Below are 144,179 nucleotides of genomic sequence, written 5' to 3'. Positions count from 1 at the left end.
GTGCTTTTTGCCTTTCCCTTAATTAGATGAACTAATGGCTTATCTATTTTACAGCAGGCTTTGGCAGCCAACAAACTGACATTTGGCTTTTTGTACTGGTTGTAAACATTTTAAGTATATCATTTGCATTTTATTTCTTTCATCAAAATTTCATGGGTATATCCCATTTTGTTATTTATGCTTTGGGTTTCTGTGTGTGTGTGTGTGTGTGTGTGTGTGTGTGTGTGTGTGTGTGTGTGAATCCCATTCAACTGTATCCCCAGCCCTTAATCATGCTTCTTCCTTAACTTGAGTGTTTATTTATTTTGTTTGTTTGATTTTTTAAGAAATACAAATGCTTCAATCTGTTTTTTTCCCTTTGTGCTGCCCCCGTTAAATCCCCAAATATCTTTATAAAGCTGTCTACTGCCTGTGTCTGTCTTTATTGTTTCTCTGAAGTTATGTGTAAGAATTAAATATTTTTAAATGATTTTATCTTAGAGAGACTCTGAAATGCTCATAAATCATAAACACTGTGGGCTGTATTCTATGATTGTAAAGTAATAAAGCTGTAAAGAAAAAAAAATAGGTGGAGACACAGGCAAACCTCTTTCCTTTTGTCTCCTACTCGTTTATGAACACAGCCCATCTTTACTACAGAAAAGAACGTAAAGCAATGAATAAATACTGTGACTGTATTGATGGCTCAGACATAAACAAATTTTAGGTTTTTCTGAAATGCAAGGAGCCTCCTGTACTTTAGCATAAAGGAAAATGGAAATGTTCATTATCTGCTTTAGCAGTTATATACAATTTACCCCACTCCATATTAGTGTTTAAAACACCTTAAAAAATTTATATAGAAAAGTTACCAGTGTCATTTCTTTTAATTGCTACTAAGTGCAGAAGTGGATATTAGTATTTGAAGAAAAATAATTCCTCTTAATATTAATTTAAATAAATAGAAAAGTTCAAAGAAAAATAAATAAACAAAAATATAATTTCCATTCAGCCCTTTTCATATAATCATTCTAGTATAAATACAATTGAAGTTGAGCGAAATACTATCATATTAATAAAATAAAATAAATCATAAGTATGTTTAGAAACCAATTAAGCACATTTATGAGTACTATTGAAGCTGGAAAATTTTTTCAGAGGTCTTGCTAGAAATATCAATTAAAAGACTATAAAAAATAGAGGAGAAAGACGATAGAAAATCATGTGGGAGCTCTTTGTTTTAGGAGCGTTAGAGGCAGTGGGGTTTATGAACTAATAAACCTCACCAAGTTCCCAAAACATGCTATCACAACTGCACAACTGATTGCTTTAATATCTCATGAAGAACACAGGTAGACTCAGATGTTTGTTTATCAAATAATATTTTAAAATCTGCATAATAAAAGCTGTTTCAGCCATCATAAAGTAAGAGAACTTGTCATGAAATAAAAGGAGGAAAGATGATTTTGAGAGCAAAATAACCTTTTGTTTACAAAACTTTATTTGAGCTTTAATTGGAGAATTTTATTTCTATCAGTTAGAGAATATTGTATAATACTTAAAATGACCAACAAAGAACAAGGTAACTAAATACTTAAAATTCCTGATTCTTTAACATATGGTACAAAAGTAAGAGGCCACAAAATGCCATTTCACTTGAGGTAACATTTTCTTTCCATTATTTATTTTCAGTAGTCTGGATGAAATTATAAAAATTATATGATTTAATGGATGTAACATCGAAACAAGGCCGTACATATATGATCTATTTATCTTCTAGCTATCTTTCACTTTTCCTTTGACAATTGTGAACTACTATCTAATGCAATTAAATAAAAACGATCACTAATTACTAGCAAAGAAAATAATATTTTTATTCATAGACTAGTGGAAGATTACCTTGGAAAACACATTTCTGTATAATAAGAAATATTAGTCATTCCAAATGTACTGTTGTTGGACAAGCAGTGATGGATTTTATTATCCAACTCTCCAGGCCCTGGTCTTTATTCTTCTACCTTTCTCTGTAACTTCCCCCACCGTAGTTTAAGGGTTAGTCTTCTGCCTTAGTAGACTACTGACAACTCCCTCAGAGTCTGACTCTGAGAACCTCTACACCAGACTGGATGAAAGGGGATAGGTAGGCAGAAAGGAAATGCAGAATTATGTAGGTGATGTTCATGGATAGATCCTGAAAACACTTTTTATCTTTTTACTACATGTCTACTCCTCAGTATGGTTGTCACAACTTAATCCCCCACATTAATTTCAAAGTAGCTCCTGGGTATGAGCACATGCAGAGGCCTGTGATGTGAACACACAGGATTTTCTGTGTATTCAGGGAAAACACTACAAGCTGTCAACATAGTAAATTTGGTCATACTTTGTAGAAAAGAACTTTAAAATATGTGAATCAATGTTAAAACTTTTACTGTAAGTAGACAATACAGTAGAAGAACACATTTAATTAGCAAAGGCTACACAATAAAATTAAGCTTAAAATTTAATCAGAACTATTTAAATTTGCATAAAAAACTTTTGACACATCTTGGAAAATTACCCATGTTATGATCTTGAAACAGTTCAATATCACAAAGCACCACAAATGTCAAGTCTTATTTATAATTTTGACAGATTTCTTATGATATGGCAGTTTAAATTTAAACTAGAAAACTGATTCTAAATTTAAAAAAAACATGGGCAAAGATTTAAATAAAATTATATAAAATGTAATAAGGAATGATTATTTCTAAGTATTAAAGCTAATTTAAAGTTTTCTGTGGTAAGAATAGACTTAACAAGCAATTTCTCTCTTAGAAATTTATCATATAGATAAGTACAACACATAAGAATGCTTGGAGCCAGTACTGTAATGGAACTGATCAATCAAATCGAGTGGCCAGTCTTTTAGAATAGATGAGGCCTGTAGTGAGCCATTGTGAATGGACTGTGATAAACTCTACCAATATTAGTTCTGTAAACTACATTAATGTTTACTATATCTCAAATCAGAAATGAAACCAAAAGAATAGAGTGATAAGTTAAATAAATTTGGTGTATCATACAACCAAATAAATAATTGTCTCACAGCACAACAAATATCAACTAAAAATGGACCAGAGACTCAAACTGTACAACTGCTACAAAAAAAAGTATAGAGGCAACCAATATGTTGGTGATGTAGTTAAGAATTCTTTTACAGCGAGTGTTCCAACTGGCTGTCTCTTGACACCAAAAGAATCTTCCAATCCCAGTTTTGTATTACAGCTAATTGAGCTGTTGGCCACAGGAGTCCCAAGGGAATTTCCAAACAGCAAGGCTGCTGCCAAGACTATACTGACAGCAAATCCCCATTACTGAAGACAAAACCTACACAAGACAGCAAACATGGAGATGTCAAAATGGTGCCTACATAGACTCTTTAACCCTATTCTCTGGTATCTTTGGTAGAGGAAGGTACTCTATTCACTCTCAAAGGAGAAATGTAAGCACCAAGCCAACCGCAAACCCTTTCTCTACAATGTTGTATTACCTGCAAGGTTTACTAGTGCAATAGTGATATGAAACTTCTGGGAATAACCAACTGATAACTAATTTGATTTAAGGAACACTCCACAAGATGAAACCCATATCTAATCCATATCTGGGTGTAACCAAGTATCTAAGATTAGATAGCCTAGGGACTTAAGGCAAAACCAAATAAGACTTGTCAGAAAAGAAAGAAAATAAAAAGGCAGTGATAAAATGATTCCTAATGATATTCGGCTGTACTTCTAGGTCAGTGCCACGCTCAATCATCAATAGAGAAGCTTCCTCCTGCAGCAGATGAGGACAAGTATAGAGGACCGTGACCAGACATTATGTGGAGAATGGGAGACCTTGGAATACTCAGATTTGAATGGATGTCTCTGTTTAATTCCTCCCTTCAGAGATCAGGGAACCATTTGAGAGAGGAAACAGAAAGAGTGTAAGAGGCAGACAGGAAGGTGGCCACCAAAAATATGAGTACCTCTAAATCAACATGAATAAAGCTCATATGAACTCATAGACACAGAGGCAGCATGCACAGGGTCTGCACAGGTGTACACCAGGACCTCCAAACTTATATTCTGCCTTCCAGTTTAGTGTTTCTCGGACACTCCTGAATATGGGAATGAGTGAGTCTCTGACCCTTTCGCCTTTTCTTGGGCTCTTTTCCTTCTGTTACTTTGTCTTGTCCGACTATGGCATGATTGTTTTGTTCTGTCTTATATTTTATTTAGATATGAATAAATGATAAGGGCCTTTCACTAGGGTGAGGATGAAGAGTCAAGCTGGTGTGTTTGTTTGCCAGGAAAGAGGATTGGTTTTCGCAGTGAAATGACACTGTGAAAGCCTACTATCCCACGGCCAGTTTTTTATTCAGGAGTAACCAACATATGATAGACTCTTTTTTTTTGTGCTTTTATTTGGTTAAGGTTATTTTTTTCTCTTTGGTGTTATGTTTTGTTTTCTAGGTTTTGGGAACTTCTACTATTGAATAGAAAGAACTTAGGTTGAATAGACAGAGAAGATCTGTAGGGACTTAGGGAAGGGGAAGAATATGATCAAGGTATATTTCAATCTGAGAATTGTTTTAAATAAAAAAATACAGTAACAAAGGAGATTTTTGGTTGTCGCCCCCAAACCTCATGGAGCTAATGTGGGAACATAAATAGGACTGCGTCAACATGAATAAAAAAATTGATTTTATCACCAAGTAAACAACAGGGTAAAAGCAAAAATGAGAAACTATTTGTAAACTATATCTAAGAGTAAATTAATATCAGTGAATTTTGAATCAACATGGGCAGAGTACTATAGTCTGGTGCTGTCCCTTTTAAATTATGATCCTGACATGGTAGTATTTATAAGTAAGACACTTCTGGGATGATTGCTCCATTAGAGTCCTCTATATTGAAGAGAACTGAGCCATTTCTTTAAAAATTCACCATATTTGCTTTGCTGTCTTTTCCTTCACCATGTTAAGATGTAGCCAGAAGGACCTTACCAGAAAACCAGGCCAGGGAGTGTCTTATTCTAGAATCTTCCTCCTTTCAAAGTTAAAAAAAAACTTTGTCTTTTAAAAAGTTCATAGAATATGAGCTTTTGCTATAAGGTCACCAGATATCACACGGTCTGTCTAGAAGAGTTGCCCATAAGAGTCAACCCCTCCCCAGTCACATTCAGTGGCAAGTTCTTTACCCATCAAGTCCACTCAGAGGTGGAGTCAAACGTAAGCATCAGTAACCCTTCCTTAGGGCTTTTTAATTTTCCAACTCTCAACTTCAACTTCTACTCATCATCTTTTCCAAATTAAATTAGCTTTAGTAAGAAATTTAAGATTATTTTGCCAGTATCACATCATGTGGTGCCCCTTGATCAAGAAGATCCAGATCGTCATGATAAAAGTCCAGAACCTTGAACTTGTGTAGGAGAGCAATTGAATATGTGCCACCAAAGACCTCTGGTGTTCTTATGCCTAGAGTGGTAAAATATAACATTTATTTTCATGGGTCTTGATCCTAAGTGTACATACTGTTAATAAACCTTATCAGTTTTATCAAACTTGATATAATATGAGACACATAAATCCTTTGTATCACTCATAGTGAGAGTAAAAAAAAAAAGAACAAATGTAAAAGCCAGCTAGAAGGAAACATCTCAATCTGGTCTCTTGAAAAATATGCAAAATCTACAGAGGATTGAACTTGCTAGTAGTATATATTATTTATTATTAGCTGATACAATTAGATGGCTTGTATATATACCTACATGTAAACACATATATACTTAAAATGTGCTTGTGTGTGTGTGTGTGTGTGTGTGTGTGTGTGTGTGTGTGTCTTCCCAAATAAAGATTTCATACTATTGTCACATTTTCAAAGCCTCCTGGAGCCAGAACATGATCAAAAAAATGATTTATAGAAAGCAACTTTTCAAAGATCTGTTCACTATAGCTAGAGAATGTAAGGTTCTGTATACTATAGATTATGTTAACATTGATCTGAAAGTAGGTAATCTAACATGTTAGACTATCGAAAGAAAACTGAGAGACAAGTCTGAAATTGTGGGGTCATATAAAGGACACATTCAAGAGACAGGAAGAAAGTCTTTGGTCTGGTACAGTCTCTTCTGGGAAATGAGCAGAGGTTCCCAGTTCAGATTGGAATTTATTTCCATCTGACTCTCTAAAATAAAAATATGAGCTGAAATTTAGAAAAAAACAAGCCAAACTGAAATATGAAGGATGCAGAGGAATGATTGATGTATGAACATATTTTTTAAATCACTAAATAAAATAAGAAGTAGTGTAGGAGTCTTAGAGGAGTTAGACATTATCTGCCTAGTAATTTTTATGTCACCATGAGTTAAAAAAAGTTTAAACAGATGATGGATTGACTTGAGCTTCAATTTAGCCTTTAGTTATAGTTATGGGCAAATTTCACTCTCCAGTGGTAGACGCACAGATGCAGGCCATTGAGCTGCATGATTAGATCTTGATACATACGGCAGTCACTTGTCTGTCTCAAGATGAATCTGAACTCATCAGGAAAATGCTGTGCACTGATATTTTGCCTTCTTTTCATTTCTACTAGAGAGTAGCAAACCTATTCAGTTACTAGGGAAAGGGGCGTCTCCTCCTTATATTGCTAGCATGCTTTTCACCCAAAACTTAGGGCTGTGCATACATTCTTCTGCTTGCTCTTCTTAATTTTAAATTTGTATTCAGAAAAATACATATTGCACACTAAAATGTGAGTTGATTTTGTGATAGTTGCATGCTGGAACTAGCAAAAAACAGTTTGTATATTGATATTTTCATTCTGCTTCTTTCTGTACAGGATTTTTTCTGTGTTCTAAAGCTTCAGAATAACATTTATAGCTACAAAGAAAAAATATTCAGAAAGAAAACCATGGAATCTCATGTCCTGTTTTCTTGGTGAACTACAAGTAACAGGGAGTAAATTATAAATTTTGATTATATGAGTTTGACCATATTCTCATCATCTCAGACATGTATGCCTTTTTCCTTCCTACTCAGTACTCTTTTTATTTTATTTTTAACAACATATTTTTATTGATTATTTGGAAATTTCTCATAATATATTCTGATCACATATATATTTGTGTCTTCCCAGGTCAATGCCCCACCCTCACAATCTTCTCAAAACAAAGGAAAAAGAAGAAAAAGGAATAAGAAAGAAAGAAAGAAAGAAAGAAAGAAAGAAAGAAAGAAAGAAAGGAAGGAAAGAAAGAAAAATTGTATCAAGTATAATTTTCTTTGCCCAGAAAATCACTGGAGCATGGGCAAACTCCCAGAGGCAGGCTCCTTAAGAAAAGCTGAGTGAGTCCTTCCCTACTCCCACTTCTGCCAGAAGCCATCAACTGTGAAGAAATCACTCCAGCATCTCTATCACAATTTTAAAGAGTTATCTTCAATGGCTTCCAGTCTAGACTGTTACTTTTGGGAGAGTTGTGGGGCGGAGAAAGAGGTTATCACTGAAGCCTTTCATTGCTCATTCTCAACTGCGTCAGCTCTCATAGCACTATCCAAAGGCAGGCTCTGCTCCCGCTTCGTCACTGGACTTGCCTTTGCTCACTGAGGAAATTCATGCAAATGCTATGGTACAGTACCTGGCCATTGTGTCTGATCTAACTCCAGGGTCTTCAAACAGTAATGCTGCATCAATCAATAGTCAATGTCTTTTATGCATGAGAATTAAGCCATTATATGAATGTGCTTCAAGTTTGATTAAAATATGTTTAATTGAGTTAATAGTTGTATAAATTATGATGAAATTATTTAAAGAAATAGTTTGGCAAGTTTTGATAACTTTACACAGATTAAGAATGATGTCCTCTCCCTCTCCCTCTCCCTCTCCCTCTCCCTCTCCCTCTCCCTCTCCCTCTCCCTCTCCCTCTCCCTCTCCCTCTCCCTCTCCCTCTCCCTCTCCCTCTCCCTCTCCCTCTCCCTCTCCCTCTCCCTCTCCCTCTCCCTCTCCCTCTCCCTCTCCCTCTCCCTCTCCCTCTCCCTCCACCCCCCATTTCTTTCTCTCTATTCGTAGTACAGGGTTTTTCTCAAGAAAAAAAAATCTCAGTCTCCCAAGTTCTGTCTCCTGTTTCAGCTTTCCAAGTTCTGGGTTTATAGTCACGCACTACCATGCCATGACGAAAATACCACAATCTCAATCATTTAAAGATACTCCGATAACCACTAAAATGTTTCCTATCTGTTCATAAGTAGGCAGTTCCAACATGTTGGAATACTAAAATATAGTTGAGAGACCAGCCTTAGGCCCAAGACTCTAGATAGGCAATGATCTGAATTTTTATTAGCATAGGTTCAGTTTTCCTTTTATTGCACTATATATAAATTCAATCGTAAGATATTTTCCATCTGAGTTGTCTCTAATTTTTTTTGACATTTAGAAATTTATTATGAAGGTTATTTTTTCTTGGTGTCAAAATCAGGAATTTTATACCATTTAGTGCTATCAGTGTAACAAGACCATACCAAAAACAAAACAAAACAAATAAAAAACAAAAAAACCCCAACCCTCCCCAAAATCCCAAACAAACAAACAAACAAACAAAAAAACCTGTCAACCAGCACTTACATGGTTTCACTCTTAAATCATTATGAATAAACCTGTTTTAAATTATCCTAAAAGTAATTTTGTAAATATAAACTTTTATTGCTGCAGGGTTTGGTATGGTTTGAATTTTAATAAAACATCAATTCTCCAATAGTGATCATAAAATCTTTACATGTTTGAGTATTTTTTTTATTAACTTGAGTATTTCTTATATACATTTCAAGTGTTATTCCCTTTCCCGGTTTCCAGGCAAACATCCCCCTCCCCCCTCCCCTTCCTTATGGGTGTTCCCCTCCCAACCCTCCCCCCATCGCCGCCCTCCCCCCAGCAGTCTAGTTCACTGGGGGTTCAGTCTTAGCAGGACCCAGGGCTTCCCCTTCCACTGGTGCTCTTACTAGGATATTCATTGCTACCTATGAGGTTAGAGTCCAGGGTCAGTCCATGTATAGTCTTTAGGTAGTGGCTTAGTCCCTGGAAGCTCTGGTTGCTTGGCATTGTTGTACTTTTGGGGTCTCGAGCCCCTTCAAGCTCTTCCAGTTCTTTCTCTGATTCCTTCAACGGGGGTCCTATTCTCAATTCAGTGGTTTGCTGCTGTCATACGCCTCTGTGTTTGCTGTATTCTGGCTGTGTCTCTCAGGAGAGATCTACATCCGGCTCCTGTCGGCCTGCACTTCTTAGCTTCATCCATCTTGTCTAATTGGATGGCTATATATGCATGGGCCACATGTGGGGCAGGCTCTGAATGGGTGTTCCTTATGTGTCTGTTTTAATCTTTGCACCTCTAGTCCCTGCCAAGGGTATACTTGTTACCCCCTTTTTTTTTTTTGGTTCTTTTTTTCGGAGCTGGGGACCGAACCCAGGGCCTTGCGCTTCCTAGGTAAGCGCTCTACCACTGAGCTAAATCCCCAGCCCCTCTTGTTCCCCTTTTAAAGAAGGAGTGAAGCATTCACATTTTGACCATCCGTCTTGAGTTTCATTTGTTCTAGGCATCCAGGGTAATTCAAGCATTTGGGCTAATAGCCACTTATCAATGAGTGCATGCCATGTGTGTTTTTCTGTGATTGGGTTACCTCACTCAGGATGATATTTTCCAGTTCCGACCATTTGCCTACGAATTTCATAAAGGCATTGTTTTTGATAGCTGAGTAATATTCCATTGTGTAGATGTACCACATTTTCTGTATCCATTCCTCTGTTGAAGGGCATCTGGGTTCTTTCCAGCTTCTGGCTATTATAAATAAGGCTGCGATGAACATAGTGGAGCACGTGTCTTTTTTATATGTTGGGGCATCTTTTGGGTATATGCCCAAGAGACGTATAGCTGGATCCTCAGGCAGCTCAATGTCCAATTTTCTGAGGAACCTCCAGACTGATTTCCAGAATGGTTGTACCAGTCTGCAATCCCACCAACAATGGAGGAGTGTTCCTCTTTCTCCGAATCCTCGCCAGCATCTGCTGTCACCTGAGTTTTTGATCTTAGCCATTCTCACTGGTGTGAGGTGAAATCTCAGGGTTGTCTTGATTTGCATGCCCCTTATGACTAAAGATGTTGAACATTTCTTTAGGTGTTTCTCAGCCATTCAGCATTCCTCAGCTGTGAATTCTTTGTTTAGCTCTGAACCCCATTTTTTAATAGGGTTATTTGTCTCCCTGCGGTCTAACTTCTTGAGTTCTTTGTATATGTTGGATATAAGGCCTCTATCTGTTGTAGGATTGGTAAAGATCTTTTCCCAATCTGTTGGTTGCCGTTTTTGTCCTAACCACAGTGTCCTTTGCCTTACAGAAGCTTTGCAGTTTTATGACATCCCATTTGTCGATTCTTGATCTTAGAGCATAAGCCATTGGTGTTTTATTCAGCAAATTTTTTCCAGTGCCCATGTGTTCCAGGTGCTTCCCTAGTTTTTCTTCTATTAGGTTGAGTGTATCTGGTTTGATGTGGAGGTCCTTGTTCCACTTGGACTTAAGCTTTGTACAGAGTGATAAGCATGGATCGATCTGCATTCTTCTACATGTTGACCTCCAGTTAAACCAGCACCATTTGCTGAAAATGCTATCTTTTTTCCATTGGATGGTTTTGGCTCCTTTGTCAAAAATCAAGTGACCATAGGTGTGTGGATTCATTTCTGGGTCTTCAATTCTGTTCCATTGGTCTATCTGTCTGTCTCTGTACCAATACCATGCAGTTTTTATCACTATTGCTCTGTAATACTGCTTGAGTTCAGGGATAGTGATTCCCCCTGAAGTCCTTTTATTGTTGAGGATAGCTTTAGCTATCCTGGGTTTTTTGTTATTCCAGATGAATTTCCAAATTGTTCTGTCTAACTTTTTGAAGAATTGGATTGGTATTTTGATGCGGATTGCATTGAATCTGTAGATCGCTTTTGGTAAAATGGCCATTTTTACTATATTAATCCTGCCAATCCATGAGCATGGGAGATCTTTCCATCTTCTGAGGACTTCTTCAATTTCTTTCTTCAGAGTCTTGAAGTTCTTATTGCACAGATCTTTTATTTGCTTGGTTAAAGTCACACTGAGGTACTTTATATTATTTGGGTGTATTATGAAGGGTGTCGTTTCCCTAATTTCTTTCTCGGCTCGTTTCTCTTTTGTGTAGAGGAAATCTATTGTGTAGATTTATTTGAGTTAATTTTATACTCAGCCACTTTGCTGAAGTTGTTTATCAGCTTTAGTAATTCTCTGGTGGAACTTTTGGGATCACTTAAATATACTATCATATCTTCTGCAAATAGTGATATTTTGACTTCTTCTTTACCAATCTGTATCCCCTTGATTTTCTTTTCTTGTCTGATTGCTCTGGCTAGAACTTCAAGAACTATATTGAATAAGTAGGGAGAGAGTGGGCAGCCTTTTCTAGTCCCTAATTTTAGTGGGATTACTTCAAGTTTCTCTCCATTTTGTTTAATATTAGCAACTGGTTTGCTGTATATGGCTTTTACTATGTTTAGGTATGGGCCTTGAATTCCTATTCTTTCCAGGACTTTTATCATGAAGGGGTGTTGAATTTTGTCAAATGCTTTCTCAGCATCTAATGAAATGATCATGTGCTTTTGTTCTTTCAGTTTGTTTATATAATGATTCACATTGATGGTTTTCCGTATATTAAACCATCCCTGCATGCCTGGGATGAAGCCTACTTGATCATGGTGGATGATTGTTTTGATGTGCTCTTGGATTCGGTTTGCCAGAATTTTATTGAGTATTTTTGCGTCGATATTCATAAGGGAAATTGGTCTGAAGTACTCTTTCTTTGTTGGGTCTCTGTGTGGTTTAGGTATAAGAGTAATTGTGGCTTCATGGAAGGAATTCGGTAGTGCTCCATCTGTTTCAATTTTGTGGAATAGTTTGGATAATATTGGTATGAGGTCTTCTATGAAGGTCTGATAGAATTCTGCACTAAACCCGTCTGGACCTGGGCTCTTTTTGGTTGGGAGACCTTTAATGACTGCTTCTATCCTTAGGAGTTATGGGGTTGTTTAACTGGTTTATCTGTTCCTGATTTAACTTTGGTACCTGGTATCTGTGTAGGAAATTGTCCATTTCCTGCAGATTTTCAAGTTTTGTTGAATATAGGCTTTTATAGTAAGATCTGATGATTTTTTGAATTTCCTCTGAATCTGTAGTTATGTCTCCCTTTTCATTTCTGATTTTGTTAATTTGGATACACTCTCTGTGTCCTCTCGTTAGTCTGGCTAAGGGTTTATCTATCTTGTTGATTTTCTCAAAGAACCAACTTTTGGTTCTGTTGATTCTTTCTATGGTCCTTTTTGTTTCTACTTGGTTGATTTCAGCTCTGAGTTTGATTATTTCCTGCCTTCTACTCCTCCTGGGTGTATTTGCTTCTTTTTGTTCTAGAGCTTTTAGGTGTGCTGTCATGCTGCTGACATATGCTCTTTCCTGTTTCTTTCTGCACTCAGCGCTATGAGTTTTCCTCTTAGCACAGCTTTCATTGTGTCCCATAAGTTTGGGTATGTTGTACCTTCATTTTCATTAAATTCTAAAAAGTCTTTAATTTCTTTCTTTATTTCTTGCTTGACCAGGTTATCATTGAGTAGAGCATTGTTCAATTTCCACGTATATGTGGGCATTCTTTCCTTATTGTTATTGAAGACCAGTTTTAGGCCGTGGTGGTCCGATAGCACGCATGGGATTATTTCTATCTTTCTGTACCTGTTGAGGCCCGTTTTTTGACCAACTATATGGTCAATTTTGGAGAAAGTACCATGAGGAGCTGAGAAGAAGGTATATCCTTTTCCTTTAGGATAGAATATTCTATAAATATCTGTTAAGTCCATTTGGCTCTTGACTTCTCCTACCCTGTCTAAGTCTCTGTTTCCACAATCTGTCCATTGATGAGAGTGGGGTGTTTAAATCTCCTGCCATTATTGTGTGAGGTGCAATGTGTGTTTTGAGCTCTAGTAAGTTTTCTTTTACATATGTAGGTACCCTTGTATTTGGGGCATAGATATTTAGGATTGAGAGTTCATCTTGGTGGATTTTTCCTTTGATGAATATGAAGTGTCCTTCCTTATCTTTTTTTGATGACGTTTAGTTGAAAATTGATTTTATTTGATATTAGAATGGCTACTTCAGCTTGCTTCTTCTGACCATTTGCTTGCAAAGTTGTTTTCCAGCCTTTCACTCTGAGGTAGTGTCTGTCTTTTTCTCTGAGGTGTGTTTCCTGTAGGCAGCAGAATGCAGGGTCTCGTTGCGTATCCAGTTTGTTAATCTATGTCTTTTTATTGGGGAGTTGAGGCCATTGATGTTGAGAGATATTAAGGAATAGTGATTATTGCTTCCCGTTATATTCATATTTGGATGTGAGGTTATATTTGTGTGCTTTCATTCTCTTTATTTTGTTGCCAAGATGATTAGTTTCTTGCTTCTTCTAGGGTATAGCTTGCCTCCTTATGTTGGGCTTTACCATTTATTATCCTTTGTAGTGCTGGATTTGTAGAAAGATATTGTGTAAATTTGGTTTTGTCATGGAATATCTTGGTTTCTCCATCTATGTTAATTGAGAGTTTTGCAGGATACAGTAACCTGGGCTGGCATTTGTGTTCTCTTAGGGTCTGTATGACATCAGTCCAGGATCTTCTGGCCTTCATAGTTTCTGGCGAGAAGTCTGGTGTGATTCTGATAGGTCTGCCTTTATATGTTACTTGACCTTTTTCCCTTACTGCTTTTAATATTCTTTCTTTATTTTGTGCGTTTGCTGTTTTGACAATTATGTGACGGGAGGTGTTTCTTTTCTGGTCCAATCTATTTGGAGTTCTGTAGGCTTCTTGTATGTCTATGGGTATCTCTTTTTTTAGGTTAGGGAAGTTTTCTTCTATGATTTTGTTGAAGATATTTACTGGTCCTTTGAGCTGGGAGTCTTCACTCTCTTCTATACCTATTATCCTTAGGTTTGATCTTCTCATTGAGTCCTGGATTTCCTGTATGTTTTGGACCAGTAGTTTTTTCTGCATTACATTATCTTTGACAGTTGAGTCAATGATTTCTATGGAATCTTCTGCTCCTGAGATTCTCTCTTCCATCTCTTGTATTCTGTTGGTGAAGCTCGTATCTACAGCTCCTTGTCTCTTCTTTTGGTTTTCTATATCCAGGGTTGTTTCCATGTGTTCTTTCTTGATTGCCTCTTTTTCCATTTTTAATTCCTTCAACTGTTTGATTGTGTTTTCCTGGAATTCTTTCAGGGATTTTTGTGACTCCTCTCTTTGGGCTTCTACTTGTTTATTTATGATTTCCTGGAATTCTTTCAGGGATTTTTGCGATTCCTCTCTGTAGGCTTCTACTTTTTCTCTAAGTGAGTTCTTCACGTCCTTCTTGAACCCTCCAGCATCCTGATCAAATATGATTTTAAACTAGATCTTCCTTTTCTGGTGTGTTTGGATATTCCATGTTTGCTTTGGTGGGAGAATTGGGCTCCGATGATGCCATGTAGTCTTGGTTTCTGTTGCTTGGGTTCCTGCGCTTGCCTCTCGCCATCAGATTATCTCTAGTGTTACTTTGTTCTGCTATTTCTGACAGTGGCTAGACTGTCCTATAAGCCTGTGTGTCAGGAGTGCTGTAGACCTGTTTTCCTGTTTTCTTTCAGCCAGTTATGGGGACAGAGTGTTCTGCTTTCGGGCGTGTAGTTTTTCCTCTCTACAGGTCTTCAGCTGTTCCTGTGGGCCTGTGTCTGGTGTTCACCAGGCAGGTCACTTGCAGCAGACAGGTTTATCTTACCTGTGGTCCTGAGGCTCAAGTTTGCTAGTGGGATGCTGCCTATGAGCTCTCCGCTGGCGGCAGCACCCAGGAAGATCTGAGCCGCGCCGTTTCCGGCAGCCTCCGTGCACCAGGATTCCAGATGGCGTTTGGTGTTTTCCTCTGGCGTCAGAGATGTGTGCAGAGTGCAGTCTCTTCTGGTTTCCCAGGCGTGTCTGCCTCTCTGAAGGTTTAGCTCTCCCTCCCATGGGATTTGGGTGCAGAGAACTGTTTATCCGGTCTGTCCCTTCAGGTTCCAGCGGTGTCTCAGGCGCCTTGAGTATTGTTTTAATCGTTTAAGAATGGCAGTACAATGATTCAGAGAGGTGGCATTTAAATTCCTGTCTTATTCTCAAACTCTCTGTGTGAGTTTGCCCTCTTTGTAACAGGTAGATGCTGAATCAGGTGGCAGAAGGAAACATTTCATTCGTTCAGTAGTTCACTTAGCTCATCATTGCAGCCGCCTCTCTCAACACTCAAATCTTTCCTTAGCGGACAATGCGAGCCACAGGCATTGCTAGACACATTTCTATGATCTCGGCTGCTTTGTGAACATTCTCACAGTGATATTCCTTTTAAAAGTCAGATGAAACCTCTATGAAGTCCCAGCTCTTCCTTCTGCAAGTATGGAATGCCAGCATCAAGTGGGTTCAGCTGAGAACAGCCTCTTTTGGAGGCTATGTCTGGGCCTGCTCACACAATAGAGGCAGAACTCCTGCAACTGCCTGGTCACTCAAGGAAGCTTGCAGGACCTTAAATCAGGAAATTCGCGTGGGATATCTTTCAAAAAAATCGTCCTTTTCTTGATTCACAGGAGTCCCCATATGTCTCTCACTGCCCTGTTGCAAATATTGGGCCTTTTCTTTCCTTTTTTAATGAACCCAAATTATCCCCACTTTTCCTTGGCCACATCTATGCTTGTTTTAGAGAAGTTCCAAATTATTTTTTTCTTTATTTTTAAAGTTGGATATTTTATTTATTTACATTTCAAAAGCTTTCCCTTGTCCCGGTTTCCTCTCTGCAACCCCCCTATTCCATGCCCCCTTATCCTGCCTCTATGAGGATGCTCCTCTACCACCATCCCTCTCCTGCCTCACTACTCTAGCATTCTTCTACCCCGGGGCATCAAACATTCACAGGACCAAGGGGATACCCTCCCACTGATGCCAGATAAGGCCCCGTCAGCTTCTTCAGTCCTTCTCCTAACTCCCTGTGATCAGTCTGAAGGTTGGCTTCGAGCATCCACATTTGTATTGGTCAGGATGTGGCAGAGCCTCTCAGGGGATAGCTGTATCAGGCTCCCATCAGCAAGCACTTCTTGACATCAACAAGAGTCTGGGTTTGGTGTCTGCATGTGGGATGAATTCCCAGTGAGGCAGTCTCTGAATGGCCTTTCCTTCAGTCTCTGCTCCACTCTTTATCGCTGCATTTTCTTTAGACAAGAGCAATTCTTTGTTAAAATTTTGGAGATGGGTGGGTGGCCCCATCTCTCAACTGGGGGGACATGCCTAACCTCTGGATATGGTCTCCACAGATTTTCCCTCCCCTTTGTGGGGTATTTTAGCTAATTCCATCCTCATGGGGTTCTGGGAGACTCTTGCTTTCCTGGCTCTGGGACTTTCTGCTTGGCCCCACTTCCTCATCTCCCATTGCCACACACCTCTGTTTATTTTCTTGATCCTCTGTAAATCTCCTCCATTCGCCCCCATACCTGATTCTGTCCTGCTTTTACCCTTCTTCTTCCCAAGTAACTTGCACCCTCTACTCCCCTTGATTATTTTGTCCCCCTTCTAATTAAGACTGAAGCACCCACTGTTTGATCTTCCTTCCTCTTGACCTCCATGTGGTCTGTGAGTTGTATCATGGGTATTCCAAGCCCTTTGCCGAATATCTACTTATCAGTGAGTACATGCCATGTGTGTTCTTTTGTGACTGGGTTACCTCACTCAGGATGATACTTTATAGGTGCATCCATTTGAATATGAATTTCATGAAGTCATTGTTTTTAATAGTGGAGTGGTATTCTATCGTGTAAATGTACCACATTTTCTATATCCATTCCTCCATTGAGGGACATCTCTGTTGTTTCCAATTTTTGACATATATATATATATATATATATATATATATATATATATGGCTGCCATGAACATAGTAGAGCATGTGTCCTTATTACATATTGGAGAATGTTTTGGTATATATCCAGGAGTAGAACAGCTGGGTACTCAAGTCGGACTGATTTAGAGAGGGGTTGTACCAGCTTGCAATCCCACCAGCAATGGCAGAGTGTTCCTCTTTCTCCACATCCTTGCCAGCATCTTCTGTCACCTGAGTTTTTGATCTTAGCCATTGTGACTGGTGTGAGATAGAATCTCAGGGTGGTTTTGATTTGCATTTTTCCCTGGTGATGAAGGATGTTTAACATTTCCTCAGTTGAGAAATCTCTGTTTGCCTCCGATCTCCATTTTTTAATATGGTTATTTGTTTCTCTGGAGTCTAACTTCTTCAGTTCTTTGTATATATTGGATAGTAGCCCTCTATTGTATGAAGGATTGGTAAAGATCTTTTCCCAATCTCTTGGCTGCTATTTTGTCTTAATGATAATGTTCTTTGCCTTACAGAATCTTTGTAATTTTATGAGGTCCCAATTGCTTATTCTTGATATTAAAGCACTAGTACTGGGGTTCTGTTCAGGAAATTTTCCTCAGTTTCCATGTGTATGAGGCACCTCCCCACTTTTTATTCTATTAGTTTGATGGTATCTGTTTTTTTTGTGGAGATTCTTGATCCACTTGGACTTGAGCTTTGTACAGGGTTATAAGAATGGATGGATTTGTGTTCTTCTACATGTTGACCTCCAGTTGAACCAGCACCATTTGTTGAAAATGTTGTCTTTCATCTCCCTGGATGGTTTTAGCTTCTTTGTCAAAGATCAAGTGACCATATAGGTGTGTGGGAAGATAAAGAGCCCTCTTCTCAATGATAACTTGGAAAAAATAGAGAAATTAAAGACATTTTAGAATTTATTGAAAATGAAGGCACAACACACCCAAACTTATGAGACACAATGAAAGCAGTGCTAAGAAGAAAACTCACATCTCTGAGTGCCTCCAAAAAGAAACTGGAGAAAGCATACACAACCAGCTTGACAGCACACACGAAATCTCTAGAACCAAAAGAAGCAAATATACCCAAGAGGAGTGGCTGGCAGGAAATAATCAAATTCAGGGCTGAAATCAAGCAAATAGAAATAGAGAACCAACAAAACCAGGAGCTGGTTCTTTGAGAAAATCAACAAGATAGATAAGCTGTTAGCCAGACTAACCAGAGGGCACAGAGACAGTATCCAAATTAACAAAATCAGAAATGTAAGGGAAGATATATAATAGAAACTGAAAAAAATTAAAAAATTATCAGTTCCTACTACTAAACTCTATACTCAACAAAACTGGAAAATCTGGATGAAATGGACAATTTTCTAGACAGATACCAGGTACCAAAGTTAAATCAGGATCAGATAAATCATATAAACAGTCCCATAACCACGAAAGAAATAGAAACAGTCATTAAAAGTTTCCTAATCAAAAAATGCCGAGGACAAGATAGGTTTAATGAAGAATTCTATCAGACCTTGAAAGAAGAACTAATACCAATACTCTACAAATTATTCCACAAAGTAGAAACAGAGGAACAATTAGTTCTATGAAGCCACAATTACTCTTATACCTAAACCACACAAAGACCCTACCAAGAAAGAGAACTTCATACCATGAATATTGATGCAGAAATACGCAATAAAATTCTCACAAAAAAGAATACAAGTACACATCAAAACTATCATTCACCATGATCAAGTAGACTTCATCCCAGAGATGCAGGGATGATTCAATAAACGGAAATTTATCAACATAATCCACTATCTAAACAAACTCAAGGAAAAAAAATGATCATTTCCTTAGATGCTGAGAAAACATTTGTCAAAATTCAGCACCCCTTCATGTTAAAATTCTTGGAATGATCAGGAATTCAAGACCTATACTGTAACATAGTAAAAAAAAATTTATACAGCAAACCAGTATCCGCCATCAAACTAAATGGTGAGAAACTTGAAGAAATCCCACTAAAATCAGGGACTAGACAAGGCTGCCCACTCTCTCCCTACCTATTCAATATAGTATTTGACATCCTACCCAGAGTAATTAGAACACTAAAAGAGGTCAAAGGGATACAAATTGGGAAAGAAGAAGTCAAAATAGCACTATTTGCAGATGATATGATAGTATACTTAAGTGATCCTAAAAATTCCACCAGAGAACACCTACAGTTGATAAAAAAAAAACTTCAGCAGATTGACTGCATATAGAATTAACTCAATCAGTAGCCTTCCTCTACTCAAAGAATAATAGGCTAAGAAAGAAATTAGACACCTTTCAAAATAGTCACAAATAATATAAAATGCCTTGATGTGATTCTAACAAAGAAAGTGAAAGGCCTGTATGACAAGAACTTCAAGTCTCTGAAGAAAGAATTGAAGAAGACATCAGAAGATGAAAAGATCTCCCATGTTGATGGATTGGCAGGATTAATATAGTAAAATTTCCATCTTTCCCAAAGCAATCTATAGATTCAATGTAATCCTCATCAAAATTCCAACTCAATTCTTCATAGAGTTAGAAAGAGCAATTCTCAAATTTATTTGGAATAACAAAAACTCATGATAGCGAAAATTATTCTCAACAATGAATGGACTTCTGGAGGAAATCACCATCCCTCTCCTCAAGCTGTACTACAGAGCAATAATGATAAAAAACTGTACATGGATAGACAGGTAGATCAGTGAAGTTCCAAATTCTTAAAACTTGCCCCTGTGCTCCTGTTTGGCTAAACACAGGTGTTGACAGCTGCTATACTGAATGCTGAGCTTCTTTGAGGGTTTCTTCTTCTAAGTAAACTGGTCTACCTCATTTAAGCTCACATTTTCATAGATACTCAAGGAAGGAGAAAATGCAGCTATAGCATAACATAGTAGTCCCATGGTCAATGGTCATGGTTAATGCCATGGTCCTGCAGTATTCTGAGTCACCACCTGAACAGCTGATTAAGGTCTGTTAGAGCATGCTAGGATTTTTTTTACTTTCTCCAAAAGTTTCCAAATTTCTCTTATATATCAACATTGAAGTCTCTTCCACATTCTCATGAAAAAATATAAAATAGGCATGTACTAATCCACTTCTTGGTTTTAGTTTTTATTTTTTCCTTTTATTACATAAACACCTCAAATATTCAAAAGAGGAAAAGGTTATTTTGTATCAGGGTTTTAGTGATTTAAGTCCATGACTAAAAGGCTCTGTGTTTTTGAAGGAGACCACACATCACAGTTGTGTGGTGGAAAGAACTGCTCACAGCTAAGCTGAAGAAGAAAAATGTAAAGGAAGCCAGGCTATCATATCTTTCGTTAAAGGCATTCCTTCAGTGACTAGACTTCCCAAATGTGTTCACCCCTTAAAATGATCCACCAATGACCACAGGCCTTCGGAGAAATACTAACCCAAGTAATAGTGATAATGTAAGTATGGACCCTCACTTTGACAAAAGTCAACATTTCGAAACTTTCAACAGACTGCACAATGTTTCCCATGAGAGTGTTAAGTTATATTATTTGCCTGAAACTGTACTTTTTCTAACTTTAGGTGTCTTAGTTATATTGACCCTGTCCACATACCTTGCATACATTTTATACATTTTATTCATTTAAATGTAATTATAATTTTATTTTTAAACATGTATAGTTACTTTGTGTGTGCGTGTGCATGCGGCGTGCATGCGTGCATGCGTGCGTGCCTGTGTCTATGTGTTATGTTTGTGGGAGAGTGTGTGTGCATGCACATGCACACAGTAATTTTTTTGAGGCAACGGATGTGGTATAGACAGTGCCTCTTAGCATACATGTGAACTCTTTTCCTGCCCCTAGATAAGAAATTACAACCAATGTTATCGATAAACCCCCTAGATGTAATTAACTCATTTATTCTCTTCAACCTCTCCTTTTCTGTAAGGATGCAATCTTGAATTATCAAAGACTTAATCCATAATTGCTGACTTAAATCTTCTTGGACCCTAATAGGTTTTGAGAGTGTGGCCAGAAGCTTGTTTCTAGGAGGCAAAAAGACCAAGAAAAGGTGGCATTAATCCCAACATATGCTGTCCTTGATTTTCCTTCAATATTTTTGAATTTTTAAGTATGGCAACTAAATAATTGACACTTATATGGACTCCTCAGTAACTCAAGGTTACTATCCATCTCAAGCAAAGCAGTCCCCAGCGAGTATTTGGGATAAACACACACAAATGTATAAGCAAAAGGTTGTTTCCTGAGCCTCTTTTCTTCACTAAAATAAAATGCAACTTGTTTACTTGGATGAGTCACCATGACACATTTATTTCCTGCATGTTGCCTTGTTTTTTCATATAACTCCATTTTGGATTGAAATTGAATCTATGGTTGCTGTAGTCCATTTTTCATTGCTATGACAAATACCTGGAAGAAACTCTTTAAAGGAGGCAAAGATTTATCTTGGCTCATGAATTCAGAGTCTTTCAACCATGTTCCATGGTGAGCTGGTCAGGTTGTTTCTCAGCTATGGTGAGGAAGAACATCTAATACAGGGATAGGAGAAAAATCAGGGCCATGGACAGGGTATATCTTTGCAGGAAAATGCCTAGTGATACATTTCATCTAGCAAAGACTACTGTTTAATTTCTACCATCCTCTAGTAAAGTTATCAAATTATCAATCACTTAATCATTCATGATGCTTTAGGTTTAGAAATTATTTTTCAACTTGTTGCATTCTTGGAATTTTCTAGCTGTATCCTGAGTATATCCACGACATAGTATGTTTCATGGATTTTATATTTTATGACTGAAGAGTTTTTCTGTGATTATTAAAATTATGTATGTATGTTCATAAATTGAATGTGACCTTTAGTCATCCTTAACAGTAGGGTTAGTCATTGTGCTTACTAATGTATGGCCAACGGAGATATTCCGTCTAACGCGCTTCCAGATTGATTTTGCTGTCTTATTTCACAACCCAGAAACACCACTTATTTTATCAGTTATATTATTACACCCATATACAAACCTATCAGAGCTTCCACTTTAAAAATATCACTATTAGGTTAATGCAATAATTTAAATCTGTCACCTACTGGCAGCTTTTAATTTTACACTAATGCATCCCTGCAAAAGCTTTCTAACATCTGCAGTCTCTGGCACTTTGTCTTAAACAAAAGCTGCTTGAGAGTTCCGTGGAAAAGGACCATGCCAGGTACTTAGAGGTTCCAACTTCTCTTCTGGCATCACTGAAACAAATTTGAAACTACACCAGTACCAGGAGTCATAAATTCCAGAATTCTAGTTAAGAAGCAGATGGGCTAGCAATGCAGCCAAATTCAAGACAGCCAAACAAGAACTGATTACTAAGCACAAGATGAGCTCATGTGGATGGATGGCTTTTATTCTGAGTATGGGTGATGCTTTAATGTTCTATTCTATTGCAGTTTCAGGGACACTCTCGTTTATCTCCAACATAAAAGTTTGATAGACCATGCTTTGTAAGCAAAAATGAAATACTTGTATCCATCTTATTTCTCTGCCTGGTCTTTTAGAGGTTGAAAATTATTGTCTGTGATTTGGATTCATGCCTTCCAACTCATGTATTAAAGACCCACTCCCCATCTCTCTGCTTGTGGGTGGATTAGGACATTACTCTTAGCTAATGTTCCTGTGCCAAGAGTGCTACCATACTCACTTCATGCCCCACCATGATTATAATAAACTAACCCTTTGAAATTATAAGCAAGCACTTTCTCTGTGTGAGTAAGAAAAGGAAGAGAAGAAGAAAAAGAAGGGGAGGAGGAAGGGGAACAGGAGAATGAGAAGAAGATGAAGACGAAGACAACAAAGAAGAGAAAGAAAAATGGCCCAGTTGGAAAAGTTCCAGTCTTTTGGGTCTGCCCCCTAAAAGAGATGTAAGAAAGACATGTTCGCGACACCACCCATCAGAAATTTGTCATAGAGAGAAAACGAAGAGACTGAGCATCTATTTCCTCGTGTAAACTTTAGGGCCCTTTATATAATTCTATATTTGTGTTTATATTCATTTAAAGAAAATGACATCACATTGCAATGCTGGTGGTTTCTATCACTGTGTTTCTATCACACATAGTTACATTAAAATAGCTATTTTTTTCTGCTGTTTAGGGTGTTATATTTTATTTATACAGACAGCCTTTGATCTCCTTTACAGTGGAGTTTTAAAATTATGAGTAAAAATTCTACATATTTTCATAGGTAAATGCCTTTATGTTATGATTAGTTGTTTTACTATTAAAATACTACAAATACATAAATACATTAAATCCAAGACATTTCCTTATTCCATTAAACATACTCCATTTGTTTCCATTTGCATGAAAGAATATAAATGTTTTGATTTAAATTGCGTGTAGCTTTAAGTCATGTAATACCTGCATAGAGGCTGCAGTTTCCTCAGGCTTCACTGTGGTATGCTAAATGCAGCATTTCTTGAGATGAAAATTTCAACCATGAGCCTGCAGTTAATTTCTTCTACAAGGATATTATCATCTTCTGTAGGATAGAAGCCCTTTTATGAGTAAAGATATAGAACTAGTCTCTTGATAAATGTTACTAGGTTCAACATCTTTTCATCACACTTTAGATATGTGTAACATCAAAGACAAACAAACAAAACTGGAAATTTTCTCTTGTCAATCACACCTATCCCTAGCTTGCAAGAGTTTTAGAGAATCGTCTTCCCACACATTGTAGCAACTGGATGAGTCACTCTGAGAACCCAGACCTCCAGGTGTGGGGCACAACCTTCCCCTATATCAAATAAATTGTGGTTTCTCTTTCTCTCAGTGTCTGTCAAGAAGACTTTTCAAAAACCCTAACAGCACTAATGAGATATTCTTTGTGTAACTTTAAAAAAAATTCAGAGGGGCTTGGGAGGTACACCGCTGTGATTGTGTTAAACTATATAATGTTGTCTTCTCTCAGGTGTTTGAGTAATGAAAGAACATGGGTGGAACTTAGGAATGGAGCCCTACATAGTAACAAGAAAAGTTATGATGAAAAACAGAGCAAACCTGGGTTCACATCCCTTCATTTGATATAGTTTGAGAGTTATTGTTCTTTTTGCCTTTAATAGTATCTTATATTCTATTCTGAAGGTGGGATTATGTCTTACACATTTGATTCACCTTAATGTACTAAAAATCACTAGAAACTTGAAGTTCTATTTGGTGGTAAGGCAGTGACTTAATATCCTTTGGAGGGAAGCTTCAAGAGCTAAATAGAGCAATGCTGGATATAGAAGTTGGTTTGGCTAATTCTTGTGGCTTTAAATACATACTTAAAACAACAAACGTACACCCTGGGAGAGAGACCTCACCACCTGGTCAGGTGGGCACTCCTGAGGCTGCAGAGCAGAGGAGACCACCAACACTGCCCACGCCTGCCCACATACCTGGCCCAAGAGGAAACTGGATAAGGCCTCTGGGTTCCCTTAGGGGAGGGCCCAGGAGCAGCAGGAACCCTGCGCCTGAGACACCGCTGGAACCTGAAGGAAACAGACCGGATAAACAGTTCTCTGCACCCAAATCCCGTGGGAGAGAGAGCTAAACCTTCAGAGAGGCAGACACGCCTGGGAAACCAGAAGAGACTGCACTCTGCACACACATCCCGGACACCAGAGGAAAACACCAAATGCCATCTGGAACCCTAGTGCATGGAAGCTCCCGGAAAGGGCAGCACAGATCTTCCGAGTTGCTGCCACCGCAGAGAGCTCGTAGGCAGCACCCCTCGAGCAAACTTGAGCCTCGGGACCACAGGTAAGACCAACTTTTCTGCTGCAAGTGACCTGCCTGGTGAACTAAAGACACAGGTCCACAGGAACAGCTGAAGACCTGTAGAGAGGAAAAACTACACGCCCGAAAGCAGAACACTCTGTCCCCATAACAGGCTGAAAGAAAACAGGAAAACAGGACTACAGCACTCCTGACACACAGGCTTATAGGACAGTCTAGCCACTGTCAGAAATAGCAGAACAAAGTAACACTAGAGATAATCTGATGGCGAGAGGCAAGCACAGGAACCCAAGCAACAGAAACCAAGACTACATGGCATCATCGAGCCCAATTCTCCCACCAAAATAAACATGGGATATCCAAACACACCAGAAAATCAAGATCTAGTTTCAAAATCATATTTGATCATGATGCTGGAGGACTTCAAAAAGACATGAAGAACTCCCTTAGTGAAACACAGGAAAACATTAATAAACAAGTAGAAGCCTACAGAGAGGACTCGCAAAAATCCCTGAAAGAATTCCAGGAAAACACAATCAAACAGTTGAAGGAATTAAAAATGGAAATAGAAGCAATCAAGAAAGAACACATGGAAACAACCCTGGATATAGAAAACCAAAAGAAGAGACAAGGAGCTGTAGATACAAGCTTCACCAACAGAATACAAGAGATGGAAGAGAGAATCTCAGGAGCAGAAGATTCCATAGAAATCATTGACTCAACTGTCAAAGATAATGTAAAGCAGAAAAAGCTACTGGTCCAAAACATACAGGAAATCCAGGACTCAATGAGAAGATCAAACCTAAGGATAATAGGTATAGAAGAGAGTGAAGACTCCCAGCTCAAAGGACCAGTAAATATCTTCAACAAAATCATAGAAGAAAACTTCCCTAACCTAAAAAAAGAGATACCCATAGGCATAAAAGAAGCCTACAGAACTCCAAATAGATTGGACCAGAAAAGAAACACCTCCCGTCACATAATAGTCAAAACACCAAACGCACAAAATAAAGAAAGAATATTAAAAGCAATAAGGGAAAAAGGTCAAGTAACATATAAAGCAGACCTATCAAAATCACACCAGACTTTTCACAAGAAACTATGAAGGCCAGAAGATCCTGGACAGATGTCATACAGACCCTAAGAGAACACAAATGCCAGCCCAGGTTACTGTATCCTGCAAAACTCTAAATTAACATAGATGGAGAAACCAAGATATTCCATGACAAAACCAAATTTACACAATATCTTTCTACAAATCCAGCACTACAAAGGATAATAAATGGTAAAGCCCAACATAAGGAGGCAAGCCATACCCTAGAAGAAGCAAGAAACTAATCGTCTTGGCAACAAAACAAAGAGAATGAAAGCACACAAACATAACCTCACATCCAAATATGGATATAACAGGAAGCAATAATCACTATTCCTTAATATCTCTCAACATCAATGGCCTCAATTCCCCAATAAAAAGACATAGATTAACAAACTGGATACGCAACGAGGACCCTGCATTCTGCTGCCTACAGGAAACACACCTCAGAGACAAAGACAGACACTACCTCAAAGTGAAAGGCTGGAAAACAACTTTCCAAGCAAATGGTCAGAAGAAGCAAGCTGGAGTAGCCATTCTAATATCAAATAAAATCAATTTTCTTTTTTTCTTTTTCCCCGGAGCTGGGGACCGAACCCAGGGCCTTGCGGTTGCTAGACAAGCGCTCTACCACTGAGCTAAATCCCCAACCCCTAAAATCAATTTTCAATTAAAAGTCATCAAAAAAGATAAGGAAGGACACTTCATATTCATCAAAGGAAAAATCCACCAAGATGAACTCTCAATCCTAAATATCTATGCCCCGAATACAAGGGCACCTACATACGTAAAAGAAACCTTACTAAAGCTCAAAACACACATTGCACCTCACACAATAATAGTGGGAGATTTCAACACCCCACTCTCATTAATGCACAGATCATGGAAACAGAAATTAAACAGAGACGTAGACAGACTAAGAGAAGTCATGAGCCAAATGGACTTAACGGATATTTATAGAGCATTCTATCCTAAAGCAAAAGGATATACCTTCTTCTCAGCTCCTCATGGTACTTTCTCCAAAATTGACCATATAGTTGGTCAAAAAACGGGCCTCAACAGGTACAGAAAGATAGAAATAATCCCATGCGTGCTATCAGACCACCATGGCCTAAAAGTGGTTTTCAATAACAATAAGGGAAGAATACCCACATATACGTTGAAATTGAACAATGCTCTACTCAATAATAACCTAGTCAAGGAAGAAATAAAGAAAGAAATTAAAAACTTTTTAGAATTTAATGAAAATGAAGGTACAACATACCCAAACTTATGGGACACAATGAAAGCTGTGCTAAGAGGAAAACTCATAGCGCTGAGTGCCTGCAGAAAGAAACAGGAAAGAGCATATGTCAGCAGCGTGACAGCACACCTAAAAGCTCTAGAACAAAAAGAAGCAAATACACCCAGGAGGAGTAGAAGGCAGGAAATAATCAAACTCAGAGCTGAAATCAAACAAGTAGAAACAAAAAGGACCATAGAAGGAATCAACAGATCCCAAAGTTGGTTCTTTGAGAAAATCAACAAGATAGATAAACCCTTAGCTAGACTAAGGAGAGGACCCAGAGAATGTGTCCAAATTAACAAAATCAGAAATGAAAAGGGAGACATAACTACAGCTTCAGAGGAAATTCAAAAAATCATCAGATCTTACTATAAAAGCCTATATTCAACAAAACTTGAAAATCTTCAGGAAATGGACAATTTCCTAGACAGATACCGGGTACCGAAGTTAAATCAGGAACAGATAAACCAGTTAAACAACCCCATAACTCCTAAGGAAATAGAAGCAGTCATTAAAGGTCTCCCAACCAAAAAGAGCCCAGGTCCAGAGGGGTTTAGTGCAGAATTCTATCAAACCTTCATAGAAGACCTCATACCAATATTTTCCAAACTATTCCACAAAATTCAAACAAATGGAGCACTCCTTCTATGAAGCCACAATTACTCTTATACCTAAACCACACAAAGACCCAACAAAGAAAGAGAACTTCAGACCAATTTCCCTTATGAATATCGATGCAAATATACTCATAAAATTCTGGCAAACTGAATCCAAGAGCACATCAAAACAATTATCCACCATGATTAAGTAGGCTTCATCCCAGGCATGCAGGGATGGTTTAATATACGGAAAACCATCAACGTGATCCATTATATAAACAAACTGAAAGAAGAAAACCACATGATCATTTCACTATGCATTTCAAATGCTGAGAAAGCATTTGACAAAATTCAACATCCCTTCATGATAAAAGTCCTGGAAAGAATAGGAATTCAAGGCCCATACCTGAACATAGTAAAAGCCAGTTGCTAATATTAAACTAAATGGAGAGAAACTTGAAGTAATCCCACTAAAATCAGGGATTAGACAAGGCTGCCCACTCTCTCCCTACTTATTCAATATAGTTCTTGAAGTTCTAGCCAGAGCAATCAGACAACAAAAGGAGGTCAAGGGGATACAGATCGGAAAAGAAGAAGTCAAAATATCATTATTTGCAGATGATATGATAGTTTATTTAAGTGATTCCAAAAGTTCCACCAGAGAACTACTAAAGCTGATAAACAACTTCAGCAAAGTGGCTGGGTATAAAATTAACTCAAATAAATCAGTAGCCTTCCTCTACACAAAAGAGAAACAAGCCAAGAAAGAAATTAGGGAAACGACACCCTTCATAATACACCCAAATAATATAAAGTACCTCGGTGTGACTTTAACCAGGCAAATAAAAGATCTGTAAAATAAGAACTTCAAGACACTGAAGAAAGAAATTGAAGAAGACCTCAGAAGATGGAAAGATCTCCCATGCTCATGGATTGGCAGGATTAATATAGTAAAAATGGCTATTTTACCAAAAGCGATCTACAGATTCAATGCAATCCCCATCAAAATACCAATCCAATTCTTCAATGAGTTAGACAGAACAATTTGCAAATTCATCTGGAATAACAAAAACCCAGGATAGCTAAAACTATCCTCAACAATAAAAGGATTTCAGGGGGAATCACTATCCCTGAACTCAAGCAGTATTACAGAGCTATAGTGATAAAAACTGCATGGTATTGGTACAGAGACAGACAGATAGACCAATTGAATAGAATTGAAGACCCAGAAATGAACCCACACACCTATGGGCACTTGATTTTTGACAAAGGTGCCAAAACCATGCAATGGAAAAAAGAAGCATTTTCAGCAAATGGTGCTGGTTCAACTGGAGGTCAACATGTAGAAGAATGCAGATTGATCCATGCTTATCACCCTGTACAAAGCTTAAGTCCAAGTGGATCAAGGACCTCCACATCAAACCAGACACACTCAAACTAATAGAAGAAAAACTAGGGAAGCATCTGGAACACATGGGCACTGGAAAAAATTTCCTGAACAAAACACCAATGGCTTATGCTCTAAGATCAAGAATCGACAAATGGGATGTCATAAAACTGCAAAGCTTCTGTAAGGCAAAGGACACTGTGGTTAGGACAAAAATGGCAACCAACAGATTGGGAAAAGATCTTTACCAATCCTACAACAGATAGAGGCCTTGTATCCAAAATATACAAAGAACTCAAGAAGTTAGACCGCAGGGAGACAAATAACCCTATTAAAAAATGGGGTTCAGAGCTAAACAAAGAATTCACAGCTGAGGAATGCCGATTGGCTGAGAAACACGTAAAGAAATGTTCAATATCTTTAGTCATAAGGGAAATGCAAATCAAAACAACCCTGAGATTTCACCTCACACCAGTGAGAATGGCTAAGATCAAAAACTCAGGTGACAGCAGATGCTGACGAGGATGCAGAGAAAGAGGAACACTCCTCCATTGTTGGTGGGATTGCAGACTGGTAAAGCCATTTTGGAAATCAGTCTGGAGGTTCCTCAGAAAATTGGACATTGAACTGCCTGAGGATCCAGCTATACCTCTCTTGGGCATATACCCAAAAGATGCCCCAACATATAAAAAAGACACGTGCTCCACTATGTTCATCACAGCCTTATTTATAATAGCCAGAAGCTCGAAAGAACACAGATGCCCTTCAACAGAGGAATGGATACAGAAAATGTGGTACATCTACACAATGGAATATTACTCAGCTATCAAAAACAATGGCTTTATGAAATTCGTAGGCAAATGGTTGGAACTGGAAAATATCATCCTGAGTGAGCTAACCCAATCACAGAAAGACATACATGGTATGCACTCACTGATAAGTGGCTATTAGCTCAAATGCTTGAATTACCCTAGATGCCTAGAACAAATGAAACTCAAGACGGATGATCAAAATGTGAATGCTTCACTCCTTCTCTAAAAGGGGAACAAGAATACCCTTGGCAAGGAAGAGAGAGGCAAAGATTAAAACAGAGACTGAAGGAACACCCATTCAGAGCCTGCCCCACATGTGACCCATACATATACAGCCCCCCAATTAGACAAGATGGATGAAGCAAAGAAGTGGAGACCGGCAGAAGCCGGATGTAGATCTCTCCTGAGAGACACAGCCAGAATACAGCAAATACAGAGGCAAATGCCAGCAGCAAACCAGTGAACTGAGAATAGGACCCCCGTTGAAGGAATCAGGGAAAGAACTGGAAGAGCTTGAAGGGGCTCGAGACCCCATATGTACAACAATGCCAAGCAACCAGAGCTTCCAGGGACTAAGCCACTACCTAAAGACTATACATGGACTGACCCTGGACTCTGACCTCATAGGTAGCAATGAATATCCTAGTAAGAGCACCAGTGGAAGAGGAAGCCCTGGGTCCTGCTAAGACTGAACCCCCAGTGAACTAGACTGTTGGGGGGAGGGCGGCAATGGGGGGAGGATGGGGAGAGGAACACCCATAAGGAAGGGGAGGGGGGACGGGGATGTTTGCCCGGAAACCAAAGAATTATTATTAAGTGTTAAATAAATTAAAAAAAAACGTAGAAAAGATAATATGACACAATTGCATATAAAGGAAAAAAATTAAGTCAACAAATAAAGCAGGTAACCCTTACTGAGGATCACAGTATTTTTAGGGTCTTTATAAACTACGGGAAAAAACTTGACTTCTGCCAGAGAGAGAGAGAGAGAGAGAGAGAGAGAGAGAGAGAGAGAGAGAGAGAGAGAGAGAGAGAGAAAGCTGCAATGGTTTTGAGTTGAAACCAGACCTCGCAAATATAAGCAAAAGATGGTTATGAAATGGTCATAGCAATTTATCTGAGAAGTAATATTGATAAACGGCAGTTGCCATGGATATGGTAAGAAGAGTTCAGACACACCCCAACCACACTGGGTGATTAATCAATTAGAGAGGCTGAGAATCCAGGACATTGGTCTTCAACTTCCCTAATGCTCCAACCAACAGTTCATCATGTGGTGACCACCAACCATAAGATTATTTTTAATACTACTTCATAACTGTAATTATGCTGCTGTTCTGAATCGCAATGTAACTATCTGATATGAAGGCTATCTGATGATCCCTAAGGGATTGTGATCCACAGCATGAGAATGAATGACCTTGAGACTCGCTGATGGCCTTCTGCACCTGTCAACACCCACTGAGCTCATCCTATTGAGCAGAACCTTGATTAGACCGATGTATTTCATAGCCTTTGGCTCCCAGAGAATAGCATACTTATGCATTTCTTCAAGTGTTTATTTGACACAATCTCCTTATGTCATTCCTACTAACAAAGGTGTTATCATACTGGCATAGGCTAAATACACATCATTAAATAGCTGTCTTGGCAAAAATAGACCAGAAAAGATAAAAGATAAAAGAAAGAAGTAATTTTTTTTATAATTACTTGGTTACTCTAACCCCGACAGACCTATGTTGTTTCTACTTTTTATTTTAAAATCAGTATGCTGTAATTGAAACAGAGTTTAAATATGTTTCTTAGAGCCAAATGTACTTTTAGGTCTGCTGCTAAATTAAACTGTCCGCTGAAACTTTTCTTTCTGTCATATATATCTGTATTCTCTTGAGAACTGCTTAATCAAACTCATTAAGTGGTGCATGTGAAACAAATGAGTGTTAATTGTGACTATAATGAATGATTATATGTAAAGAAAATGTGTTGGTGTCACATTAATGTATATTAAGAAATTTAAGAAGAGTGTATGTTACCTATCACAATAAGTCTTGTTAATTTCTGCCAAACTTTTAATTTTCACCTGTAATGTACTGAAGAAGACATTTTTATGTTATCAGTTTGGATAATTATAGAAAGTGAGTTACAAACTGAAAAAGAATTGGAAAAATATTGTTATATTTAATAATTATTATTGCTGGATTAATATTTATATAAAGAAAATTATTTTTAAAATGAATTTTATTTTAACTTATGTATATATGTTTGCTGGTGTGTATGTATGTTCACTGTGCATGTGTCTATGGAGGTCAGAGGAAATCATCAGATCCTCTACAGCTGGAGTTGTAGGTGCTGAGATTTAGGTGCTGAGAACTGAACTCTGGTCCTCTGTAGGAACAGCAAAAGTTTTTATAACCAATGAGCAGTCTCTCCAACCTCCAAAAAATTATTAATTGAAAAATAACTACTGACTAAGATATTTCTTTATATTAGTATATAATAAATTAGGTTTTCCTGGGGTGAGCAATTTGAAGAAAGATTTTTTTCATGATCCAATAACATTTTAAAAGTAACAGTACACAAAAAGTAACAATAGCTATAATTAAGACCTCAGTGTGTGAATTTTCTCAAGACTGAAGGTTGGTTTGAACATTGGGAATGAGATACAATAGACCTTGAAGACCCAAAAGATGCAAAAAGCATTTGGATTTGGGACTGAAGAAATTACACCATTTGATATCAGGTTTTATCATCAAGTCATGTGGCAAAACTTAAATTCAGGCATGCAGATCAATGACAGAAAATGAAGAGTTAAGATACAGAACTATACTGCTATGTCATTACAGAACTGACAATGATGTCAAGGAAATTTTGTGGTATAATTCAGTCATTTAATGGAAACATTATGAGAAAGTTAAACATCAATTTAAGATAGACACAATATAAAAATTGAAAATTTTACCACTCATACTTCATCCAAGATTGAAGATTGATTGAAGATTAATTCTAATAATTAAAACTATGAGAATTACAGAAGAAAATAATGAAAAAAGTGTTGTGTCATTGGGTTAGGTAAAGATCTTTTAGATGATCTCTAAGACATAAGCATGAAAAGGGATAAATGGGAGCCCATGATTCACATAGTCATTTCCAGCAGACACTGTATGGAAATACAAAGAGAAGTTTCAGGATGGAAAAAAATGTCAATCCTTTGTCATAAGAAGACTCAAATAGATATATAAAAAACACACTAGCAACTCCATTAGAAGAACATTATTTAATAAAAAGTGAAGAAAGCTTATGACCTTACCTTTAGCCATATTTAAGTGATCAATAAAAAGGTAAGTGAAAAGATATTAGTCATTAGTACCTATCTAGATAGCCATAATGAAATATCACTTGAAGCTTTGAAGAATTATTGCCATTCACAAAGACTGTCTACATCATTCATGTTGAGGATTTGGAGTAAGAGCAACTCATGTATTGTTGTTGGCAAGTATGGATGCATTATTAAAGGGTCATGGAAATGTGGGAGGTGGGACCTAGAAATTAGGTTAGGGGAGGTGTGTCCTTGGGGTATATGTCTTGTTATGGACCTTTCTAATAAATATGGTCCTCTGCTTTCTGTCCATCAAGAGATGGGTAGTTTTGTTCTGCACATGTTCTTTTACCATGAGGCTCTGCCTTTCCAGGAATGATGCTAAGAAATACAAAATAAAAATCTCTGGAACCAGGAGCCAAAATGTACTTGGCCATATGTGTTGTTGTAGTAGTCATGATACTAACTTGCATAGTAAACATTTTAAATTTTTCAGACATTTTGGAAAATATTTTAGCAGTTTTCATTAAAGATAAGTGAACATTTATGTTACTTAATCATTTTATACCTAGGTAATTTCAATGAGTTATTAAAATATAAACTATCCTCTAAAGACATTTAAGTCAGTACCTTTTCCAATAGTAAAATCCATTTGATGAGTAGGTAGAATAGAATACTTGTGAAAGAAAAATCATAGCTATGAAAAAGAGTAATTTTCAAGAACACATTAGGTAAAAGAATGCATACCCAAACATATGGTGTATATTATGATTATCACAAATAGAAGAGGCAAGTATATAGGAATATTTCTATTAGCAATATTTGTTAGGGGCCAGTCAATAGAGGAGTGGCTCTGACTATTGACTCACAAAGACATGATAAGGATGACATTTTACTTCAATGAATATAGGTCACATACCATTTGCTAACTTGTATTAAACATATTTTAATCTATGCATTTTATTGCTGATAGACGATAACTTGTAAAGCTCATAAGGTAAATAATTTTCTTGCATTTTATCAGAATCACATCAATTTCTTAGTTTATAAGTAATGTAGTTACCACATTGTTGTTTGTATAGATATTATATTGCTTCATTTCTTTGCTAGGTTGGATTAGATACTGTTAGGATACATGGTAACTTTTAAAAATTAAATTTGCTATTAGTGGCATACCATACTGCTATTTAGCAAATTAATTACATAGAAATACTAATAGAATATATAGAATTACATAGAAAAAGCTAATTTTAACAACCTTTTAACTTTGCTTAACCACCTCACTTGTAACATAGCTCCCAGATATATAAATAATAATTGATACAATTATGTGGAGAGTACAAATCAATATGAATATTGCTTATTTTGACATATTACTTTTTATCAATTGATGCTTCCATCAGATAAAATTTAGCTATAGGAAAAATAAAAATAGAGTGTATGCCAGATGCTAAGTTCTTATTTTAATTTGAATGAATCACATTGAAATGCATAATATGAATTTCATAATACTATTTTTATTTCAATTATAAGAAAAAATACATAGATAACATTGCTTTTTTAAACAATTCTCAAATTGGAATTGTAGTTGAAAACTCAAAGAAAGTAACTTCAGAATCCACATTTCTCAGTGTTTATTTTTCTTATTATCTTTGATGACAAAAATATGAAATTTAAACTATAATCTACATATGACAAATAGAGTATGAGGGGTTTCAATAAAGTATCCTTCAAATCAATTAATACTTCAAAGAAGTGTCAATGTACATCAATAAAATTAAACTATGTTCTGTGACTATAAGTATTACAAAGAGAAACTACTAACAAAAGAAATGCAATCTCCCAAAAGTAAATAAATTAAATATTTAAAAGTCCCAAATTTTTCTATCACCACACACAATGATATAGACTAAATATTCCAGTTTCAAAACAGAAGCACAAGCACATAAAGACTAGATCAAAGCAAGACTGAAACTCAACATGAAACTCCTCAACCCCTCACTTCCATGTCCAGCATTTGTATCTTGTGTCCAGCGTTTGTATATTGTAATGGAATTATCTGCGTACCAAAGAGCCTGAGCACACTCATTTCTTGAGCTTTGATATCAGCAGCATGGTGCCTTTTTGGGGGGCAGGAGGGGGGGTCAGCTACACGTTTTGCCTAGTGCTTTTTCAGGTCAGGAGTTCTGTGATTCTGGCCTTTCTACATACAGGATCTACCTTCAAACTTCACCCTTGCAGCTTCATAAAGTGTTCTCTTATGATCTGTTTGCAAAGATTTTACTCAGCCATACATTGTGTTACCTCAGTGGTACTCTGGAACCGTGACAGGACTCCATGTCCCTCTCATAATTGCATCTTCCTTGCCATCAATAGTAGTATTGTATGGGTGACACTGCCAAGTTCTGCTGTCACATCTGACTGTGAAGCCTGACTCCTTGAACCTTAGTTGCTCAACTTTTGCATACCTTCCAGGGTGGCCACGGAGAAGCACTTCCTTAGGTTCCTGTTTTCAAGCAAGGAACAGCTTAGTAGTATTCTTAGCATAGGTGTTTCCTTTCAAATCCATATGCTTTTTCATAAGCTGAAGTCTTTAAAATTTATGTATGTGTGTTTGCACATGCATATTTGAATGCCCAAGAAAACCAGAAGAACATGTAAGATCCTCTGGAGCTGGAAGTACAAGTCATATATTTAGCTGTCCAATTTGGGTCCTAGAAACTAGACTCTAATCATCTGCACAAACAGCAACTCTGAGATTCCACCTCACACCAGTCAGAATAGCCAAGATAAAAATTTCAGATGACAGCAGATGGAGGCAAGAATGTAGAGAGAGAGAAACACTCCTCTATTGTTGGTAAGATTGCAACCACTCTGGAAATCAGTCTGGTGATTCCTCAGAAAATTTGACATAGTGTTACCTAAGGACCCAGCTATACCACTCCTGGGCATATACCCAAAACATGCTCCAATATATAACAAGGACACATGCTCCACTATATTCATGCTAGCCTTATTTGTAATAGCCAGAAGCTGGAAAGAACCCAGATGTCCTTCAGCAGAGGAATACAGAAAACGTGGTACATCTACACAATGGAATTCTACTCAGCTATTAAAAACAATGACTTCACAAAATTCTTAGGCAATTTGTGGAACTAGGAAATATCATCCTAAGTGAGGTAACCCAATCACAAAAGAACATACATGGTATGCACTCACTGATAAGTGGATATTATCCCAAAAGCTCAGAATACCCAAGATACAATTCACAGACCATAGAAAGTTCAAGAAGGAAGACCAAAATGTGGATGCTTCAGTCCTTCTTAAATGGGGGAACAAAATACTCCCAGGAGGAAATATGGACACAAAGTGTGGAGCAGAGACTGAAGGAAAGGCCATCCAGAGACTGCCCCAACTGGATATCCATCCCATATGCAGTCACCAAACCCAGACACTATTGCTACGCCAAGAAGTGCTTGCTGACAGGAGCCTGATATGGATGTCTCTTGAAAGGCTCTGCCAGAGTCCTACTGATACAAATGAGGATGCTTGCAGCTAATCATTGGACAGAGCATAGGGACCCCAATGGGAGAGTTAGAGAAGGGACTGAAGGAGCTGAAGGGGTTTGTAATCCCATAGGAAGAACAATATCAACCAACCAGATCCTTACCCCCACCTCCCAGAGTTTCCAGGGACTAAACCACCAACAAAAGAATATACATGGTGGGACTCATGGCTCCAGCTGCATATGTAGCAGAGGATGGCATTGTCTGGCATCAGTAGGAGGAGAAACCCTTGGTCCTGTGAAGGCTCATTTTCCAAGTGTAGGGGAATGCCAGGTTATTAAGGTGGGAGTGGGTGGATGGGAGTAGGAGCATTCTCATAGAAGCAGGGGAAGGGGGCTAGGAGAGGGGAAACCAGAAAAGGATAACATTTGAAATGTAAATACATAAAATATCCCAAAAATCTCCTAGCAAGGTATTGGCTATTGAGTCATTTCTCAGGCCCATGAGCTGGCATATGTAACTCCTGGGGTTTTGCAACTTTCATATTGTACTAGATATTTTCCTATCCAAACTGTAAGTTTTAAAAATCTTTTTGTTCTCATCGTTGGTTTTCATTGTAATCTTAAGTAAGCGCAGGAAAGAGCACACATTGCACAACTTAAATACTCCCTGTCTTGAAATTTTATCCGACACATAAATGAATACATTATCAACTGAAGTCAAGTTCTCAGGACTTGAGTCAGAATGCAGTCAGATTATTTGGGAAATATCACAGGAAAGACTCATTAAGCTCCTCATGGAGTATTTGTTCTCTATGAAACCTCATGAGCCCCACCTCTATTACCCAATGTCTCTTCCAGCATTCTTATCTTCCAGTCTCTCACCACCATAGTTCATTAAAGTTTGCTGAGAATAGTGAAGGTTTCCCTTTCAAAACTAATTATTCAACATTATTCCCCACCTTAGAAGGGAGAATAAAATAGTCATAAGAAGCAAAAAATGGAGGTAGGGAACTGGAAGGGAGGGGGTAGGGATGGAATTGGGGAGAGGGTTCAGGATCAGGTGGGTGGAAGGACAGGAGAGGGAAAGATGGCCATGAAAACAGATGGAAATCTGCAACTGATAGTAGTGAGGAGTAAGGGACATCTCCAGGATGAGACAGAAACCTGGAATAAGGGAGGTGCTCAAGAATCAATGTGCGTGATGTTAGCTATGACTCACAGCACTGGGCATATCGATTTCATATTAGCTTCTTGTATGGAATTTCTATCAAATTTATTCTTTTTTTTATTAACTTGAGTATTTCTTATATACATTTTGAGTGTTATTCCCTTTCCCGGTTTCCGGGCAAACATCCCCCTCCCCCCTCCCCTTCCTTATGGGTGTTCCCCTCCCAACCCTCCCCTCATTGCCGCCCTCCCCCCATAGACTAGTTCACTGGGGGTTCAGTCTTAGCAGGACCCAGGGCTTCCCCTTCCACTGGTGCTCTTACTAGGATATTCATTGCTACCTATGGGGTCAGAGTCCAGGGTCAGTCCATGTATAGTCTTTAGGTAGTGGCTTAGTCCCTGGAAGCTCTGGTTGCTTGGCATTGTTGTACTTTTGGGGTCTCGAGCCCCTTCAAGCTCTTCCAGTTCTTTCTCTGATTCCTTCAATAGGGGACCTATTCTCAGTTCAGTGGTTTGCTGCTGGCATTCGCCTCTGTATTTGCTGTATTCTGGCTGTGTCTCTCAGGAGCGATCTACATCCGGCTCCTGTCGGTCTGCACTTCTTTGCTTCATCCATCTTGTCTAATTGGGTGGCTGTATATGTATGGGCCACATGTGGGGCAGGCTCTGAATGGGTGTTCCTTCAGTCTCTGTTTTAATCTTTGCCTCTCCCTTCCCTGCCAAGGGTATTCTTTTTCCTCATTTAAAGAGGAGTGAAGCATTCACATTTTGATCATCCGTCTTGAGTTTCGTTTGTTCTAGGGATCTAGGGTAATTCAAGCATTTGGGCTAATAGCCACTTATCAATGAGTGCATACCATGTATGTCTTTCTGTGATTGGGTTAGCTCACTCAGGATGATATTTTCCAGTTCCAACCATTTGCCTACGAATTTCATAAACTCGTTGTTTTTGATAGCTGAGTAATATTCCATTGTGTAGATGTACCACATTTTCTGTATCCATTCCTCTGTTGAAGGGCATCTGGGTTCTTTCCATTTTCTGGCTATTATAAATAAGGCTGCGATGAACATAGTGGAGCACGTGTCTCTTTTATATGTTGAGGCATCTTTTGGGTATATGCCCAAGAGAGGTATAGCTGGATCCTCAGGCAGTTCAATGTCCAATTTTCTGAGGAACCTCCAGACTGATTTCCAGAATGGTTTTACCAGTCTGCAATCCCACCAACAATGGAGGAGTGTTCCTCATTCTCCACATCCTCGCCAGCATCTGCTGTCACCTGAGTTTTTGACCTTAGCCAATCGCACTGGTGTGAGGTGAAATCTCAGGGTTGTTTTGATTTGCATTTCCCTTATGACTAAAGATGTTGAACATTTCTTTATGTGTTTCTCAGCCATTCGGCATTCCTCAGCTGTGAATTCTTTGTTTAGCTCTGAACCCCATTTTTTAATAGGGTTATTTGTTTCCCTGCGGTCTAACTTCTTGAGTTCTTTGTATATTTGGATATAAGGCCTCTATCTGTTGTAGGATTGGTAAAGATCTTTTCCCAATCTGTTGGTTGCCGTTTTGTCCTAACCACAGTGTCCTTTGCCTTACAGAAGCTTTGCAGTTTTATGAGATCCCATTTGTCGATTCTTGATCTTAGAGCATAAGCCATTGGTGTTTTGTTCAGGAAATTTTTTCCAGTGCCCATGTGTTCCAGATGTTTCCCTAGTTTTTCTTCTATTAGTTTGAGTGTGTCTGGTTTGATGTGGAGGTCCTTGATCCACTTGGACTTAAGCTTTGTACAGGGTGATAAGCATGGATCGATCTGCATTCTTCTACATGTTGCCCTCCAGTTGAACCAGCACCATTTGCTGAAAATGCTATCTTTTTTCCATTGGATGGTTTTGGCTCCTTTGTCAAAAATCAAGTGACCATAGGTGTGTGGGTTCATTTCTGGGTCTTCAATTCTATTCCATTGGTCTATCTGTCTGTCTCTGTACCAATACCATGCAGTTTTTATCACTATTGCTCTGTAATACTGCTTGAGTTCAGGGATAGTGATTCCACCTGAAGTCCTTTTATTGTTGAGGATAGCTTTAGCTATCCTGGGTTTTTTGTTATTCCAGATGAATTTGCAAATTGTTCTGTCTAACTCTTTGAAGAATTGGATTGATATTTTGATGGGGATTGCATTGAATCTGTAGATTGCTTTTGGTAAAATGGCCAATTTTACTATATTAATCCTGCCAATCCATGAGCATGGGAGATCTTTCCATCTTCTGAGGTCTTCTTCAATTTCTTTCCTCAGTGTCTTGAAGTTCTTATTGTACAGATCTTTTACTTGCTTGGTTAAAGTCACACCGAGGTACTTTATATTATTTGGGTCTATTATGAAGGGTGTCGTTTCCCTAATTTCTTTCTCAGCTTGTTTCTCTTTTGTATAGAGGAAGGCAACTGATTTATTTGAGTTAATTTTATACCCAGCCACTTTGCTGAAGTTGTTTATCAGCTTTAGTAGTTCTCTGGTGGAACTTTTGGGATCACTTAAATATACTATCATGTCATCTGCAAATAGTGATATTTTGACCTCTTCTTTTCCGATCTGTATCCCTTTGATCTCCTTTTGTTGTCTGATTGCTCTGGCTAGAACTTCAAGAACTATATTGAATAAGTAGGGAGAGAGTGGGCAGCCTTGTCTAGTCCCTGATTTTAGTGGGATTGCTTCAAGTTTCTCTCCATTTAGTTTAATGTTAGCAACTGGTTTGCTGTATATGGCTTTTATTATGTTTAGGTATGGGCCTTGAATTCCTATTCTTTCCAGGACTTTTATCATGAAGGGGTGTTGAATTTTTTCAAATGCTTTCTCAGCATCTAATGAAATGATCATGTGGTTCTGTTCTTTTAGTTTGTTTATATAATGGATCACGTTGATGGTTTTCCGTATATTAAACCATCCCTGCATTCCTGGGATGAAGCCTACTTGATCATGGTGGATGATTGTTTTGATATGCTCTTGAATTCGGTTTGCCAGAATTTTATTGAGTATTTTTGCGTCGATATTAATAAGGGAAATTGGTCTGAAGTTCTCTTTCTTTGTTGTGTCTTTGTGTGGTTTAGGTATAAGAGTAATTGTGGCTTCATAGAAGGAATTCGGTAGGACTCCATCTGTTTCAATTTTGTGGAATAGTTTGGATAATATTGGTATGAGGTCTTCTATGAAGGTTTGATAGAATTCTGCACTAAACCCGTCTGGACCTGGGCTCTTTTTGGTTGGGAGACCTTTAATGACTGCTTCTATTTCCTTAGGAGTTATGGGGTTGTTTAACTGGTTTATCTGTTCCTGATTTAACTTCGATACCTGGTATCTGTCTAGGAAATTGTCCATTTCCTGAAGATTTTCAAGTTTTGTTGAATATAGGTTTTTATAGTAAGATCTGATGATTTTTTGAATTTCCTCTGAATCTGTTGTTATGTCTCCCTTTTCATTTCTGATTTTGTTAATTTGGACGCACTCTCTGTGTCCTCTCGTTAGTCTGGCTAAGGGTTTATCTATCTTGTTGATTTTGTCAAAGAACCAACTTTTGGTTCTGTTGATTCTTTCTATGGTCCTTTTTGTTTCTACTTGGTTGATTTCAGCTCTGAGTTTGATTATTTCCTGCCTTCTACTCCTCCTGGGTGTATTTGCTTCTTTTTGTTCTAGAGCTTTTAGGTGTGCTGTCAAGCTGCTGACATATGCTCTTTCCTGTTTCTTTCTGCAGGCACTCAGCGCTACGAGTTTTCCTCTTAGCACAGCTTTCATTGTGTCCCATAAGTTTGAGTATGTTGTATCTTCATTTTCATTAAATTCTAAAAAGTTTTTAATTTCTTTCTTTATTTCTTCCTTGACCCGGTTATCATTGAGTAGAGCATTGTTCAATTTCCACGTATATGTGGGCATTCTTTTCTTATTGTTATTGAAGACCAGTTTTAGGCCGTGGTGGTCCGATAGCACGCATGGGATTATTTCTATCTTTCTGTACCTGTTGAGGCCCGTTTTTTGACCAATTATATGGTCAATTTTGGAGAAAGTACCATGAGGAGCTGAGAAGAAGGTATATCCTTTTGCTTTAGGATAGAATGTTCTATAAATATCTGTTAAGTCCATTTGGCTCATGACTTCTCTTAGTCTGTCGACATCACTGTTTAATTTCTGTTTCCATGATCTGTCCATTGATGAGAGTGGGGTGTTGAAATCTCCCACTATTATTGTGTGAGGTGCAATGTGTGTTTTGAGCTTTAGTAAGGTTTCTTTTACATATGTAGGTGCCCTTGTATTCGGGGCATAGATATTTAGGATTGAGAGTTCATCTTGGTGGATTTTTCCTTTGATGAATATGAAGTGTACTTCCTTATCTTTTTTGATGACTTTTAGTTGGAAATTGATTTTATTTGATATTAGAATGGCTACTCCAGCTTGCTTCTTCTGACCATTTGCTTGGAAAGTTGTTTCCCAGCCTTTCACTCTGAGGTAGTGTCTGTCTTTGTCTCTGAGGTGTGTTTCCTGTAGGCAGCAGAATGCAGGGTCCTCGTTGCGTATCCAGTTTGTTAATTTATGTCTTTTTATTGGGGAGTTGAGGCCATTGATATTGAGAGATATTAAGGAATAGTGATTATTGTTTCCCTTTATATTCATATTTGGATGTGAGGTTATGTTTGTGTGCTTTCATTCTCTTTGTTTTGTTGCCAAGACGATTAGTTTCTTGCTTCTTCTAGGGTATGGCTTGCCTCCTTATGTTGGGCTTTACCATTTATTATCCTTTGTAGTGCTGTATTTGTAGAAAGATATTGTGTAAATTTGGTTTTGTCATGGAATATCTTGGTTTCTCCATCAATGTTAATTGAGAGTTTTGCTGGATACAGTAACCTGGGCTGGCATTTGTGTTCTCTTAGGGTCTGTATGACATCAGTCCAGGATCTTCTGGCCTTCATAGTTTCTGGCGAGAAGTCTGGTGTGATTCTGATAGGTCTCCCTTTATATGTTACTTGACCTTTTTCCCTTACTGCTTTTAATATTCTTTCTTTATTTTGTGCGTTTGGTGTTTTGACAATTATGTGACGGGAGGTGTTTCTTTTCTGGTCCAATCTATTTGGAGTTCTGTAGGCTTCTTGTATGTCTATGGGTATCTCTTTTTTTAGGTTAGGGAAGTTTTCTTCTATGATTTTGTTGAAGGTATTTACTGGTCCTTTGAGCTGTGAGTCTTCACTCTCTTCTATACCTATTATCCTTAGGTTTGATCTTCTCATTGAGTCCTGGATTTCCTGTATGTTTTGGACCAGTAGCTTTTTCCGCTTTACATTATCTTTGACAGTTGAGTCAATGATTTCTATGGAATCTTCTGCTCCTGAGATTCTCTCTTCCATCTCTTGTATTCTGTTGGTGAAGCTTGTATCTACAGCTCCTTGTCTCTTCTTTTGGTTTTCTATATCCAGGGTTGTTTCCATGTGTTCTTTCTTGATTGCTTCTATTTCCATTTTTAATTCCTTCAACTGTTTGATTGTGTTTTCCTGGAATTCATTCAGGGATTTTTGCGATTCCTCTCTGTAGGCTTCTACTTGTTTATTAATGTTTTCCTGTGTTTCCCTAAGTGTGTTCATGTCTTTCTTGAAGTCCTCCAGCATCATGATCAAATATGGTTTTGAAACTAGATCTTGCTTTTCTGGTGTGTTTTGATATTCCATGTTTGTTTTGGTGGGAGAATTGGGCTCCTATGGTGCCATGTAGTCTTGGTTTCTGTTGCTTGGGTTCCTGCGCTTGCCTCTCGCCATCAGATTATCTCTAGTGTTACTTTGTTCTGCTATTTCTGACAGTGGCTAGACTGTCCTATAAGCCTGTGTGTCAGGAGTGCTGTAGACCTGTTTTCCTCTCTTTCAGTCAGTTATGGGGACAGAGTGTTCTGCTTTCGGGCGTGTAGTTTTTCCTCTCTACAGGTCTTCAGCTGTTCCTGTGGGCCTGTGTCTTGAGTTCACCAGGCAGCTGTCTTGCAGCAGAAAATTTGGTCTTACCTGTGGTCCTGAGGCTCAAGTTCGCTCGTGGGGTGCTGCCCAGGGGCTCTCTGCAGCGGCAGCAATCAGGAAGACCTGTGCTGCCGTTTCCTGGAGCTTCAGTGCACCAGGGTTCCAGATGGTCTTTGGCTTTTTCCTCTGGCGTCCAAGATGTGTGTGCAGGGAGCAGTCTCTTCTGGTTTCCCAGGCTTGTCTAGGTCTCTAAAGGTTTAGCTCTCCCTCCCACGGGATTTGGGTGCAGAGAACTGTTTATCTGGTCTGTTTCTTTCAGGTTCAGGAGGTGTCTCAGGCAGGTGTCCTGCGGCTCCTGGGCCCTCCCCCACGGGAGCCCAGAGGCCTTATACTGTTTCCTTTTGGGCCAGGGATGTGGGCAGGGGTGAGCAGTGTTGGTGGTCTCTTCCGCTCTGCAGCCTCAGGAGTGCCCACCTGACCAGGCGGTTGGGTCTCTCTCTCCTCAAATTTATTCTTAACTCTCATTCTTCCATATGATTTTACACTATATTTTCACAGTATTTAAGTTCTTAAACTAAACGTTCTCGATGTATAAGAAACTAAACCCAGTTCAACGAAAACATCCTATGTCCATCTGCGTTTATTACAAATTTAAAAGTTTAATATCAGAACATATTTGTATAAGGAAAGTGAAAACGAGAACCATGGGTCCATACTCTGTCATAGGAAATTCGAGGGAAGATGGGCATGCCCTGAAGCTAGAGGCAGACATGTCTCATCTTATTGTTTAGACTTCTGAAATTATTTTTTCAGTTCTGTTTAGTGTTTGGAAGGCAGACTCTGGGAACTTGGTGATTCTGAAATTTCAAATACTAAACATGTCTTGGGTTTCTTTCTCTTTTTCCCCCATTGTTCTGAAAAAGTCTTTTTTTTTTTTCATTTTTTTTTACTGGATAGTTTTTATTTACATTTCAAATTTTATCCCCTTTCCTGGTTTCCTGTCCATAAACCCCTATTCCATTCCCCCCTCCCCTTTTTTTATGAGGGTGTTCCCCCTCCCGAACCATCCATCCCTTCCCACCTCCCTGTCCTGATATTCCCCTACTTTGGGGGTACAGCCTGATAGGACCAAAGGCATCTCCTCTCTTGGGGCCCAACAAGGCCATCCTCTGTTACCTATGCAGCTGGAGCCATGGGTCTGTCCATGTGTACTCTTTGGGTAGTGATTTAGTCCCTGGGAGCTCTGGTTTGGTCTGGTTTCTTAGGGTTTGATGTCTTGGGTTTCATATCAGAGAAAATAAAAAATGTTCATAGATATTAATAGTGCTAGAATTTTTGTTTGTGTAGAGGAAAACTAAAATGAGTATTGTAACTCACTAGAAAGCCTGGAAGGGAGATCTTCCAGAAAGGACAGCCTGCTGTGTTCTGGTGGACTACAGTGATCTCGTCACCTTGTTTCCATAATCCTTAGATTTCTCAGTTTATATGAGATGAGGCACTTTGAGAAATCCAGGGAGTTAGGTAAAATCTGATATCTGGAGTTGAGCTAGGCTGTGAAGAAGTTAAGATCTATTGGTGCCCTTACCCATTCATCTACAGATTGACCTATATCTATTTTTTAATGATACTTATATACACATATTCTATAGTATGACTTAATTTCACTTCTAGATTCTACTTTCATGGTTCCATTTGTATCAATAGCAAATATCAATAACTGTTATTTCCTTCCTAAATATTGTGCTTACCGTTTTTTATTGGATATTTTATTTATTTACATTTCGAATGTTATCCCCTTTCTTGGTTTCCCCTCTGGAAATGCCCTATTCCATTCTCCCTTTCCATGTTTCTAGGAGGGTGCTACCCACCCACTCCTGCTTCCCAGCCCTGGTGTTCCCCTACACTGGGGCATTGAGCATTCACAGGACCCAGGGCCTCTCCTTCCATTGATGTCCGACAGGCTATCCTCTGTTACATATGTGGCTGGAGCCATGGGTCTCTCCATGTGTATTCTTTGGTTTATGCTTTAGTCTCTGTGAGCTCTAGGGGTCTGGTTGGTTGATATCGTTATTCTTCCTATGGGTTGCAAACCCCTATATCTATTAAACAAAAGTATGGCAGAAGAAAAGCAGTGTAATCTGTGATATTCTGTCATAGAAAGACTGGGTTTGCTGATGTGGGAGAATCTAGCAGTATGTCTCTACTCCCACCAAGAGCTGGAATAAAGTTTCCTACTTACAGAGTTCTGTGAAGGCTAAGTTTTAGTTTTTATTTTTACAATTTCAATTAAATTAATGTACCATCTAATATTCATATAAAGCATGAAATATAGAATAACAGTTCCCTACTCAACCATAAAACAAAATGAGAAGAAAAATGTATGTATGAAGTGAATTTGATATCTCTATGTGCTCATATTGTTCTGAAATAATTGTGCAATAAATCTACAAAACAAAGCATTTTATAAAAAGCAACATAGGATGCAATTAAGGATGTTAGAACTCTTATGCAGAATAAAGATGTAAAGTCCAGGTATAATAGGTAAAATTTATGATTCAATTACATGAAATACTTACATTTCAATGCTAACATAAACTACAACTGTAGTTTGCCTAATTATGAATTGTAATAGAAACAAAACATAAATTCACTAATAAATTATAACATATTCCACTGTTAATATTTTAAGTGGTATTTAAACATGATATTCTAATGTTAATTTATGAAATGCACTTGTAATTTTAAGCACTACATTTTCATGTTACATATTTTAGAACTATGAAATATACTCAGAAGGTAGTTAGCTGGAGGCTTTCTTTCTGAGAGAAGAACTAATTATTTACTACATCAAATCTCTCCTCTATTTTAAAGTTTGAATTCCATTAACTTAAAGAATTAGATTTTTTCTTTATTTTGAAAATTCCATTATTGTTTATTATCAAGTCAGGTTGCTTGGCAAAAAGCTACAGCTACATTTTATATTATTTTCAGCTATATTTTTCAAGTCTCCAGAAGCAATCCATTTATTCAAAGGTTACAATTTATGTGCTGACATCCTCATTAAAATATGTAAATTTAAAAATATCATAAAGCTTCATGAAGCATGTTCCATTCTTCATTGTACACAGTTTGAATATTGTTGTTTGGAGTCTAATTATTTCAAGATTTGGTTCCCAAATTGTTTTAGAACAAAGAGAGTAGATGAACTATATTATAATCTGTGTCACAAATTCTTAATTTAAATGTTTTATATGGTAGAATGAATAAAGAAGTTTAGTTGTCATTGATATCCATATGCCTTTAATGTATATTTTTGAGAGTTTGTCAATGTGTATTTTTAAATCAAAATACCAATCAATATTTTCCTTAAATTATTTAGATTGTGTACATATTAGTTTTATAACTGTTATGTGATAAAAAACAGTTAAACTTATTTTTTAAATTTAACCTGAGTGGTAGATGTAAAGAGCTTTATTAACATTGACTGATAGGTGTACAGAATTTTATTGACTTTGAGAAGTTGGTTCCATTAGGAAGTAAGGGCTTCTAGCGTTTGGAAATAGTTTTAAAAAATCAAATATAGTTGCAAAAAGGAGATGACATGATGACTTGCTTTATATGGCTTCCTCTCAGGGGAGGACTCAGGAGAGCAAAAACTCATTTATATGAGAAAGACATTATTCTGTTCATAAAGGCTCTGCCCCATGACATAGACTTCTCTCATTAGGTGCCATTTCTCAGCAGAGTGGGAACCAAACCTCAACATGAATTAGAGTGACAACAAATCATGCTCAGTTTATAGGGTTTTCTGCCTCTCTGTGGGGTTTTCTCCTCACTTGTTTCTAGTCTTGACTCCATGTTATTTATTGAATGGTTCTTCCTGGTCCTTCTATTTATAACGTGCCTTCTCACTATGTCTCTTCAGGCCTTTCTTTGTCTTAATCCTCTTTATAGCACTTATATTGCTCTACAGTGCAACCTCTCTAAATCTAGAAACTATTCAGCTTAGTATTCCACCATGAGTGTTATAAAGAATGACTGTAAAATAGTAAATACAGTAGCCATTTCTTACAAGAACAGTACATGCGCAGCAGACTCTGAAGATACACCAACAAATCTAGGTGCTAGGCTTTATGTTATAAGGAAATTGACTGCTTTTAAGTAGGAGAGGTAGGATTTGATTTTAGAGATGTGTGGTTACACATCGTATCAAACTACAAAGTGAGAAATGACTTTCAGTGTTTAAAATAAAATGCTGGTCCAGTGAGATGGCTCAGTGGGGAAAGACATTTTCCATCAGGCCTGAGGACCTGATGTCAGTCCTTAGGAGCCACATTATGGAAAGAGAGGACCAACTCCTACAGGCTTCCCTGTGACTTATACAGATGTGCTGTGATGTGCACATACTCACCCCTAGCCCCAGTACCCAAAATGCATAAATGGGGCAAATTAAAACATAACTTTCTTTTCACTGAGGCTTCACATTCTTCATTGCTTCAGGTAAAGAGAGCGAGACAATGGGCTTGCACTAGTGCTTCACTGTGTAGTTTCCTCAGGCATTATTTGCTGTTAGTAGCTTAGAGTAGATATCTTTTGCAGCAGGCTACCACAACTTAACATTTACCATTGGTGTTGACAGTCACAATGAATTAAAACTGTATCATCTGTTGCCTAAGCCTCCAGTCTGTTTCTCTTTTATTACAGTTATTTGCATCATCACACAGCCTCTGGACTATTCCAGACCCTGAGACTTCTCCTCAAATTTTATACTGCCTTCATGTTCTTGAAGATAATTTGGTGTTTTGAAACATTTTTACTTGGAAATTTAATTTTAAAAGCATGACTTGTTTCTGTTCTTTTCTACATATGATCTGTATTTCCAGAATATATTTACTTTATAGTAATTGATAGTATAATGCATTCTTAAGATTTTGAGCTAATTTGCTCAAAAATTATGAGCTAATACTTGTTTTATTTGAGAGAGACTGACAGTAAAGTCAGATGATAGCCAGACCACCTCCACAGCAGAACTCCCCCTCTCCTAGTAGCTGTTGGGTGTTGGAACTTGCCAAACATTAAAAGTATTTAAGAGAGCTAAGTAGGTTTTCTGAGCTAGTCATCCAGAAATCCTTCTTTCTCACTAGCTTAACACAAGTTAAGACTCATGAAGCCTTCTGAATCTTCTATACAAAATGATACAGCTGCTCATTTTCCTCCACTCATCTCCGTCAAAAGAACAGGATGCTGTTTTCTCTACAGATACATGGGAAATGGAATGGCCATTGCTTTTGTGATCCCTTTAGGTGAGCTTTATTTAGTTTCACAAATCCTTTATTAATTGACTGATAATTTCTGTTTAGTTGGTTTTATAATATAAATACTTAGAATGATATAGTTGGAATGATATATTTATAAACATCGATTTTGTGTTGTCATTACTATTTGTAAGTATTCTATTCTTCTGACAATTCCACTCATGTATCTAATACATTTTAGACACAATCACCCCCATACCCTCTCTTATCCATCTCCTGCTACATTTCCAAGCTCCATTCTCCTCTCAAGTTTCCTTATGACTTTTAGTCTTCTTGTTTTGTTTTGTCACCTACTATTTGCAACCAGGGCTATCAGCATGGTCAAGGATGTGGAACTATCTACTGGAGCATGGGTAACAATGGTTACATAAAGTAGTGACAGAGAGAAGACAATGGCTTTTCTCACAGACAATTGTCAAGTGATGTCAAAATCTTTCCTGGGTAGTGCATAGAGAGAAATGCCAAGAAAAGTAAACCTCATTCTTGAATCCTTGGGAAAGCTATGTTCATTTGCCAACAAAACCCAGTGGTCTCCATTTGTGGGTCTCATTTTGTGTGATCACTTTTTAACTGGCTCTGTTAAAAGTTTATTATTATCTTTGGTTAAGATATTTTTCTTCCCATTTGTATAGTAGGCACCTAGCTCTTATAAATTAATAAGACAGTTTTCCAAGGTTCTCAGTTAAGAGACCATTATGTTCACTAGTATTAAATGCCGTTGGTCTGCCCGTTGCCCAGTGTCAACCTTATTCTGTCTTCCGTTCTTTCTGTCCCACCCATTCTTGTTCAGAAGCACAAAACAAATCCAGTCTCCATTTCAGGAAACAGGAAGAATCTAAATCAAGCAAAAGGAAGGAAATTTACTTATTAAAATTGTTGATATCTCAAATAGAACATTAAAATGTATATCATCAACTAATGTGCAAGTGGCATGAAAGCATAAACTATAATTATTTCAGAGGACTATGAAAATGATACCAATTTTTAGAAATGAGACTATTTAAGGCACGTAGATGGAGCTATAAATAAATTATGATTTAAGTTTAGTGTGGAAATTTGGAATTTGATACATGTATATTGTAATTATATATATATTTTTTACTCTAGGGAGAATTTTGTTTAATTGTTGAGTCTGATATCCTGATGGTGTTAGTGGTCATTAGATAACAGTCTTCCAGACATATCTGCAAGTTTAAATTTGCCATAGAACTGCACCTTGTGATATTGGAGAACCAGAAGTGTGTATATAAAAGCAGTGGATGATGAACAAGCAAGTTTTGTATTGGAAGATTCTCCATTTCCATGACTCTTAGAGACAGCAGCCTGTGGAGACGTAAGATCATCTCTACTTTCTGCACCACTAATGTGGATTCACTACATTTCTTCCTATCTATTATTAAAGGCTCTGCTGGAAACTCTGTCTACAAAGAAGTTGATTGCTTACAATAGAAATGGAGTCTATCACTTAACCAGTATCAATGACCAAAACAAAATGACATTGTTTGCACTCTTTGTAATGAATTAAAAGGGAAGACTTTTAAATGCCTCCACAGCAGTCTAGTGCTCTCTTCTCACTATATCACTAATACAGTGGCAGCTTAATTTCTCCATAACTGTTCAGTTTAGCCATAACAGCTGCTGGGCTCCACCAGTAGCTATGGCTTTGTTTTAAAATAGAGATAGCCATTTTGAGGAGCAAACAAACAGCTTTATTTAATACTGATGTTGCTCGTCTCATTTATTGAAGCATTTTGCCACAGCTGGAAAATTCAGCTGCTTTCCAAACCCTTACACTGCAAATAAGATAACCAGAAGGAAAATGCATTAGACAATAAAATAGTCCATTCAGTATTTAGATTTGAATTTCTGCAAGTTAGAAATGAATTATTCTCAGAAAATGAATATATATTATATATGATATAATAATGATCAATTGTTCTAAGCATGTTGTAGTAAAAATTTGAAATATTCTTCAGTAAAATATAAACAAAATACATGTTTTAGAACTAAGCATTAAAGAAAATTATACTTGTGAATCTTGGAATCCTTCACGCAGTCATCTGTCAGAGATGATCATTTATGAGACTTGTTTAAAAGTTTCCCAGATCATCAGAGCTCATATTAGCAGTGGCAATCTGGAAAATGTCAAACATTTCTCATGATGTACTAAGCTAGTTAGGAGTCCAAGAACATGGCTTATCTAAACCACTACTCTTGTCAGTAAAAAGCTGAACTCATGTGCTTCTCTGTGCTTCGCTTTGCAAGTATTTGAATGTCTTCGTCGCTGTTTTCAAAGGTCTAACTCATTTGTATTTGGTATGTCCAAGCTCAATGGGGTTCATGGGCAAGATAAAGAATGTATCTAATTTCTTCCTTCTTGATATATGACAGAGCAATGGGCTAAATGTGTCCTGCCTCCTATGTGACAGCCAGAAGACAGACAAATTTATATAAAATAATTTTTCTCAGATATTGAACAAAAACAGTTTAAGGTTATGTTCTTTGAGGAAAGAAAATTCAGGTATGATCTATAGGCATCCCAATAATGAGCTTGTCCTTGTCTTCCTTCCTTCCCTCCTTCCTTCCTTCCTCCCTTCCTTCCTTCCTTCCTTCCTTCCCTCCCTCCCTCCCTCCCTCCCTCCCTCCCTCCTTCCTTCCTTCCTTCCTTCCTTCCTTCCTTCTTACCCGCCTTTCTTCCTTTTCCCTCCCTCTCTCCCTTCATTCCTTCCTTTTTTCCTCTTTCCTTATTTCCATTTCTTTTTTTTAAAGTCTCATTAAGCAGTTGTAGGATGTTCTGGAACTTTCTATGTAAATCAGGATGGTTCACAAAGATCTACTTGCTTCTGCTCCCAAGTGTTGGGATTAAAGGTGTTTTGCACAAGAAACAAAATAAACAAGACTGCCATAAACTACCACTAAGCTTAGAAGACAGAAGCTCTTCTGACAAGGAAAAGTCAGAGACTGGATATGAGAGCGGGGGAAAGGGAGAGAAAGAGAGAGGACAGAGACAGAGACAGAGACAGACAAAGACAGACAGAGAGACAGACCAAAACAAACGAGAGAGAGAGAGAGAGAGAGAGAGAGAGAGAGAGAGAGAGGAGAGAATAGACTTTCAAAGTCTGCAGAGAAAACCTTAAGCTCTAGAACTTCTAACTTGCTACTGATTTGTGCAGGTCTGTGAATGCTTAAAAGGAAAGCACTGAAGATCAGGATAGAAGCTCCCAGAAAACATTAAGATAGTGATGTACAAACAGTACAAGTATAATGTTTTTGATGTGCCACCTAACATGGATTCTATAGCATACAAAATAATTAGCAGACTACTCAGAAAGTTATTGCTCTGTAAAAGACTATTTTTGTCCTGTAGTGTAATTGCAAGAAACTTTACTATCAAAATCTAACCGAAAAGCCTACATAGAGAAGCTGATTATAAGTAACTATGAAATTAGGTCCTATACTACTTAAATTGTATCACAAAATCTTGGTGTCATTGATCTAAAGGTCATAATATCTGCTAGCAAATAAAAAACTTCTAGACAAATAAACAAACAGAAAGATAGGGGATGTGGCCAAATGAAAAGAATAATGGACTGAAAGAAACCAGCAGGCACAGCTAGCAAAGGTACTAAAGCCCAGAAGACATTCATAAATGATTGTAGTGAACCCAGATGATAAATTATATCAAACGGTTTATCAAAGAACAAATGGGGCACCCTAAGGAGGGAAAGAGAATCGGAAGGAAAAAAAGGACCTTTCTTCCACACAGTTGTTGAAAGTAATAATTCCTTATACAAGGAATATAGTCACAAAAGTCAGATCTAATCCGATTCTAATCCAGTGGTAAAATGAAAATCCAGAAAAAGAACCAGAATAAGCCAGGCATTTTGCTGCGTAATTGTGATTCCAGTGTTTGACACTGACTGGCGGGAAGAACCTAAATTGAAGGCCAGTCTAGGCTGCATAGGAGGTTCAAGGTCTTTACATACTGAGCTCTCCTCTCTGCTAACAGAAGCCAAAATGAAATATAAAGACCCAGAGTAAAGTCACAGAAAGAATGAAGAAGTGAAAGAAAATGTGAGTGAGGTAATCCAGACCCCAAAGAACAAGCATGGTATGTACTCATTTATAAGTGGATTTTAGCCATAAAATGCAGGAGACCCAGGCCACAATCCACAGACCCGTAAAAAGCTGAACAGGTAGGAAGGCCCAATCAAAGATGCTTGAAACTCACTTAGAAGGAAGAATAGTCATATGAGGAAACAAACTGGTGAAAATGTCGAGCGGAATGGGGAGTGTTTAGGATTAGGTACAGGGAAAGACAGGAGAGAGGTCAGATGGCCAGGAGTACATTGGCTAGGGGGCTTCTCTAGGATGTTCCAGACAGAGAGGCTCCCAGGAAGGAGTCTATAGGGGTGACTTAGCTAAGAGTCATAGCAGTAGGGATATGGAACCTGAAGTGGCCTCTACCTGCAGTCAAGCAGTACCTCTATTGGAAGGATAAGGGCACCGACCTAGCCACAAACCCTTCAAACCAATATCTGTCCTGTCTACACGAAATGTAGGGACAAAGATGAAGCAGAAACCGAGGGAATGGCCAACCAATGACTGTTCTGGTGGCTCTCAGTGACTAAACCACCAACCAAAGAACATACACGGGCTCGACTTAGAGCCCCCACTCATACATAGCAGATGTGCAGCTTGGTCTTCATTCAGGTCCCTGAACAAATGGAGCAGGGGGGCTGTCCCTAAATCTGTTGCCTTTCTGTGGATCCGGGTCCCATAACTGGGCTGCTTTATCTGAGCTCAGTTGGAGAGGATCCTCCTCGTCCTGAAGAGACAATGTGCCAGGGGAGGGGGAGGGGGTAGGCTTACACCCTCTCAGAAGAGAAGGGGAAGGTGGGTATGGCTGGGGCAAGTTGTGTGAGAAGGGGACAGGGATGAAGGGGAGCAGTGACCAGGATGTCAAATGAATGTATGAATGAAATAAAGAAGAAAACAAGAAAAAATAAAGCTATCCAAAAAAGAGTTCAAATTAAAATTCTATACTCATGAAAACACATTTTTGGGAGCAAGCTTAAATAATGCTTTTTAAATAAACAGAGACTTAAAAAAAGAGACCCACATTTAGAGAAAAATTAAAGGAAGGACTTTTTTTCAGGTATCCCCAAAATACCGTCAAAGAGTATGTGAACCTACATGCAGAAGAAATTGACATGAGGCACGAGACAGCATTGCATACTTATCCTCTGATCCCATTAAAGGAACAGACATGTCCGTGCCAAAATGGTAAACATATGTGTTTTGATTTGATGTATCCAGAATGAAGCTTCACGACATAAACAAGGTAACAGAAAGAAAGACAAAATGAAAACATGAAATCACAAACTGCTTGAGATGAATGTAATATGTAAATATGCTGGAAAGACAAACTCTCCTGACAAACTTTTCAGATTTACATGAAAAGTGGACATGCAAGTGTCTAACAGCTCATTCATGGAATTGTCATACAATTACCATGGGAATCTTTAGACTCTATCTTCTAAGATTTGACTGACATCAAAGTCCCTCTGGGCATCTCTAACAAAGCACAGTCTCAACCATACTTCTCTCTGTGTCTGTTGATCCTGCAGCTGTGGTAAGAGGGCCAACAGGACTGCACTCCAGAATCCAGACTAAGGATTTTGAGGTAGGCTACTCTTTGATCTAAAGGTCATAGCTATTGGCTTATGCTTTTGGGTAAAATAAAATATATGGGGTGCCATCTTTCTGCTAGTGCACCATCTAATAATTTTTGTAAGCACCGTATGTTAAAGCAGTGGGCTACATGAGTTAGACGCAGGTTTTTACACATTACACAAGACAGTTAAATTATCTGTCAAATTGTCTGATTCCAAGAATTTTGAACAATGTTAACAGATAGAGTTTAGTTAACAATACATATGGGATTTAGATCAAAGTTTTGGGGGAAGGTTTCTGCTGTTATTATCAACTCACATACTTTATAGCTGACATTTAGCCTTTCAGTACCACATTTTCCAATGGGAACAATTCTTCCATCTAGATGTGTGATTTAAAATCATGTTACATCTACATGGTTTATTAATTATCTATCAAATGGCAACATTCGATAAAAATCAGAATTTCCAAAAAGTTTTGTGGAACATTTTATTAATGAAACTATTTATTTATATTACAAAGTTGTTCCACTTTCCAGTCCCGCCTCCCTGAGTTCTTCATCTCACCCTCCCTACCCACCATGCCTTTGAGAGGGTGCCTCCCACCTCTCCACCCATTCCCAGTTCACCCCCACCAGCATCCCTCTTGCCTGGGGCTGTTGGATGATGTCATTATGCAGGTAAAGACAGGTACAAGATAGAATGAGGCCTGTCACTGGACGAGAAGGAAGAATGGGCAGGAGAAACGTTTTAGAGAGGAGGAGGAGACTGGAGCAAGAGAGGAGAAGCAGCCGAGAGAACATGGATATACCTTGTAAGATTCCACTCTGTACATTTATAGGTTCTTTTATTTTTCATCTTTATTAACTTGAGTATTTCTTAATTACATTTCAATTGTTATTTCCCTTCTCGGTTTCCAGGCCAACATCCCCCTAACCCCTCCCACTCCCCTTCTCTATGGGCGTTCCCCTCCCTATCCTCCCAACATTACTGCCCTCCCACCAACAATCACGTTCACTGGGGGTTAAGTCTCGGCAGGACCCAGGGCTTCCCCTTCCACTGATGATCTTACTAGGATATTCATTGCTACCTATGAGGTCAGAGTCCAGGGTCAGTCCATGTATAGTCTTTAGGTAGTGGCTTAGTCCGGAAGCTCTGGTTGCTTGGCATTGTTGTTCATATGGGGTCTCGAGCCCCTTCAAGCTCTTCCAGTTCTTTCTTTCAGCTGTGGAAGCCATGTTAGGCTTCCTATGTTTATATTTATTTGGTTATTCTCAGATTTCTGACAGGGTTGAAGACTGATTACAGTCTTATAGCCTATAAAGCTGTTTAACTTTGTAAATACATATTTTATTAGATAGTTGTCAGATAGTATACAAGCCAGCCAGGATATGATAGATTTGAAGCCTTTCTTAATCTGGAATGGATAATTAAATGTTCTGTTTAACTGATAAAACCTTGGACCGGGTGTTAGGTATATTTTATGCTTTTAATTACAAAATAATGATAGCTGTACTCAGCTTATATTTGAGAGAAAAGTTCTCTTTCATCAGATAGAAAGGGTGAAATGTAGGATGATGTCATTATGCAGGTGAGGCAGGTACAGGATAGAATGAGGCCTGTCATTGGACAAGAAGGAAGGATGGGCAGGAAAAAAGGTTTTGAGAGGAGGAGGAGACTGGGATGAAAGGAGAAGCAGCCGAGAGAACATGGAGGTAGATGTTGCTGACTGAGATGAAAATATCAAATAGATGTCATGGGTCACTATGGTGCCAGATCTAGTGCATGTTAAAAGAAACCTCTTTTACTAATTTTACAGCAACATGGGGCGTCGTGTTTCCACAGGATTAAGCTCCTCCTCTCCCACTGAGGCCATACAAAGAAGTCCTCTGCTACATGTGTGCCCAGGGCTAAGGAGCAGCCCATGCATGCTCCTTGGTTTTTTTTGTTTAGTCTCTGGGAGTTCTGAGGGTCCAGGTTACTTGACATTGTTGTTTTTTCTATGGGGTTGCCATCCCCTTCAGCTCCTTCAGTCCTTCCCCTAACTCTTCCATAGGAGTGCCTGACCTCAATCCAATGGTTGTCTGTATCTGCATTTGTCTCAGTCAGTTGCTAGTAAGGGCCTCTGCAAGGACGGCCATGCCAGACTCCTGTCTGCATGCACAATATGGCCTCAGTAATAGTGTCAGGATTTGGTATGTTTGGGGTGTGTACATGAATGGATCCCAAGTGGGGACAGTCACTGGGTGGCCTTTCCTTTAGTCTCTACTCCATTTTTTTCCCTGCATTTTCATTAGACAGGAACAATTCTAGGTTAAAATTTTGAAGATGCGTGGGTAGCCTTCTTCCTCAACTGAGGGCCATGCCTAGCTACTGAAGGTGGTCTCTTCTGGTTCCATAACCCCACTGGTAGCCTTTCACATCCCAGGTCTCAGACTTTTTCGAGGTTCCTCTTGGCCACTAACTCCCATGTATCATATTTTGATTCATTCTCCTGGCCCTCTGGAAGTCCCTCTTGTCTCACCCCATACCCGATCCTGCCCCTCTTTTTCCCTTTCCCTCTCCTGTCTACTTTTCTCCCTCCTCTGCCTCCCATGATGATTTTGTTCCCCTTCTAAATGGGTTTCAGGAATCCACACTTGCGCCTTCCTAGTTAAGCTTCCTACAGTCTATGAATTTTATCATGGGCATTCTATACATTTTGGCTAATATCCACTTATCATTGAATACATATCATGCACGTCCTTTTGGTTCTGGGTTACCTCACTCGGGATGATATTTTCTAGTTCCATCCATTTGCCTGCCAAATTCACAATGTACTTGTTTTTAATAGCTGAATAGCAATTCATTATGTAAACGAACCACCTTTTCTGTATCTATTTTTCAGTTGAGGGACATCTGGTTGTTTCCAGCTTCTGCTGTTACAAATAAGGCTGCTATGAACATAGTGGAACATGTGTTTTTGTGGTATGGTGAAAATATTTTGAATTATATTCCCAGGAGTGGTATAGCTGGGTCTTCAGGTAGAGCTATTTCCACTTTTCTGAGAAATTGACAAGTTGACTTCCAGAGTGGTTGTACCACCATCAGCAATGGTGGAATACTCCTCTTTTTCCACATCTTTGGCAGCATGTGCTGTCACTTGAGTTTTTGATTTTAGCCTTTCTGATTGGAGTAACGTGGACTCTGAGGGTTGTTTTGATTTGCATTTCCATGATGGCTAAGGATGTTGAACATTTCTTTAAGTGCTTCTCCGCCATACGAGATTCCTCTGTTGTGAAATCTATCTAGTTCTCTATCCCATTTTTAAATTGGGTTATTTGTTTTTTGGAGTTTAACTTCTTGAGTTCTTTTTATGTTTTGGATAGTAGGTCTCTATTGGATATAGAATTATTGAAGATCTTTTCCCAATCTGTAGGTTGCCATTTTTCCTATAGACAGTGTATTTTCCTTACAGAAGCTTTTCTGTTTCATGAGGTCCCATTTGTCAATTATTGATCTTAGAGCCTGAGTCATTGGTGTTCTGTTCAGATAGTCTTCCCCCATTTCAGTATATTTAAGGCCCTTTCCTATGTTCTCTTCTGTTAGATTCAGTGTACCTGGTTTTAGGTGGAGGTTGATACACTTGGACTTGAGCTTTGTAAAAGGAGATAAATATGGAACAATTTGCATTTTTCTACATTCAGACCACCAGTTACACCAGCATGATTTGTTGAAGATGCTTCCTTTTTCAGACAGGTCGATCAATGGAATAGAATTGAAGACCATGAAATAAACCCACATACCCATGGACACTTGATCTTTGACAAAGAAGTCAAAACCATATTGTGGAACTTTCTTTAACATATGTGTTTGTATGTCTGTGTGTGTATCGACAAGTAGAAGAAAGGTAATATCAACAGTAGTGGAAATAATATTTAGTTCCAGATGAGATTTCTCCTAAAGAGACAAAGTTTCATTCTCTTCTGTTCCTATTGGGGATGTGACACATGTACGTTAGTGTAAACTGTCCAAATTGAACCCTGGCTCTATCTTAACTTAAAGAAAGAGATGCCTATAAATATACAAGAAGCTTATAGAACATTAATTAAACTGAACCAGAAGAGAAAATCCTCCTGCCACATAATAGCCAAAAGACAAAATCTACAGAACAAAAAAAGAATATTAAAAGAAGTAAGGGGGAAAGGCCAAGTAACGTACAAAGTTAAACCCATCAGAATTATACCTGACTTCTCAACAGAGACCATAACAGCTAGAAGGACCTGAAAAGATATCTTGCAACCTCTAAAATGCACAGGTAGTAACCTAGACTAGTATACTCAGCAAAACTCTCTTTTTTTAGTTGTTTCTGTGAATTGCTTTATTTAATTCTGATAAAATTCAAGCAGATGTCTCTATAAAGCCTGTTATGACATTTTTTTAAAATAATGAGACTTAACAGAGAGGCAACCAGGAGTCACACAAGTCATAAAATGTCTCAAAATTTTGTAAATTTTACCATGTTTAAATGCAGGTATAATTGGCTGCAAGCTCAGGGTTTTTTCTTCATTGAATACCTTACCATGTGTCATGATTTCAGTAAGTTTTAGAATGGTGTTTTGAAAATGATTTCAACAGTTTGAAAACTAGCATCTTCCTCATTTTTTTTTTTATTAACTTGAGTATTTCTTATATACATTTCAAGTGTTATTCCCTTTCCCGGTTTCCGGGCAAACATCCCCCTCCCCCCTCCTTTTCCTTATGGGTGTTCCCCTCCCAGCCCTCCCCCCATTGCTGCCCTCCCCCCATAGTCTAGTTCACTGGGGGTTCAGTCTTAGCAGGACCCAGGGCTTCCCCTTCCACTGGTGCTCTTACTAGGATATTCATTGCTACCTATGAGGTCAGAGTCCAGGGTCAGTCCATGTATAGTCTTTAGGTAGTGGCTTAGTCCCTGGAAGCTCTGGTTGCCTGACATTGTTGTACATATGGGGTCTCGAGCCCCTTCAAGCTCTTCCAGTTCTTTCTCTGATTCCTTCAACAGGGGACCTATTCTCAGTTCAGTGGTTTGCTGCTGGCATTCGCCTCTGTATTTGCTGTATTCTGGCTGTGTCTCTCAGGAGAGATCTACATCCGGCTCCTGTCGGTCTGCACTTCTTTGCTTCATCCATCTTGTCTAATTGGGTGGCTGTATATGTATGGGCCACATGTGGGGCAGGCTCTGAATGGGTGTTCCTTCAGTCTCTGTTTTAATCTTTGCCTCTCCCTTCCCTGCCAAGGGTATTCTTTTTCCTCATTTAAAGAAGGAGTGAAGCATTCACATTTTGATCATCCGTCTTGAGTTTCGTTTCTTCTAGGGATCTAGGGTAATTCAAGCATTTGGGCTAATAGCCACTTTTCAATGAGTGCATACCATGTATGTCTTTCTGTGATTGGGTTAGCTCACTCAGGATGATATTTTCCAGTTCCAACCATTTGCCTACGAATTTCATAAAGTCGTTGTTTTTGATAGCTGAGTAATATTCCATTGTGTAGATGTACCACATTTTCTGTATCCATTCCTCTGTTGAAGGGCATTTGGGTTCTTTCCAGTTTCTGGCTATTATAAATAAGGCTGCAATGAACATAGTGGAGCACGTGTCTCTTTTATATGTTGAGGCATTTTGGGTATATGCCCAAGAGAGGTATAGCTGGATCCTCAGGCAGTTCAATGTCCAATTTTCTGAGGAACCTCCAGACTGATTTCCAGAATGGTTGTAGCAGTCTGCAATCCCACCAACAATGGAGGAGTGTTCCTCTTTCTCCACATCCTCGCCAGCACGCGCTGTTGCCCGAGTTTTTGATCTTAGCCATTCTCACTGGTGTGAGGTGAAATCTCAGGGTTCTTTTCAGCAAAACTCTTAATCACCATACATGGAGAAAGCAGATTGAAGGACAAATCCAGATTCAAACAATATCTATCCACAAATCCAGCTCTACAGAAAATACTCGAAGGAAGACTCCAACCTGAAGAGTATAAATATATCCAAAACTACAGCAAATTAATTCTATACCAGCAAAAACAGGGTGTCTTTCTCTCTCTTCCTATGTCCCTCTCCCTCTCCCTTCCCCCCTCTCTACCTCTCTCTCTCTAACCCCACCAAGGTCAGAATAATAGGAATGAACAATCACTGGTCATTAATATCTTTCGATACCAATGGGCTCAATTCCCCTATAAAAAGACACAGGCTAACAGAATGGATGCAAAAACATTATCTTTCTATCATTCTACTACATACAAGAAACTCACCACAGCAATAAAGAATATATATCTCTATCTCTATCTCATCTATCTATCTATCTATATCTATATCTATATCTATATCTATATCTATATCTATATCTATACAGATATGTCAGATATATATCAGAGAAAAGGTCTGGAAAAAGTTTTCCAAGCAGGAGGACCCAAGAAGCATACTGGAATAGCTATTCTAATATCTAATAAAATAAACTTCCAACCAAAATTAATCAAAAGATACAGAAAAGGACACTTACACTCATCAAAGAAAAAATAGCTACTAAAATGATATCTCAATTCTGAATATCTGTGCCCCAAACACAAAGGGATCCAGTTTTGCAAGAAAAATTGCTAATGCTTAAGTCGTACATTAGACCCCACATATTAATAGTGGGAGACTTCAATACCCTACTCTCATCAATTTACAGAACATCTTGTACAACCTAAACAGAGAAATAATGAAAGTAACAGACATGATGAATCAAATGGACCTAACAAACATCTACAGAATATTTCACCCAAGCGCAAAGGAATATTCCTTCTTATCAGCACTTTATTCATCCTTCTCCAAAATCAACCACATAGTTGGTCACAAAGCAAGCCTAAACAGATATAAGAAAATTAAAATAATGTCTTGTGTCCTATTAGACCATCATGGATTAAAGCTGGACTTCAACAACAACAACAACAAAAACAACAACAACAACAACAACAACAACAACAACAACAAAACAGAAGCAGCAGAAATCATACACACTCATGGAAACTGAACAAATCTTTACTCAATGATCTCTGGCTCAGGAATAAAGAAATTAAAGACTTTCTAGAATTCAGTGAAAATGAAGGCAAACCATAACATAAACTTATGGGGCACAATGAAAGTGTTAAGAGTAAAGCTCACTGTATTTAGTGTCTCCATAAAGTTTTTCTACCAGCAATTTAAAACCACACTTGAAAGCCAAAAGAGGAGGAGGAGAAGAAGAATAAGAAGAAGAGGAGGAAGAGGAAGAGGAAGAAGTGAGTACACAAGATAGGAAATAATCAAAATCAGGGGTGAACTCAATCAGTTAGAAATAAAGAAACCAATACAAAGAATCAAAATCAAGGGCTGGTTCTTTGAGAAAATCAACAAGATAGACACATCTTGAGCCCAACTAACCAAAGGCAGAGATACAGTGTCAAAATAAACAAAGCAGAAGTAAATGGAAAGCATAAGGACACCGAGGTATTTAAAGAATCATTAGGTCTTATTTCAAAAGCCAGTACTCTACAAAATTAGAAAATCTTAATAAAATGAATGATTTTCTAGACAGATACAACTTGCCAAATTAATCAGGATGAGGTTAACTATTTAAACAACCCTATCACTCCTAAGGAAATAAAGGCAGTCATTAAATATCTCCCAGAACTAGATGGATTTAGTGCAGAGTTCTACAAGACTTTCAAAAAAGAGCTAATAGCAATACTCCTTAAACTATTCCACAAAAGGGAAACAGACGGAACATTGCCAAACTCACTCACTGAAGCAACAGTAATATAAAAACAACAAAGAAAGAATTGCAGACCAGCTTCTGTTATGAACATTGATGAAAAATAGTCAATAAAATACTCACAAATTGAATTCAGGAATATATCAAAAACATTATCCACCATGATCAAGTATGCTTCATGCCAGAGATACAGGGATGCTTCCATATAAAAAAAGCTGATGTATAAATAAAGTGATAGAAAAATGACATGAACATCTCATTAGATGCTGCATTGTTCACAATAGCTCATAATCATTTTTTTGCCTCTGAGACATATGTTCTAACACTCTTACTTCTTCTGGTAGGTAGGAGGTTATTTATTTTTTTCCATGAAACTTTTTATTTGCAGACGTTTGTTACCTATATGAATTATTTCTGATCTGTTATCTATATTTCCTTTTTAAAAATAATTTTGGGATAAATTTGAACTTATCTATCCTAATCATTGGGAGATAAAGTGATGCTTTTCTCAGATTTTTCTATATTCTTAATGGTGACGTTTATCTGTGTCAAATTTCCCCTTAGTGCTCTTTGAATTTAAGAAGGTCTGATTTATCATATTTTCTTCTTAATTTTCTCAAACCATCGTTAAAGTACATTTTATTTCCTCTTTCAGTCATGGTTGAAAAGAATTTTGTTTGGTTTCTATGGATTTGTGGATTACTTCTTATTATTGGTTACTTCACATTTTATTACTATGTTCAATAAAGATACCTTAAAACACCAATCCACATCTTTGATAAATATTGGTGGAAAGATCCTCCAAAAATTATCAGAATATTCCAGAATGAAGTCCTTGACTTCACACATTGGAAGACTGGAGGTGAGCCCTAATATCAAAGAACAAATGCAGCAGTAACAGGGATGAAACAGATGAGCTTCCAGCAAGAGTAAGCAAAGCAAGCAGCCAAAGCAAAGCTCCCTGTTGCCTTTTCTCTGGGCTACCCGCATTTTCGACTGACTCTTCCAGCTCTTCCAGCTCAAATAATCTGACCAAGAAAATCCCTCAAAGAAATGACAAGCAGTTAGCCTTTAATTGATTCCAAGACTCACACAATTCTTGCATACAGTTTCCTCATATTTTCTTCCTCCAAATTCTTTCTTTTACGTATTATAAATGAATTTAGCATCAGTATTTTTTAAAATCTAAATACTTTTACTTCCAGTGTCAGTAAGCTTATGCTAACTTAACATAAACCTAGACGTAACTGGGAAGAGGGAAAGCTAGCTGAGAAAATGTCTCAGTAAGATAATCTGTAGGGAAGTGTTGATTAATATTTGGTATAGATGGACCCAGTGAATCACTGTGGACAGTATTACTAGTAGGCATGTGATCTTTGTCTGGATAAGAAAATAGGTTAAGCAAGCCACAAGGAGTAAGTCAGTGAGACACATTCCTTCAAGGATCTGTTGTAGTCTCTGTCTCCTGGTTCCTGTCAATACGTCCTTTTATGATGGAGTATTACCTGAGAGTTTATAAGCTACAATAAATATTTTCCATCCCAAATTGTTTTTGGTTATAGCGTTTATCACAACAGAAACAAAGCAAGGTCATTTTCTTAGTTTCTTTTCTACCTTTCCAGTGATAAAGATAGAAGTTTGCAAATAACACTTCACAGGTGATGGAGCTGTATAAATTGTTGACACATGAACTCTCTGAATGTGTCCTAGACAGTGAACAGTCTTTTGCATAACTGTGTTGTAATCACTCACATTAATTTTGCCATCTACATACTGAACATTATAATGCCACATCTTCTCAAAATTAAACAGGAGCAACCCATATACTATAATAATTGAATGGCGTGTTCTACTTTAAATATCATTTTATTTTATAGAGAATCACAATTTTATCAAGTGGAGAAGCTTCAGCACTTATCCTGGTGAGGTGGTGAGGAGGATTTAGGAACACTGCCGCTCGATCGGGAGAACACCTTTGACAGAGTGGAAGATACCTTTGCCAGCACTTTAGAACCTTGCTTGGAAATACTGCTCTTAGGCATTTCTGTGGGAAAAGATATTAGTAAAACCAGTTACCCAGTTACACTGCAGCAACAATTCAGAACTCAGAGTTGGCATTTGTAAATTAATCTGTGAAGGAAAAAGCAAAGCTGGCATGTTTCCGTTTGATTTACTGTGCTCTCCCAAAAGAACTGTGCACAGCAAAGTCTTCATTGCCTGACCAACTTTGGTGAGGCCGAAGACCATGGCCTAGGATCATACAGGTAAGATGAGTATAAGCAGGCAATACAGTGCAAAGATTTCTGTCTCTCAGGGTGTAGTACCCTGAGGCATCTCTAGAAAGGTGTGCGAAGTCCATCTCTTATCCCTCCTGAAAACTATTTGAAAATACCTAATAAGCAGAACAGGGAGCTCCATCTCAATGCTCAGTACATGGGTTCAAGTGTATAGTTCTCAAGTAAAGGCAGAAATATACTAAAGTGCTATCATTTCTCTCTTATATTGTGTAAATTTCCTTCTGAAAGTTTATAGGTTTATTTCTTTGTCTCGTAAGATACACTGCATAGAAAAGGAAAATGTCAGTGCTCAGATTTAGTTTTCTGTGTCAGCCATTAATAATCTGAGTCTGTAAGAAAATATATCGACTTATGATTGATAACTTGTAATATTTTACTAACTGCACTATATATAACTTTCACAAGTTGGGAATCATTCACAGTGCATATTTAATTTCTCATTTGAAAAAGTAAGCTCTGAGAAGGCTGCTAAGAATCTAGCATATTTCAGTGGTCAATGCATCATGGTAGCTCTCCTGGGCGACTTACTATATCTTTATTATGCCATCCCCCTTGCTCTGGAAGCAATACATTCATGGGAATAGTGTTACTGCTAAATTACTGTAGCCACCTTTCCCCTAAGAAAAGAAATCACAGGGCTTTTTGTAGTACCACAGCTATATAACTTTAGAGAACTCATTATAGTTTTTCTCTTCAATATTTCTGCTTTATTCTTTCATAATGGGAGAAGAGCTATGGCCTAACAAATTCTAGTCACACCATCTATTGTCCCTTGTTGTTCAAAGTTAAAGACAATTAATGTAACCTGTAGATTTTTATAAAATGGTATGGATATTATTTTAATCCCATATTAATAATAAACAAGAAAAAGATGTTGGAAAGATCAATGGTAAAATTTTCTAATTCACAACTATAGTAGTAAGTGCTTTATTTCATTGATGGTTAAAAGTTTAGAGCATTTCATACCTGAAACGTGTTCCTTTGAAAGACGTGCACTGCTGGCCATATTTTTTGATTCTTCGTAGATGGTGACAAACTGCCAAAACACATTGACATACTTAGTCTTTGGACAGGAAAGATTACATATATCAAAAAATATCTAAAGATGTATCAACATTGCACAATTTCATATAAGTGAAATCTGTCATTTTCTGTATCAAATAAGCCCCCTCTAAGACCCAGAAAAGTGAATTTTGCCAGTTATAGGTTTTAGCATTTGTCCTTGTGATGAATTTTGATCTTGGCTATAGATCTCATGACAACCAAAGGCTGATTCTCTTGACTCTTGGGGACTATTAGCTGCTTATTGACCACCTCCTTAGCATTAATTGCAATATATTGCAAACATGTTTATGAGAAATGATAAAATGATAAGGGAGAAGCTGAAATGCTTCACTTCACAACTTTCAGGTTTCTCTGTGGAGAATTTGGCAATTTACAGGTTCTGAAGTGATAAAATCACTTGTTTTGGCCTTACAAGGAACATGCCAGATTCTGGATTTATTCTGGATACTTGTGTCATTCCTTTGAATAAAAGAGCAGTTAATTGTCCTTAAAAGGCAAGATGTAGCCACTGCTAAATTTAAGTTCTTAAAATGTTTTCTCAATGTAATTTCAAGTACTCAAGAGAAACTTCACACAGACTTCTAAGTACTGCTTTTCTTAAGTGTGTATACAAATTTCCCTCAACTTTTGACTTTTACAGAACCTCCACATTTTAATCATCTGGTTAAAATATCCTAGGGCTCTGGTCTCCTTATAGGTTAGGTTTCATAAGATTGCATCCACCTCCAGTTTTCTAGGACAACAAACAAAACACAGAAACAAAACGAAACCAACAGGTCCACACCATACTTTAGACCAGCTTGGAAGCTGTACTTTCTCTCATAAGAAAGAATAAATTTCATTTAGAAATTGAGATGCCATCTTATTGTCATGACCAACCTTTCCCAAAGCAAGGAGGGCAGCAGAAAACAGCCCATTCCCTCCTGCTCATGAGTTTAAGTGTCAAGGCCTTCTAAACAAACTTTATTCTATTTTTTTTTCATTGATTTCCAAGACTAAACATCTACTCTTCATTTTTCAGGTCCTGAGTATTGTCAACAGTTTTCATGTGTAATCGACTAATGGATACGTGTATATGAAGGGAGCTTATGCTACTTTATTTAGAAATGCACTGAGTAACAATTTTAACCATAGTTTGTGTACAAATAAGCCAATAAATAAGGAAAAAGTACAAGAGTGGAAGGGTGATGAACAGCTAGGAGTTCAGTATCATCCAAAGAATGATAATGACTCTCAAACTATAATTTCATGGCCCCTACTCCATTGACATATGATTTTAATTTCTGCAAGGTATGAATTAAATGAAATTGGAGATTATTAAATAGATGCTTATGTCCATAAATAAGCAAAGAGTTTTTTTGAAAAATTCGCAAAAATTTCTTAAGTGTTATAGAGTAGTTTATGAATTGGGTCTGAAATGGTACTATTTTATAATACTGGAAAACTACTTAGTCTCTGGCGAATTTGTTATTCCCTATTAATGGATGTGGAAAAATTACAAAGCTGAATTAAATAAACTAAGAAGATGCTGTGAAAAAGAACCAAACAAAGAGAAGATTCAGCTCGGTGCATTAAATTAAAAGGATTGAGGAAGAGGAAAATTCCTCAGCCCATACCATGCAAGAGTTATCTGCACATGAAGTTAGTTTGTCAAGAACACAGAAGCATGTTGGAGCCAGGCATTCATTGCCCTCTCACCCATCTTTGAAATTACCCTGTAGGCCTTGTCTACATCTACTGCATCATCGCTGGACCCCAGAGTACAGAAATTAGAGGATGTTGAAAAAATATTTACCTCAACACTGTTTGAGTTTCCTTCTTGTGGTTCCTGACAACTTTCTGTAAAAGGCAGAAAAAAAATTCTTACAAAAATATATAAATAATACACACACACATATGAATATACACATACATGTATTTGTTGATACAAATGCAATGTTTTCACCTTAAATCATATAAGGTAGGCATATAGAATTAATATTTTTAGTGTATATACAAGTTTGTAGCAGAGACTGAAGGAATGGCCATTCAGAGCATGCCCCACCTGGGGATTCAGCCCATATACATACAGCCACCAAACCCAGTCACTATTGCTGATGCTAAGAAGTGCATGCTGACAGGTGCATGATATAGCTGTTTCCTAAGAGGCTTTGCCAGAGCATGACAAATATAGAGGCCAATGCTAGCAGTCAACCACTGAACTGAGAACAGGGTCCCCAATGGAGGAGTCAGAGAAAGGATTGAAGAAGCTGAAGGGGCTTACAACCCTATAAGAACCACAATACCAACAACCAGAGCTCCCAGGGACTAAATCAACATCCAAAGAGTACACATGGACAGACCTATGGCTGTAGCTACATATGTAGCAGAGGATGGCTTTGTTGGACACCAGAGGGAGGAAAAGCCCTTGGTCCTGCCGAGGCTGGACTCCCCCGTTGTAGGGGGATGTCAGGGCGGGGAGGAGGGAAGGGGTGGGTGGTTGTGTGAAGAAAGGGGATAACATTTGAAATGTAAATAAAAATATCCAATAAAAATATTTTTTTAAAAAAAATAACTTTGCAAGCAAAGTCTCCTGGAGACCCATTGTCAGTGAGGCAAGTGATCTGCAGGCAAAGGAGCTCTGCTGAGCCTTAGCTTTGTTGCTTGTAACTTGGTGAAAAAAAATAAATACAACTTTTTTGACTTACTTTTCTCATAAGTAAAATAAAAATGACACTATTTATTTTGATTATAAGATGACAGGAAATCTGGAAATATAGCACAATCAAATACTATATACTCTATACATATGAAGTCATCAAAAGCCATCACAAATAAATATAAATGATCCTTTGGGAGTAATGTAAATTCTAGTAAAAAGAATAAAAGGCAAATTTCAAATAAATAAGGATGATTGAAATATCTAAAAAATTAGTAGCTTTATGATTGATCAATTATATTCCTAAAGGATTTGATTCTACTTTACATTCTATAGAACTGTAATGACTTTTGCTTTGAGATGATAGGAAATAATTTGGTTTCATAGACATCAGTTTATGTCTAGATAATGCCAGAACAGGCACTAAGTTTCTTTTTGGAGGTTGTGATCAGAAGACTTGTTCTGGGAAAGTTAAATAGGAAAAATCAAAGGAGTGGAAAGAATAAGGCAGACTAAAGGGAAATACCCCAGAACTTGGCAAGAGAAAGGCCCTGTTGCATTGAAGGACAGCAAAAGAATTAGGAAATAGAGTTTGCTTTAGTAGAGGAAGCTACAAAAGAAATGTTGGAAGAGGTAAAAAATGCAATTGGGCTAGTATGAACTAATGATGGAGAGTCTTGTAAGCATTGTAATGTTCAGTAATTATGTTGGTAGTACAAAGGGAAGGACTTTCAACCTCTGGATTTATCCTATGTTCTTATCATTGGACTCTCTACCTCAAGTTAACATGTAAATTCCTTAAGAACAAACTTGGTCAATATTGTTAACACATGGAATTATACCAAAATAAAAAAGAAAACTGGTGAATCTTCAGATGAATTAATGAGATGATGACTTGGTCAGGGACAATATCACTGAAGAATATAATAAATACAGATAATCCAAATATCAAAGTAAGACAAAACAAAACACAACACAAAATTTAACCACAGGGAATGAGCCTCATTTGGACTCTTTTTTTTTTTTTTTTTCGGAGCTGGGGACCGAACCCAGGGCCTTGCGCTTCCTAGGCAAGGGCTCTACCACTGAGCTAAATTCCCAGCCCCATTTGGACTCTTAAAAAATGTTTTACACTACAGAATGAAAACAAAGAACAGAGCTAAGCAGTTCCTTGCTGGATCTTATAATCTCTGATCCATAACTCAGAATCTCCCTGCAGATGAACATACATAATTTGTATGAGAATGATGTTCAGCCAGGATAATCACTAAAAGCAGTGAAAACTTGAGAGAAGGTGTTTCTTGAATAGGCAGAGCAATAGCCGGGAAAACTTGAATGGCTTGAAGTTGCAGTAGTAAAAATGATCCCTTTACCTCTTGTGTATATTGTTATTATTTAATCAGATTCATCTTCTGAGTTCGGAACAAATATTGAAGTAAAACATCCTAATGATATGGTTAGCAGTCCATAAAAGGTATTAAAAACACTAAGTAGTTCATGCTATCCTGATTTTAGTGTGACCAACTCTAGTTGGTCTTCAAAAGGTCTTTTCCATTTTAGTCATGGTAAGCTCTGAGAGAAAAGAAGCACACGTTTTAAATAAGAAAGTTAAATCCAGTCATAGTCTAGAGACAAGTTAGCAGAGTAATACATGCTTCTCTCCTTACAGTCAGAAGAAATTTACATACTTCATACCATAGAAGTTCATATAAGACAAAGTAGTAAGCTTGTTTTAACACATAGTTGAACTGATAACGATCACCTCCTAAAAGTAGCCATAACTAATGGAAAATTAAGCCAGTATCACTTTCAAGGTTGATAACTAACATCTTACTACCGGGAAACAATTAAGTAATCAAAATAATCAACAAAGTTTCTTGTTCATCAGTTTTTAAAAGTTAAAAAGAAATCCAACCTTCTAATGCATTAGCCTTTGGATCTGGTATAAATTCTTCTGCTTCGCTAAAATAGAAAGAACAGATTTTAATATGTATATTTAATAAATGAAGAAGCTACTGGTTAACAACAATCTGCCATTCTTCATACGGAAGCAAATCACAGATACTATGTTGCTAGAATTCAAAATGGAAGGGGAATGATTTATAAATCGATCGCTCCACTTTTAAATCTATGATTAAATAGACATAAAACTTAACACCTTAGAATGTTGCAATGTACTGTTTCCTGGCATTAAGAACATTTCTGTGGCTGTGCAAACATTGCTATTTTCTACCTCCTGACCATGTTTTGAGCTTCAACACTAACACTCAGTTTTGCTTTTGTTGTTGTTTGTTTGTTTGTTTGTTTGTTTGTTTTTACCAACCCCAGGAAATCATTATTTTACTTTGTGTCCTTAAAATTTTGAATAGTACATATTAGTAGAGTCTTCATATTTGTCATTTTGTGATTTATGCTAGTTAGATCAGTGTCATTTGTGTTCACAAATAGCATAGCATGTGAGGATTTTCTGTAATAGTAGATAATATTCTGAGGAATTCCTAATACAGCTTCTGCTCGTGAATTTGTTCACTGATGAATTGTCATTTGCCTTCCTCATTGGTCTATCGTGAATCGTGCTGTAATTGATATAGGTTCACAAAGACCTACTGCAGTGCCTGCTGTCAATTCTTTGTGGAATAGACTCAGAATTGCTGGTTCACCTGGCAATTCTATGTTAACTTATTTAGGAAAGCTCCATACTGTTTTTGACAGTGATTTTGCAATTTTCTAATTTTACCATCAGTGCATAAAGGTTTTGGTTTTCTTTCTTTCCCTTTCCTTGCTCTCTTATCTCTACCTTTCTCTTCACCTATTCTCATCAGTTCAGAATAGCATCCTCCGTGATTTCAATTTGTGCTACCTAAGTGATTAGTGATGTAGAGCATCTTTCATGTGCTTCCCTTAGTGAGTAGTAGTGTGGAGTACCTTTCATCTGCTTTTATTACATCACTTTATCACTTTAGAGGATTGCTCTATTCAAGTATTTTGCTTTCTTTTTACTTTTTTTTTAGGTATGGGGAGTGCTTTGGATATTGACACCATATATATGCAAATATAATATATATACATATATATACATTGATATGTATGTGCATATATGTGTATGTGTCTGCTGTGCAATTTGCAACTATTTCCTATTCTTTGTATTGATTTTTTATTCTGATTTTGAATTGACCATTTTTGTCAGAACACAATATATTTCTTATTCTAATAGTTTTTATTTTTACTTTTGTGTGTTTTATATTAATATAGCTAGTTTGTATTGTTAAAATTAATCTGAGTGTTCCAACTAAGCCTTTTACCATCTCTAGTTCATATTCTTCTTGTAAGTCAGAGCTATATACTATAACCTTCAGATTACTTAACAAAAGTGAGCAGGGATCTTTCTGTGCTGACAGTATACTTTCTGTTACTGACCTATCAATATCCTTCAGGTTTTAATAACAACTATAAACAACAATACCCTATTACACCAGCAAATATCTGATCAAAGACATTTATACACTGGACCACAAGTGTTGAAATGAATATGCAGAGAGACTAGGTAACTAGATATACAGAATCACTGGCAAGAGGAAACTTAAGAGTTAGAGTGAAGTCAGGGGATGGAATATCAGAAATGAGAAGGTTTTGATGCTGGATACTTGGTCAAGTACAGATTTACTAGCAGCCCCATTCTTGCCCTAAAACCTACTTTCATTTCATGTTTCTATATTTGCACGGCATTAAATTTTATGTACCCAGAAATGAGGTCTTCTTGGTTGTATGATGATGTGCTCATAATTCTGTGTATGAAGTAATGTGTTGGTTCAGTAGGAAGGATTTCTTCTTTCTGCAATATTATAAATCAGTTATTACAAACAACAGAACTCAATATATACTTTCACCCTCATTGGCATTTTTGCATTCCAATAAATATTTAAAAAACCAGTTTTATAGAGTACTTATAATATTCTTTAAAAATTAATAGTAGTGAAAGTTTTTGAAATGGTTTTGTTAAGGCATTCTAAGTTATGATACTTGGTTTTGAACACTGTTTAAGCATAAATGTAGCACGGATGTTAAAGAATGTAAAATTCAATTTTTACATTTTAAAATATTTTAATTGCAGTTGGTTGTATTAAATAAAAGAGCAGAGATGGAGTTCTAGGCATCTCGTAACCTCGTTTGATCAGACATTTTAACACGTACCCTGTTCTATTTGTTGGGAAACCCTGAGCTTGTGATTTGACCTAAATTACATGTGCTTATGCCTGTGGTTTCCTGCAGCTTTTCTGTTAGCCCAAACACAAAAGTACAAAAGCTCCTTTAGGATGTTTAATTAAGGCAATTGTCTCACTACGGAATCCCACATCATATGATTTCCAAAACTATGATTAGTATGCACTTTTAGACAAGGTGAAATAAAGGCATCATTGAGTTTCTTATCATCATTTGGAAGCTTGGATGTTGTAACACAAATGTACCTCATCATGATTAAGAAGTTTAATGGATGTTGACAATGCTGTCAATACTCTGTTACATTTAGGTAAGGTCTTAAAAACTATGCAAGAAAAGCATTTACCTTGTAAGATTTTGAAAGCTAATGCATCTATTAAATGAAAATCTGAATTGAAACCTAGGTAATGGTTTTCTTCTTGTTGTCATTTATTTGTTTCTGGTGGTGCGGATTGGGACCAGGTCTTAGCAAATGTTATGTAGCAATTTGACTTTCCCCAGATGATTCATAACTACTTTATGACCTCGCCAGCCCATCTGGACTCTTCCTATTGACATGAAGCTCTTTATGGACGTCCAACAAATATTTCAGCCCAAATACAAAATCTGATATATTGTTTAATTAATAAATCAATAAAGTTGAATTTTTCTTGAGCAGTTTTTTTTCCCATTTTGTTTCAGCTAGTTCTAGGTTTCTTTCTATCAAATACTTGATTGAGCTTCATGTTCTATTAATTACCTAACCTAAACTGTATATCCACAGTATGTCATATGGAGGCAATGATTCTACTTCAGGATACTATGTGGCGTAATCAAGAGGCATCCTAGTAACAAAATTCATGAGGTTGTCTACCTTCCCAGCTGTGGGGAGTTAGGCATGTCACCCACCTTATATTGTAATTTGTCCCTTGAAGGCGGTGCTTCTGCCAAGTGTTTAGAATAAGGCATATCAAGTTCAGCAACAGCTCTTTTAACATTTGTCTTGTTAGGTTCCGTTATCTGATTTCCAGTGACTTCAATACTTTCAATATTTTCGCCAGATATGGGCTGACAACATTTGCTCAGTGCTAAGAACTTTTTCAGACTGCTTGAGCTTGTTGCTGTCTTAGGAGAAGCAACTTGGCTTTCTGGAGGTTTCACAACTTGTTCAACATAATCTCCAGCTACGTTTCTTAAGCACTGGTCTCCAACAACTTCTCCTAGGACAACCTCCTCATCATCAGAAACCGTGTCCTCTCTTAAGCTAATATCTGAATCTTTTTGACCAATATCATGAGCTACTAGCCGAATGATCAGATCTTTTTTGTTATTAATATCTTTCAAAAGCTCTACTCTGGTGATATCAGGCCTTCTTACATTTTGAAACGAATTTCTGCCAACAGCCTAGGATGGAAAGCACAATAAGTATTAAAAATAAATATATTAGTCACTTTTCTGATTTTACTTTGTATCATAACTTATTTATGGTTCTTAACTTTAATCTAAAATATATCTTCAAATGCCATTACTCGTATATTTTAACTATTTTAAAAGAATGATATAGATAAAGATCATATGTAATATTTGCTTGTACATGCCATCATTTTAACATTGACACGATATAAATGTATCATAATTTATTCCAAATATTCAGTCTTACAGAATGGCTTGAGCTTTAGATGCAATTTTCAAATGAACTCACTTTTTGATTTTTTTGTCATTTCTGTTAAACTACTTGTTATAGAACTACTTGCATTTTTATGAAGTCAATAGGGAACTCTATAAAAATATATTCTTTTTGACGCCATATGAACAACAATGCCAAGCAACCAGAGCTTCCAGGGACTAAGCCACTACCTAAAGACTATACATGGACTGACCCTGGACTCTGACCTCACAGGTAGCAATGAATATCCTAGTAAGAGCACCAGTGGAAGGGGAAGCCCTGGGTCCTGCTAAGACTGAACCTCCAGTGAACGTGATTGTTGGGGGAGGGCAGCAGTGGAGGGAGGATGGGGAGGGGAACACCCATAAAGAAGGGGAGGGGGAGGGATTAGGGGGATGTTTGCCCGGAAAACGGGAAAGGGAATAACACTCAAAATGTAAATAAGAAATACTCAAGTTAATAAAAAAAAGTCAAGATTTTAAAATTATACCTAATTCTACTTATAAAAGCCATAACACATTGGAATTGTGATGGTTATCCTACCCCTTTTACTCTATAATACCATTCTTTGTTTTTTGCAAAAACTTATGTAATCTTCATTTCATTCTCATACTCCACTCAAATTTTCTCATTTACAGTTCTTATTATTATGGATAATGGTAACTATAATCCAGTAACCAAACCACTTTATTTCTGTAGCCTTTGGCTATATAACAGCAATTATTTTTAATTATCAACAAATGTTGTATTATTTTATTATTAATTAGTTATAATTATTGTGTGACTCAACCTTTCTTTGCAACTTTCTAAGCTCTATTTTCAAGTTGATAATGTCTTAAAAGTATCTTCTGTAGAAATAAACTATTTAGAAGTGACTCTTTAAATAAAGCAACTTGATTACATGTAAAAAGTTAATAAGCTTAGAAAATCCTAATATATGAAATATGTTGGAGATTTGTTACTGAACGTGGTTTAAGTATGTCTGGTTAGTTGAAAAGTATAGTATCTCTAAGCAGAATATTAAACCATGATGCAAAGCAAGAGCCTAAAGTACTTCACCTACCCTACAGGATTGTTTGTCTCCGTTGAAAAAGACCTGATCATACTCAATGTGGCACATGAGATTTCTGTGCTCTGCACTCTCTTTGTTTATTATTGTTGTTGTTGTTGTTAGTAGTAGTAGTAGCAGTAGTAGTGGTGGTAGTAGTAGGAGTAGTAGTAGTAGTAGTAGTAGTAGTAGTAGTAGTATCAAATGGAATTTTCTTCCCTCGAAAAAAAAGTGGTATTTGTCCGTGTTTAAAATCATCTTTTTTCAATAGTTCATATGTGACCTACATAAAGTTGGTAACCATGAAAAGAAATTGTTCTGGATGGTTTAATAGATAATTAAATTTTATTTTAGTAAATATAATTTTATAGGATATTCGCACAAATGTTTACTGTCAGGGAATCATATATAAATGAATACTACATACAATAAATGCTAATGTAGCAATGAGAACTCAGAAAGGAGAAGAAATTTTAAGCTTCAAGGGACTATCATATGTTCTTAAAAAATAAAACTAAGTAAGATTACAGGAGTATAAGTGTACAAAAATTTTAGTATTTCAGTTAGAAAACATAAAGCACACACTTGCAATTTACCACATAGAGGCAGAGATATGGTAGCCATAGGGAGCTGGAGGGAGCCTGGGTTAAATTTTTCTTGGGCTACATGAACAAATATTTGTTCATCTCAGAGATAGCACAGGGATAGACTGCAACATATAATACAAACAAAAACCAAACATAATTATATCCAACTCTCGCTTACTAGTTTCACTGAAAGCAGTGATTTTATTTGGGTCTATCTACAGGAATGTGGGTGGGAGATTAGTGAGATTTGGTAAGGATGTAGAAGGCGACAGTACCCAAAGCCAGCTTGATTAGTAAAACTTCTAACCCAGCATGGATGATGACTCGCCCCAGTTGTGTCCTCTGAGCTCCCTGTGCACCATCCTAGCAGCTTTCCACATTTTAGTAGTTGTTGTTACTGCTAAAATCGTGCTGAGGAGAACCTTGTGAAGCTTATGATTTTCAGGAACTTCCTGAGACTTTAAATTTTATTTAATTCTTGAATCATATCTCTGTCTAAAAGAGAATGTTGTATTTTTGAAGAAATTGCTAAATAGCTCCAGCCTGCATAGTGTGTTCCAGGTTGACCAGGGCTGAACAGTGGCCCTGTTTTTAAGTTAACAATCGATCAATCAACCAATCAATCACTAATTAACTTATTGATTAATGAAGTTTTAACTAATTAACTTATAAAATAAATAACTAACTAAAAATTTAATAACTAGTTAATTATTAAGCATTAAGACTTAGTTCTAAGATTTTTCAGAATCATATTGGAAAATTGAAGTGTTTATGTTTCAGAGAATACAGTTTTATACTTGGGTCAGCGACATGGTGGAGATTATTAAAAACACAGAACTCTCAAAAATTCACACATTCAATGTGAAGAGTTTGAATAGAATCCCCATGCCAGGAATGGGTTACACTTTATTGAACTGTTGATCTAAAGGGTCCTACAGAATGCTCAAAACATCAGAAGATATTGATAAGGGTATTGGTTACTTCTCGTAAGCTGACAGTAAATTAATACTGCTCTAGACACCACAAACGTATGTTCTCAAATATAAAGAAATAGAGCTGGTGCCTAAAAAAGAAGCTGCATGTCCATTGACTAACTTTCGTGATCCAGGACGGCATTTTGCAAGCTGCAGGAGGAAAAGAATAGCTTTCAATATTATCTGTCTACAAAACCTGAAAACAGTGACCTGGCTTAAAGATATACTGTTGCAGCAGTGGCACAAAATATAGCACACTGCCTAACTACTTTTTGATTGGATGTAAACCCCAATCAAGTGAGATAGAAGCCATACCTGACACTGCCCAAGTGGCCTAAGAATAGATATATCATTAGCTTAGGGAGAAACCAGTTAGTATTAATTCGGTAAAATTGTTTCTCATGACATATTACTATACCCCTAGATTAGTGACTCACATAACCCTTATCAGAAAATAGTCTTGGTAATTAACACAGAGATTCTCAAGTGAAAAATATTCAGAAAGTGAGAGACCTTGTAGCACTCAGCCCTAAAAGCTATGTCTTTAGCAAACTTCTACCCTCAAGGCTCAGGGATCTACGGAGAAGAGGGGAGGAGTGTAAAAGTCACAGGGGGCAGATGATTACAAGGAAACCATATCTTCTACAAAACACACAGCAGGGCTTTTAAACGTATGTACAGAGAAGGTGACAGCATGCACAAGACCCATGTAAGTTCAAACAAAACAAAATTCCAGCAGTGAGAAGAGAAAGAGGACACAGATTACTGCCCCTAAGCAAGAAGCCTTCTGTGACTAATAACATACTGGGAGGGAAAACCAGTTTTCTCTAAAGGAATATCCCTAGATATATCAACCACACTCCAGGGCAGGCCTCACGCACAGGAGTAATTGATCTATAAAAGCTGAACTCTCTGTATTTTTATGTGTTATTTATTTATTGATTTGTCTTTTGCTTTTTTTTCTGTTGGTTTGTTTCCTTCTTTTTACTAAGAGAGACAGAAACAGGAATATAAAATTATGTGGGTAGGAAGGTGTGGAGTTTCTAGGAGAAGTTGGGTGCAGGGATATGTACAAAAAAAAGAGTTTTGCTGTGCCTTTTATACACATGTTCTTAGAAATGTCCAGTTAAATTATATTTGTTATCAGTCCAGCATAAATAAGGATACATTTATGTCCGTGCTTCAAAGACTAGTTTTAGTGTATTATCTCATTAAAAACTAGAGTTAGGCCTTTCCCTGTGACATCTAGATATAGCGAGTCCTTGAAAATCAGGACTGTAGAAATGAGCTGGTATAGCCAACTCCCTGCTCTGGTGGCAAAAGAGCAAGCAAGGCTTTCCATGTGTCTAGGAGAGGGAGGAAAGGACAGAACTTGCTTGCTGTTTGCCCATTTCCCCCATTGCTGTGATTCTTTGTTTTTTCCTCCATCTTTATTAACTTGGGTATTTCTTATTTACATTTCAATTGTTATTACCTTTCCCGGTTTCCAGACCAACATCTTCCTAACCCCTCCCCCTCCCCTTCTATACGGGTGTTCCCCTCCCCATCCTCCCCCCCCCCATTACCGCCCTTCCCCCCAACAATCCCGTTCACTGGGGGTTCAGTCTTGGCAGGACCAAGGGCTTCCCCTTCCACTGGTGCCCTTACTAGGCTATTCATTGCTACCTATGCATTGCTGTGATTCTTACCTCTAAGGGTTTCACATCTAGTCGTCCAGTCCTATCCAGTGAGATGCGTCTCTCTTTCTGCCTTGTTTCTGATTCAGACACATCTGTGCAAGAAGGACCTTTGCCACTTATGGAAGCTCTTCTCAGTTCGGCTATACTGCATCCAGTTCTCTTTATACAGTCCATCTTCAGAGTCTCCAGAGGCTGAGTCTTCATAGAAATAACAGCCAAGTGTTCTGAGACGATATTTGGATCTATTTTCATCGGTTTATTCCTCACATGTGGAATTATTTTAACTGGAAGTTCATCTTCTAATACATCTTCGGATTCTTTGTCTGAGTCAGAGCTCATCAGTGCAGCGTGCTTTTGTGCCTTTTCAATGATTCTGTTTGTGTCTAAATCTCCTAAGGCCGCAGCGGAAGAACTCCCTGTGCTAACTCTACATGACGAAACACTGGAAACTCCATCGACAATCAAGCTAGCGACCTTCTTAGGGAAAGCCTTCTTTGTGCCTTTTATATCATAGAGTTCTTTCTTGGATCCGGATTGTTTTATTATGTCACTGTAAACAGACTCAACAACCTGAGAAATCATTTCAATATTTTCTGGATCTAAAGATTTTTCTTCGGGAATGGAATCCACAAGACTAATGTTACTTTTGGAAATTTCAGCTGTTACAGATTTTGTCAACTGAGATGCAATTTTATTTAACTCGGGCTTTGTTAAACTGTTTGTGTCTTTGCTTGCAGGACCAGGCTTCCTTACTAGTTTAGCCAAGAACAAGGCCAAAGCTTCCTCTAAAACTCTGGAGTCTAACACCACATCTCTTATGGATGCGGTTTTTTCCTGGGACTTAAGGTCATCAATGATTTTCACCACCTTTTCCATAATCTTGACAGCTTCTAGGACTAACTCTGAACTTGAAAGTTCCTCCTCTGATTGAGGTTGAAATTCAGAATTGGAAATCTCCTTTACCATTGAAAAACCTATTATGTCAGAAAGGACATCACTCTTCCCCATTAAATCTTCAAATACAGAATTAGGGGAGCCTGAGTGTTTCAAAAGATTGGCATAGACGGAATTAACCACCTTTTCAATAGTTGCCTTGTCAGCTGAAGGCACAGCTTCTGATGCCTTAGCCGGTTGTACAACTTCGATTTTACTTTTGGAGAAAAATTCCTGGATTGAATTTAATATTTTTGAGGTTATTTTTTGCATTTCACTTTCTTGAGATTTAGTTCTTTCTGTACTGCCTTTTGGAAAGACAGATAAAAGCTTCGATAAGAACTTTACAGCAATTGTTTCTATTACGTTGTAAGAGAGTTTACGAGGACTTGGTGGCTGTGTTGGAGTTGTTAAGATCACATTGGTGAGGATATTTTCAACAACAGTGTCAACTTCTGCACACTGATATGGAGTCAACTCACCACCAAAATAGTTCTGCAACTGGTTGCCAGTCACTTCTCGTAGAACTAAGTCAACTATGTTTTTTGAAAGGACTTTGCACCCACTAATTAAACATTTTTGTAAGATTTCCTGTGATCCAAACTGTGGCAAAAGATTATTATAAATTGTTTGAACCACCAGTTGAACAATTTCATCATCATTTGGATGCAAGGATTCTACGTACTGTATAATCAGATCTTCATTTTTGGAAATCTCTGCTGCAATCGTTTTTACTAAATTCATTTGAATGAAGTCTAGTTGCGTCAACACATTTTCTGGAGTTAGTTTTGTCTTGACATTGGATAGTTTTGAAAAGACTTTTGCTAAAAGACCGGAAGATACATCCTCTAAAAATTTGTAAGGTAACTGTATGGTATAGGGAGATGAGGTCTGACATTCTTTACTGACTGTTTTCACGGCAGTTTGGACCTTTTTCTCAACATCTTTTGATTCCAGAGGCACACATGCTGAAGCTGGTATCTCATCAGAAAACATCAAGTTAAGCTGATGCTGAAAAATTTCATTTATCACTGTGCTCGTTAGCCTTTTTGCTAGATTCTCCCCATTACTGTTGATGCTCTCACAAATAGACTCTTGAGATTTACATTCCTTTAAAACACTGCAAACACAAGAATGAACAATTTTATTGACTATTGTTTTTTCAGTCGATGGTGTCTTCTCTATGGACGACAACTTGTCAGAAAAGGACTGTTCAGGTGTTTTCTGCGTTTGCGACATTTTATCCTTGCTTTTAATATCTGTGCTCGATGGTGGCTTTTTTATAGTTGTTTCTTTAATCTCAGGAGGTGCTGCAAGATCTGATTCTTTGACTGATTTTGGAAGTACCTCCTTTTCTTTTTTTGGCCTAAATACCTTAATTTTTGCATCTGAAAACTCTTTCATCATTGAATTGACGAGTCTCATAGCTGTGTCATAAAGTTCAACTGGCTTTTGATCACTCGTAGCTGTACTTTTGTCACACTTTTCTGTTTCTGGCGAAGATGTAAATACCAGTTTGTTCACCAGTTCAATGATCACATCTTCTAGAAACTTGGCAGGAACAATGTTACTTTCCGATGAGGACTTAGGAGGGTCTGTCATACTGGACTTAGTTTTAAGCTCTTTTAATTTTTTGGTCTCACTCTCCTCTCTTCTTCTGGTTTCTGTTTCTTTTCTTGTTTTCCCTTTAGAAGCAATGTCTTTGTGAACTGATGGGGGTAAATCCTTTGTTTTAACAAGCTGTGCAGAATCTTGAAGTATAACCAAGGCTTTATCACTTAGGAGGCTTCTGCTGTACATTGGTCTGGAAAAATCCAGTGGTTCTTGAGAAGATACTATTAAAACATTGTCATAAATATTTTCAATGACATTTTCAACACGTTCACTTTCTGAGTACGATTCGTCCTCCATATCTGTCTCCGCTACAGACTGTCTCCTCTCTTCCTTGACTGGTTGTTGGGGTATTAGTACAGTTTTTTCTGTCATGGTCTCTTTAGTCTTACCCTTGGGCTTGTCTTCTCTTTTCACTGAACTTTCACTCACATCAATTTTTTTATTTTGCATTTTCAAATCTGATCTAAGCCCCTCCTTCTCAGGACTGTTTTCAACTGTCTTCGCAACTGCAAAATGGGTGAATATTTCAAGAATCTGCCCCTGCTCATTGACTAGAACTAAATTCTCCTTTCCAGTTTCAGTCCTTTTACATTTGTCACTCAAATATTGCACCTGAGTACCTCTGGCTTTCATGGTGGTGTGTGGAGATGTAGCAGAATGTTTCATCTGAGCACCTCTGCCTCTCATGCTGGTGTGTGGAGATGTAGCAGAATGTTTCATCTGAGCACCTCTGCTTCTCATGCTGGTGTGTGGAGATGTAGCAGAATGTTTCATCTGAGCACCTCTGCCTCTCATGCTGGTGTGTGGAGATGTAGCAGAATGTTTCATCTGAGCACCTCTGCCTTTCATGCTGGTGGATGGAGATGTAGCGGAATGTTGCACCTGAGTACTTTGGCTTTTCATGCTGGTGAGTGGGGACCGAGCTGGTGAGGTGGTTTCTGGAGTGGCGGGTTTGACTTGGCTTTCCTCTTCTTTCTTTGCATCTGTGTCGCCTTCACTTGGTCCTGACAGGAGATTGATGATATTGCTTTTCATAATGGTAGCTATAGAGTTAAGTACTGGATCTTGGGTCTCATCTTTTGTAATTGATGTGTCTTTAGATAGAGCAAGCTGGTTCTGTTTTAAGGAGTCACTAATCTTCATGGAGGTGTTCTGTGGGAGGAGCTGAACCCTTTGGGAGATATTTTCTGGATCTAGAAATGAGAAGAAAGTTGAACACCAGTCTCCTGAAAATAGTGGCTGAATCTTGAATGTAGAGATTGCCTTTTGTGCCAAAGAAGAAACCATTTCTATAACAATGTTCCCAGTGCCATCCTTCTGAATACCATCAGCTCCGAATTTCCCTATAAACTGATCATAGACAAAATTAGATATCTCATCAATTGTCTCCTTTGCAATTGGTGGGAAAGAAAATATTTCTTCAGCATGTGGTAATACTTTAATTCCACTTTTCCTAAAATCTCGTATTAGAGAGTTTGCAAACTTAATAGCCAAGCTTACAATTTCTGCCTCTGGCATATCCTTTTTCCTGGCATCTTCAGTAAGAGTTGAGAAAGAGCAAAATTTGTGAGCAAGGTCAACAATTACATCCTCTAAAAATGCAGCTGAAAATAGAGAGGATGGTGCCTTCTCTTTCATGGATTTAGCAATAAGAGAAGCAACACCAAAATGAGGTAAGTTACTAGAAGGTGAGTCTTCACCATATAAAAATAACTGCAAATGATGATCCATGATTTCTTTAATAATGGAGCCAGCTATTTTACCGAGAAATGAACCTCCCTCTTTGTGTGCATCTTTCTGTACTTCTTCTTCTTCTTCTTCTTCTTCTTGGAATTCAGATTTCTTCAAAATATTTTTACATACAGAGTCAATGAAATTCTCAGTTGTTTCATATATTATACCGGCTGTCTCCTCTGCGTTGGTAAATTTGATCTCGTGTTCATAAATTTCTTGCATAATTTCATCGGTCAGTTTTGAAGCTGCAACCATGAACTCATCATCATCATCATCTGGCCCAGCCTCTTTCTCCTTTAGTTCATCTTCAGTATCATCTGAAGGAAAGATGTTTTCTAAAAGCTTGTAAATCATATTTTCTATCACAGAACAAGGGAGCACTGTAATACATGATGGTAATGCATTGGTATCCTTCAAGATGACATTGAGTACATTTTTGATGATATTTGCAGCTTGAGGTGAAGAATAGCAAGAAGGCATTAATTCTCCTGAAACTAATGACTGCACTTGATAATCATACATTTCTTCCAATAGAAAATGATATATTTTCCCTCCAAAACATGAAGTGTCATTTTGTACAGCCTTGTGTAGTTGAGTCAGAGACTTACATTCATCAAATAGATTTCTGTAAACAGAGTCGACTGTTCTTTGAACCATTTCTTTATATGTCTCTGAAAACCTCAGACTCTCATCCAAATGTTCTGCGACTAAAATCTCAGATGTAGTGAATTCTAAAACAATTGATTTTACTAAGGTTGTAACAATGTCCATTATTTTAGCTATTGCTCTCTCTGGGGTTTCAGTATCCAAGGAATTCTGTATAAATGTCTGAAGAATTTTGCATAAAAGCTCAGTAATTACTTCTTCCAAAAAGACGGCAGAGTTCACAATGATCGACAGCTCTCTTTGCTTAGTGCTTGTTTTGGGCTTCTTCTTGCACGTTTGAGCCACTGTAGTTGAAAGAATACTTTTATCACCCGATAAGAATGACTCTAGATGATGATTGAAGATCTCCTTTATTATAAAACTTGCAATTTTTGAAACAGGTATGCTACTTAGGCCCTTTTTATCTTTTGTAAGGGACTGATACAGATTTGAATGGGAAAGATCAGCATAAATGGAGTCGACCATCGACTGCATGTCTTTCTCTGAAATCATACTCTGTTTTTCATTTCCATGTTTTACAATACATATTGCATGTTTTGAAATTATTGACATGATTTCATTAATCAGTTTTATGACCGTGTTATTTAATTCTGATTGAGAAGTGTCAGAATATTCTACACTGGAATGTGATGGATTTATCTGAGACATGAGCTGAGTCACTATTTTCTCTATATGAACATGTGAGAGCATGGTAGAATACATTGTTGAAGCCTGTCTTCGGAATCTTGATTTACTAATGTCATAATGGACTCTATTCACCAAGACATTTTGACTAAGTTTGGAATGCAAGTGTAAAGGAAGATTTGCCACAAGATCTGATGGAATTTGAAAATAAGAAATTTCAGTCAGAATGATTTTGGTTATCTGGGCAGCTAATGCTTTTGTATTACTTAGAAAATCTTTATCAGGCATAATTTCCATTTCATATTCTTCTAAAACTTTTCTGTACACCGTGTCAATGATGTTTTTGAGTATATCTCCTTCTACTGGGGACAAAGACAACTGTTCTTCAGCGTTTTCTATAGTGGTAACCTGAGCTTTGGAAAATTCCTCTGTTATCCAATATATGAGGCTTTCGGCTTTATCAAACAAGACATTTTCTGAGTTCCTTGTTGAGTCCACTTGTACAATGCCAACTACCCTGTGAAATATTTTGCTAACTACTCCAGAGACCACATCTTCTAAAAACATTGAGGAATAAGCACTCCCATATAACAACTCCTGCCTGTCATCATCGTAATATTTTCGTGATGAGGAAGATAATTGCCTTCTTTCCAGAAATGGCTGAAGATGGTGTTCACAGATGTATTTAATAATGAAACCTGCTATTTGATCAATTAAAACAGCATTACTTTTTGTGATATTTTGTTCCACTGATTCTTGAGAACCAGAGTTTTCTAAAATATTTGTGAAAACTGCATCGACCAGATGCTGAACATCATCTTCTGAGTAAAAGGACTTCGTTCTCTCTTCGTCTTTTGAAAATCTAATTTCATGTTGGGATATTTTTCTCCTAATATCACTGATCAGGTTGGAAGCAATTTCATTAAAATTTACTCCTTCTTTATCTTTTGAAGCTGCTTTGTATGAAGCGATTTTAGGGGAAGAAGGAAAAAATTTAGATAATAGTACTCTGATCATATCTTCTAAAAATGTATATGGTAGTAATGTATTATATAGAGGTAAAGTCTGGTTTGACTTACTAGATTTATTGATGTCACCAAGAATGTCATAAACAGTATGATCAGTCATTGAACTAGAACAAGAAGAAGCTGACAAGTCACCAGAAAACAGGGGGTGAAGAAGGTAGTCTGAAATAGCTGCTGTGATAAATTTGGTAATATTTTCCACAAAAACTTCACCATTTTCAGACTCATCAATGTCAGGATCTAGTCCATGCTGCTTCAAAACATTCCTGTATACTGAGGCAACAAGTTCATCCACAGTATCTGTATTACTAAAGGGAAGGGATGTTTGCCTATCGCATAGAATCGGAATCTTAGCTCTGTCTAAATGATTATTCACTGACCTTACTATTTTTTGGGTCATATTTTCCAGCTCAACATTAGCTTTTGACTTAGGACTAAAAATCTTTGATAGAACTCTTGTGACAACTTCTCCTACAAACTTATCAGGGTAAATGCCAAAAGGTGATGTCTTCCGGGACTTGTGAGACTCTACAACTTCATTGATAACTTGTTTGACCATGTAAGACACTTCATCCAGAGGAGTTTTGGGGCGAGGTAAAGTCTCTCCACACAAAAATGGTTGAAGATGGCTTTCAATAATCTCTTGAATAATGAAACTGGCTATTTGGTCAATCATAATCGGACTTCGACTAATTATATTTTTCTGTATTAAATCAAGAGAATCAGACATTTGCAAAATATTACTGTAAACAGAATCTACCATCTTTTGGAGATTTTTATCTGTATGTAGATACTGATTGTCACAGTTGGTGAACCAGATTTTATGTTTTGAAATAGCTGACATAACCTTATTTGTTATGCAGTTGGACATTTCACTGAAATCTGAACTTGTCCAATATGTTTTGTCTAAAGATGAAGACTTAACAGGCAAAGGAATAAGTTGAGCTAAGAGTCTTCTGATAACATATTCTAAAAATGAGTGTGGTAACATGGTACTATACCCTTTTGAAGACATGGGTTCAGAGTTACATTTTTTTAAACTATTTCGAAGTTTATACAGTATGATTTCAGCATTGAGCGTGTGAAATAAATTTGATCTGAGCTTTCCCTTGAAGCACGATGGCAGCTGGTAGTCTATAATCTCTAACAATATGCTATTAGCTATTCGTTCAGCTACTGGAGCATTATCATATGGTAGATTACCACTGGTTACTGTAAATTCATATTGCTGTAAAACATCAAGATAAATGGAATCAACAATCTTAGTAATACATCCTTTATGGGCTGATGGAAAATATAGTCTTTCTTCAGGATACCTTAGAACTGAAATCTGAGCATTATTCAACTCTTTCACTACATTGTTGATAAGTAATGTATTTATCTCATTGAGCCAGGCTTCAGTGATGTTCAGATTTTTCTTCCACAATGATGTAGACAAATTAAAAAATAATTCTGCAATTATCTCCTCTAAAAATATGGCTGAAAAAACAGCACCATTTACACCTCTTTGACATAGCTTATGAGAGGATACTTTGTTGATTCTCCTTGCTTCTTTCCTGTCAGGAAAGGACAAAGAGATAGTTTTTCCTGCATGTTGTTTGCCAAATGGTGTGTGCATTTTAAAGCTAGTTGCATTGGGGTTATTCAAGGACTTGGTAAAAAAATTATTGTCAGAGCTCATGAACCCTACATGGGCTTTCGTCTGTTCTGGGTCTATTAATTCTTGCCTTATTGTCTTTGGAACAAATGGCTGTATTTCTTTCATTCTGTAGTTCTTGTATTTGTTTTCAAAAGGAGCTTGCTGTAAACCATGAGATAGCTTGTCCATCAAAGATTTAACCAAGCTGTGGGAAATAACATTAAGTATACAGTCTGATGATAATGAATCTTGATCAATGTCTGCCAGGTTTTCCAACAGGTCTGACATGTAATCTCCCTGAAATTGTTCACAGTCCGTTGGTGTCTTAAGATAATCAAAACCTCCACCTTTAACACTTGAAAGAACTTTGACATGTTGACATTCTTCTGGTACTTCACGCAAAAGCGTATTCTCCTCAAAAAATGCGGCACCCGCCGTGCACTTTTCTAGAAGTGTTCGGATAAGTTTCTCACACACAACATTGAGAAGAAAAACTGATTTAGAGGAAAGCCCTAGATTGTTGGTAAGGGTTCTATGACTTTCTTGGATATTTGAGGGGGAAAATGTTTTTGCTAGTTTACCAGAACTCATATCACCATCAGGAAATTCATCCGGTAAAAATAAATCTAAAACGATATTAAACACTTCATTGACGACTTCTTTGGATTCATGAGATTTTAGGCTGCCAACCAGACTGTTTAACCTACGTGCTAGGTAATTTAGTTTATTTTTTTGAACAAGGTGATCAGTTAGGTGAGGGGATGACTCCAAGTCCCTTGGGCCTGTATGATTTTCCATGGTATTGACTTTGTTTAAAATGGGCAAACTACTTTTAAGTGGGGCATATGACTTGTTTCTTACATTATTTTCAAAATGATTTATTCCTAGGACTTTGGACAATACACAGATCACTCCTTTTAAGAGATCTTGAAACATATCGTCAAAGTCAGAAGAAGTCACTCCTGGACAGAGAGTGTACTTTGCATTTATGGAAGCCTGATGTGCCTTGTCAGCATTTATCAAGTTTCTGTAAAAAAGAACTTCAACAATAACTTCAAAAATACTTAAGGCGAGATCTCCAATGGAAATAGACCTGGTTTTATGCAGTTGAGAATGAATTAAGATGTTTTTGTCAAGTATTGCATCGTGAATTTCCCATGCTTTCTCTTTGCTGCCTTCTCTGGTGCCATCAGAAAGGTTTGAACTTAGGTAGCAGATAACTGCTTCAGAAAGATGTTCACAAAGCTGATAAACTGAAGAATTACTGTAAATGCTTTTAATAGGCTGCTTGGCATCATCGTTTTTCTTTGAGAGTGAAGATATATGAAACAACTTCTCAGTAGAAACTAAAAAAAAAAGAAAAAAAAGGAAAGAATAGAACCATGAAAGCATTTTTAGTATGGGTTATAGGAAATGTGGAAAATTTTACAAAAGAAATAGGATTTCCCTAAATACTTCTCAATTGAGAAATCACGGCGTGTACATTGAGAAAGTAGGTCTTCCATATGCAAATGTCTAAGTCTTAGGGTGGTGTCTCTGCCTTGATTGAATTGTAATGGGCACTAAGAGACCAGACTCTCTGGTTTACGGACACATCCTGCCATAGCTCCAGTGACATGATTATTACAGATATATTAGATCAAAATATTTGATGCTATGGTGTGTTTTACTTGTAAGGTATAAAGATTTGTGTTATACTATCATCTGGAATAAAATAGCAGTGCATCAACTCCAGATAGTTAATGGTAGATTGAAGCAGCACAGACACGTTAAGTGCTTTGTAAACTTTCTAATTCATGGTGCGTGCGTGCTCAACAAAAATTCTCTACCTTTTTAATTACCCTTTTATCTGCAGGCCTAGAGAAAGAAAATATCTTCTAGGTTCAATGCATTAACAAGTAAGTTAGCAACATTATAACACACCATGAACGTTTCAAAGCATCAAATAGTCATTTTACCTTTCTAAAGCTAATTTCAGAAAATCAAAATGTACACTTTCAGACAACAGGTGCTTTAAATATATCTTTTCCTGCTTTCCCTAAGTTACTCCAGCTTGAAAACTAAGGTTTCTTTTCTTGCTTACCTGAAGTTTTCAAGTTCTTCAAGTGTGTGATCACAGATGTTGTAACGTGTCTTGCAACCAAGTGCATTTCATTTGGACCAAGTTCATGATCAGCAAAATCAATGGCGTAGGCTTCCTCCGAAGCCTCTGTTGTTGTTTTGGAGTTTTTATTTTTCCATTTGTATAATAAAGAAAAATCCTCTTGGCAGGTTTCAGAACTTTCACTTTCCTCCTCCAGCAGGTCGGTCATTCGGGTACACCATGTTGTGAGCAAAGTTTTCTCCATATCTTTTTGTCCTTCACATATGTCCGACAAAGGAGTTTGACTTGACATAAAAAATGGTTTCATAGTCTCTGTGCTTTCACTAGTGCCTGGTTGATGTGGGAAGCCATAACTTGACAGTACTGTGTTTACAATATTTTCTGCAGCTAAGCATATTTTCAGCGGGGAAGCAGTTGTCCTAATTTCCTTTGGCTCAGCTGGTTTGGTAGCCTCATAATGAAAAACCCTTGGATTCTCACCTTTGCCCATTTCTATAAATGATAAGACTTGTTTTAGTGACTCTTCTGTGGAATCATTTACTTTCTTAAACAATTTTTGTAACACACTCCCTTCAGGGAGAAAGCTGTGAGCTTTTGTGACTTCCTCAAATGGTCCAGAGTTTGGTTTCCTCCAGCTGTGGTCTTGTGTTTTGTGTCTAGAACATGATGGCATGGCTCTCGAACTGGGCCTCCTGGCTGCCTCTGAGCTTTTACTGGCATTTTCTACATAGGAACTGATGAGGGAAGATGAATTAGATGCGAGGTTATATTTTTCTTTCATATCATCGTCAGACGTGAACTCCAAGCCTGGCACACTCCTTGGTGGACTATTACTCCTCCCAGGAGTGTCACTCATGTTCCCTGGAGGCATTTTCACAGAAGGTGCAAATTCAACCTGATTAACAATGTAAACATTCTCGGTTCCTTTGAACCAGTTATTGGTAGGAAGGTTTTTGACCAAGGACTCACTGAAATGGGAGCATTGGTCTATGAGTGTACCAATGATCTCGCTTGCAGCCATGTTCTCTTTCAATAGACTGACTGGAGATGGCTCCATTTGACTTATTTCTTTGTCTAGCTTATTCTTGATTATCCTAAGCATGCCACTGACAGTAGTGACAGAATATGTAAGTAATTCCGAATGGAATAAATGGACTTGTAAGAGTGTGTTCTGTACATTTTCTTTGGATATAATAGCGCTCGACTTGCACTCATCACCAAACTTTCTAGATGGTAATTTTGGCAGCATCTTTTTGCTTAATTGTCTTTGTTGCACTTGAAAGAGATTGTCTATTGGCATTTTTACTATTTCAGAAAACTCGTACTTAGATATATGCTTAAACTTCAAGTCCACAAACGACTCTAACATGTTTAAGACTCTCTCTACAATCTCGTGCACAATTTGATTGCTACGGCTCATAGACACCTGGTCTTTCATTTTCAGGTTACAGGTCTGCATGCCACTGAGGATGGGCTTAGTTTGAACACCATGCTTACTTTTCGCAGCAACGGGTCCTTTCCTACATGTTAGCATTCCATTACCATCCTGAGTAGGCATCTGAGACAAGAAGCACAGCTGTAATTTTTCAAAGAGCATTTCGACAATCTCCCGTCCAAACATATTGATTTGGGCTTTTGTGTCCTCAGCTCTTGTAGCTCCACCCTTAAAGCGGTCATAGAATCTGTTTTCACACTCTTCAAGAGGCGGCAAATTTAGAAGTGAAAGTGAGTACTCCAAATCTTTGGCTTTAATTGAAATCTCGGTTAAAATGTTTTCGGCTACAGTTAAAAGTTTAGACTTTTCAGTTTCTGTATCACTTGTTTCTGTTTGCCACTTGTCAAACATTTTCTTCAATATACCTTCTTTAGGAAAAATCTGTTCTAACTGTGAGGAAACATTTTCTAAGTAAAAACACGGTTGCTCTGTAGGGTAACCTGCACCCAGATTCTGCTTGGCTAGGCGATGATCACTCGGGTTTGAACTGTTAGTTGGAGAATCCGAATTGTCGTTGTTCGTCGCATACAGCTCTTGTAACACTGCGTTAACAATTTTACTGGCTTCAAGGATTTGACTAGATGATAAGACTTTCATGTTAAACATGGCTCTGTGTTGTGATGCTCTCTCGAGAGAGCCCATAATTACTTCTAAAATGTCAGTTATTATGTTCGTGGCATAGACTCTTAATTCTGCCACTGGTAATTTTGTTTTCAGTGTGGTTTTGGCATCTTCGGCTTGTGGCGTCTGTGGCAGCCCAAGGGCGGTTTTGGATCTGTTCTCTCTTGGAGTCTTCTCTCCAGCAGATAACTTGGTCTTGCTTTTGGTCTTAGTACCGCTAATACCAAGGTGTGGTTTTGTTTTAAATTTAGAGAGAGAGGTGATTTTTGATCTCATTTTTAAACTTGTTTTGCATCCTGGCCTCGGACTGTTCTTTGGGCTGAGTTTAGAATTATGTATCCTAAGAAGGTACAAGTCATCGTAACTACCTTCAGGTGGATATCCCTCTTCTAGATGCAGGGAGACAAAATTTGACAACTTATCAAGGACTATTTGAACTAAATATTTTCCAATTTGCGATGGCAAGTATGGAAAAAAGGTGTTTTCTAACACAAGAGCATTTAAATTGTCAGCATACGGATGCGTCTGTGGTATCCGTTTTCTCGTTGGCTTAGTTTCTCTGAAGCACGGTGCTTTTCCTGCTGAGCTGCCGCTGGTGTCATGCATCTCTCCCTCTCTCCTGCCTTTATTTTTCTTGTACAGGGATGTTACAACCACAGAGTGCATCTCGCCCAAAACATTTTCCAGTATATCATTTGATACATTGTTAATATGCGACTGAAAGAATTTCCTGTGTCTTACAGCTGCTGTTTTACTTTTAGACTTAGACACTATATAGGGGATTTCATTGAACGGGGAGATGTGGCCTATGATATCCATTATCTTCTGACTTAGTTTCTTCAAAACCTCTTCCACTGTCCTGAGGATTTCCGTTCTTTCTCTTGATTTAGAGTCCCCTCTTCTCATAAATATTTCTTCCAAAACATCTCTCTGGCTTTCTTTTTCCATTGTTATTCGGCTTTCTTCTAAGGAGTTGGCCGTAAACTGGGGCAATGGGGTAGTTTTTTCCTTCTCTTTATGTCCCAGCAAAACCTCATTTGATATGGTTAACTGGGAACAGCTAGAGTTCTCTGATGAGGATAGAAGAAGTTCCTTTACAGTTTCTTTATTGTGCAAAACCTTTAAGATATTATTAACAATTTCACTCACAATCATATTCTTTTGAAATAAAATGTGACTTGCATATGTGTGCATACTTTGCAGTTCTAAGTCCAGATCATTTTTGATAAGCTTCAGAATAGTGCTGGCAATGACAGCAGCATAGTCCTTAAGGCTGGTTTGTGACAAATGGGTTGTAGTTCCAAAATTTTCTCTGCACCTGGCAAAAATGGGTTCTGCAAGCGCTTGACTAGGGACTGTTTTATTCTTTGATAATTTTAGGACTTTCACATCAGATTCAGCTTGGCCTGGTTCATGAAAAATGCAGTTGTCGTCTTTATCATTTTGAAATTGTGGGTTAACGAATCCATTTCCTTCAGGCTGAAAGGCAAGAGTCGTTAATGAGTTGATTCTCTCTGTGGCAAAAGACTGTAACCGATTGAAAATAGTTTCAGTGATGCAGTTTGCATTTTCCTCACATGGGTCAGCAGCAGGTTCCTTGGTGTCTTCTTTGCCATTTATGGGCGTCGGATGAACATCAGGATAACCTAAATTCTTACTTTTTAAGAGTGACGGGTGCCCTGGTTTTCCTTCAGTGCTTTGTGTTATAGAAAGAGGCTGCTGGCACGGTGGCTTTGGAAATATATCATAGAAGGCCAATCTTGCAGAAGTAGAGTCCTTTGCATTTACGGCAAGCATGACCAAACTTGTAAGGTTATGAAGCACAATGTCCACTATGTCTTTGGACACCAAAATGACATCTGCTTTAGGAACTGAGACTTTAGGGATAATATTTGTACCCATAACTACTGGTTCAAAATCTGCTTCTGAGCATTTTGTAGGTACACCATATTTCGGAGTAGGTGTGGCAAATGAGAGATTATTCTGATGCACAATGTTTCCATAAATTTCACATAAGATCCCTTCAATGGTATCTTGAATTTGAAACTCAAGTATTTTTCGGTATTCTGTTTTATTGACTAGCCTTTCAATAATACCAGCTTGTTGATCGGAATGACTCTCTTTGTCAGAGCTGTTTTTGTCACCCTGGGTTTTGCATGACACAATATCAAGCACTGCGTTAACAACCTGACTTGCAATATTCTCAGAAACCACAATATGATTTGTCAAGAGAGGACTGTCTTGTTCTTTATCTAACTCATGTTTGATACCCTGTAAAATTTTCCTAGCCACTTCTTTTGCATAAATATTTAATTTGGACAGAGACCTTTGACACCACGGGTCCATCTGTTCTGGATTCCTATGATCCAGTGAACAGGGAAGCTGACTGTCAGAGTCTTTGTCTGATAAAGCTTGGCTTAATGATCCCCCTTCCTGCTGGACTGGCAAAGTCACTGGAACTGTGAAGTTGACTTGGGGACAGAAGAGAGATTCTACTTTGGAAGCAGCAAAAGTTTCTAAATTTCCTAATATTGACTGAACAATGTCTTCAACTACATTTATTTTGGTCTGTTTGTCAACATTCCAGCTGGACTGAAGATCACATGCATTTCCATTTAACCCACTGGCAGGGCCATTTCTTCCATAGGTACGCTCATGGAAAGACACGTTGGCCGAAAAGATGATGGTTTTGCATCTGTTTTCACTTACATGCTTTTCTGTCATGGCAGCTGAATAAAGTTTGTGGAATACTGTCCTAACAACATCATTTACTACTACACTCACATCTGTGTCAGATACCAATGGGCCCATCATTTGATTTATAAAACGAGAAGATGTTTGAGTAGAGGATGCAGGGGCATTGTGAGGCATCCCACCAAAATGAGCACGTGAGAGCGAAACCACATTTAACTGACTGATTAGAGCACTTTGAAAAATTTCGTTCAAAATATTCCTTATAATGGGAACAATTGGAGATCTGTGTGGTTCTTTGAGCTTTACTTCAATTTTGCTTAAGGTTCTTTCTAGAACCATCTCGTCAGTAGAAAGGGCTCTAGTTTCCTCCCTTAATAATGATGTATCACTCATAAGTTCTTTATCTTGTGTCTCATCGTCGTAAAATGAGTCTGATTCTGCTCCTCCAGGAAGAAAATTTCCATAGGTTGGTCGGTATCCATAGTTTTCATTGTCTGTGTTCTCAGATTCAGGTTCAGCAAACATATCTGAAGATACTACACCTAAAATTAAATCAACAATATTTGTAAGTATTTGTGTCTCCTCCTGTGAGCTCTTTTTATCTATCTTACTGTCAGATGGGTTCACATTTAATTCCGTTTGAATGGCTTTCAAAATACCACTTGATACCTTCTTTGCATGACTGTATAAAGTGGATTGCAATGATTGATCTTGAGAATCTGCAGGAGAACTGTTGCTTTCACATTCCCAACCTACTGTATGTTCTTTTTGAGTTTCATCATCAACAGCACCAACCTTTTCTACACTTCCATTTGCAAAATTTTCCAGTTTTGCAAAAACCGCATTAAGAATATCTGAAGCAATATTTTTTAGTTTTTGGGGGCACATTTCTTCTGGGATCTCTGTTTTGGTAGACACTGGAGGATCACTTTTTTCTTTGCTTTTGGTCTCATCCTTATTCTCCTCCATAATATTGGAAATTATGCTCGAGATTATGTTGGTGCATTTGGCCATTTCCTCCATAGTTGAAGCAAGTGATAGGTTTTCTATGTCAAGGGTGTCAGACACAGTTTTCAATCCAGAATTTATGATGCTGGTGTCTATGTCAATATCGCATAATTTGGCAAGGACGTAGTCCAAAATTCCTTTAGAAATGAGCTGAACGTTAGACAGTGTTGGAAGGTCCTTCTCTAAGTTTTCTTTGTTTTGATGACTGCAAGATGGCTGAGAATCAGGGTGTTCACCTGTGAGTTTGCTTAACATTTCATGCAGCGTCTCCCCAATTTGATCTAAAACCTCCAATTTGGAACTGTCCTTGAAATCCTCTTCATCAGTGAAGCTGTGCCGAAGGCAAGGTTTAGCTAACAATTCGCGGAAGGAAATTTTTTCCTGTTGTTTATCTGACAAAATATTTTGTTTAGGAGCACTGCCAGTCCCACATGTAGTTGTAGGTACTGCCTTATCTGTATAGGTGGGAGTATGTTTTTTATTTTCATTTGTACTTGCTATCATTTCACAAATACATGCCAGTAATGGACTTTCCATAATGTCATCATTGACACTGGCAACATGGGACTCTACGACTTTATTGGAATCCATGAAGAACCCTTTGTTTTTACGACTCTTGTGTTGGTCTGTCTCCTTAAGATTTGGGCTTATTTTCTCCATCTCGAGCTCACTTTGGATGGCATTCAAAACAATGTTGACGATTTTCATTGTGTAAGTACTAAGTTGAGAATGAAATGATTTTTCTATCAGTGGAGATTTGCTGCCTATCTGCAGTTTTGGACAAACAAATAGCTTCAGCCTTTTAAAAATTGTATTAATGATCTTATCAGTAATATCATTGACACGCTTAGGTTCACATTTTCCAGATCTTAACTTGGAAGTCTTTTCTTGCTCCATGTTCAGAGAAGATAAATATTTCACTTTCTTTTCACTGTCAAACCATATTTTAAATGGCACTTTACTCGATGTCTCTTTGGATGTGTGGGCAGTATCAGAAGGATCTACATAAGTATGATGAACTGATGTAAAGGCATTTTTAATGGTACTTGGAATGTACGTTGAGGCCTTATGAAGTATATTTATTACAGAATCTGTTATCTCATGTGCGAATGCACAAATTTCGGACCCAGAGAATATCTGTTCCATCCAGTCTTGATCTGATAGTCCTTGAAATTTGTCTGAGATGAAAGCAGAGCCTTCTTCACCAGCTTGGCTTCCCGTGTGGCTAGATGAATCAGAAGATATATCCTTGAGCATCTCTGTTAAAATGTGTTTCACTATGTTTTCTGAAGCCTTCTGTATTTGGTGCTTTTGATCTTGGCTGAAAATTGAAGCCTCGCCACTCAAGCCGTGCTTTGTCTTCACAATATCTTCACTACTAAGAGACAGCTCCAATTTTAATCCCCAGTCACGAGACTCCACTCTGTTTTTCGTTCTACTTTCAAAAGTAGATTTCGTTGGCAGTTTACTGCTTCTCCTGGATTCAAAACAAGTATCTCTCCTTTTAGGCCAATGGCTGGGAATCTGCTCTGGTGATTTTACCTTCTCATCACTGAAAGATGAATCAAGCACACTTCGCACAAAGTTATCTATTTCCTCATCATCATCTTCAGAATAAAGAACCATTCCGGGGACATTAACAGGTGGAAATGGTTTTTTAGACCTAAGATTATTAAATGATGTGGTGCCAGTGAGTCTATACTTTTCTTCAGATTCAGAAAAACTTCTTACTCTAGGTCGTCTCTGTTTTTTAACAGCTGCTTTTTCTGGCTGCTGGTGAAGCTGAGTTAAGACATCATCCAGCAGCTGAAGAAGTACTACAGTTTCTTCAGATGCAATCAGTCTCTCATTATTGAGTTCTGTTTGGACATAGCCTAGTATAGTGCTGATTGCCTCTTCCACATAACCAACTAGAGACGACTGTGAAAAAATATCTGATATTAAGTTTTGAATGTCTTCTTTTGCAATTAGATTAGAAGCATCAAATGCAGGGCTAGCTTTCTTTTGGTCCGTTTTTTGATAGACTTTATGGATTGGCTCTGTCTTGGTTGGTTGGTGGAAATGTTTAGTACTGTCTTCTGGAGAAACTTCAGTTTTCTTATAAGATGCAAGAACCATCAATTTTTCTAAAATAGAATGTACCATATCATCTGCAATATCACACATTGGCTCCAAAGTAAAACTCAGCGTATCTTCTGAAGGTTTTGTTTCTATGGATGAAAAATATTCACCACTAGTTGATAAACTTGGTTTAATCTCAACTGACAAGTCTTCTTGTGAAAAGATCTGCACATATTTTCTCTCAACAGCGCACTCCAGCTTCTCGAGCATGTTTTCCACAATCTCTGAAGCTACTGAACAGATGTCAACATTGGAGAGAAACTCTTCTCTTTCAGCATCAGTCTGATCGACAAAAACTTCAGCAGTCACAGAAGAAAGAGAGGGAATGGCCTGGCTTAAGTCAGACATTATTTCTTGAAAAATACTTTCTAAAATAAGTTGTGTTTCTCCTTTCAAATGACATTTAAAGTTTACAAAGACATTCTTTAAATTTTTCATCTCATCCATGGCCTTTGCTTTTTTATCATATAGAAATGGGATCTCTAAACTCTCTGTTTCTGTGGTAGCGTCTTTGGACGTTTTAGTGCATGTTTCTAATGATGTTAAGAGATGACTATCCGATTTACTGCTTCCTATCTTAGGAAATGGGTAGTCCAAGCTGGTTTTGTTGAAATTAACTTGTGAAGCTATATCTTGTCCTTTCTTTTCATATGTTTGGTCAATAACTGTTTTTTCCACATGTGCAGAAGGAGTTTTCACAGGTGAAGGTGGTTTTTTCAATGGCACGTCAGTGGCAAATGCACACGGATCAGCTTGAAATGTTTTAGCTGTATAGCTTCTGTATGTAAAACCTTCGCTGCATGTACTACAGAAGCTTGAACTGTCTGAAGAAAGGTCGGAGTCATCAGACACTTGGTATGTATTACTCTGTACTCGTTCTTCATATTTTGTGATGGCTGGATATAATATACTGGTTACTGTAGCTACAACCCAGGTCATTATATTTTGGATTATGCTATTTAGTTCTTCAGAAGTTACCTAGAAAGAAGATAACCATAATAAAATAACACAATTACTTACTCTGAGTTTGGAAAATTGAGGATTTCACTCAAAACTTTATATTAAAGAGTTCATAAGTAGAATGTCAGCATGATTTAAAAGAAAATGACAAAGAATCTATTCAGAATTTCAGACTGTTCTAAACTGGCTTGTTTCATACTAGAGAGAAATATTCTGAGTATAAAATTTCATTTTATTTATATGACTTAAGAAGCTATATAAGTTGAATCCCAACATTTATTCATTTATTTTCAAAAAACATTGTGATATTCATTACTGTTATACTTTTGAAAACAGTTAAAATATTTCTACGTATTTATCTGAATAAAAGTGCGTTGGAGTTTTCTGAAGCACCTTTCTACCTTATACGTGAGGATAAAAGATCAACTTCATATCTATTCCATGCCACAACATTCTAGTACACAATCTCTTTTCATGGAATACAAAAACTTGTACATTTTAGACTGGCTTTGTGGCTAACCTGACTTATCAATATAAACTATCCAAGAAAGCGGGAAAATAGATGAAATGAAAACACAAGACATGATCTCAAGGCTAACAGGTTGTTCTTGCTCAAAATATATCTAAGTTAAACTGAAAATATTTGTGTTTTAAGTCATTGTTACAGGAAATGCTAAAATCAATGTAGCACCATCTCCCCTGATACATTTTTGGAGACCTTGGACATCACAAAAGGCCACCTCACTCCAATTCCCCTAATAGTTAAAATAGTTTTTACTACTGCCATTAAATAATAGCTGGCCCAGATTTATTGACAGCAAATATAAAAGCATTGCTTACATAAATAATTCTTTAACCGATAATTATAATAAAACATACATTTCACTGAGAAGAAAATTATTCTAAATGAACAATCGAGAATGTATATATAGAAATCTAAACTTTTCTATCACCACAAAATATAATGAACAATAGACCAATATTTTTATTAAACTAAGGGAAAGACAAAACATTTCTGTTTGTAATATAAAAAAGAGGGCAACTCCTAAAGTTTTGCATGTAGCAAAATGAGGCTAATGGACTCTTAGCTTTTCCACTTCTCTTTTAATGGAAAATAGAAACCTTCCTTAACTTGAAGCTTTGTGTGAGCCTCATTCCCTATGGACTGCGCAGGACTCCATGGGGAAATGCCCACTGCTATGATATTCTTCAATGTTCCCGATGAGTCTGTCTATACTTAGAGTTCAGTCTCATTAAAATATGCCATCTTTATTTTTTTCTGTTTTGGTTCTTAGTGCATAGGTGATCAAGTATCTGTGCCTGTAATCTGAGGTAGCAGGTTTTTCCCGTGAGCATTGCTGTAGACAAATGCAGACATCTCAACTCAGTCTCTGCAGACTTGACCAGCAACACCTGCAAGGCTATGCTGATTAGTAATATCCCATGAGAGATTACGTTCTGTTATCTCATGCTGCTCATCAAGGCTGGACTCTGAATGTTCTCCTATTCTACACCCAAGAGGCCCTTCGAAAGTGTTAGGAGTATCTTTTGATAACAACTTTGGACTAACAGTAGACTATTAAAATTGCCCCAAAATAAACTTCTATTACAATAAAAGGCAAAAGGTAATAACAACAAATATCAGTAGATGATTATTAGTATATGATTTACATTTCTTCTAGAATGGCACACAATAATTAAATAATGTATTATTGGTTCACTTTATAATACATACTTTTTCCTTCAAGCAATGTTGTAAATTTTGTTGCCTGTAAAATCAAGAAAATAGTTATAATTGAGTTAAGTTAGAACAAATAATTTATGAAGATACTTTCAAAAGTCCTGTTATCTATTCAGTTTCTTTTTGTAAATCTTTCTAAATAAATATAAAATACCATAACTTTATTTTGCATTATTCAATGTTCATATTTTGTGTTCTACTAAGATGGGGGCCTACAGTCTAAAAACTGGGCTTCCCTTATTCAGAATAGTGGAATCACCGTACCCAATACATACATAAACAATGCCTGATGCTGATAGTTGGGGCTCTGATATAACTTAGCTATGTTTATTCTGTGAAGGAACAAGATGATTAGTCTCTTTGATCTGCTAACAGAAACTATGGGATAGTAATTTTTTGATCGTAGTTCTTGGCAATTGTTTTTCTGCCTTTTAGGATCATACAGTCCCGCCATCTTTTTGCTAAATTTCATAGTAGAAAAAGAATCTGTAGGTCACTATTCAGTAACTACTGGTTAGACTGATGGTTTCTGGCTACATTCAATGCTAACTTCAATCGTCTTTGTGCAATGATGTGATGAACCTATTTTTTTCATAGCTACAATTAGACCTAATTCCTAATTTTTGTCTAGTTGCCACCCCCTATAATTTCCTTAAGCCTATACAATCTAAACATTTTTTCTCTAAATCTGAAGCTAAATTTTGAAAACAAAAGCTGTCTAAATATTGCAACTTACTTGTGAGAAAAAAACTTCAATCATTGCAGATTAGAAATGGGTTTGGGAGTCTGGCATAGTGTCTGGACTTTCAGGAAGGTAGGAAGATTGAGACCATGAGTTCCCAGGTCACTGGGACTATGGCATGAGAAGAGACAGGAGAAAAGGGGGAGATTAGAAAGAGGGAATGTTGCTTCAAGAGAGCGGAAGGAAAAGGGAGAGAGAGGGAGAAGGAGTAAAAGTCTATAGATTACAATTTCTTCTCAGATCTGGCTTGTTAAATCAACTCAAAGTTCTGCCATATTTTCCTTGTTTTATTTGTTTATTGTTCTAGATTTTCTATACTTAACTTTTAGACTTTTTTCTGTCTTAAGGCATAGAATAGTCTCCTATAGCTCTGTCCACTATAAGTGTCCCATATATCAAAGCAGGGAGCATGATGTATGAAATCACCAAATGCACAGCATCAACAGAAGCAGCTGTATTTTTTATGCAAGCAATAGAATTAACAATAATGTAAGATAAAAGCTTTCAAAATTCATTTTTATGAAAGAAATGGACCCTGGCAAAAGTAGTCAGAATTATTTTTTTTATTAACTTAAGTATTTTTTTATTAAATTAAGTGTTATTCCCTTTCCCGGTTTCCGGGCCAACATCGCCCTAACCCCTCCCATTCCCCTGCTTTATGGGTGTTCCCCTCCCCACCCTCCCCCCATTACCGCCCTCCCCCCAAAAATCATGTTCACTGGGGGTTCAGTCTTAGCAGGACCCAGGGCTTCCCCTTCCACTGGTGCTCTTACTAGGATATTCAATGCTACCTATGAGGTCAGAGTCCAGGGTCAGTCCATGTATAGTCTTTGAGTAGTAGCTTAGTCCCTGGAAGCTCTGATTGCTTGGCATTGTTGTTCATATGGTATCTCGAGGCCCTTCAAGCTCTTCCAGTTCTTTCTCTGATTCCTTCAACAGGGGTCCTATTCTCAGTTCAGTGGTTTGCTGCTGGCATTCGCCTCTGTATTTCCTGTATTCTGGCTGTGTCTCTCAGGAGAGATCTACACTCAGCTTCTGTCGGCGTGCACTTCTTTGCTTCATCCATCTTGTCTAATTGGATGGCTGTATATGTATGGGCCACATGTGGGGCAGGCTCTGAATGGATGTTCCTTCTGTCTCTGTTTTAATCTTTGCCTCTCTATTCCCTGCCAAGGGTATTCTTGTTCCCCTTTTAAAGAAGGAGTGAAGCATTCACATTTTGATCATCCATCTTGAGTTTCATGTGTTCTAGGCATCTAGGGTAATTCAAACATTTGGGCTAATAACCACTTATCAATGAGTGCATACCATGTGTGTTTTTCTGTGATTGGGTTACCTCACTCAGGATAATATTTTCCAGTTCCAACCATTTGACTATGATTTTCTTTAAGACATTGTTTTTGATAGCTGAGTAATATTCCATTGTGTAGATGTACCACATTTTCTGTATCCATTCCTCTGTTGAAGGGCATCTGGGTTCTTTCCAGCTTCTGGATATTATAAATAAGGCTGCTATGAACATAGTGGAGGATGTGTCTTTTTTATATGTTGGGGTATCTTTTGGGTATATGCCCAAGAGAGGTATAGCTGGATCCTCAGGTAGTTCAATGTCCAATTTTCTGAGGAACCTCCAGACTGATTTTTAGAATGGTTTTACCAGTCTGCAATCCCACCAAAAATGGAGGAGTGTTCCTCTTTCTCCACATCCTCGCCAGAATTTGTTGTGACCTGAGTTTTTGACCTTAGTGATTCTCACTGGTGTGAGGTGAAATCTCAGGGTTGTTTTGATTTGCATTTCCCTTATGACTAAAGATGTTGAACATTTCTTTAGGTGTTTCTCAGCCATTCAGCATTCCTCAGCTGTGAATTCTTTGTTTAGCTCTGAACCTCATTTTAATAGGGTTATTTGTCTCCCTGCGGTCTAATTTCCTGAGTTCTTTGTATATTTTGGATATAAGCCCTCTATCTGTTGTAGGATTGGTAAGATTGCCGTTTTGTCCTTACCACAGTGTCCTTTGCCTTACAGAAGCTTTGCAGTTTTATGAGATCCCATTTGTCGATTCTTGATCTTAGAGCATAAGCCATTGGTGTTTTGTTCAGGAAATTTTTTTCCAGTGCCCATGTGTTCGAGATGCTGCCCTAGTTTTTCTTCTTTTAGTTTGAGTGTATCTGGTTTGATGTGGAGGTCCTTGATCCACTTGGACTTAAGCTTTGTACAGGGTGATGAACATGGATCGATCTGCATTCTTCTACATGTTGACCTCCAGTTGAACCAGCACCATTTGCTGAAAATGCTATCTTTTTTCCATTGGATGGTTTTGGCTCCTTTGTCAAAAATCAAGTGCCCATAGGTGTGTGGATTCATTTCTGGGTCTTCAATTCTATTCCACTGATCTATCTGTCTGTCTCTGTACCAATACCATGCAGTTTTTATCACTATTGCTCTGTAATACTGCTTGAGTTCAGGGATAGTGATTCCCCCTGAAGTCCTTTTATTGTTGAGGATAGTTTTAGCTATCCTAGGTTTTTTGTTATTTCAGATGAATTTGTAAATTGTTCTGTCTAACTCTGTGAAGAATTGGATTGGTATTTTGATGGGGATTGCATTGAATCTGTAGATCGCTTTTGGTAAAATGGCCATTTTTACTATATTAATCTTGCCAATCCATGAGCATGGGAGATCTTTCCATCTTCTGAGGTCTTCTTCAATTTCTTTCTTCAGAGACTTGAAGTTCTTATTGTACAGATCTTCTACTTGCTTGGTTAAAGTCACACCGAGTTACTTTATATTATTTGGCTCTATTATGAAAGGTGTCATTTCCCTAATTTCTTTATCGGCTTGTTTCTCATTTGTGTAGAGGAAGGCTACTGATTTATTTGAGTTAATTTTGAGTTAACTTCACTTGGCTGAAGTTGTTTATCAGCTTTAGTAGTTCTCTGGTGGAACTTTTGGGATCACTTAAATATACTATCATATCATCTGCAAATAGTGATATTTTGACTTCTTCTTTTCCAATCTATATCCCTTTGATCTCCTTTTGTTGTCTGAGTGCTCTGGCTAGAACTTCAGGAACTATATTGAGTAAGTAGGGAGAGAGTGCGCAGCCTTGTCTAGTCCCTGATTTTAGTGGGATTGCTTCAAGTTTCTCTCCATTTAGTTTAATGTTAGCAACTGGTTTGCTGTATATGGCTTTTACTATGTTTAGGTATGGGCCTTGAATTCCTATTCTTTCCAGGACTTTTATCATGAAGGGGTGTTGAATTTTGTCAAATGCTTTCTCAGCATCTAATGAAATGATCATGTGGTTTTGTTCTTCAGTTTGTTTATATAATGGATCACGTTGATGGTTTTCTGTATATTAAACCATCCCTGCATGCCTGGGATGAAGCCTACTTAATCATGGTGGATGATTGTTTTGATGTGTTCTTGGATTTGGTTTGCCAGAATTTTATTGAGTATTTTTTGGTCTTTATTCATAATGGAAATTGGTCTGAAGTTCTCTTTCTTTGTTGGGTCTTTGTATGGTTTAAGTATAAGAGTAATTGTGGCACCATAGAAGGAATTCGGTAGTGCTACATCTGTTTCAATTTCTTTTTTCTTTTTTTTCTTTTTTCTTTTTCGGAGCTGGGGACCGAACCCAGGGCCTTGCATTTGCTAGGCAAGCACTCTACTGCTGAGCTAAATCCCCAACCCCCATCTGTTTCAATTTTGTGGAATAGTTTGGATAGTATTGGTATGAGGTCTTCTATGAAGGTCTAATAGAATTCTGCACTAAACCCATCTGGACCTGGGCTCTTTTTGGTTGGGAGACCTTTAATGACTGCTTCTATTTCCTTAGGAGTTATGGGGTTGTTTAACTGGTTTATCTGTTCCTGATTTAACTTCGGTACCTGGTATCTGTCTAAGAAATTGTCCATTTTCTGCAGATTTTCAAGTTTTGTTGAATATAGGCTTTTATAGTAAGATCTGATGATTTTTTGAATTTCCTCTGAATCTGTAGTTATGTCTCCCTTTTCATTTCTGATTTTGTTAATTTGGATACACTCTCTGTGTCCTCTCATTAGTCTGGCTAAGGGTTTATCTATCTTGTTGATTTTCTCAAAGAACCAACTTTTGGTTCTTTTGATTCTTTATATGGTCCTTTTTGTTTCTACTTGGCTGATTTCAGCTCTGAGTTTGATTATTTCCTGCCTTCTACTCCTCCTGGCTGTATTTGCTTCTTTTTGTTCTAGAGCTTTTAGGTGTGCTGTCAAGTTGCTGACATATGCTCTCTCCTGTTTCTTTCTGCAGGCACCCAGAGCTATGAGTTTTCCTCTTAGCACAGCTTGCATTGTGTCCCATAAGTTTGGTTATGTTGTACCTTCATTTTCATTAAATTCTAAGAAGTCTTTAATTTCTTTCTTTATATCTTCCTTGACCAGGTTATCTTTGAGTAGAGCATTGTTCAACTTCCATGTATCTTTCTGTACCTGTTGAGGCCCGTCTTTTGACCAACTATATGGTCAATTTTGGTGAAAGTACCACGAGGAGCTGGAAGAATGTATATCCTTTTGCTTTAGGATAGTGTTCTATGAATATCTGTTAAGTCCATTTGGTTCATGACTTCTCTTAGTCTGTCTACGTCTCTGTTTAATTTCTGTTTCCATGATCTGTCCATTGATGAGAGTGGGGTGTTGAAATCTCCTACTATTATTGTGTGAGTTGCAATGTGTGTTTTGAGCTTTGGTAAGTTTTCTTTTACATATGTAGGTGCCCTTGTATTTGGGGCATAGATATTTAGGATTGAGAGTTCATCTTGGTGGATTTTTCCTTTGATGAATATGAAGTGTCCTTCCTTATCTTTTTTTGATGACGTTTAGTTGAAAATTGATTTTATTTGATATTAGAATGGCTGCTCCAGCTTACTTCTTCAGACCATTTGCTTGGAAAGGTGTTTTCCAGCCTTTCACTCTGAGGTAGTGCCTGTCTTTGTCTCTGAGGTGTGTTTCCTGTAGGCAGCAGAAGCAGGGTCCTTATTGCGTATCCAGTTTGTTAATCTATGTCTTTTTATTGGGGAGTTGAGACCATTGATGTTGACAGATATTAAGGAATAGTGATTATTGCTTCCTGTTATATTCACATTTGGATGTGAGGTTCTGTTTGCGTGTTTTTCTTCTCTTTGTTTTGTTGCCAAGACGATTAGTTTCTTGCTGTTTCTAGGGTGTAGCTTGCCTCCTTATGTTGGGCTTTACCGTTTATTATGCTTTGTAGCTCTGGATTTGTAGAAAGATATTGTGTAAATTTGGTTTTGTCATGGAATATCTTGGTTTCTCCATCTATGTTAATTGAGAGTTTTGCAGGATCCAGTAACCTGGGCTGGCATTTGTGTTCTTCTTAGGGTCTGTATGACATCTGTTCAGGATCTTCTGGCTTTCATAATCTCTGGCAAAAAGTCTGGTGTGATTCTGATAGGTCTACCTTTATATGTTACTTGACCTTTTCCCCTTACTGCTTTTAATATTCTTTCTTTATTTTGTGCATTTGGTGTTTTGAGTATTATGTGACAGGAGGTGTTTTCTGGTCCAATCTATTTGGAGTTCTGTAGGCTTCTTGTATGCTTATGGGCATCTCTTTCTTTAGGTTAGGGAAGTTTTCTTCTATGATTTTGTTGAAGATATTTACTGGTCCTTTGAGCTGGGAGTCTTCACTCTCTTCTACACCTATTATCCTTAGGTTTGATCTTCTCATTGAGTCCTGGATTTCCTGTATGTTTTGGACTTTAGCTTTTTCCACTTTACATTATCTTTGACAGTTGAGTCTATGATTTCTATGGAATCTTCTGCTCCTGAGATTCTCTCTTCTATCTCTTGTATTCTGTTGGTGATGCTTGTATCTACGGCTCCTTGCCTCTTCCTTTGGTTTTCTATATCTCAGGGTTGTTTCCATGTGTTCTTTCTTGATTGCTTTTATTTCCATTTTTAATTCTGTCAACTGTTTGATTGTGTTTTCCTGGAATTCTTTCAGGGATTTTTGTGAATCCTCTTTGTAGGCTTCTAATTGTTTATTTATGTTTTCCTGCATTTCTCTAAGGGAGTTCTTCATGTCTTTCTTAAAGTCCTCCAGCATCATGATCAAATATGATTTTGAAACTAGATCTTGCTTTTCTGGTGTGTTTGGATATTCCATGTTTGCTTTGGTGGGAGAATTGGGCTCCGATGATGCCATGTAATCTTGGTTTCTGTTGCTTGAGTTCCTGCGCTCTCCTCTCGCCATCAGATTAGCTCTAGTGTTACTTTGTTCTGCTATTTCTGACAGTGGCTAGACTGTCTTATAAGCCTGTGTGTCAGGAGTGCTGTAGACCTGTTTTCCTGTTTTCTTTCAGCCAGTTATGGGAACAGAGTATTCTGCTTTCGGGCGTGTAGTTTTTCCTCTCTACAGGTCTTCAGCTGTTCCTGTGGGCCTGTGCCTTGAGTTTACCAGGCAGGTCCCTTGGACAGAAAAGTTGGTCTTACCTGTGGTCCCGAGGCTCAAGTTTGCTCTTGGGGTGTTGCTTATGAGCTCTCCGTGGGGGCAGCAACCAGGAGGACTGGCGCCACTCTCTCTGGGAGCCCCCGTGCACCAGAGTCCCAGATGGCGTTTGGTGTTTTACTCTGGAGTCAGAGATGTGGGCAGAGTGTAGTCTTTTCTGGTTTCCTAGGCCTTTTGCCTCTCTGAAGGTTTAACTCTCCCTCCCATGGGATTTGGGTGCAGAGAACTGTTTATTCGATCGGTCCCTTCAAGTTCCGGAGGTGTCTCAGACGCAGCGGACCTGCTGCTCCTGGGCCCTCATCTATGGGAACCCAGAGGCCTTATACAGTTTCCTCTTGGGCCAGGGATGCGGGCCGGGGTGGGCAGTGTTGGTGGTCTCTTCCGCTCTGCAGTCTTAGGAGTGCCCACCTGTCCAGGCAGTGAGCTCTCTCTTTCACGGGGTTTGCAAGCAGTGAGCTGGAGGCAGGGAGCACGAGATTGGGATTCCTGCTAAAAACCCAGTAGTCAGAATTATAATTCTGCAATTTGGAAAAATATTTGGATGCCTGCAGTACCTCAAACATTTATTTTAGAAAGATGTGAAGATGGAGAGTTAAACTGGCCTGTACTGAGTCCTTCAAATAACTCGGCATGACCACAATTGCTAATTCTGTGAATCTCACTATTTGCCTAACATCTGTCACTGTTCCTTAAACAGTGTTCTCTCTCTCTCTCTCTCTCTCTCTCTCTCTCTCTCTCTCTCTCTCTCGATTTATTTATTTTATGAATATGAGTACACTGTAGCTGTCTTCAGACACACCAGAAGAGGGCCTCAGATCCCATTAGGGATGGTTGTGAGCCACCATGTGGTTTCTGGGAATTGAACTCAGGACCTCTGGAAGAGCATTTAGTGCTCTTAACCTCTGAGACATCTATCAAGTCCCACAGTGTGTTCTCAATAGATGCTTGGTATATAGGTTTTAAGGTTTAAGGTAAATAGGTTTATGCCTACCTACATCAAATCGTAAATGAAGAGCACTATTGAATGGGTTCTTGCCTATGGTTTTACCCATGTATTGCTGACAAAGTAATTAATTATATGATAATTTGATCATAATATTGTTGATACAAAGTATTTAAGTTTTATTTAATAAACAATAAGACTCTAATCATAGTCTATATGTCAGAGAATTTCAAATGTATGTATTACAATTCTACTTCCACTGCTAAGACAACTTATCTTCATTCTCTAGCATGAATTTTTATTTCTATATTAGTACTGTTTTGTATTTATACTTTTAAAAAGACAAATAAATGAAATATTTGAGGAGGGGAAAGGTGCTTGACAATGGCAATGGAACAAACATTGAGTCGCCATGTTAGCCTTTCATGATACACAGATAAATCAGTATGTGTGACGAGCAGTCAGGGCAGACAGTAAAAGGCTTTGTAATATTCTTCCTTTAACATTTATTTATTTCATAATAAAATGATCTTTTGTCTGCACATTGTCTGGAGATCTTTTCTCCTCATTTTATCTCATTGAGATGAGATTCCTTCATTCTGGCTGTAGTACAAAGCTTTGTATTCTATAAGCATTCACTCAATTATACATATTGGTACCCATTGTCCTCATTGAAAGTCTTAATCAAGAAAGTGTAGTCTGAATATAAAAATCATTTGGCTCCAGAGATCTTTTCTTTTATATAGTCATTTATGTAGAAATCTAGATTTGTGAAGAATGTAGTTTAGTATAAACTTCATTTGATTTGTTGATTTCTTTTTAAGATGTTAGCACTGGGTTTCTAAGAAGACAGTCCCGTGTGTACATAGCTTGCTGTGCATAAGACCAGGACTCAGATCCTTAGCACATGAATAAAACTGGGTCATGTTCAGGGAGTTAGTATGCCTCATAACAATAAAATATCAAAGCAAAGACAGGAGGACAAAGTACTAGACAGACAGGAGGACAGCATTCACTCCGTTTACAATTCAAAATCAGTTCTGAACATTCTCAAGCAATAACATTTCACTGAGTCTAAACAAAACTACCAAAGGGGGAAGATTTCATGTTGTCATATGCTTAAGCAACTATTAAAATATGAATTCATAATTCTACACTAATAAATTAAATACTTACATATTTGAGTAAACGGGAGAAGAAAAGATATTGGGGGGCGGAGCACAACTCTGTGACCCTAAGCATCAGGAAAAGAAAACTGTAATTTATATTCATCTTCAGTAACTTTTAGAATGCCAATACCACTTTCGAATACCTGTTGTCACTTATAACTGACTAGTTTACAGGCTTTTAAGAACATTTCATAGCAATTTCCAAAGTCCTTAGTGTACAATTTAGTATACAATAAAATCTCAGCTCCTGCCGATCTCTGCAACACCTTGTGATACCTAGTCTTGGTATGTATTCTATGACCTATAGACTTAGAATATAACTTAATATCCTACTGTAATGGTCTCTCGATGCAATTAGACTTGCTATGTCCATTTCCTTTTGGAAAATTGTATTTACACTTCTTATATTGTAAGGTTTTGCTGAGTCTTTGTTAAAATATCTAATCATTCATGAAACTCATCTGAATATACATTATATATATATATATATATATATATATATATATATATATATATATATATGACTTTATCGGAGCTGGAGAGAGGACTCATTAGGTAAGTGCACATGCTGCTCTTATAGAGAGCCCAAGTTCAGTTGCTAGAAACCCTGTAGAGCAGCTTACAAAGGTGTACAAATCCTTCTCTAGATGATCTGGTATCAACCTTTATATTTTTCAGGCACCTGCACTTGTGCACATGCACACAGATATACACACAAATATGTTTTAAAAATGAAATAGATTTATTAAATATTAAAAACTAAAAACTTATAATTACTATTAAGTTATATATTCTGTGTGTGTGTGTGTGTGTGTGTGTGTGTTTGCATGTTTGGGAGAAGAAACTGAGATTAATAATGCATAGAGGAAAGTCATGCATGGTGGCATGTGTTTATGAACTCTGTGCTAGGGAGATAGACTAAGATGGATCCCCCGAAATTTCTGGAGAGACTGCTTAGCCTATTTCTTGCCTTCTAGGCTACTGAGAATCCCTGATTAAAAAGAAAAAAAAATATGTTGCCTGATGTATGATATGCAAAAATAGTAGTTCCTATGGCTTCCACATGAGACTTACATACAAATGTGGATTTGTACATATGAGCACATACTCTCACACGCATGTGTACCTGCATATATGTAAATGTACACACTCTCCTACATGAACACCTGTCCCCAACACAAATTAAAAGTACCATAAAGAGTGTTCAAGAACAATAATCATCACAATCACATTGGTTCATGGGCAGCAAGGAATTACTGAACCAGTTCCTCAAGCCTGATATGAAGAAAATTTAAACTCCAGTCCTATTTCAATATCAGTATTTTATTAGAGGACAAAAATGTACTTAGAGAAAAATTCTGTTGTTGATAAGTAGATAAAGAACATTGGTATATAGAGTTAACCAAGGTCTCATTAAGAGGCAGGGCCCTCTGAGGATCAAGCCTATGCATCTGAAGGCTCTTCACATAAAATAGCATAGAATTTGCACACAACCTAGCTATACCTTATGCACATGTTCTCCAGATACTTTATAGATTACTAAAAGATAAATAATAACACTATATTGCGTAAATATTTGCTGTTCTCTTTTGTTTACAGAATAGTAGCACAATAAAAGTACACACACATCTAGCACTGACATATACCGTGTACAACTAACTATGTGGATTTGCAAATGCAAGATATGCTGTTACGGACAATTTTGTGTACACTGAAAAGTGGGTATTAGTGTGAAAGCAGGATCACAAAAATTTTAATGACATTCTTAGCAGGAAAAATATAAAGGAAAAGGAACAGGCCATTTGAAACTGTGCCCATAAATTTGAAGGCCATTATATTAAATGAAAGAAGTCAAAAGTGCAGACAAGAAACTGTCATGTGTCTTCCCTTATATGTGAAATATGGATTGTCAAACCCATAACAAGAGTTATACGGGAATGAATAAAAGGGATATGGAGAGATATTGGTTGCAGTTTTGCATTTTGTAAAATTAGCAAATATTACAGATCTACTATGTACTATGTATGTTGCTATCAGCCCTTTGCTATATACTTAACTGTTAGGAGAGAAGACCTTCAGAGTTTTAGCCAGGCACATATGCAAACATATACACACAGCTGTAACTGAGGTGAGGGACATGTCGTGTGGCTTGTGTGTTTGTCAGGAGTATTTCCTCCACTACGGAGGAAAAGCTCAGGATACTAGTCCTGGCTAGTTTTACCTTCTATAATCTGTACTTTGTACAGACCTAGCAGAAACCTAGCATTGATTCATTAGTCGGCAAAAGTTTGGAATGGGCATAATAAGCAGCAGGTGAAAGAATGTTTTCATAGCTGCATAGTGCATTGCTAACGTTTACCTGGTTCTCCAACATAGCTTGATTTCTTGCTTGGTCTTCCATTCCAATCACTTTGCATCTTCTACATAAAGAACAAGAGAGATTTCTCCACATTTTACCATCAATTCCTATTTCTATGTTTACATTTCAAAAATATAATGTTAAATTTCTTAAAACCTCCATTTATAAGAAATATTCATGTTTTGTACTTACGTTATTATCTACCCGTTATTATTAAGATGTTATATGTTGTCATTAAAATGAACATTTATCAAAACTGTCCACAATACCATTCACACATCTGATGATGTTCCAACTTTGATGCTCAGCCTATAGTTGTACTCATGTATAATACAGGAACATTACCTAATTTAATGAATTTTTACACAATTGGAAGTGGCATCAGGGGTGAAAAGTGAAGGTTTAGATGGTTAGTAATTAGCGGTAGTGCAGGATATTATTGAAAAAAGCAGTTCAGTGTTACTGAAAAAGAAAGGGCATGCACCCTTCACCACTGACTGTGAGTTTCCATTCTTTCCTGTGGACTAAATCTGCTTGCAAAATATCACGATAATAGGTGTCTTCATTTTTCAATATTTGAAATGGGAGTGCAGTCACTGAGAAAAATGCCTGACAATTTTAGACTTTTTCACAGTATGCTGGAGAACAATTAAACTTCTTGTCATAAATTTGTTATCTGTGAACAGCTGCTACCCCTTTGGGATTAATATGGAGAGGCAATAGAATATGTAACAGAGAGGTCAGTGATACAGTTTACCTATATGACTTCTGTATACTGAGGTAGATTGTCTCCTTATCCTTTACTTAGAGGTTATCTAGATATAATACAGTAGTATTTTCATTGTGAAGTCTGGAATTTTGAAATAATCAACATTCACAATATATTATCATGCCACTTTTCATTCCCAATCCCATGAACAAAATTGATGAATGCCCTTCTGTCTCTTGTTCCTCATAATGTTTTGAAAATGTACAAAACAAAGATGTGTACTGCAATGTATGTAAAGAGCATTTTATCAGGTTTGTGTCATTTCTTTAATGTTAGAGGATTTAAAATATAGTAAACAAACAGACTATTCCAGCAGTTGAAAATGCCATGATTGTTAACGCACATTTAACAGGGCTAGTGGCATAGCACAATAGTGAACTATTAAAAAATAGAATTAAATATTTATTCATAATAAATTGTATCACAGACACATAAAATCTGTGTAGTCAATACATTTCAGATATTCTGGATTATTTTATATCAAGTTTTATGCATTCTATATCACATAAAATGTTATTTTCTACTTAATATGAAGAATTCATTTGGAGAGAGTCTATTAAATTGTTAGTGTACTGAAAATTGATAAAAATGTAAACTCCTTAGCATAGTGAATCAGTTAATATTATGCTAATATTGGAGCTAATGGTATTGATTTTATTCCTAAGATAACAGGCTGACTAGTTATAGATAGTATTTATTTTATATGTATTGGCTGTACTATACTGATTGATCAATATTGATAAGTTTCCATTAGCAAATACCCAATTACTGGTGAAAAGTGCTAAATCAGCATTATTATCAGAATATCAAGGAAGCCCAACTGATAAATCTGAGGGCTGAATATACAAAATAAACATTAAACCTTGCAGATTATATTTAGGTATACTGAACATGAGGTATTGCATTTTTTTTATCTTTATTAACTTGAGTATTTTTTTTTCTGGAGCTGAGAACCGAACCCAGGGTCTTGAGCTTGCTAGGAAAGTGCTCTACCACTTAACTAGATCCCCAACCCCAAATTGAGTATTTCTTATTTACAATTCGATTGTTATTTCCCTTCCCAGTTTCCAGGCCAACATCCCCCTAACCCCTCCTCCTCCCCTTCTATATGGGCTTCCCCTCCCCATCCTCCCCCAACTACCACCCCTCCCCCCAACAATCACATTCACTGGGGGTTCAGTCTTGGCAGGACCAAGGGCTTCCCCTTCCACTGGTGATCTTACTAGGCTATTTATTCCTACCTATGAGGTTGGAGCCCAGGGTCAGTCCATGTATAGTCTTTGGGTAGTGGCTTAGTCACTGGGAGCTCTGGTTGGTTGGCATTGTTGTACATATGGGGTCTCGAGCCCCTTCAAGCTCTTCCAGTCCTTTCTCTGATTCCTTCAAGGGGGTCACATTCTCAGTTCAGTGGTTTGCTGCTGGCATTTACCTATGTATTTGCTGTATTCTGGCTGTGTCTCTCAGGAGAGATCTACATCCGGTTCCTGTCAGCCTGCACTTTTTTGCTTCATCCATCTTATCTAATTGGGTGGCTGTATATGTATGGGTCACATGTGGGGCAATCCCTTAGTGGGTGTTCCTTCTGCCTCTGTTCTAAACTTTGCATCCCTATTCCCTCCCAAGGGTATTCTTGTTCCCCTTTTAAAGAAAAAGTGAAACATTCGCATTTTGGTCATCCTTCTTGAGTTTCATGTGTTCTAGGGTAATTCAAGCATTTGGGCTAGTAGCCACTTATCAATGAGTGCATACCATGTGTTTTTTTCTGTGATTGGGTTACCTCACTCAGGATGATATTTTCCAGTTCCAACCATTTCCCTATGAATTTCATAAAGTCATTGTTTTTGATAGCTGAGTAATATTCCATTGTGTAGATGTACCACATTTTCTATATCCATTCCTCTGTTGAAGGGCATCTGGGTTCTTTCCAGCTTCTGGCTATTATAAATGAGGCTGCTATGAACATAGTGGAGCACGTGTCTTTGTTATATGTTGGGACATCTTTTGGGACATACCAAGAGAGGTATAGCTGGGTCCTCAGGTAGTTCAATATCCAATTTTCTGAGGAACCTCCAGACTGATTTCCAGAATGGTTGTACCAGTCTGCAATCCCACCAACAACGGAGGAGTGTTCCTCTTTCTCCACATCCTCACCAGCATTTGCTGTCACCTGAGTTTTTTATCTTAGCCATTCTCTCTGTTGTGACGTGAAATCTCGGGGTTGTTTTGATTTGCATTTCCCTTATGACTAAAGATGTTGAGCATTTCTTTAGGTGTTTCTCAGCCATTTGGCATTCCTCAGCTGTGAATTCTTTGTTTAGCTCCGAACCCTATTTTTAATAGGGTTATTTGTCTCCCTGCAGTCTAACTTCTTGAGTTCTTTGTATATTTTGGATATAAGCTCTCTATCTGTTGTAGGAGGTATTGCATTTTTACTATGGTATAACAAATTTAATGGGGCAAAGTTATACTGTAAGGTTAAAGGATAGCATTTTCATGTATTAAAATGTCCATAAGATATCTCCTTTCATCTGACTGAATTTAGAGTAAATTAAATATACATACCTCTTCTTTATGATGTATCAAAGATGTCTGTGAAAGCCTAGCATTCTTTGTGGGTGACTCTTGAGCTGAAATAACTGAGTCTCTAGTTGATGTAGTTCCAGGGACTAGAGAGATAAGAGATAGCTTTAATATGAAAGCACTGTAGTGTTAAGGTGAGTCATAACTTGAAGGCTTGCTCTAGCATTCTACTCAGTAAGCTGCTACCCTGACTAGAAAAATCATTATTAGCAATTTATTTAAGTTAAAGAAGCTGCTTCAAGAATAACAAATCTTTTTTGGATGTTTGCTCCCAAAGAAAAATCTGAAATCCTTATCTCAGTCTCATGAAAGGTACAGGGCCTATTTGCAGAATGGATTAATTTTATTCACTCTGCAGTGACAACTTACAGCTCGTCCAAAGGCATAAGCAAAGCTGTATTTAGAACTTATTAGGCAAAAGGCATGAAAGCTATAAAAAAGCTGCTTTTTTTACACAGCAAGATATACAGTCAATAAAAAGAAGTAGATGGAGGAAGGAAGGGTTCTGTAATAATAAAGAAAAACATGACTTTCAAAGGTATACAATGGAGTAACTATGTACTTCGTACCAGAATCATCAGTACTGTTCACAGTCTTACCTCTTTCATCACTTAGTTTTTTCGTTATTCCATTTCTCTATATGGCAAAATATTAAAGAGAAAAGTATTCGTAAGTAACAATACTTTTGGAAGAGATTCTGTCTTCTGTCAGATAACCAAATGAATCCAAATCCTTTTCTACCCCTATGCCCTTAGTCTGTGATAAAAAGCATACCAGACATGGTAAATATCATTAACTTCCTATGATACCTTTCACTATCTCCAATTTTGTTCAAAACCGAATAGAGAGCTTACTGTTCTTCTACTCTGTACTTTATTTAAACCACTGTGTGTGTGTGTGTGTGTGTGTGTGTGTGTGTGTGTGTGTGTGTGTGTGTGAAGTCATTCTATTGGATACAGAAGATTAAAATTCTTCTAATTCAAACCCTATGTGGTACTATATAATGTTTATTTAAAATACTCCTTAGAGCGAGAACCAGAGTAACAATTAGTCCCTACAGATTAGTGTAACTTCCAGAAGACTAGGCCTCACTAGAAGGCGTGTTCTTGAGATGAGCGCATGTCGTAATCACCTTTGTATTTCTAGGTACCCAGTTTTCTTAACTTCCCATGTTTGGCTCATCCCAGAACTCAGTGACCAAGCTGAGATTTGATTGCGTATGCTACCAGTAAATAGCGACGCCATCATCAGAATGGATAATGGCCTTCAGATTTGTTCCTCCAAGTTTTACACTATATCAATAATCAAGCTTAATTGACTTCTTCTTGCTCCAGAGATGAATCATTTTCCCTTGCACGAATTCATCTCCCCTAATGAATCAATACTGTTAGTAAAGGAGAACACATGCAAATAAAATTGAAGCTGATGAAATGATATACTTTTGAAACAGTTTACCTTTTGCTCTGAACTGCTGTTTTGTACGTCTGCCGGATAAGCAACTGAGGATCCTGACACTTTTGTAACATTCTTTGAACTACTCTGGGACTGATTGACAGTGGATGATACTTGTCCTAGGAGTACATGAGAAAGAAATCTTTTCTATTTGTCCATTTTATTAAGTGCAAAAAAATTATCTTCTTAAACTAATCTCTAAAATATTCATGAAATTACAATCTCTCTGAAAGAGGTATAACTGAAGCATCGTTCACTCAATCATGTGTTGCGATTATTCATATACGTGCTCCTCTACATCACATCATTGCAATCAATCCATTTTTCTTTTTCTTTTTCTATTGTATATTTTCTTTATTTACATTAAAAATGTTATCCCCTTTCCCAGTGTCCCCTCCATCTTTCAAGTCCCAAGGGTAACTTTTAAGATAAGTTTGTGCTTTCAGAAATTATACCTGAATTCATTCCTACAATGTGTGTACTTTTCCTTTGTCTTTGTTTTGAGGGAATAACATGATTTATTTTATGCAACATAATGCTGTGACATGTATCAAGTTGGTCCTTTTTTAATTGTATACCTGGCACTTTGTATTTTATCATTAGTTCATGGACATCTCTGCTGTTCTCAACGCCAGCCATTTCTGAAATTCACTTCCGAAAATTTTGTGTGTGTGTGTGTGTGTGTGTGTGTGTGTGTGTGTGTGTGTGTGTGTATTTCAGGCACTTATCCAAAACTAAGAGTGTAGTTGGAAAGGATTTTCCTCTGCTTGGTACTTTGCTGTATGGTCTAGAAACGTTAGAGAGCAAAGCCTTTTAATTTTGTGCCATCACGTTTATTAATTCTTGTTAACTTACCGCCTTGTTTATGCTTATTTCTTTAAATCTTTTCCCTATTTTTCACCTAACAGTTTCAGATTATTTGACATTATTTGATGTTGAAATTGACTTTTATATAAGAAATTGGGATCTATTTTATACTGGTACATATACAGCCTTCCCAGATTCATTTGCTGAAGATAGTGTTTTTGTTTGTTTCTTCATTCTTTTTTTTTTTTGTTTGTCATTGTTGTTCTTGTTGATTGGGATTGGGTTATTTGGGGGTGGGGTTTGTTTTTGTTTTGTTTATTTTTGTTTTGTGGCATAGTTGTCAAAACCAAATGTCTATCTGATAGTGTAGCAGTGTAGAGAGGGTCCTTTGAACCTTTGAATTTATTCCATTATTCTACATGTCTTTTCTTTCTTTCTTTCTTTCTTTTTTTGTAACCATACCATGTTATTTTTGTTACTGTGTCTGTCTTAAGTTTCTACTGCTCAGGATTGTTTTGAATATTCAAGATCTTTTGTGTTTGCATTTGAATTTAGAGATTATTTTATTTATCTTAAGAATTGCATAAGAATTTAGATAAGCATTGTATTAAACTTGTGGATTGTGTTTTAAAGAATAGCAATTTCTACAATATTAATTATGCTAATCCACAACGTAAAAGCACTTTCAATATTCTTTAATCTTCAATTTCTTCAGTATTTTAAAGTTTTCACTATGGAGTTTTTCTTCATTATGCTTACATGCAGATAATTTTAAGCTATTACAAATGATATTGTTCCCTTGTATTCTCTCTCAGCATGTTTCGTGTTAATAGTAGGAGAATATTAGTCTCCTGGAGAAAGTATGATGACTATGCATCCTTCTACATTCTCCAAATGTTCAAAGGTTCAAGAGCTTGTAGTTATAGCCTTATTGTCTTCTTATACATAGGATCACAGGACTACAAAGATTCATCATGCGACTTCTTTCCTTACCATTTATATCCTTTTAATTTCCTTATCTTTTCTTATTGCTTTAGGTAAGATTCCAAGCCTAGTATGTATAAAAGGGTTTAAAATGTAGACAGCCATGTTTTGTACTTCATTTTAGTGGGAAAGCTTTGAGGTTTGAACTTAGTACCCTGTTAGATACGTATTTGTCACACATAGCCATTTTATGATGAGACAGGTTCTTTATATTCCTAATTTCTTCATAACTTTCTCCATGAGGAGAGGAGGGATTTCTGTCAAAAATCATAGTTTTATATATTGGAAAATCATGAATTTTTGTTCTTGAGTCAGTTTATACGATGTTACATTTGAAATAAAATCATAATGAAGCCTAATATTTCATAATCAACATATAGAAATAAGGCACAAATAAACCAAAACAAAAAATTAATTGGAGTTTATTCAAAGAGGGAAGGAAAAGGCATAACAACCTGTTTATTATTTTGATCAACAGAGATTCAAACTAAATTGAAAAGTTTTATGATACTTGATACTATTGAAAAATTTATAAATGCTTAATGAAATCAAATTATGAATTATTAGTATATATGGTATGATAATGATATTTTGGTCCCAATTACTAAAAAAGTTACTTATTTTAAAATGCATATTGAAACCTTGATGATGATGTTATAGGTGGAATGGGCTTCAGAATAATTTGGCAACAGATAAAGACAGATAAAATTCCGTATGCCTTTTTGAAAATTGTAGTCAAAGGCTTTATTATCACCTCCTACTGGGTTTTGTTTGCATTTGGATTATTTACTAGGAAATGTGTAAAAGCCCTTACAGTTATAAAAGTATTTACTAAAAAAATTCAGCACTGATTTTGAATAGCAATGCACAGAAAAAGGAGGTATGGGATGTGGAACAGTTGTGGGGTGGACCAGGAGGGGAATAAAATCTGAAGTGTAAGAATTAATTAATTAATTAAAAAGCAGATAGAGATAAAATAATACGTGCCACAAAAGTATTAAAGCAAAAGCAATGGTGCCAAGCATGAAAAACAATGTATATTTTCTCTTAACCAATTTACAAAATTAAAAGGGAAATTTACCATATGTAATTGAGTATGGGATGTATGTAGATGTATTACATGAGAAAATTCTAATGGAGAAAAAGATTATAATAAAGTAATAGGGATAATACAGTCCACTGAAAGAAGTATAGTGTTTACTCATCATTTACTCAGAAGAAAAATGCATATTTTAACCAGACTATCCCTGACAATACTGTTCAAAAAACATAATCAAAATGGAAACCAGTTTGAAAATAGGTTTGTTGGTCTGACGGTTTAGGATTGTAATCCCAGCACAAAGAAAGCTGAGGCAAGAGGACTACTAGAAGTTTGAGGCTAACTGGGGCTACAAGACAAGACTCTGGGGATTAAAACAACTGGAACAGCAGCAACAGCAACAACACATGCACCGTAGCATTAAGCATGGAAGCAACTGTGATTATTAGCTGTGACAGATGTTGGCCGAAGAGGAGTAAGATTTACTTAAAGATAATGATACAATTATCAAACTCTACCAGGAGGCAGAGAAAAACTAACTGGGAATGGGGTAGGTTTTGAAATCCAAAAGCTGTCACAACCCCAGTGATATGATCTGTTCAACAAACAAGCTCAAAAATGAGCCTAGCAAAGGCATCCTCATTCAAGGTATCATAGAGATGGATCCCCTCACACTCCGTAATCCCTGTGGTAGAACATATGGATGACGATTAGGTAGCATTGCTTTCTTGTTTCTGGATTTTGTAAAAAACAAGATTACACATACGGAAGAAAAAAATGGATGTAGTTTTATGTAGGTTTGTATCAGTAAATTCTAAGTCTTTAACTGTAACTTCAAGTTATTAATGAAAGAAACATTATTTAATTTTTATTTTCATAGTTTATTATTGGAGTACTTCTTGTTTGAGGGCTCGTGGTATAATCTTGTGAGTTTAAGATTGAGAACCTAAACTGACACAGCATAGGAAATACAGACCGTGATAACTCAACAAATGTTCACAGTAGCTTAGAATAAAAGTATTTAGCTTTGAGACTATTTTTGAGTTCTTTAAACTCATTCTAAGAATTTAAAGTATTTTACAATCTGTCAATCTGTATCTACAATTAGTACTAATAAATCCTGCATTTAGCTGTTCTTAAGGAATAGTCAGATGACCAGATGAAAACACCAAATTAGTTATCTATTCTGAAAATAGTACATGGTATGCAGCCTCGGATATCAGTCACTTATCATAACAAACCCAAGTTTCAATACATTCAACTGAAGGTCACCCACAACTCAGTATTCTCCCATATCACTACTTTAAAATTTTGGTGTTTATTAAAATATTAATTACCTGATGCTCCTTTATATGCTTTCTGGTCGCTATCGGGATAAACTACTTTTATATCATCAAGCGGCCTCTTTTTCTTCTTTGGGGAAGCTTAAAAATGTAACGAAACATATTAGTATAGTGACAGTGAAATTACCAAAGATCAACTATCTTTTCAGGCTCAAGAAGTACATTCTTGTCAATCTATATGTGGGATTTGGAGGATGAATAGAGGATAAAGTATTGTCAAATGGGAGGAGATAATTATTTATGTAATATGCCTATAACTTAAGGGGCAGAGTCAGAGAGACTAATATTTTATAACTTGGAAAGAAGGAAATCTTCACTGTAGTCTGCTGGAAAATGTAGTTTGCTTTCTGTAGAAGTACATGCCAACATAGGTGACATGGATGAAGACCCACTGGTCCTAATATCCTATGACATTATTGGATTGCCTTAGAGATGAGCAAAAGTGTGTGTGTGTGTGTGTGTGTGTGTGTGTGTGTGTGTGTGCATGTGTGTATGTGTATATGTGTTTGTTTGTGTGCGTGTGTGTATGTGTGTATGTATGCGCATGTGCGTGTGAGTATGTGTATGTGTATGTGTGTGTGTGTGTGTGTGTGTGTGTGTACAAGTTTCTTAGATTTCTACTTGATAGAAGAGGATACTACTGCAGTGTTATACAGTTATGAAGTGAAGATTTGTTCCTTGTCACTTCAGTAGTATAAAAATATTAATATACTGTTTTCTAAGGGTGATTGATGCAGCAATGTTCAAGGCTGCTACATCACGAGGTAAAGAGATGGCTCAGAAATTAGGAGCATTTGGTCCTTTTGTAGAAGACCTGAGTTTGCTTCCCAGGATTCACATGGTTCACAATCAACCAGTTCCAGGTAAGTCGCCCTCTTCTTACCTCTATAGAGATCAGGCATGCACACAGTGTACAAACATATGTACAGAAATACTTATACACATAAAATAATTTCAAATGAATGAAAAATTACAATTCACATTCTTCTATGGCATGGGAAAATAGATATTGGTATTACAAAGCTGGTAAAGTGATTTGTAATCTGAAGCATGGGGCTGCAGCATTCATTCACAGAAGTAAATAGATTGAGTTAATTTATCTGGGGAACTTATTTAGTCTATTTATTTTCCTCAAAATTTATGACATGCAAAAATAGAAGATTAGTATTGAAGTGATTAAAATTGTAATAAATCTGTAGCTGCGTAGGATATTGCAAACTTCCAGGGACTCAAAGAGGGAACACGTAATTAAAGTATCAAGAAATATGTGATTTAATATAAATGGAGTGTGAAAGATTAGAAAGAAACTGTGAGTAGGTGATTGTGGGCTGAGAAAACAGACATAGAAAGACAAAAAGAGGGAAACATAATCTGTTTAGTAATGATTCTCATTCCTATTTGACAGAACCATGAGGCCTGACAATGTGCTCCTGTTTTGAAGGAAGGTCTTCATAAATTTGTTTCATGTATTATGTTCAGTTTTAGATGGTGAAAGTATGAGGATGGATAAATAACTTGCTAAAACCATTTAAAGATCTTGAAAAATACACATGGAAGAAACCATGGATCCAGCTGCACATGTAGCAGAGGATGGCCTTGTCTGGCATCGATGGGAGGGGAGCGCCTCGGTCTTGTGGAGACTCAATGTCCCAGCATGGGGGAATGCTAGGGTGATGAGGCAGGAGTAGGCGGGTGGGTGGGTGGGTGGATGGGTGGGTGGGTCGGGGAGATCCTCCATAGCAGCATGGAGGGGAGGAGGAATGCAGAGGGGAAACCAGGAAGGGGATAATATTTAAAATGTAAATAAAATAACCAATGACAAAATGAAAAATAAAAATCTTGAGAATTATATAGAAGAGTTATACAGTAGGAGGCTCAAGGGCCTGCTCTATGAGCAGTAGAGGACAGCTGCCATAGTCGAGCATATAGTGCTAAACAAAATTTAGAGGTTTAAAATAGGGCTGACTCCACGTAGTAATTAGTGCTTGCCTATATACCTTAAACTGAACCTAACGGATAGGAGTTCGGATTTAGCAACGCATTATCAGAATTAAATAGATGTTCAAGATGGGCTGGGCGAGGATAAAATACAGAATGCAGCTAAGGCCAAATAATGAAGAAATGGGGTAATAAAAGGACCGTCTCACTGGAAAGTGAGGCTGATGAGGGAAAGACTGATGGTAGCCCTACTCATTCTCAATAGTATGCATCCCCAGAAATTTTCTTAAAATTCTACCATGGTAACTAATAACTAAGAGAGCGAGTCTTGCTGTGATTACTTGATGTCACACAGCATGCAGCTGGTGTGGAGAGCAGCCAAGTCAGCCTCTGCTCTTCTTACGCCTTTTCCCATTCCTTTCCATCATCTTCCTTCCTTCCTTCTCTCTACTACTTTGCCCTCCATCTTTATTTTCTTATTTTCTCAGGTTCTTTCTGTTCTTACTAGTTGACAACATACAAAAGCACCATGTTGATGTATAAGGACAATGACTTTACACATTGATTTTTTTAATGTGCTAGTACATTAGTAAAATATGCATTAGTACATAGTAAAATATGCGTAACTTAAGTATAGAGAATTTGGGGTAAAAACTGTAATGCAATCAATTTTGTCTATTAAAGCAGTAGACAAAATTGTTTTAGTTTTGGTGGATGTTTGTATCCATGTGAATATGTCATCTTTTCAACTTGGGCATTAATGTGGAAATGGTAAGTTTAGCATTTCATATAAAGTGGGCAGCAGGTACAAGTATCTAAGATATTGCATGTAACAGAGATCAATGCTTCCTACTTAGTGGCATAATAGGCTCACATTCAAACATAGTTTGTCCTTTATATTCAAATCCACTTCTTCCCATGTCATCTTTTAAGCCAGTATCCTGCATCTTTTGTAAATGATAAGCCATTTTCTTCTCTAACATTGCTTGTTTCTAAAATATGAAAGAAAGCGCACTGATTAGTATTAATTTGACATCCATAAATCCAAGACGAACTTTTAAACTATGTAGCATAGTAGAAATAAATAATTATTCTTGTCTTGTGGCTTGTAAGTTTAAGGAGAATAAAACTTAGTAAGGAGTGAGGATTCCACTGTTACTTAAATTTAAAGAGCATAAAACTTAGAGAGTAAACTAAGAAGCCAATTTTGATTTCTGATCAAATATTTAGGTGAAATGTACCTGCCTGAATACTTTGGTAGAATTATTGCATCCTTTGAAATGTAACTTTCTTTGTGAATCTCTGGGATGCTACTGACCATGGGCATGGCAGAAGAGAGAGAAATGTGCAGAGAGCGCCTTGAAATTTTTATTGATTATTCATTAAGAGAAGGAATCAGCACACATAAAGTAATACTAAAGATAGCATCGAGGATCATCCTAGGAGGTAAGATCAAAGAAGAGAGCTTGCATTTCCACAAAGATAAAAATTATATGTATTTCACAAGCTACAATATAGAGGCATTGCTGTCCATTCTGACAGGAATACGAAAATGGGTCTTGCTTCATAATTGGCAATAACAAGTTCAGCTAAAAAGTAACACTAGCCTGAGCTAATAAATCATTAAAAAAAACCTGATGAATCAGACTATTTCCAAAGATATAAAGAGATCTAATACACAAAGTCAGTATATGGCATCAAATTGAAGACTGCTAGGCCTGTAAGGAAACAGGCCATCCGACCAAAGAAATAAATCGCTCAATTCCAATTAACTTAGAAAAGATAAAGTTAGAATTCAAGCCAAAAATATCAGTATACTCAGCATAGCTGCATTCTGTGAGCTTGCAAAATAAAATGATATTGAAGAGAAACAAATATTTGCATAATTTAGTATGTGAGATGAGGAATACAAAGGACACGTCACTAATAGATCTGACATTATAGAGTAGAGCTGTATGAATTCAGTAATACAGAGTACCTTAAGGAAACACTGGAAGGGGAGAGAATCTGACTTTCAGAGATGTACGAGACAGTTTAATATAGCTAATATCCTGAAAAGAGGAAACCGTTCATGTGCATGTACAGTTGATCTTCATTGCAAGTTTGTTGGGGTTTGGACTCACCATAGACATAAACCACATGGTGGGTCTTTGAGGATATTTACTTAAAGGTTTAACTGAAAAAGGAAGACACACCCTAAATGTGGGCAGTACTATCCCAGGGGAGAGGACCTCGGACTGAGTAAAGGGAGAAAGGTGAGCAGAGCACAGCATTCCTTTCTCTGTGTCCATGGTGGATGCAATGCGGTCGTGTTCTTCCGCTCTTGCTTACCTGAGACAATAGACTGTCTTCCCTCCAACTGAAAGCTGCAATGAACCCCCCGCCCTTAAAATCACTCTTGTCAGACATTTGATCATGGGGAGAAAAGCAACTAACAGAAGATATAACAGAAATATCGGAGAATAACTGTCTAAAAAAGTTCACTGAATTTGGAGGTTCAGGAGAACTCGAACAGTATTCCAAGCCAACTAAATGAAACAGTGCTACACTGACAGCAGATCTAGACAAGGACACTATGTAAAATATATTTCCCAATCCACCCATATTCCTTCTTGATAAAACTTTTGGCAGTGCAATAATAGAATGTTTCAAACCTAAAACATGTATGTATGAGAGTGACACAGATCTCATAGTTAACTAGAGTAGAGATGCTGGTTTTTGTTGTTGTTTTTGTTTTTGATTTAGATCCATAGCACACCTACTGTTATTAACTATTGTATGTCTATCTGTGTGTGTTCTCTCTAGGTGTTTAAGAGCTGTTGAAACACGGAACATAAGGTGATGTGCAGACTACACTGAATAAGACACGCCCGCTTACACCAACAGTGAATCCCAGACAAGGCTAAGACATGCATGTGAGAAGCTGAATGTAAAATGAAATGGAAAGTTCAATCCATGGTATTTTTATAGGAAAATAAAATAGATACTTCAATTCCAATATTTTAAGAAGTTTAAGTAAAATGAAAACTGCAATACAACCAAATTATAAATTTTACATCTACTTTTGTCAAGAATGAGTTACCCCAAATTTAGAATTTTACATCTCCATTTATTGCCGTAATAATTATTTACTGTGTTTTATTAATCAAAGAATCAGCCTACAAAATAATATGAAAAATGCAAAAGTGAAAACAGGAGACAAAGCTCGTGGGTTAGATGCACCTACAGAGAACCTGGGTTCTGTTCCCAGCACTGATCTGGTGGTACACAGCTGATCAGGTGGTAAACAGCCGATCTGGTGGTACACAACCGATATGGTGGTATACAGCCGATATGGTGGTACACAACCAATATTGTGGTACACGGTCAATATGGTGGTACACGGCCGATATGGTGGTACACGGCCGATCTGGTGGTACACGGCCAATCTGGTGGTACCCAGCCAATCCGGTGGTACACAGCTGATCTGGTGGTACACAGCTGATCTGGTGGTACACAGCCGATCTGGTGGTACACAGCCTCATGTAGTTCAAGTTTCAGGGCATCTGTGTCTCTCTTCTGGCCTCTGTAGGTTCGTGCACGCATGTGGTGTGCATAGAAATATGCTTTGGAGCACTTATAAACTAAAAATAACTCTTTTAAAAATATCAAAAAATGTGCTTATTCTTGAGGTTAAATGAATATTCATAAGAACAATTATATTGCATTGGTCTTGCTGTACTTAACAGTAAGCTGGTGAAAGGATTCTATATTCTGCCATTTTTACTCTTTCTGCTTTACATTCTAAATCAAAGAACAACATGCTATTAAGCTGAAAAAGGGTAAAACTTTTAAAACATGAAGAACAAAGATTTTTTACAAAAATTTTTAGTTCTCTAAAAGAACATAATTGTAAGAGTAAGATTTTTATAGGAACTACAGCTATTATTTTGCTTTGAAGATAAATCCGAAAGACGTTACAACAAATCAAGGGGCAGTGCTTTGTACACTATAAAAATGCATTAGACACGACATGTGAGAGTATTCTTATCTGGGTAAAGGGACTCTAGCAGTGCATACAAAGCCAGCATGTGATCCAGGTGGCTGAGGTCACTAGGTCTCTTGGAGCCAGGAGTTCATGAACAGGCTGGGCCACATAGCATGTCCCAGTTTTTTTTTTAAATTTTATCACTTACTTTTATATTTTATTATATTAATATATATTATAATAAATTGGTCACAGATATATTTACTTTGAAACACTAATTTCTCTTTAAACATTCTAGGGAAGAACTTAAAGCTCACCCTACCTTTCGGTCACTCTCTTCTCGGCTTCTCCGCCTTTGTTCTTCTACCCTCTGTTCTCTCTTAACATCTTCTCCGATCTTTGTGAGAAGCATCATCTCCTTTGTCTTCCATTCCTAGGGACCAGAGGAGTATGAAGACTGGTGCATGCGCGATCTGTTTTCAGGGCAGGTGCTCTTTGCCCACCACCAAGAGAAACCTAACAGGTCATGGGCTCAGCCTATACACAGAAGTCATCCAGTGCTTGCTTTGTGAGTGGACTCTCCTTACTGCACTTGAGTGACGAAGGTGGATAAGGAGCTGTGGCGGGGGTCCTACTGGAGGGAGGTCATGCTGACAAGCATGTTAACCTGAGTTCCATTCCCAGAACTCGGCTGGTAGAAGGAAAGAACTGACTCATAGCTGTGGACTTCTCCCCTGCATTATGACATGTGTGCACATAGATGAATAATTTTAACTAAAAAACAAAATTGGCGATGATTAATTTTCACTAAGAATAATTTAAAAAAATATTTCTGGTGCACGCCGAGGTCTAATTGGAAATGAAGCAATGCTCAATAACTTTGTAAAGTCGTCTTTAAAAACAAAACTGGCTCATTAGGCAATTTGTGTTATCTGCCTCCACATTTTACAGTGTAATTTGTGTGCTATAGGGGTATGAAAGTTTAAAACTTGAATGCTTCCAATGTAATAGTTAAAATTGTTTACAATTGGGGAAACTGTACACGTGTTTCCCTTACAACGTTTAAGTTTACCTCTTACCTCTTCAATTTTTCTACGAAGACTAAGTTTTTTCCTTGCATATTCCCGCTGTCGTCTCTCCTCTCTGTCCATGCGGAGTAAGCGTTGTTCTTCCGCTGTGCGCTCAAGTTGTTCTAATTCCTTACTTATCATATCCAAATATCTGAGTTAGGAGGAACACAGGGTTGCAGGTGATTTGGGGACCTTTATCCTTCCCACTCTAAATCTAGCCCTCCCTTGCTTGTCATGGTTTGCAATATATGTCAGCAATATATATTTTTACATTTCCCAGAAATGTCATAGGATTCTCCTAATTTTATTGCTCTTGTTTTATCAGATCCATTCATTGCGCTCCAGAATGAATGTAATCACAATGCTTAGCTCACTTTAAATTATTTTTTTGAGTATAAGTCTGTTATCTAGACCCGAGAAAGGGTGGGGTGTGGAGCAAACTGAGTCACTGTTCTGCCCAGGGAGAAATAAAACCTCAGTGGGTTTAGGAGTCTGGACTCCTAACCCTGGACTCCTTTGCTCTATAACAGAAAACAAGCGAGGTTTCAAACGCATTCCCTGAAGGAACAGAGGGAGGACTAGGCTCTTGAAAGCAACACAAAACTCTCACTGATGGTCTCAGGGAGGGACAGCAGTGCATCTTATGTTACTGCTGTGAAACAAAACTACACAGTGAAAAAAAGTCATGTGACATAAAAGCTCTCATTCAGTAAAGGAAAAAGGGTGGGACATCATTCTGCTTTCAGATACATCAATCAGGTGAATGAGGTGCTAATTAGTGATTATGAATGGGGAAATATCTGCATAAACCTAGTTATTTAGTTTATGTTCTCTTCAGGTTTTTTAAAGCTCCTGTTTTTAAACTTGGACTTATTTCTTTCCATTGTCAGTCTTTAAAAAGCAATTGTAAAATGTTGCTTTCCGTTGTTTAACTGATGCTAAGATAATTTCTTCTGTTGAAAGGCTCTAGGATCTGGTGCTTTCAGTGATAACTTTATATCCCTTAGACTCCCAGAAAACTGAACTATCCTGGAAGAAGGTTCCACTCACAGCTTTTATGTTCAGGATTCCTAATTCCTGCAATTCCCCAATTTCCCTTCTTTTCTCTCCCCTTTGAAAACCATTAAACACTATCTACTACTTAAAAAAAATAAAAGCTTGCAATGCTTTTCAGCTTAATTCTTTTCAGGTACACACACACACACACACACACACACACACACACACACACACTTCTGTCTCACCTGTGCCTTAACAAACGTTCTTGGTCCTTAATACACTGAGAGTTGTCCTGTAACAGCCAGTTCTGGAATCGTGTGACATCAGAACAATGAGGAAGTTGGCTGGTTTCTTGAAGTCTGTGTAGTTGTTTCGAAATCAATTGCTATTTTTTTTTCAGGACAAAAGTCAGCAATATATGATTTTACATTTCCAAGAAATCACATCATTAAAATTCCCATATTTTATAAATGGTAAATTGTTAAAAGGTATTTAAGTCTATTTTGAATCTATTACAAATGTGGGCAGGTGAACTAAAATAAGAATTTGACTCTCTACAAATAAAAGACAAATAGTTTTTGGGTCACTAATACTACATTTTCTGCCTATGTTTATTCTATCATTTATTCATTTGTCTACAAATGTATTTTAAATGACACAAGGCCTCACGATCTGTAGCTCAGGCTGGACTTGAACTCATGTTCTCCTGCTCCAATTTTTCAAAGTTCTACAATTTCAAATGCCTGCGGATCTTAGCCATTCTCATTTTTTTTAACATTCTTACTTTGTAATATAAAATTGGGACCCCAGATTTGCTTCATTCTGATGTCTCTTGACTATTTTTAATTTTCATATACCTTTAATATTATTTTCTTCTGTTTTGCCACATCAAAGCACAAGAAGCTATCACTACTTACATTCAATACCAATCTGAAGTATCCCTCTAAAAGATTATCACTGATTGTAATATATTTGTATATTTCCAAAAGATTTACATAACTATTTTTACTCCCAGTTAATGCCTGTTTATATCCTTTCTCTCAGATGTCTAATTGAGACTTACTCTCACATGTACTCATCGCCAGTTCTGGTCTCAAAACATGATGTGTGCAGTCGTGTAAAACCCCTGTTCAAACACTCATTTATAAAACCCTCTCAACCCTCACATTCCTTAATTAAATTAAAGCATAGAGTTCTTTTTCTGCTTCTCACAGTCAGTGATATATGGGCTATTCTTTTCTGAAGTGTCTCTCAGAGTGTGCCTTTCATTTTCCTATTGTCTTAGCTTTCCTTTACTCTCAAAGAAGCTGGGTATATTCTCTGTTGGCTTTTCTCTGCCTCTTCCTCACGGCCTGCTTAGGCCTGTGAGGGTGTTTTAATTGTTGGAAGAGGGCCTGCTGCATTGTATGAGTAGTTCTGGGCAGGCTGGCCTGAATTCTTCTTCTTTTTTTTCCATCTTTTTTATTACCAGGAAAGGGAATAACATTTGAAATGTAAGTAAAGAAATATATCTAATGTCTCCTGACTCTTAAGAAAAACTTGAACCCATTTATACATGATCCACAGACAGTGGAGGGGGCCGAGAAAATGAGAAAAGGAGGAGGGAGGAAGGAGAAGCAGAGGCAGAAGAGAGAGAGGTGCATTCTAGACACAGCTTTGGTTCAAGACTAAAAGAAATTCATTGTCTATAATCTAAGAATTCTTCACTTTTATGACTTTTTGTGAATGAATACTGGTGTATGTATATAGACACAAACATACAGTTTACCTGGTTTTAAATATTGCATAGGATATCTTAGATGAGACAAAACAAATCACCCATTTCTAAAACGGCTTGTTTTCAGCTTTAAATCTTTTAATACAATAGACAGTTTCTGGTGCCAGGTACTCAGTAGTTTATCTGCTTTACTGAATTTTGAGTTTACTGAATTACTTACTAAATTAACAGCTAAATATAAAAAATACTAAATATTAGTATACTGATGATATGATCTAACCCCTTTTCTTTAATTGGGCAAATTTTGCAAGCTCCAAATATTGTTCATTACTGGCTGCAAATTTCACATGCAATATTATTTAATAAGCAATTAAACTTCATACTATAAGGATATTACACGTGTAAGTAAAATGTTAGCTTCTATTTAAACTAATTTTAAATTAATAATTTACCTGTTCTCTTAAGTAGTTTCTTTCAAAGTCTAACTTTAGGCTGGTAAGGTATTGCCGATATTTATTCAGCTCCCTCAAGCTGCATACAATCTAAAACAAAACCCATGTCATATAAATGTTTTACATATACATGAAGATTAATCAGTCATGACAATTGCTTATTAGAGGACAAAAAAAGCAATGACAATGCGATGGCATTTGGGTGTGAAGAGTAAGAAAGAAATTTCTACATGAAATTTATTACTTACATTATTACACTACTCTACTGTATTAAAAATTATTATTCATAAATAACTGTAATTATTAAAATAATTCCAATAATTATACCTGAATTATGACTGTAAATATAATGTTCAAATGCAGTAAAATTAATCTTGCAGGATGCTAGCAACTAAATTTCCTACATTCCTATTTCAAGTTTTTAAAAATATAAATCATACACAAGAGAACAGTATCATTACAGACACAACAAGAGAGCCATGATTCAGCTGGAAACATTACTTTACCTTTGCCTCTTCAGAATACTCATCAATTTTTTTTATTAAAAAGAAGAGGGTGACTGAAATTATCAGATGTGGAAGCTCTCATTGTCTGATCCCTGAGTATTCTCTAAATCTGACCAAGAAGTACCTGGTTGTAAGAGTTAATGATGACACTTCTGAAAGACAGTTCCTGTGAGGCTGTGAAGGCTGACCTAGTGACTGGCTGACCTAGTGACTACAGCTTGAGTGGCATGGAGACATTGTTTTCTTACACGCTCCTTGCCCACCTGTATTGGCTCCCCTTACCTACTCTCACTAATAGATAAATCCCTTTTTAAATGTATTAACGAAACCCAGTTTTCCACTCAACAAAGGGCTAAGATGTTATTATCCGTATTGCATTCGGGATGTAAGGCTGAGATTTTGTAGTTTGGCTATAACAACTTTTTGGATTTTTCCACCAATGTATTCTAAAAAACCTCCTGATTTATGATTTCTCTGATTGGTTATTTTAAAAGTTACTTCTACATTAGATCATGGAATTTGTGGGTAACTTATGTCTGTGCTTCTGAGCTACGGTCACTCATTTTTGGCTCTAGAAGGAATTACTTCTTATTCCCTTTGAGGTGAGAGCTGTGTTTTTGCATCAAGAGACTGACTTCTAATAAAAAGCAAACACAAAATAGTATAAGATCGCATTCATTTAAAAAAAAAACAAGCAAGCAACCTTCAACTTACTTTATTATTGCTGGTGATATAGCCACCTTTCTTTAGTCTCCTCAGAATATCTTTGCGCTTATAATATGTTCTTAAATGTGGATCATGGAGACTTTTATATTGGGTTTCCAAAAGTCGACAGTAAGGATCAGTCAGGTTAAAACCATAGGAAGGTCGAAAAAGCTGCAAAAAGCAGATATTAAAATATTACAAATATAAATTAATGCATTTTTCACTTTTAATTAACCTGTTGACATGACTAGAAAAATCAGACATGAAATTTAAATTTGAACTGGGAATAAGCAAGCAACAGGAGGATTTACTCATGCAGGCTTCCCTCTTCCCCTGCCCACGTGAAGTAATTTAAACAGTTGGCCTCTCTAAATCACTTCTTTCCCTGATGTATCAGCCTCTGGCCATGAGACAAGAACAGAGAGGAAGAAAAAGAAGGAAATAGTGTATAATTTGTTGTACGAAATAAAGCCAATGCCAGGATTTTGTCTTTTCTTTTCCTCCCTAAATTGAAACACTATACTCAGAAGGAAAAAGGATAATAGCAATTATTTTGTTTTAACAATCTTAAAGTGGAAAATCTTTTACTATGATTAAATGGAAATAATACATATAACAATAGAAGTAGAACTCAGGTGTTAAGGACTAAGGATAAAGAATCATAGCGTCTTAGGGACTTGAACAAAGCAAATGCACTTTGAGATGATAGTCATCTAGAAAGTAATATAAGTCAACATATTGAAATATTAGTTTTAAGGCAAATTTAAAGAAAATGGATTTTCATCATATACATTAATACCAAACACAACCTCATACAATAAAATACTATCTTATAAATACAATTTTGCCAAATAAATATAAATATTACCATATAAATACCATAAAACATAGCCACATAAAAGAATGGGAAAACACTCATTTAATGTTTATTACTATTCTTGTATCATGAAGAAAATACCTGATATTTAATCTCATTTATCAATTAATTCATTATCAGATTAAGATGTTGGTGCGAGTTCTCAGCTCTGTTTTTCAAAGGGAGAATGATAATAGTGTGTACAGGGCTTCTGAACAAGCAAAGGAAGGCAGATTAAGAGAAGACTGTGTGAAAATGTGCTAATGTCATCTCTGTATTTTAAGGGTTACTAATGTAACATCAAGACTGCAAAGGGGTGAGGATGTGGGAAGTGTAGGGGTAGCTAAAAAAGCAGAGAGCATGTGTCCTGTTTAAGGCATCTAATTCAATGCACATTACCACACAACGTTCTGCACTGATCCAAAGGTTCTGAAGATACCAGCGAGAGACCTCTGTTCAGTTTTCCTAAGACTACAAGTTCAGGTCACATCTTGAATATTGGAGAGTTGGGTAGAGTGGGGCTCTAAAATAAACTAGAAACTAGAAGTGCTTTTAAGGAGCAGTCCCAGGAAGCAAGATAAACAAAATGGCTCTTCCTTTGAAGAAAATACACCTTTAAGTCCCTGAGCTATTTTTTAATTAATTATTTTATTTATTTACATTTCAAATGTTGCTGCCTTCCCAGTTCCCCCTCAGCAGAATTCTTCCCTAATTCCTCTTCCCCTTTGCCTCAGAGAGAGTACTCCTCCCTCCATCCCTGAACTCTTGCCAAAATTTTAATACCTTTCAAAGGGCCAAATTAGAAAGGTAAATTGAATGACTACCAAAGCTTCCCAGAGAACATCCATTTCCCAAAATCCTATAGCACAAAGTCTAATTCAGTGTAAATTAGACCATATAGGAAGTAAACATTTTATCCTGAGGGAAACAATAAAGCAAAGGAATCTGTTGTTTCTCTTAGATGGTAGTAATATTTGGCTGTTAATTTGATGTTGACAAACATGTTTCCCAGTAATAATCGAAGTAACCAATCAACAAAAATATATTAGGCTTTCTTCAGAATCACTTAGTTAAGACTGGGACAAAAAGCCAAGTATTTTAAGGGAAGTAAGCAACACCATGCAATCTACTGTAAGTGATGAGTATAGGCATTCAACCTAAAGTGAATTCTAAATTGGTAACTGTGATGTAGTTCACAGGAGATCCTATAGAATGACTTGGATTAACAAATGAGGGGGGGAGAAGAAGAAAAAAGAGAGGGAGTAAACCAAGTTTGGAGACAAATTGGATAAAAAAAGGAGTGTTTGTTTGTTCTCTGGGCATCAAGACCATGTCCTGGAAGAGCTCATTCTGAAGCTATAGTAGAAAGAGGGCAAAGATGATCAGGGGTCTTTGTCCTCATAGAATCAGGTCCTTTTCCCATTTACAAAAGTTAATAAACATGAAAAATGACTTCAAATCTATATTAAAAAGCTTATTACATGGAATAGCAGTTGGCTCAAAGGAAAAAACAAAGCCAACACAAAAGTCATTCATAGAGATATTAAACCAGTTAGTATTGGTTAAAAATCTAAGACAATAATTAGTAGCCAATAGTGAATCAAATGTTTCTAAGGAAAAACTTAATACATAGGCATGAGAGGGGCTAATAACTAAATTTTAATGTGTTGCTATGTACCATAAATTAAAACAGGGCCGAGTGTCTAAATCCTTTGGATCATGAATCTTTAAAACCATATTAGGTGGAATCGCTTTATATATCATCTGAACAGTACTTGTGGTAAGATTTCCGTTAGTACCCGTTCTCCTAATGTACTCTGCTATACTCTCTAACAGCAAGGAGAAAAGAGAACAGAAATATAAGACAATTAACACAATTATAAGAAGCTGCCTTACCTTTTCACTGATATTCGTAGTAAAATATACAGTATCAGTTCCTGGGATCATAGGCAGCTTGACCCCAAGAGGAAGATCTAGGAGCTGAGCAGCTCCTACCCCTGGAATTGGGGTTTTGTGTGCTCCCTGTCAAATATAATCAGAGAATTTGTCTTTCGGTAATAGTCTTTTGCTTCGACCCAAATTCTCACACAACAAGGACACAAACCCAAGAATCAACGTGTAAGGTCTATACACGCTTGCATAGTCCCTGTCTCCATCCAGCCTAAGACTGCCTGTTATAGCAATACAAGAGCTGATGAGGTGATTACTGCTCCCAAGCCCACGATGGCTACTCGAGCCTGAGGCCAGGACATCCACACCACCGTGAGGCCACCCCACTCACATCTCCGCATTGCTGACTGTCGTCTGCCACGGTGCTGGAGGCTGCCTTGTTGGCAGCCACATTGGCAGTCTTGGAGCAGGCGCTGAGGTACAGCTCCATAGCAGCCTGGGCTCAAGTCTTCCCTTGATGCTTCCTGGCTTCCTTCGCCTTGGTCCCTCAGTTCCGAATGACCGGTGCCGGCCCTCTGCGGACCCACGTGCTTACGTTCCACATGGAACAGTGGAGAGCACGTAGGAGATAGAGTGCCTCCAATTGGGAAATTCGGCCAAGAGACTCGGACTATGACGACCTCTATCCAAAGTCTGGTTCTCTTGGAAACCCTCCTCCCTCGAACAATCCAAACGAGCAAACAAACAAACAAAAAATTATGCAGGGTAAGGGGATGAGATAAGAGAGCCAAGGTAGTTAATATCTCCTTCACCAAAAATCTACAGTGCTTCAATGCACACAGAAGCCTGCCTATTCATCTATATCCCAATGAACACATTGTACCTCCTCATACCCAATACCCAAACGCTCATACCTTTCAATGTCATGTCTACATCCCACAGAGAATCTTGTTCCTTTCTGTCTCCTTCCTCCTCTACCATTCCCCTTTCCTTTAGTATCTCTTAACTCTTTCTGTATTCTCTATTTTACACTTCTTCCCTCAGTTGATAACCAGCCAACCAAATTTTGTAACGTTCTCAGCTTTGAGTCAGTCATGATTGAACAGGGAAATGTAACTATAAAATATAGTGCTCATCTTTGAGCAGCTACATCCAATAGTAGGTACTAGGCACTGATCTGCTTTGTCAAGAACTAGGTCTTCATTTCAAAAGTTGCTGCGATGTGGTTGATATACTCTTCTCAGTGCTGAGACCCCATCTGGCTTAAACTTGTATGGGCCTTGACCATGCTTGGCATATTTGTTGAGTTTATATGTCTATCAGTTGTTGAGTCTGGGTTCCTTGACCCACTGTTACTCTTTCTGGGCCATTTAAAATTATTATCTCCACATTTAAATTATTCCATAAATTTGTTACACCTCATCAATGAGCTAGCTTTTAATTTTCAAAGATTAAGGAAGGACAACTCAAAAACCAACATCTTTCCAAATGTGACAATAGAAATTCCTATTGTATATCATTTAACTGAATACTTGTATAAGAAGGATCCAGAGATTGAGGAAAATGGAATTCCTTTCACAATTGAAAATTATAACAGCTAAGGGGGTTGGGGGGGCAATAATGCCCTAATGACATTCTACACCAACAAGTAAAACTTCCAGTGCAGGAATAGATTATATTTTGTAAAATAATTGACCAAAAGAATCTTATGGAAACTTCCACATATCCTCGATTGTTGTCAATGCTGTTGGTTGATTTTTACAACCTGATGGTAAGGCCCTACCGTTGATGACATTACTTCTGTCATTGATCAAGCAGAAACAGATCTGGTGTCTAATAGAAACTCCATTCCTACTGACCAGATTCTGTGGTGCAGGAGTGCACTTTACACACTGAGAGGAAAGACAATACTCTGTTACTCGCAACAGCAACTTGCCTGCAAGACATAGTGGTTCAATAGTGGTTATTCAAAAGTTATGGGAGTAACTAACCACTTTTTAGTGGTTGTAAGGCCTATTCCATGTGATGGAACCCATACCTGACACTGCTAAAGTGTCCAAACACTTGAGGCTAGGTAGGTCATAGGCATCAGGTGACAGCCTATACTATTATTCTGCTAAAAGAACACAGCAGTTAAATGGCGTCTAATAATAGATTGATAATCCACAGATCAGTATCTTGTTCAACTCTTATCAGAGAAGCTTCTTCTTACAGTAGATAATAACACAGAATCTCACAAGTGGGCAATAGATAGAGAGGGACAGATTTTGGATCACTCAGTGTTAAATGCCATATGTACATCAAGCTTCCTTTGGAAGGCTAAGGGATCTACTTTAAGAGTAGTGAAAAGATTAAAGAGCTAGAGGGGAAAAAGACACCAGTGTCTTCCAGACCCAACAACTGATAGACATATGAACTCAAAAATGGGCCAAGCATGTACAAGATCTGTACAGTTTTAAGCTAGACAGAGTCTCAACACTGAGAGGTCTATATCAATCACACTCCAAGGAGGCCTCATGCCTCTATGCTCAGAAGTAGCTGACCAAGTCAAAATGAGTGCCATAGTGAATGGTTTTGTTTTTAGACTGTTGCTTTATTTTGGAATTTTTTTTGTCTTATTGGCTCATTGAATGTTTTGATCTTTGTTTTTGTGTATTTTTTATTTTTCTTTTGAGAGAAAGAGCATAACAGGGTGGATAGAAAGATGGGGAGGATTTGGAGGATGTTGGGAGGATAATTTATGATCAAATTATATGAAAAATTAAAAGCATAAAAATACAATAGTGTTTAAAGTTATAACTCAAATAAATTTTAACAGAGCAGAGGCTCATGTTAATTATCCAATTATTTAAGTTTAAGTTTATTCTTATTAAATTGAAATGAGTATTTAGTTCAGAAGGTTTTTTTTATTGGTCTTATTCTGCAAAACCACATTATACTAGGTACAGCTACCACAGAAACAAGGTGGCACTTTTCAAAGAATAGACATTCATTTTAACAGTTAAGTAAAGTGTCTCTAATTGTGGTTTTGTAATTTCCTTACTTTTTAATCTTCATACTAAATTAAAGGAAATTTGTTTTTTGTTAACATGGAATAATTGTCACTGATTCATGTAGTTGGTATTGTAACCATTTTAATGCATGTGCTCAGAACAAGTGCCAATTAAAATATTACTACATTCTTATCATCTCCTGCCAGCTGGCTGTTTATATTAACACTGCAGGGGATCACAGTGCTATTTAAGGTAGCTTCTTATCAGTTATGGCTTGGTCTTATATTGTTGCTAATATTTTCTCCTAATTAGTGAATGGTCTGAGAAAAGCTTTATCTTTAACGTGGCACCACGTGTAATGAAGTTGAAAATAAGATGAATCTTTGGGGACATTCTGTAAGAAACAAACAAAGAAAAGAAAATGAAACAAAACCTGAAGAAAATGATGAAACCCAATCCACCCTCTTCTTGCTGATTCTCCATAAAAAGAAATACGTTGTCAGCTGTCAGCTATTCACTCTGTTGTACAGTACCTCTGTATGTTTTTCATACCCTTTCTAATTTCCTTCTTGAAAAATTCTTCTCAATCATGTTATTTTAGATATAGTCCCTAAGCGCTGCCTAGTTTAATGTCAGCTCGGCACACATTAGCTATTGGAGAGAGGGAAACATCGCATGAGAAAATGTGCCCCACCAGATTGGCCTGTGGGCAAGCCAGGGGTGCATATTTTTAAAATGAATAATTGATGTGGGATGATCCACGCCATTGAGGATGGTGCCACCCTTTCACAGATGGTCTTAGGCTGTATAAAAGATTAGGCTGATCTTGGAGAGCAAGCCAGGAAACAGCACTCCCCCTGGCCTTTGCACAGCTTCTGTCTCCCCAGGTTCCTCCCTGTTGGCATTTCTGCCTTGGATTTCCTCAGTGAACTGTGACTCAGAATACATAAGCCAAACAACTCCTCTCCTCCTTAAGCAGCCTTAGGTCATGGTGCTTCATCACAGTGATGGACACCCTAACTAGCTAGCTACAAGCAGAGCATTGATGGGTTTTGCTTCACAGTGCACGCTGAGTCTTCGTAACTTACCTTGCCACTCATTTTCACTCATTAGTGTAAATACTACATACACCCTCACATTGCTCCACTTGGGTTTTGTATATCTTCGGTTCTCTCTCTCTTTTTCTCTCACTCTCATTAGAAAGAATCTTAGTTGAACTACAAATACTGCCTGCATTTCTGAGAACTGTATGCAAAAATATCACAATAAAAAGATATCGACTCCTAAAGATAGGCTCTTTTGTTTGTGTACATGTGTGCACTTGAGAAAGGGTCTGACTCTGTAGCCCAGGCTGTTGAACTCACAAGCCAGCATCAGTCTCTGGACTGGGATTATAGCATGTGTTACCCTACCATTCATGGTATAATCATCTTAATAGTCTTAATGACTTCTTTCCTGTCCTGGCCAGTTCAGTGAATATTATTAAAGTTAGGAACTATTAAAAAAATTCTATTAAAGGACCATTAGAAGCATCGGGTTTTATTCTGTGATTTTACCGATGCAAAAGTAAAATTTCTCTTGAAGAAAGCTCAGAGGAAATGTGTCCTTTGAAGGTTAAATACCCTGTATGTTTGCCCATGCCACACAGGTGCTTCATCTCAAATATCGTCTACAGCTGTTTCAGATCCGTTGTTATTTAAAACTGAAGTTGTTACGCTTTAGAGACCCTTCAAATCCTGAGCATTGTTTTGATGTGAATTTAATTATGAAACAATTATCTCTTATGAAACAGTTCTTACAGTGGAGGACTTAAAATACTGTACTTAAACTAATTGTCCCAAGTGCTTTTCCTTGCTTTTATAACAGAAACAATTAGATAGCTGATTTTCATAAATTTGATTTTAAGGCTCATGTACTTAAACTAAATTTTTTTTAAAAAAATTCAAAGCAAGTCTATGATTTTGTTCTGTTACAAAGATGTGCTAGAAAACTTGGTTTTATGCTTTGGTGGTCTGTATCAGAAAACTGGTAATGATGATCAGTATCATATTTTAAATGTATTACTATTAAGCTGTTACCTTTTATACTTTCGTGGTATCGGGACAATTATTTACAGTTAGTATCTTTAAAAAAGAGAACCGTGCTTGCTGCTAGGATATTTTCTGTTTAGTGATTAAACGAAAAGTGAATGAAAGATAGCAACAAGTCTGTTTTCTCACATTAAATATGACTGTTTTACCTACACTATGGCCAATCATTTGTAAAGTGTGAATGAATAGAGGAAGGTAGTTCATGGTTATAATTATTGCTACTTGCAGCTTTTATTTGTGGCAGGCTCTCTCAGTTACAGATTTTCCAGGATTCACCAACTCCCACCTAAGCCAGCCTTGTGGATGCAGGCATCATCCTTGTGGGTACAGTTCTAATGACTCAACTCCTTGAGTGGCTGGGATTTCAAGCTTGCATCACAACAGCATGGTCATAACTTTTAACTGTACTTTTAATTTTGGTGAGTACGAAGTTAAGTTCCTTGCCTGAATTATTTCACTAGACCTTTACAAAGCAGATAACGACAGTAAATCTATCTCCCTTTCATTTAAGAATAAAAGTGGTAAATGTTCCTATGGGAGGAGGTAGTGATTCCTAAAATCTTACTAGGTAAAATAGATGTAAATAACTGAGCTCTCCCCAGATAAACAGGTAGTGTTTCCCTGGAATGGCCCCTTAGGTATGGGGAACTTGGAGCAGAGTTAAACCACCAACATGGCAGAGAGAAGGCTCAGTGGTTAAGAATACTGGCTGCCTCTGTATTTGACATGCTCTGGCTGTGTCTCTCAGGAAACATCTATATCCAATTCCTGTCAGCATGCACTTCTTAGCTTCATCAATCTTATCTAGGGATAGGGGGATTATGTCTGGGAAACCAGGAAAGAGAATAACTTTTGAAATGTAAATTTAAAAAAATACAATTAAAAAAAATACTGACTGCCCTTGCCTTACAGAAGCTTTGCAATTTTATGAAGTCTCATTTACCGATTCTTGATCTTACAGCATGAGCCATTTGTGTTCTGTTCAGGAAAATTTCCCCAGTGCCCATGTGTTCAAGGCTCTTCTTCACTTTTATTTCTATTAGTTTGACTATATCTGTTTGATGTGGAGGTCCTTTATCCACTTGGGCTTAAGTACAGGGTGATAAGAATGGATTGATCTGCATTCTTCTACATGTTGACCTCCAGTTTGAACCAGCACCATTTGTTGAAAATGCTGTCTTTTCCCACTGGAGGGTTTAGCTCCTTTGTCAAAGATTAAGTGACCATAGGTGTGTGGGTTCATTTCTGGGCCTTCAATTCTATTCCATTGATCTACCTGCCTGTCTCTGTACCAATATCATACAAGTTTGTTTCTTTCTTTTTTTTATCACTATTGCTCTGTAATACAGCTTGAGGTCAGGGATGGTGATTCCCACAGAAGTTCTTTTATTGTTGAGGATAGTTTTCGATATCCTGGGTTTTTTGTTATTCCAGATGAATTTGCAAATTGCTCTTTCTAACTATATTAAGAATTGAGTTGGAATTTGATGGGGATTGCACTGAATCTGTAGAGTGCTTTTGGCAAAATAGCCAATATTAGTATATTAATCCTGCCAATCCATGAGCATTGGAGATCTTTCCATTTTCTGAGATCTTTTTCAATTTCTTTCTTCAGAGACTTGAAGTTCTTGTCATACAGATCTTTCACTTGCTTGGTTAGAGTCATACTGAGGTATTTTATATTATTTGTGACTAATGTGAATGGTGTTGTTTCCCTAATTTCTTTGTCAGCCTGTTGATTCTTTGAGTAGAGGTAGGCTACTGATTTGTTTGAGTTAATTTTATACACAGCCACTTTAGGAGTACTCTGGTGGAATTTTCCAGATCACTTAAGTATACTATCCTGTTATCTACAAATAATGATATTTTTGATTTCTTCCATTCCAATTTGTATTTCCTTGATCTCCTTTGGTTGTCTGATTGCTCTGGCTGGGACTTTGAGTACTGTATTGATTAGGTAAGGAGAGAGTAGGAAGGCTTTCCAGTCCCTGATTTTAGTTGGATTGCTTCAAGTTTCTCTCCATTTAGTTTGATGGTGGATACTGGTTTGCTGTTTATTGCTTTTACTATGTTTAAGTATGGGCCTTGAATTTCTGATATTTCCAGGACTTTTATCACAAATGGGTGTTGAATTTTGTCAAATGCTTTCTCAGCATCTAATGAGATGATCATGTGATTTTCTTTTGAGTTTTTTCATATATTGGATTATGTTGATGGTTTTCCGTATATTGAACTATCCTTGGGATGAAGCCTATTTGATCATGATGGATGATAGTTTTAATGTGTTCTTGGATTTGGTTTGCGAGAATTTTTGAGTATTTTTGAATCAACATTTATAAGGGAAATTGGTCTAAAGCTCTCTTTTTTGTTGGGTCTTTATGTAGTTTAGGTATAAGCATAATTGTAGCTTAACAGAGGAATTGGGTAGTGTTCCTACTGTTTCTATTTTGTGGAATAATTTGGACAACGTTGGTATTCGTTCTTCTTTGAAGGTCTGATAGAATTTTGCAATTAACCCATCTCTTTCTGGGCTTTTTTTGGTTGGGAGACTTTTAATGACTATTTCTACTTCTTTAGGAGTTATGGGACTGTTTAGATAGTTTATCTGATCCTGATTTAACTTCAGTATCTGGTATCTGTCTTTCTGGATAAAATTGTCCAATTTATCCAGATTTTTCAGTTTTGTTGAGTATAGGATTTTATAGTAAGATCTGATGATTTTTTGAATTTCCACAGTTTCTATTGTTATGTCTCCCTTTCCATTTCTGATTTTGTTAATTTGGATACTCTTTCTGTGCCCTCTGGTTAATCTGGCTAAGGGTTTATCTATTTTGTTTATTTTCTCAAAGAACCAGCTCCTGGTTTTATTGATTCTTTGTATAGTGCTTTTTGTTTCTACTTGTTTGCTTTCATCCCTGAGTTTAATTATTTCCTGCAGTCTACTCTTCTTGGGTATATTTGTTTCTGTTTGTTCTAGAGCTTTTAGGTGTGCTGTCACGGTACTAGTGTATGCTCTTTCCAGTTTCCTTTTGGAGGCACTCAGAGCTACGTGTTTTTCTCTTAGCACTGTTTTCATTGTGTTCTATAAGTTTGAGTATATTGTGCCTTTATTTTCATTAAATTCTAAAAAAGTCTTTAATTTCTTTCTTTATTTCTTCTTGACCAAGTTATCACAGAGTAGAGCATAGTTCAGATTTCATGTGTATGTGGGCTTTCTGTCATCTTTGTTGTTAACTAAAGAGCAGCCTTAGTCCCTGGTGATCTGATAGGATGCATGGGATTATTTCAATCTTCTTGTATTTTTTGAGGCTTTTTTGAGACAAATTATATTGTCAATTTTGAAGAATGTACCATGAGGTACTGAGAAGTAGGTATATTCTTTTGTTTTAGGAAGAAATGTTCTATTAATATGTTACATCCATTTGGTTCGTAACTTCCGTTAGTCTCTCTATGTCCTTGTTAATTTTCTATTTCCATGATCTTCCCGTTGATGAGAGTGTGGGGTTGAAGTCTCTATTAGTGTGCAAAGTGCAATGTGTGCTTTGAGCTTTAGTAAGGTTAGGTGACCTTGCATTTGGGTCATAGATATTCAGGATTGAATGTTCATCTTGGTGGATTTTTCCTTTTATAAATATGAAATGTTCTTCCTTATCTTTTTGGATAACTTTGGTTGAAAGTCAATTTATTCGACATTAGAATGGCCACCCCAACTTGTTTTTCGGGACCATTTGCTTGGAAAATTGTTTTCCAGACTTTTATTCTGAGATGGCGTCTGCTTTGTCTCTGATTTGTATTTCCTATGTGCAGCAAAATGCTGTGTTCTTTTTATGTATCCTTTGTGTTAGTCTATGTATTTATAGGGAAATTGAGCCCATTGATGTTGAGAAATATTAGGGACCAATGATTGTTGTTTCCTCTTATTTATGTTGTAGAGGTTGAATTATGTTTGTGTGGCTATCTTCTTTTGGGTTAGTTGAAATCAGATTACTTTCTTGCTTGTTCTTCAGTGTGGTTTCCCTTGTTGTGTTAGAGTTTTCCATCTATTATCCTTTGTAGGGCTGGATTTGTGGAAATTGTGTAAATTTGGTTTTGTCCTGGAACATCTTGATTTCTCAGCATGATAACAAAACTATCCTCAACAATAAAAGAACTTATGGTGAATCACCCTCCCTGACTTCAAGCTGTATTACAGAGCAATAGTGGTGTAAACTGTATGGTACTGGTACAGAGACAGGCAGTGGAATAGAATATCAATGTAATAGATTTGGAGCCCCAGAAATGAACCCACACACCTATGGACACTGGATCTTTTGTAATAGAGTTAAACCATCCAATAGAAAAAATATATAGCATTTTCTACAAATGGTGCTGGTTCAACTGGAGGTCAGAATGTAGACGAATGCAAATTGATCCATTTTTATTGCCTTGTACAAAGCTCAAGTCCAGAAGGATCAAGGACCTTCACATCAAACCAAATACATTCAAACTAATAGAAAAAGTGGGGAAGAGTCTCGAACATATGGTCACTGGGGAA

At 37.3% G+C, this 144,179-nt stretch overlaps 1 protein-coding gene across 1 annotated transcript; it reads right to left on the bottom strand.

Annotated features, from left to right (window-relative positions):
• Nucleotides 1-64,484: 64,484 nt before the first annotated feature.
• Fsip2 (fibrous sheath-interacting protein 2) lies at nt 64,485-135,155 on the bottom strand. The gene is made up of 23 exons (XM_087654934.1): nt 134,954-135,155; nt 134,569-134,694; nt 131,826-131,987; nt 130,606-130,695; nt 128,682-128,821; nt 127,447-127,588; nt 126,690-126,800; nt 123,275-123,392; nt 120,457-120,543; nt 116,293-116,408; nt 115,437-115,473; nt 114,820-114,923; nt 111,489-111,549; nt 109,137-109,194; nt 99,762-99,795; nt 89,107-98,044; nt 78,798-88,369; nt 73,744-74,238; nt 72,378-72,469; nt 70,553-70,599; nt 67,795-67,838; nt 65,901-65,970; nt 64,485-64,681 (listed from the first exon to the last, which is right to left on the bottom strand). The coding sequence occupies exons 1-23, from the start codon at nt 135,050-135,052 to the stop codon at nt 64,545-64,547; spliced, it is 20,880 nt and encodes a 6,959-aa protein (XP_087511060.1). The 5' UTR covers nt 135,053-135,155; the 3' UTR covers nt 64,485-64,544.
• Between the last annotated feature and the right edge of the window lie 9,024 nt (nt 135,156-144,179).

The sequence above is a fragment of the Rattus norvegicus genome, chromosome 3, assembly GCF_021556685.1.
Source record: "Rattus norvegicus strain SHRSP/BbbUtx chromosome 3, alternate assembly SHRSP_T2T, whole genome shotgun sequence".
Classification (NCBI taxonomy): Eukaryota; Metazoa; Chordata; class Mammalia; order Rodentia; family Muridae; genus Rattus; species Rattus norvegicus.
The sequence above is the reverse complement of the archived record's forward strand: the minus strand, read 5'-3'. Positions and strand labels throughout refer to the sequence as shown.

Coding starts and splice junctions, on each gene's coding strand:
- Fsip2 (XM_087654934.1), bottom strand. CDS start 135,052: ATGGAGCTGTACCTCAGCGCCTGCTCCAAGACTGCCAATGTGGCTGCC. Junction 88,370..89,106: donor GAAGAACTTGAAAACTTCAG/GTAAGCAAGAAA, acceptor TTTTTTTTTTAG/TTTCTACTGAGAAGTTGTTT. Junction 64,682..65,900: donor TTCAAAGGAACACGTTTCAG/GTATGAAATGCT, acceptor CTTTTCCCACAG/AAATGCCTAAGAGCAGTATT.